Source organism: Oncorhynchus clarkii, chromosome 24 (assembly GCF_045791955.1).
Source record: "Oncorhynchus clarkii lewisi isolate Uvic-CL-2024 chromosome 24, UVic_Ocla_1.0, whole genome shotgun sequence".
Lineage (NCBI taxonomy): Eukaryota > Metazoa > Chordata > Actinopteri > Salmoniformes > Salmonidae > Oncorhynchus > Oncorhynchus clarkii.
Genome location: NC_092170.1, coordinates 4,232,976 through 4,377,154, shown reverse-complemented (window position 1 = coordinate 4,377,154; position 144,179 = coordinate 4,232,976). Strand labels below are relative to the sequence as shown.

At 44.2% G+C, this 144,179-nt stretch overlaps 4 protein-coding genes across 8 annotated transcripts; all 4 read right to left on the bottom strand.

Moving 5' to 3' along the window:
- Window positions 1–8,358: 8,358 nt before the first annotated feature.
- On the bottom strand, window positions 8,359–21,545 carry LOC139383025 (calpain-1 catalytic subunit-like). Its single transcript, XM_071127317.1, has 22 exons — window positions 21,208–21,545; window positions 19,127–19,196; window positions 18,077–18,195; window positions 14,403–14,536; window positions 13,928–14,099; window positions 13,614–13,697; window positions 13,426–13,511; window positions 13,245–13,322; window positions 12,458–12,651; window positions 12,080–12,282; window positions 11,958–11,969; window positions 11,676–11,755; window positions 11,458–11,580; window positions 11,312–11,348; window positions 11,027–11,101; window positions 10,886–10,931; window positions 10,518–10,579; window positions 10,183–10,251; window positions 9,610–9,688; window positions 9,364–9,480; window positions 9,210–9,262; window positions 8,359–8,830 (listed from the first exon to the last, which is right to left on the bottom strand). The coding sequence occupies exons 1-22, from the start codon at window positions 21,400–21,402 to the stop codon at window positions 8,804–8,806; spliced, it is 2,115 nt and encodes a 704-aa protein (XP_070983418.1). The 5' UTR covers window positions 21,403–21,545; the 3' UTR covers window positions 8,359–8,803.
- A 26,783-nt stretch (window positions 21,546–48,328) lies between these two features.
- Window positions 48,329–61,612, bottom strand: LOC139382948 (B-cell lymphoma/leukemia 11A-like). Its single transcript, XM_071127222.1, has 3 exons — window positions 61,340–61,612; window positions 58,978–59,316; window positions 48,329–51,927 (listed from the first exon to the last, which is right to left on the bottom strand). The coding sequence occupies exons 1-3, from the start codon at window positions 61,389–61,391 to the stop codon at window positions 50,183–50,185; spliced, it is 2,136 nt and encodes a 711-aa protein (XP_070983323.1). The 5' UTR covers window positions 61,392–61,612; the 3' UTR covers window positions 48,329–50,182.
- A 1,228-nt stretch (window positions 61,613–62,840) lies between these two features.
- LOC139382440 (CLK4-associating serine/arginine rich protein-like) lies at window positions 62,841–78,517 on the bottom strand. Of its 5 annotated transcripts, none has more exons than XR_011628639.1 (21): window positions 78,394–78,515; window positions 72,984–73,123; window positions 72,638–72,735; window positions 72,365–72,466; window positions 72,046–72,125; window positions 71,857–71,941; window positions 71,598–71,737; window positions 71,244–71,340; window positions 70,906–70,984; window positions 70,720–70,793; window positions 70,434–70,475; window positions 69,619–69,804; window positions 68,752–69,072; window positions 68,203–68,394; window positions 67,119–67,162; window positions 65,355–65,415; window positions 65,188–65,246; window positions 64,959–65,005; window positions 64,787–64,872; window positions 64,368–64,392; window positions 62,841–63,548 (listed from the first exon to the last, which is right to left on the bottom strand). XR_011628639.1 is itself a non-coding variant. In XM_071126491.1 (21 exons), the coding sequence occupies exons 2-21, from the start codon at window positions 73,080–73,082 to the stop codon at window positions 63,506–63,508; spliced, it is 1,953 nt and encodes a 650-aa protein (XP_070982592.1). In that variant the 5' UTR covers window positions 73,083–73,123; window positions 78,394–78,517; the 3' UTR covers window positions 62,841–63,505. The 5 variants fall into 5 exon arrangements, 2 of the variants coding, with proteins under 2 accessions (XP_070982592.1, XP_070982591.1); XM_071126491.1 differs by having other exon boundaries at window positions 67,123–67,162; window positions 68,752–69,069; window positions 78,394–78,517; XM_071126490.1 differs by having other exon boundaries at window positions 67,123–67,162.
- Window positions 78,518–83,533: 5,016 nt separating this feature from the next.
- Window positions 83,534–136,842, bottom strand: LOC139382955 (protein jagged-1b-like). The gene is made up of 13 exons (XM_071127230.1): window positions 136,503–136,842; window positions 130,092–130,424; window positions 98,532–98,589; window positions 95,281–95,535; window positions 94,325–94,385; window positions 94,101–94,231; window positions 93,402–93,521; window positions 93,051–93,164; window positions 87,620–87,733; window positions 85,978–86,091; window positions 85,661–85,884; window positions 85,425–85,575; window positions 83,534–85,302 (listed from the first exon to the last, which is right to left on the bottom strand). The coding sequence occupies exons 1-13, from the start codon at window positions 136,650–136,652 to the stop codon at window positions 84,857–84,859; spliced, it is 2,271 nt and encodes a 756-aa protein (XP_070983331.1). The 5' UTR covers window positions 136,653–136,842; the 3' UTR covers window positions 83,534–84,856.
- Window positions 136,843–144,179: the final 7,337 nt, after the last annotated feature.

Here is a 144,179-nt window from a genome sequence, read left to right as displayed (position 1 = left end):
CTCACTTAGTATGGGTGAGTCGTCACCAAGAGAGAGCTTTTCCTGCTGTGCTCTCTAATTAATTCTGTAAAAGTCCTGCTGAAACTGCATAAGGATGCCCTTCACCATTACCGTCCCAGATTTGTACATGTTGACAGAGGTTGTTTCAATTTCCTCAATGTCTATAACCTCTTTCTTGACATAGGGGTAGCGTGCTCTCATAGCACTGAGCCATGTCAGGGGATGGTCTGTGTGGAAAATTAAGTTGCGTTCATTTCCCTCTTCGTAGCAGTCAGTAAATAGTGTCTCTGGATTGTACTTAAAAACCTCTACAGGATCGGTGTCCCGTCCTCGGGACGGTTAAGCTAACGTAGACTGTGATTAGCATGAGGTTGCAAGAAATAAAAATCCCAGGACATAGACATGTCTGTTATGGGCAGAAAGCTTAAATTATTGTTAATCTAACTGCACTGTCCAATTTCCAGTAGCAATTACAGTGAAAGAATCCCATGATATTGTTTGAGGAGAGTGCAGAATTATGAACTTAAAAATGTATGAATAAATCAATTAGGCACATTTGGGCAGTCTTGATACAACATTTTGAATAGATATGCAATAGTTCACTGGATCACTCTAAAACTTTTGCACACACAGTGCTGCCATCTATTGGCCAAAGTCTAAATTGTGTCTCGTCTAGAATGATTCATTATGGCCTTTCTCTTGCATTTCAAAGATGATGGTACAAAAAAGAGACTAATGTGTTATATTCTCCTACATTAATTTAACATTTTAACACACTTCAAAGTGTTTATTTTCAAATGGGTTCCAAGAATATGCATATCCTTGCTTCAGGGACTGAGCTACAGGCAGTTAGATTTGGGTATGTCATTTCAGGTGAAAATTGAAAAAAAATGGTCAGATCCAGATTTATTAAGGGGCTTCTTTTTGTACTTATTGTGTGCAGTGTTATTTTTTTATATTCAAGGTGACCTCTGCACAGGGGGAAGCCATGGAGCAGGGAGCTTCAAAGGCCTCTGCATTTGGGTGGGGGAGGCTATGAAACGCTGCTGCCATTGTGGGCTCAAGAGTTCACACATCTCACTTCACACTTCAGTGCTAATTGAAGTTGCAGCCGGGTCTCTTCTGTCCTAGCAGCTTGGTAGCTTAGTAGACTTCTTTTTTTTTAAACTTAGCTTTACATAACAAAATGACTTAGTTATTGTAACTTTTGGGCTTCAGAAGTAGCTTTAGACTGAACATTACTCACTCAGTTTGGGGTTGGATGGTATTTTGGTTTGCTATACGTTTCTTCTTGATAGTCCTTATAGTAAGAATGAACATATGGAGAAACACAAGAGAAATGCTGCTCTATTTTCTAATGTAAGGACATCGTTTGACACAGGAACTACATTTGTACGAGAGAATAACACAGTTAAACAATCAGAGTTACAGACAGCTGCACATATTGCATGCCACTCCAGCACAGCAACTGTAGATCACCTGCGTGCTGTTGAAGACATTGCAAAGATAGGAATCAATGTCCACAGAACAATATGCACAGTGCTCATAAACGCAGTTACAGGGCCCTCATGCACTGCGCATGAGGAACTAATAAAGGACCTTGGGAATGAGGCTCACTCGTTGATTATTGATGCAAGTACTGATGTCGCAACCGAGAAGCAACTGTGTGTGGGGGGGATAAGATGACACAGCATGAAACTTTCTCAAATCACGAGCAACATTCCAGCTGGAGATTCACTGACCATTGCCAATGCCTTGTTCAAGTTTCTTAATGACAAATGAATGATACATTGCCCATTGACAACTGCATCGGTCGAGCCACAGGTGGATGCAACACAGTGTGTGGCAAAAACGATTTCGTCCTGACAAAACGTCAAGCACGTAATCCGAATATCGTCTACATAAAATGTGTCCTTCCCTGCAACTCTGTGCCTCCAAAGCAGTGAATGCTCTTCCATACATTTTTTTATTATATGGCGTCACAGACACATACATGGTTCTCCAATGATATGGCATAAGGGGGCGACTTCGATTAATTTCGATTAAGACATTAATGAGCGAGCTAGGATGGACATAGTTATATTGACTATTTGTTCAGTACTTTTGAAATGTACAGCAACAGAATTCAGAACATGGGCCGTTCTTACAGTATTCTCCTTGTACACCAAGTCAGAACTGTAGGATAAATAATGGGGGCCTATAAGCAGACAATGAAAGCTCTTACAATATTCGATGATAACAGTTCTCTAAAACAGATTACATCTGCACCACCAAGTCAGAACAGTAGATGAAATTAAGAGGGGAAAAGGGGCCAAATTATTAGGGTGAGGTGCTTGGGCTACTAACAGCTAACTACACAACATACACTTAGTATTACTTTCTTAGCTACAGTATACATATCTCTCTGGCATATTATATTTATGCAGCAGCATAGAAGACATTTTTGGACTCACCTTGTTGTGCTGTGCTCACTTGAACAGGAAGGTGGCGTGGCAGTCCTTCGTAGGAATATTTGTCATCAAACTTTGTCATCAAAGTCGAATCATGATGACGTCAGTGATCTTCAGGTGGTCGGCGCTCTAGAAAGAGGCCAGAGTTACAATTCCGAGTTGGATGACCATTCAAAACATATTTTCCCAGTCTGAGCTTGTTTTTTTCCTGAGTTCCCAGTTGTCTTGAACTCACTGAAGTCCGAGTTTCCAGTTGTTTTGAGAGCGGCAGAAGTAATGCTGGAATGACTGCATGGCCAATGTTGAATGTTTATCCTTTTACGCTTGGAAAAGAGACCCTTAAACCCAGACTTGGGACCACACACCCACTCCACTGAATAGCAGGCTCATGATGCTTGCAGTTAGCCACTGATTCCATCCAAACCACTCATTGTTGAATTTGCGATTTCCAACTTGTTGTGTAATGTGTATGTCCAATGGCCGATGAGCACCGATATGTTTTATCAATAATTTATCTTCATATGACAAGGATTGAAAAGGATTTGCCAGTAGATTGTCGACTTGATTAATGATGATGACAGCTAGCTACTGTAGATATAATGTGATTTGACATCATTTTATCTGTGGCCAATGACCTTGAGCCTTTTTGAATGGGCACCTCTAATGTAACTCTATGGCAGCACCCGAGGAGCTTGAATTTTCGAGCTCTACCCTTAGATATGGAGGTGACGTAGAGTCCCCATGAGTGACAGAACAGTGAGCCAATCACGGCGCAACTAGAGAACAATACGCTAGTTGCCCCACCACCACAGAAAGCACTGAGCTAGGCTGAAACACCTGCATTTTGGAGCTGCCTTACTCAAGAAAGCAAGAAAGAGACCAAGTTTTACATACGGCTTTATTAATAAGTTAATTGTATTTTTGCATAATATTTTTTACATAGTTTGCAATCTGCGATGTGGTACATATTAATGTCAAAATAACATGCAGAACAGGCAACCCCCACCCCCCAAAAAACTTTTCTGGCTAGACTCCAGGAAAACTATTATCTGATCAAATGACCTTCTACTGCTCTCTTGTGGAGCAAGTCATGGTGCCTCAACGATTCCACACCAGGAGCGAACTCATGGAATTCGACTTGACAGATGAGCATCGCCTGCCGCTCGAGGCTGTGGACTTCGGGGTTCAGTTCCCGCCTTGCTCTCTCTGAAGGCAGAGGAATAGACCCACAAATAGTACAGGACATGAGACTACATGGTAGTCCTGACAAGGGAGATCAAGAAGAGACTTCCGGAAAACATCAAACAACTGGAGGCACTCAAGTCTCTCTCTCTGAGTATTCTGCTCAGTAGCGTCAAGCCACATCTAGATGCTCCCCCCCCCAAAAAAAATCTAAAGCAAATGTTATTGGTCACATACATGTGTTTAGCAGATGTTATTGCGGGTGTAGCGAAATGCTTGTGTTTCTAGCTCCGACAGTGCAGTAATATCTAACAACTAATATCTAACAATTTCACAACATATACCCAATACACACAAATCTAGGTAAAGGAATGGAATTAAGAATATTTAGATAAACGGACGAGCAATGTCAGAGCGACAGACTAAGATACAGTAGAATAGAATACAGTATATACATAAGAGATGAGCAGTACAAAATATGTAAACATTATTAAAGTGGCCAGTTATTTAAAGTCTATGTATATTGGGCAGCAGCCTCTAATGTGCTAGTGATGGCTATTCAACAGTCCAATGGCCTTGAGATAGAAGCTGTTTTTCAGTCTCTCAGTCCCAGCTTTGATGCACCTGTACTGACCTCGCCTTCTGGATGATAGCAGGGTGATCAGGCAGTTCTTATCTGATAGAAAAGAGGTAACAGACTGTAAATAGTTTGGGTCTGCACACACACACTTCCTTCGGCCATCTTTCCGTAAAGTTTTGTTTACCCCTGTTTCTCTAACTCATCCCTCATCTCTCTGTCCGTTGCTCTACTCTCTGTAGAGCAACATGGGGAATGGCAGCAGCAGCAATTTGTATGCGGATTACCTCATCCTCTAGGTGGAGGGCTACTACCAAACCAGCACTACTGTCTTGGTGAGTACTTATCTCTAACTCCATTACAGACCATCAAATTATAGTAGTGATCGACTGATTAATAGTAGAATACGCTATCTTGATGTACTGGACTCCTGATGGATCTCCTCTCTCTCTCTTTTCATGCTACAGAGGGAGGGTGGATGACTGAGTCCAGTAATTTTTATGTTGCTGCTATTCTCTGTTTATTACCCATACCTGGTCACTTTACCTACATGTACATATTACCTCGAGCTGTGCCTCTGCACATTGACTCTGTACCAGTACCTCCTGTATGTAGCCTCGCTACTGTTATTTTATTGTTGCTCCTAAATTAATTAATTTAAAAAAAAATTTAACTTCAGCTTATTTTAGTGAATACTTTCTTAACACTTTCTTAACACTTATTTTCTTAAAACTGCATTGTTGATTAAGGGCTTGTAAGTAAATATTTCACTGTAAGGTCTACGACACCTGTTGTATTTGGCCCACAAATACAATTTGATTTGGCTGGGACATCAGGCTGCAACCACACATGAATTTACATTTATTATGGAATAAAATAAGCCAAAAAGAAAACTGATGGGGCTGTGAGATTTGTATAGTCCAGTTTGAAGGATTACAATTATTTTTAGAGCAATGTGACTTGTATTAACACTATTTCACAATGATTAACATTGTGAAAACACCATTTCAGAAGAATGCTTTCTGGGAAAAAAAACATACCTCTTAACCATTCACTTTCCATCACTTCTATAGTTAAGATTCCATCTTTTGGGGTGATTGACCAATAACAAAGGGAGAAATGAAGAGAATAAGATAAAGCTATTTGACCATAAGTATTTAGAATGTAACTATGGAGACACCTATTGGATAAATGTGAAAACTTTTCGGAAAACACATTTGGCCTACTTTTCAGGCCTTGTGGGTCGGTTTTGAGTCATCATTGTGCAAAAAAAAAATGGACCCTGACCTGGCAACACTCACAGTGAATCAGCTCAGGTGTCCAGGAGCAACACCCAACTTTACAAACTCTGCCTTGAACTACCTAGACTTACTCATATCCTCATCAAGCTCGATGCATAATGTCAATATCAAAATGATAACATAGGCTACAGATATCAGTAAAATAAGCATGACTATCACGAGTAAAAAGCTCACTATTGCAATAAAGAAGTATGTTTTTGAGCGGAACCACATGGCTCGCTATCATGATAGGACGGTAGCCTACCTTGGATCGCAGCCATTTGATCTCTTTGCTGGGGTCCGGGTCGGTGGGCATACCGATGGAGGTCTGGTACCGGGGAGAAGGTTGGGTCAGAACAGCGAACCGGACTTAGCGTAGCCATCTAGGACAGCCACATAGTTCTGGTCCCGAAATTACACCGGGTTGGCAATGGACCCAGGTGCGACCTGCTGAATCTCAGTTTTCAGTGGCAGTTGAGATGAATTTAGAAAAGAAGGCCTAGCAAATATAATCAGATTGAACCAACATTCCTATCTCGATTTGTTCGTCTAAACTCAGTTTTGGGGAATTGAGCAACAAACAAACCCAGTTCATAACACATGCCCACCCACCAGGGAGTTAGTCAGCTGAAGTGATGACATGGTGCCAGGAGTTTACTGTATTCTTTGTCGTCGATTTGCATAATGAAATGTGTGATGGCCTATAAACTGCTGTTTATTAAAACGTCCTGCTCTCTCTTTCAAACACACATACACGTTCCTCTTCTTCCTTTAAACACATTCTTTCACAATTCTTCTTCCACACATTGCCTATATTTAGCTCAAACGGTCCTCTCCATCAAACCAGTTAATGCGGGGGTCTATGATGTGAGCGCCTTTTCGCAGTGAGCGCCTTTTCGACTGCAATCGATAGTAGAATGCTATATTTAGTCACCAGATGGCGGTCTGTCTCTGCAAGATGGGCGATACGGAACTAGAGTACAATTTTGAAGCACTACAAACGCCAAGAGACAACAAAGCGGAAAAATGTGATATCATCCGCAAATGTTACTTGGAAAGGAGAGATACAGTATGCCTACGAATATGTCTAGGCCATTTTTAATTTCCTTCTATGACTATAGCCTGTTCGTCATCTATAGGCAGTGGTGAAAAAAAAGTACTAAACGGTCATACTTGAGTAGAAGTAAAGATACCTTAATAGAAAATACTCAAGTAGAAGTGAAAGTCACCCAGTAAAATACTAAAACGTTTCTGGGTTAAAATATACTTTAGTATCAAAAGTAAATGTAATTGCTAAAATATACTTAAGTATCAAATACAAATCATTTCACATTCCTTATAGATTCACAACGAGTGTAGCTTTAATTCAATACCCTGCATGTGTATTTTGATGAACGTTTGAGTTTTAACGAGTACATTTAGCATTTAGCGTAGCGCATTTGCATTTCCAGGTGCCTACTTGAGACATCTGCGTCTCAAGTAGGAGCAAGATGTTAAGCAAAACAGATGGCACGATTTAATTTTTTCATGTTTTATTTACGGATAGCCAGGGGCACACTCCAAGACACAAATAATTTACAAACAAAGCATTTGTGTTTAGTGAGTCTGACAGATAACAGGTAGTAGGGATGACCAGGGATGTTGTCTTGATGTGTGTGAATTAGACCGTTTCCCTGTCCTGCTAAGCATTCGAAATGTAACGAGTACTTTTGTGTGTCAGGGAAAATGTATGCACTAAAAAGTACAGTATATTATTTAGGAATGTAGTGGCGAAAAAGTCAAAGTTGTCAAATATAAATAGTAAAGTACAGATACCCCCCAAAAACGGCTTAAGTAGCACTTTCAAGTATTTTTTACTTAAGTACTTTACACCCCTGTCTATAGGCCTACATGCAGGAACTACTAATCTAGCCTTTAGCATCACAGTCAGTACCTCACCAGTGGGTTGGGGGGTGGATGCATAGAGCAGGTGATGGGGGGCTTAGTGGGCCATTTTGGGAATTGTAGAAAAATAGGGAAAGGGGGGGTGAAAGGAGAAGATGGATACATTTGGTAGGGGTAAAAGGCAATTCAAATTTGGTTCAAATTCAGCTGTTGAATTTCAGATGACTCAATACAGGGCAATACATGTAATGATATCTTGCTGGGTTGAGCTGATACAGCCCCTAGGGTGTGTGTGGTGTGTTTGTTTTTTAGCGGAAAGAGAGACACAGAGAGGAGGGCCCCATCCTGGTACATGTGTATTATGTCTCCTGGGCCCAGTGATGTCTGTTTTTCCACCCTCGGCTAGACCACAGCTGTCGCACTAACTCACCTCATACAGAACTCAGTCAGCTGAACCAGAATCCAGAGAGACAAAGGTGGAGAAATAGAGTCACGTTACACATCTGTCTACTACGCTCCCTTTCTGTCCCGAGGTGGATGGACTGTTGCCACGGGCAACCGGGCAACCTGTGTGTAGTCGCATAAAGACGAACAGGAAGCTGTGTGTGAGCAAAGCTTCCATTTATAGCTGCATCAGGAGAAATGACAAGAGCATAAATGTTTGTGTGTGACAGAGCACGGAGGGTAACCAGAGGTAGGAGGAGGCAGAGTGTGAGACAGAGTTACTAGAGAGAGCGCGAGGGAGGGAGGAATGGAGCAAAGGAGGGAGGGAGCGAGGGAACGTAGTGGAGGAGGCAGCGAGTGCGTGTTGATGCTGTACGTGGCGTCAGTATGATAAGAATAGAGACGGTGAGTGCAGCGCAGCTGAGACCTCACCTTCAATCCCTCACCGGGGCAGGCCGTACTCACCGTGTGTGTGTGTGTGTGTGTGTGAGGCTGGGTTGTATTTATAAACACAGAAATAATTTTACATTATCAAAGCAGATTCATGTTTGCGAATATTTATTTTTGGATACATTTCATTGCGTTTTTCATTTTAATTTCCAGAGCTTCAAATACATTTTCACTATTTCAGCTGTTGGGCAATACCACCTCATTATTTGAGTTTTAAGAAATACTTGGCTGTAAAACTGAAAATACCTGTGTACACATCAAATACATTAGTAGTGACACTAACTCCAGAGGTACTATCCATGTCAATTTATGTAAAGCACTATTAGCACAATATGGCAGTAGAGAATGACAGTGGTGTATAGTATGGTGACAAAGTTCAGGGATTGTGTGTGTGTGTGTGTGTGTGTGTGTGTGTGTGTGTGTGTGTGTGTGTGCGTGGACGAGGACGCCGACAGAAGCATGATGTTATCATATGGTTCTGGTCAGACAGAATGCCCCTGCAGTGCCCACGCGGAGACCCCGTTTGCAGAGCACACTCACACGGTCAGGAGGCGGAGCAGCCACTGTAAAAGAAAACAGCAAAGAGAGGAGCAACCAGTCAAGGTTAGAGAGGCATTAGTAAAGGTATAGCATATATAAAGGTTAGGGTCAGGGACAAGGTATAAGTTAGGCTTGAGGATATGGTCTGGCACAGGACGGGGTAGGGTCAGGTTATGATTCATGTTTAGGGTCATGGTTACTGTCAAGATAGGGTTATGGCTAGGGTAAGGGTTGAACAGGAATGTGGACATTATGCTAGGATTGTGGGTGAGGTTAGGGTTGAACCGGGATGTGGACATTGAGTTAGGGTTGAGGGTAAGGATATGGTTGAACCCGGATGTGGACGTGAAGTTCGGGTTAGGGCCAGGGTTTTGGTTGATTTCATAGTCAAGGACGACTCACGGCATTGATTCCCACATCTTTGACCTCTGGGTTGCTCTCTGATTTATACAGGGCTGGGGAGAAGGGACACAAACACACACAATAATTACGGCAGAACATCATAACCGGACAACAAAACATAACTGGCTGTGTGCGTGCGTGTGTGTTGACATACCGAATAGCTTGCGCAGCCTGGTGACACAGGCCACAAAGCCATGGAAAGGCAGATGCGGCTCCCCAGAGCCAAACCTCTCCCACAGCAGCTGTATGACCTGGCCATCACACTGCACCCCTAGCAGGAGCGAGAGGGGAGGAGAGAGAAATGGGTTATTATCCATTCAAGAGTGGAGTATATATATAGAGAGAGATAGATATAGAGAGATAGAGAGATATGGAAATATGACAGGTGTAGAGTACGAACCTGCAGCCTGGAGGGCCAGACTAAGCTCAAAGGGGCTCATGGTCCCTGAAGAGTCCTGATCAAACTTGAAGAAGATGGACTGAAAAAGAGAGAGCGTGAGAGGTCAATGACAGATGGTTGAGTAACTGTAGCTAAGTAATATTACTAATTATAAACCAGGTATTTTGTGTCCTCGATGCTGATTGGCCGAAACAGCATTTCAGCTGTGTGTATATCAGACAATATACCATGGGTATGAAGCAAAAATACTATTTATGTTGGTAACCAGTTTATAAAAGCAATAAGGCACCTCTGGGTTTGTGGTATAAGGCCAATATACCACGGCTAAGGGCTGTATCCAGGCACTCCGCTTCACATTGTGCATAAGATCAGCCCTTATAAACTGGTTGCCAACGTAATTAGAGCAGTAAAAATTTATGTTTTGTCATACCCATGGTATACGGTCTGATATACCAAAGCGTTCAGCCAATCAGCATTCAGGGTTGATTGGCAGTTTATAATGGCCAATATACCACAACCCCTCTGGCTTTATTGCTTAACACCTTGGGGCTTGTCCCTCTAGCACAGTCGTACCTGCAGACTGCGAAGAGAGGCCAGCACAGGCTCTGTCTGCTCTCGGGTCAGACTGCTACGCCCCCCAGTCTGACAGGTGGGTTAGGGATAGCTTTCAGACACAGACCGAGGCGCTCAAAAGTACCAGGGCCCGTATCCACAAAGCATATCAGAATATGAGTGCTGATCTAGGATCAGTTTAGCATTTTAGATCACAATGAATAAGATTAAATGGACAAATCCTAGATCAGCACTCCTGCTCTTAGATGCTTTGTGGATACGGGCCCTGGCAAGAAGAACAAAGGCATTGAGATGTAAGGGGAAAGGTTGTGACAACTGGCCAAATGAAAGGATACATCCTCTCCAAAGATGATCTGTCTGCATGTCTCCAGTGGCAGCTGGTAGTCTTTCTCCAGAACTGAGAGAGGGGGAGAGGGGAGGAGTGAAAGTGGCAGATGATTTTAATGCTATATTAGCTATGAGGTTATGCCTAGAGAAGTCATCTCTGTTTAGCCCAAAAAGTTTGTCTACCTGATAGAGGAAACCTTGCTACTCTGCTCCCACCTACTGGCTGTTACTGGTACTGCATTGTACGAATATTCCCCACAATAGGACCAACGTACAAATGGTGGTACCCTTCATGACAGCAGTTTAGGGAGTTCAGCGACACGGTTTGACTAAATTAACCTTAGAAATGAAAACCTGAGCTCATGAAGGACCGAACCTGAGTTAACCAGCTTCATGAACTCCTTAGCATTCAGCTTGTTGTCCTGCCAGGGAGAGAGAGAACAGGAGGTCAAGACTGTCTAAGGGAGATAATTCTCTTCTATGGTTGAGTTATATTTTGAGATGAGAGAATTCCTACAGGCCCCGCCATCTCATCAAAGGTCTTCTGTACTCTCTTGCGATCCTCTGGCAAGACTGGTGGCATTGACATTACCTGTGAAGGACACGGACACACACACACACACACACACACACACACACACACACACACACACACACACACACACACACACACACACACACACACACACACACACACACACACACACACACACACACACACACACACACACAGTGACAGTTGGCTTGTTGAACTGGAGAGCGGTAGTGCAGTAGAAGTATGCTTCAGTAAGGTCCAACGCACCATGATGAAGCCAGTGGAGCAGGTGAAATCTTTGGTCCTGGAATACAAGGAGGAGCTCCATCAGTCTCAACGCAATATGAGATTGTCATGAACTGTCATCATCGGCAGCATCATCGTCACCCGCCCCCACCCATCCCCTTCTGTACCCCAGATTGTTGCCGGTCTTGGAATAGACGCGGAGGAAGAATTCCGCAGGCTGGTTGGGACTGTAGGTGGAAGCCAGAATCACATAGTTTCCCGGGTCCAGCCTCACCTCCCTCCACACAGCCCTACGGCGACAAATGACAAGAAGAAGAGATGAGATACAACTTTGTAGACTGTTTTCATGAACATGTGACACAGTATTTGCAGGGAGGTACAATACCTCAGGGGCTGGTACTTCCCAGAACTCCCCACAGGCTGCTGGGAGGAGAAGAAGCTCTGGTCCAGACACAGGCCCCGAAGCTACAAGAGGGGGAGCGGGGAGGAGAGGGGAAGATAGGAGAGGAGAGAGAGGAAGAAGGCAGATATAGAAAAGAGGGAGAGATGTAGGTAGTGGTTGGAGAGAGAGGGGGGCAGCAGACATGGTTGTTAGATTAAAAGTGACATTATCTAACAAATGAAAATATTTAATTTTTTCCCAATTTCTTCCCAACATGATACTCACCTTTGGAGGAACCTGCGGAGACAGGAAAAACGTCAGACTAACTGAACATGTAGAACATTCAGATTCACAGCACACACGGGGACAGCGCATGTTCTCTCCCTCGCTCTCCCTTCCTCTCTCACCCTGTAGATGTGGAAGGCGATGTGGAGGAAGTTGACTTTGTCCTTCTTCCTCCGGTTTTTCTGCAGTAGTTCCACCAACACGGTGCACTGCTTCACTTTCTCCTTCTGGTTCTCGGCCACCTTCTTCTCCTCCGGAGTCATCGCATGATCGTCATCATGCTCGGCAAGGACAAGCTGGAACTGGGGATTCTTCCAGAAGGATCCTACAATAGAGGAGGGATTGATGGTAGTAAATGACAAGGAAGGTAGTAAATGACAAGTAGATGAAATTACTAACGTTCTGCTTTTGGAAACACACACACACACACACACACACACACACACACACACACACACACACACACACACACACACACACACACACACACACACACTCACGAGGGTAAGTACAGCTTCCCCCTGCAGTGGAGCCCGATACCCAGGAGCCTTTATGGGAGCTGAGGGTCCAGGAAGAGATGGGGGCGGCAGGGGAGTCGGGGTCGGTGGGTGTGTCCTCGTCCACTATGGGGTCAGGGTCCACACTGCACAGCTCCACTGTGCCAAACAGCTTGCTGAAGTCCTCCGCACTGATCCTGACACACAGGGAGGGACGCGCACTGTTGGAATGTGTTTGTGTGCTGTTGTTGTATTGTGTGAAACTAGATTACACGTTAGAGTTAGAGACATTTATTAAAGTGTCATTCCACAATGATACAATAGTTGACAATGCAAAATGCAGATTTTAAAAGACCACATTGTGGACCACTCAAACAGAGTTTTGAGACACGAAAAAGCAGTCATAGTCCAACATGGTACACAGTGTTTCATTTGGAGTCATCTATAATACATTACATCATCTATGCATTTTTGGTGTCAGTTATTGTACATTACATTGTATTTACACGTGTGTGCATCAACAGAAACAAAGTACAGCAGACATAAGGTGAGACTGTGTGTTTGTGTCCATGTGGGTTTGTGTCTGTGTCCATGTGGGTTTGTGTCTGTGTCCATGTGGGTTTGTGTCTGTGTCCATGTGGGTTTGTGTCTATGTGGGTTTGTGTCTACGCGTTTTTGTGTATACACGTTTTTGTGTCTATGTGTGTTTGTGTCCATGTGGGTTTGTGTCCATGTGGGTTTGTGTCTATGTGGGTTTGTGTCTACGTGTTTTTGTAATGCCAGAACCTACCAGAACTCTCCGTCCTCACTATTTTTCAGCTCAATTCTTTTCTTTTCAGCAGCATCCACATCATCCCAGTCTTTACTCCTGCAATTACACACACACACAGGAAAATGAGCACGGGATTACTGTGTAGCGACAAAATGAAACACACACACGCACACAAATGCACACACACACACTTCCTCACTTGTCACTCCAGGGTCCAGAGTACTCCACAAAGCCCCAGGGGTTCCTCAGCCTCAGCAACAAGGCCTCACCAGCCGACTTCTTCACCTGAACCACACACACACGCACACAAACAATTATGTTAGCAAAATGGGAAAGTGGATTATTTTCTCATGACTTTAGTTCAGGGAAGCACAGTATGATACATACCGTGTCAGTGTCTGTGATGGCGTAGGCATGGCCCTTCACCAGTCCCTCTGCAGTCACTGTGCCTATCTCAAGATAGTTACTAGCCTGTGGAGATACACAGCACATAGAGAGCAACTTGCTTCTTACACAGTGAAAGTCACACTTGCAATCACAGTAGCTATTGACGAAGGAGCGGTGTGGGTGTCAGAAAGGTGTGTAGCTTTGTTGGTACAGCAGTGTGTGTGTGTGTGTGTGTGTGTGTGTGTGTGTGTGTGTGTGTGTGTGTGTGTGTGTGTGTGTGTGTTCTTGCTTGCTTGTTTGTGTTTGTGCTGTACCTGTATGAAGCAGCTGAGCAGGCTGCCACGGGACAGGGCATCAGAGAGGGCTTTCCACATGATCCTGGGCGTGCGTGAGGATACAGGGAGGGAGTAGGCTATGCCCCCTGTGAAGTCCTCCATCGCCTCAGAGATATTACCCCCCTTCAGACTTCCATATGACCCGATCAGCCTGCTCCGAGATAGGGGTAGCGGGAGCAGGAGAAAGAGAGGTGTGTGGAGAGAAAGGGGGAGGGGATAGAGTGGTAGGGGAGAGGAAGGAGAGAGGAATGAGGGAGATAAAGGAAGGGGACATTTTCTAGATTTACATTTTCTGCCATTTAGCAGATGCTTTTATTCAAAGTGCCTTATGATAAACTTATTCAAATGAGTAGCTGAAACCTCATAAGAGCATTGTCAGGCACACACAAACACTACAACCATATAGCATATTACACACGCGCGCACACACACACACACACCCCGGTTGACTCACTTGGCATAGGCTTTCTCCACCAGGGCGCTCCAGTACTCGTTGCGGGTACAGGAGTAGCTGAAGAGCAGGCGGCCTCCGCGTACAGGCAGCCTGTCATCCACTACCACCTCCACCCACTCACCATACTGCCAGAACTACACAGGGAGGGGGAGGGAGAGGGAGGTACGGAGGAGGAGGGAGGTAGCGAGGGAGAGGGAGGCATAAAGAGGGTGGACAGTAAGGGAGGGAGAAGGGATGAGGGGGATGTAGGGAGAGAGGGAGGGAGAAGGTGAGAGAGAAATCTACATTTAATGTGTTGCGTAACAGTGGGCAAGTACAGGCCTGCATTTAAACATCCTGGAGGTCATGAGTTATGACTTGGTGATGTTCTCTAATTGCTTGCCCATAAGCGTGTGTGTGTGTGTGTGTGTGTATCCCAGGGTAGTAGCTACCTACAAGTCTGGACTACACTCCCAACATAACCCCTCCAGCTATCTAAGTCTACTCATATTATCCCCCTTCCTTCCGACAAACATGTTAAGTCATGCCACACATACTTCACTGAGAGGACATTAGAAAATATTAAAGCAATTACAGAGTCATAACTCATGACCTCTATGTTTTAATGTTTCCATTGCATGTCTTTTCACAGATGTTATTTCATGAGGCAATGTTTTAGTAATCAATCCCTTTAAATTGACACAATTGGTCCAGAGACCAAAGTTTGCAGAGACGAGATAGAGAATGGGTTAGAGGTGTGTGTATGAAAATGTGTGTGTGTGTGTGTGTGGGGGGGGGGGGGGGGTTAATTAGAGATCTCCCTCGTTAGTGATGGGAAGGGGGGATGAAAGGTGTGTGTGTGGGGGGGTCATAAATCTAGTGGGGTAATTATACAGCAGTACAAGCAAACTAGCACAGGCAAAGTTAATCTAGGGCAGGGATCATCAACCAGATTTTGCCACAGGCCCATTTTTTCTTGAGTGGATGGTCAGGGGGCCGGAACATAATAACAAATTATTTGTAGACTGCGAAATGACCGCAAGTAGCCCAAACAAGTAAAATATTTTACTAAAACAACCCTTTCAAACTTTGCTTACATTTCTATACGATCACATATATCTCCATATCACAGGGGGTTCATGGCACCTTCATTGGGGAGGACGGGCACGTGGTAATGGCTGGAGAGGAATATTAGTTACACCACCCAACTTGGTCTCAAAGCATTTTGTATTATTCTGTACGTAAACCCGAACCACTCCATTTAGTATGATATGTCACGTTTCGTGTGGTTACATAAGACAGATGGTTACTAAAAGCAAAAACAAAAGGCGGGTGGGTGCACAGCGAGAACATCTAGCAACTCAAAGGTTGCGAGTTCAAATCTCATCACGACCAACATTAGCATTTTAGCAACTTTTCAACTACTTACTACTTTTTTAGCTCCTTTGCATCTACTTAGCATGTTAGCTAACCCTTTCCCCTAAACTTAACCCTTTTAGCTAACCCTTCCCCTGGCCCTTAAAACTAACTCCTAAACTTAACCCTAACACCTAACACCAAACCTAGCTAATGTTAGCCAGATAGCTAACGCTAGGCACCTAGCTAGAATCCTTAACATATCATACATTTTTCAACTTCGTAACATGTTGAACGTTTTGCTTATTTGTAACATATACCAGTAATACAAATTGTAATTCGTAACATATCATACAAAATGGGTGATGGACAACCACAAATTAATACATACCACATGAAACGTAACATATCATACTAAATGGAGTGGTTGCCCCACCTGGTCCCATAACACACACTAACACATGCCTATATTCTCTCATTTCCTTTGTTCCCTTAATAACTCTTTATTTCCACCTTACCACTGAGAAATAGCAAAAAAAATAGCTACATGGACCGAGTTTACCTTGTATCTTTGTATATTTGCTCTGTCTCTGTGCACTCTGTGTCTGGTTAGACTGTAAACTCTCCTTCCAGACCCATATCAAACATCTCCAATCCAAAGTTAAATCTAGAATTGGCTTCCTATTTCGCAACAAAGCATCCTTCACTCATGCTGCCAAACATACCCTTGTAAAACTGACCATCCTACCAATCCTCGACTTTGGCGATGTCATTTACAAAATAGCCTCCAATACCATACTCAACAAATTGGATGCAGTCTATCACAGTGCAATCCGTTTTGTCACCAAAGCCCCATATACTACCCACCATTGCGACCTGTACGCTCTCGTTGGCTGGCCCTCGCTTCATACTCGTCGCCAAACCCACTGGCTCCATGTCATCTACAAGACCCTGCTAGGTAAAGTCCCCCCTTATCTCAGCTCACTGGTCACCATAGCATCTCCCACCTGTAGCACACGCTCCAGCAGGTATATCTCTCTAGTCACCCCCAAAACCAATTCTTTCTTTGGCCGCCTCTCCTTCCAGTTCTCTGCTGCCAATGACTGGAACAAACTACAAAAATCTCTGAAACTGGAAACACTTATCTCCCTCACTAGCTTTAAGCACCAACTGTCAGAGCAGCTCACAGATTACTGCACCTGTACATAGCCCACCTATAATTTAGCCCAAACAACTACCTCTTTCCCTACTGTATTTAATTTATTTATTTATTTTACTCCTTTGCACCCCATTATTTTTATTTCTACTTTGCACATTCTTCCATTGCAAATCTACCATTCCAGTGTTTTACTTGCTATATTGTATTTACTTTGCCACCATGGCCTTTTTTTGCCTTTACCTCCCTTCCCACCTCCTTTGCTCACATCGTATATAGACTTGTTTATACTGTATTATTGACTGTATGTTTGTTTTACTCCATGTGTAACTCTGTGTCGTTGTATCTGTCGAACTGCTTTGCTTTATCTTGGCCAGGTCGCAATTGTAAATGAGAACTTGTTCTCAACTTGCCTACCTGGTTAAATATTTTATTTTTTTAAACACTCACAGGGCTCCCTACGCACTCACACACACACAAACTCCATCATTTGCCCACTCACACATACATTTATACTGACTCCACTCACATACAAGCTGCTGCTACTCTGTTTATCTTATATCCTGTTGCCTAGTCCCCTTACCCCCTATACATATCTACCTCCATCACTCCAGTATCCCTGCACATGTAAATATGGTATTGGAATTTACTTTTAAAATAGTTCCTGTATACATGCATAGCATGCTTACCTACTTACTTACTTTATTGTGTATTTCATATTCCTATTTATTTTTCTATTAATACATTTGCTATTGATTACTGCATTGTTTTTATAAATGTACCTTTTATTTAGCTAGGCAAGTCAGTTAAGAACAAATTCTTAATTTCAATGATGGTGAGTTAACTGCCTTGTTCAGGGGCAGAACAACAGTTTTGTACCTTGTCAGCTCGGGGGTTTGAACTTGCAACCTTCCAGTTACTAGTCCAACACTCTAACCACTAGGCTACCCTGCCGCCCCATTGTTGGGTTTTGAGTTTGGAAGAAAGGCATTTCACTGTACTTGTGCATGTGACATTAAAACGTGACACTACTACTTTTCAGTCCTGCTTTTGCTACTCTCACTCTTTTACATGGCATGCTGTACTAATACGATTTTAATGGACATTCTCATTGTAACGACAAAAAATGTAGTATGCAGAACACATGTACACTGCAAGCACAGGAACCCTCCCCACGCATTACCGTGAAGTGGAAGATGCCAGCATAGGATTCTGTCAGGCTCTGATTAGGTGGTACCACTTTGACAAAGAGATTGGGGTGCATGGTAAGGCAGGACAGGGCAGCCAGAAGCCAACAGTCACCTATTAGAAAAACAAAGAGACAGGCCAAAGGTATGATAACTAGCCGTATGAATTAGATTTTATTTCAATTGATTCTACATGTTTTTTTTGTTTTTTTTTCCCATTTCAAATCATTTCCTGACGCTTGAGGAAGTTCTAACACTGCAGAGTTCCCACACTCACACACTCTCTCCCTCACAAACACACACACATGCACAAGCGCACACAAACATGCCTGTACACACACAGGCACATTCCTCTCTAACAGTAAACAGCTGCTCTTTGTGTCCGTGTAGAGGAAAGAAAGAAGTGTTGATGTTTGATGCACGTATGCACACACACACACACACACACACACACACACACACACACACACACACACACACACACACACACACACACACACAAGGGATGCCACATTGCCACCAGATCCTTTACACAAACCTTGAGGACAAATAATGAAGCAATAACAAGAGAGCAACATGAGAATTCTCCCTATTTCACAACAATGAAAAACAGACTGGACATCGCATGAAAAGCGGTGATAAACAAGGCACATTGTTTTTCATGGGAGAAAGGGGTGTAACCACAGGATCCATTTTAGACCCACAGATTCCCCCGAGGAGGTTGGGACTGGGAGGTGAGAGCACAGAATGTCTCCCCGAACCCCATGCTGTTGGGACATGTGTTTGGAGCGGAGCCCCTGGGGTGGTGTGGAGGGGTGACCTATTCAATGTGATTAGAGGATATCTAATCAGAGTCTGAACCACACAAATAGTAGAACCAGGATATCATCTCAACCCCATTCCCTGGAGAATAGGTTTGGAGAGGTGAGGTCAATCTAGTTCTACATGAAAACTGTGAGTTGGAGTGAGCATAAGTATCTACCTGTTACTGCAATGATATCCCATCCTACGGTGCTTAAAACACACGCACGCACACACACACTTACCCAGCTGGCCCTGGCAGATATCGGTGGTGCAGGTTGTGTCCTCCACAAACACAGCATTGGCACTGATCTCCTGCAGATAGAGAGAGAGAGACACAGGGCAGAGTTCAAGACTACAGTTTACACTGTCTGAGGAAATGTGTAACTCTTTGTTTCATTCACATAACAGTTGACTGGATGATGACAAAGCAATGTTCCTGATTTCAACTGCATCACAGACGTTCCATGGCTTCTTCGGTTGTTCTCCTCTTTCCATGTCTTTTCTGCTTTTAGTGATTTCCTGTCCAGCTGTTTGGCACAAACTCTGTAAGTTCTCTTTCTTTTCTCTCTCTCAACATTCTCCGTTCTGTCAATTCGCTCTCTTCTCTCTCTGAATACGCTCCAGCAGATCAATCTATCTCCCTCAGAACTAGACCACACCTGACAGTGAGTCAGCTCCGGTGTAGCCTACATCTGTCCAGGAGCATCACCCAATTGTACACAACTAGAGCTACTCATATCCTCATCAACCTCAATTCATAATGTCAATGTAAAATTGATAACATAGGCTACAGATATCCATAAAATAAGCATGACTAAGAAATTTGACTATTGCAATTTAGAAGTATGTTTTTGAGAGTGACCACATGGCTGGCTATCATGTAGACCAGGGTTCCCCAAACTCTGTCCTGGGGCCCCCCCTGGGTGCACTTTTTTTTCCCCCTAGCACTGCATAGCTGAGGGGGGGGAACCCTGATGTAGCCCAGTTGTCACCAATCGGTCGATCACGATCGACTGGTCCATCTTCAAGGCATCCCTAGATGATCACCAAACATTCCTGTAGAAAAGCGATAAAGGATTGAGTTCCTTTGTGTGTGTGTGTGTGTGTGTGTGTGTGTGTGTGTGTGTTGCGCTGCCAACTCTGCCTACCTGGCAGACCGGGAGATCTGTGGCTAAATCGAGTGTGCCGGCACTGGCCAATCCGGTAGCTCAAATCACTGTGCCTACAGCTTCCGTCATCCTGGCCACAAAATTTGATACTAGCCTATGTGAGATTTCATAACTTTTAAAACCATGACCAGAGAGAGACTGTCAAAGAATAACCTAAAGTGACGAGCTGCTATTCTGAGTGAGTTCACGTCTAAGTTTTTATTCAGTACTGTTCCAAACCTGGGCCAATTGTGCACCGCCCTATTGGACTCCCAATCACAGCCATATGTGAACCGGGACTGTAGTGACACCTCTTAGCACTGAGATGCCGTGCCTTAGACCACTGCGCCACTCAGGAGCCCTATTAAAGCACTATTACAAACAAAACGCGCTTCTTCCTACTTCCACTGGAGCTGCAATGAATGAGTATCCAAGTGTAGGCTACCAATAGCCCTGCGTTTTTATTATTATTATCATTTAGTCCTGTCTATTGTAATATCAAGGAATATGTAGCTTTCTCTGGTCATAGGGACAACATTAATTTGTGCATGAGGCAGACGCGGTTTGAAACATTCGAGTTTCGCCATCAGGTGGAAGATTGTGTCATCTCTCTCTGGTCAATCTCACCAGAGGAAAGGGAGGAGAGAGCAGGGACTCTGCTGCTCTCTCCCTCCCTCAGCTGAGACTAATCTCATACTTCAGTGTGTTCAAGACAACTGGGAACTCGGAATAAAACGAGATCCGATTTGGGGGGGGGGGGGGGGGGGGGGGGGGGGAATCGGAATTCCAAGTCGGAAATATTTCTAGAGCTCTGACTTTCCGACCTGAAAATCACTAATATCATGATTTGACTTGAGAGGCAGTTAGCATCAGTCCAGTAAAATAAAAAAGCTCATTATTTCAAATTATACTGTGCCTCGCAAGTGCTACAACTGAAATATTTTGCTATCAAAGCTCGAGTTTTTAAATATAATATGGCCTAATAATAGCAATATTGGCCGGCCAGGCGTATAGCCAATATGCTGTGATAATGTATTTGGCCTACTGCACAAACCTCAATTCTACAGAACAGTTTTATTATTTTAATATTTCATTTTTTAAGTCGTGTTTAAAAAAGAAATCACTGCGGTAGATCTCGACTTGCTTGTGTATACACTGATAGGACAGTAGCCTACCTTGGGTCGCAGCCACTTGATCTCCTTTTTGGGATCCGGGTCGGTAGGCATACCGATTGAGCTCTGGTCCGGGGCGAAGGTTGAGTCAGAGAACAGCGAACCGGATTTAACGCACGCATCTAGGAGGGCTACATAGTCCTGGTCCCGAAATTGAACAGGGTTGGCAATGGAACCGGTTGCGACCTGAGTCTCCATTTCCAATGTTCAAATTGAGATCAATTTGGAAAAATAGTAAACGTAGCCTAATTAGAGTTAAACTATGCCAGCTTTCCTATTTTGACTCACTCCTGTATGCTTATTTTTTGGGACTTGTGCAACAACCCCTGTTCTTAAATACACACACACACTCATTCACCCGTATGGAGACATAAGGGCGCCTCCCTTACTCGAACCATCCCAGAAAGGTATGCAGAGCCCCCGGGAGGTTTGGAATTTTCTCCTTTTGTTAACACAATCAACATGTCCCTGTACTGTGGCCAGAATTGTGATCGAATCAAAGTAATGTTAGCCACTCTCAATGCAACAAATATGAAACAAAACGAACTTCGACTTGTAGGAGAGTGTATGCAAGATATTTTGCAGAGAACTTCTGAGTAGAATTATATTCCAACGACTGGCACAAGCGACTAGATATATGTGCTTGTTTTGAGATAAAAGCGAGAGCCGTATGTACTGCCACGTGTGCACATTTGTTGATAGGCTTTGCTAGTTAGTGAGTTATTAGCCAAGTTATAGCTCATTTCTGGTCAGCAATGATGGAGTGATTGCTTCATACAAAAGCAGAAACTGTGTACATTTCTAGCCATCTGAGTCAAGCAGATGTTTTTATGTCTTAAAAGGGCAGTGTTGTATTTTGAGACATGCTTGAATAGCTAAGTAGCCAATAGGCAGAGGGTAGCATAGATTTTTGTCTGATTCTGTGTAATAATAACAATTATATGGGAATAAGAATTATTCTTATTTTGTAAAGTGGTTTCTTGCATAAATCTATGGTGCTCCTGAGTGGTGCAGCGGTCTAAGCCACTGAATCTCAGCGCAAGAGGCGTCACTGCAGTATCTGGTTCGAATCCAGGCGGCATCACATTCGGCCGTGATTGGGAGTCCCATAGGGCAGTGCAGAATTGTCCCAGCGTCGTCCGGGTTTAGCCGGGGTAGGCCGTCATAGTAAATACGAATTTGCTCTTAACGGACATGCCTATACAACGGCATTTTCAGTGATGTCCTTGTCTGAAGAACAAGTTGATAAACAGGTTAATGACAAACCCTGCATGTTTTTTCAAAGGTGTCTTGGAATGTAGGCCTAGCCACTGTTAAAACAGTGACTTAAAGCAGGTGCAGCCTCAGTGTTGACAGTAAACGCCGGAAATTGCACAATGTTCAGGTTTGCAGACTTGAAATTTCCTCAGTGCTGAAAGAAATGTAAGGGAACATTGGCTATGACACTTGCTTTGTCCACAGGAGGATTCGGACTCTCAAAGAGCCCTTCAGTCTGTTACTGGGCCGTTCTCCATCACGCCTGATTAAATCGACAATGAGGACAAGAAAACAATGACCAGAGCAAACAAACACAAAGAATAACGATTCAAACCCATAGAATGGTGCCCATTTAACTCCATTATCCGCCTGCCCATTCTCCCCATATGGTCTTTGAGGTCGGGATTATACACAGCCCTAATAACACAGCTCGCCGACCCGCCCTAACCATCCACGCCTTCCGAGACCCTTTTGATCCCACGACCCGCAACGTTCTGACGAAAACTGTGTATAAATGTTTATATATATATATATATATATATATAAATGTGTTACAAATTAATTAAAAAAAATTGGTCAGGGAAATGAACAATATGAACAACCACCTGAAATAAAATAAATAGAAGATGACAGATCACATTTCAACATACGGGTACATCAAATCCAATTATATAATGTTATGGTGCAAATACTATTTTGTTACTATGTAACTTGAGGGTATTTGGCATTTTATTAGGATCCCAATTAGCTGTTGCAAAAGCAGCAGCTACTCTTCCTGGGGTCCACACAAAACATGAAACATGACATAATACAGAACATTAATAAACAGAACTACATCAAAACCATTTTTAAAGGCTCACGTAGCCAACATATCAATACATACACAAACTATCTAGGTCAAATAGGGGAGAGGCGTGGTGCCGTGAGGTGTTGCTTTATCTGATTTTTAAACCAGGTTTCCTGTTCATTTGAGCAGGAAATGAGTTTCATGCAATAACGGCCCTAGTAAGGCTACAAATTCATAAATTAAGGTTTGAAATCTGGGCGTCTTCTTTGAAAATATACATTTATGAATATAGTTTTTAATCATAAGTAAATTCATTTTTTTCAGAATGTCTTTTAGTAAGCTGGAGTCTGGGTAATGACATGGTGCCAGGAGCTGACTGAATGGTAGCCTATTATTTTTCGCCTATTTACATCATTTTCTGTAGTCAGGCAATCCCATGTCGATTAAACGTGTATGTCGATTAAAAATGTATGAAGAACAGGCTGTGTGTTCTCTCTAACTCACACATAAACACACTTTCCTCGTCCTACTTTAAGCACATTCTTTCACACATTCTTCTTTCACACACAGACTAAATTTAGTTGAAACCAATTACATATACAGTGCATTCAGAAAGTATTCAGACCCCTGTAAGGAGTGCGTAACTGGAGGCAGGGAAATCAGACGCAGGAGAGCAGAACTAGGTAATAGCAGGAGCAGTTTAATTCCAAAACCAACGGCATTAAGGGAAATATCAACATGGGTACAAAACCCAACGCGCACCAGTCAACATGTGCACAAGCACTTACAACAAATAATACCACACAAAGACATTGAGGGAACAGAGGGTTAAATACACAACACGTAATGAGGGAATGAAAACCAGGTGTGTGGGCAAACAAGACAAAACAAATGGAAAATGAAAAATGGATTGGTGATGACTAGAAGACCGGTGACATCGACCGCCGAATACCACCCGAACAAGGGGAGGAACAGACTTCGGCAGAAGTCATGACAGTACCATGACAGTACACTGGATGAACCACTTTGGTAGAAACACTAGGAAAATTGAGATTTTTGGGGTTCTGAACCAAATGTTTTTTATTTATTTTTTACTCATGGATCCTACTTACATTCTTGACGCGCGGCTCCAGCAGCGCGCCGACACCGGCCTCGGGGACGACCCGGAGGGTGAGGCGCAAGGCGATCCGGACGGAGACGGATCCCGCAGCATTGAAGGGTCCAACACGTCCTCCACCGGAACCCAGCATCATACCGCCTCGAATCCAGTATGGGACGAATGGAGTATGCTGGGGCCCCCTTGATGTCCAGAGGGGGCGAAGGAACCTCCCGCACCTCAGACTCCTGGAACGGGCCAGCCACCACCAGCCTGAGGAGAAACACATGGAACGAGGGGTTAATACGGTAATCGGGAAGCTGTAACCTGTAACTCACCTCGTTCAGTCTCATCAGGACTTTAAATGGTCCCACAAACCACGGACCCAGCTTCCGGCAGGGCAGGCGGAGGGGCAGGTTTTGGGTCAAGAGCCAGACCCGGTCCCCCGGTGCAAACACCGGGGCCTCACTTCGGTGACGGTCTGCGCCGGCTTTCTGGCGCAGCACGGCGCGCTGAAGGTGAACATGGGCGGCGTCCCATGTTTCCTCCGCAAGCCGGAACCAGTCGTCCACTGCAGGAGCCTCGGTCTGACTCTGATGCCAAGGAGCCAGAACCGGCTGATACCCCAGTACGCACTGGAAGGGGGAGAGGTTAGTGGAGGAGTGGCGGAGCGAGGTCTGGGCCATCTCTGCCCAGGGCACGAAGGCCGGGCCGGTCCTGGCAATAAGACCTCAGAAACCTACCCACATCCTGGTTTACTCTCTCCACCTGCCCATTACTCTCGGGGTGAAAACCCAAGGTAAGGCTGATCAAGACCCCCAGACGTTCCATGAACGCCCTCCAGACCCTCGAAGTGAACTGGGGAGCCCGATCAGACACTATGTCCTCTGGCACCCCGTAGTGCCGGAACACGTGTGTAAATAAGGTTACTGTATTTAAAAATATATATATACATTTGCAAAAATTTCCAAAAACATGTTATCACTTTGTCATTGTGTGGTATTGTGTGTAAATTGATGAGGATTTTTTTTATTTAATCCATTTTAGAATAAGGCTGTAACATAACAAAATGTGAAAAAAAAGTGAATGTGTCTGAATACTTTCCGAGTGCAATGTAAATATTTTGTCTTGCCCATTCACCCTCTGAATGGCACACATACACAATCCATGTCTCAATTTAGAGGCTTTGAGGGCACCGGCCACCATTTTTGTACTCCACAGAAGGCACAGTCCTCCATCGGAATGAATGGAATTCAAAATAACATGTACTTCTTTGTTGTAGTGTGGACAGTAACATTATTACTATTTAAGAAAAAGACTTTAAGGAATATGTTTTAATAAACAAATATATATTTTTATGTTCAATTCACATCATAATTTAATAAAAAATTAGGCTATGCATTAAGGTGTCAAGGTGATTCGAAGCAAGAGGGTTTACTCCGCCCAAAATCTCTGCACGAAAATAAGACCACGAAGTGAGGAAATGTTGTATGTAGGTCAGTGAGAGAGTGTCAAACGCAACAAAAAATGTAATTGCTAATTTGCCACATGAGGCTTATTTGTCTAATATACGTTTTGTAATGGTTAGGTTGTTAGGAATGCACTGATATAATTGGACGCAGGTTGCATTTTGTCAACTTTGAAAAAATACGACTTTATATCGCAGTTGTGTACGTTGTTCACATGTGTATCTGCCCTCTCATTGGCTAGAATGGTCCCGCCTGATCGCTCCTCCTCCCGGCTGTCTGCCATCTTTGGAGACTTGCATTTCCATTGTTAGAGCGGTCACTCGACTATCTTGTCAATATAATAGATCATAATTGCTAAAACTGTCCTCTCCATCAGACCAGCCATTTTGGGTCTTTGATGTGAGCGCCTTTTTCGCACTACCAGACTGCAATCAATAGTAGGCTACTACATTTCGCCACTAGATGGCAGTCTGTCTCTGTTAGATGTGCGAGAGGGAATTGGCGTTGCTGCCCATACAATTTTGAATCACTTTTAAATGCCAAGAGACAATAAAGCAAGAAAAGTGATATCATTCAAATGTTACTAGCCTTAAATGGAAAAAGAGAGACATTATATATACAAAAAAAAGTATGTGGACTCTCCTTCAAATTAGTGGATTTGGCTGTTTCAGCCACATCCGTTGCTGACAGGTGTATAAAATTGAGCACACCTACATGCAATCTCCATAGACAAACATTGGCAGTAGAATGGCCTTACTGAAGAGCTCAGTGACATTCAACGAGGCACCGGCATAGAATGCTACCTGTCCAAAAAGTCAGTTTGTCACATTTCTACCCTGCTAAAGCTGTCCCGGTCAACTGTTATTGTGAAGTTGAAATGTCTAGGAGCGATAACAACTCCGCCGCAAAGTTTTAGGCCACACAAGCTCACATCTGTAGTGGGTTGCAACACTCACTACCGAGTTCCAAACTGCCTCTGGAAGCAACATCAGCACAAGAACTGTTCATTGGAAGCTTCATGAAATGGGTTTCCATGGCCATGCAGCCGCACACAAGTCTAAAATCACAATGCGCAATGCAAAGCGTTGGCTGGAGTTCACCGCCACTGGACTCTCGAGCAATGGAAATGCGTTCTCTGGAGTGATGAATAACGCTTCACCATCTGGCAGTCCGACGGATTAATCTGGGTTTGGTGGATTCCTGGAGAAAGTTACCTGCCCCAAAGCATAGTGCCAACTGTAAAGTTTGGTGGATGAGGAATAATGGTTTGGGGCTGTTTTTCATGGTTCGGGCTAGGCCCCTTAGTTCCAGTGAAGGGAAATCATAACGTTACAGCATACAATGACATTCTAGATGATTCTCTGCTTCCAACTTTGTGGCAATAGTTTGGGGCAGGCCCATTCCTGTTTCAGCATGAAAATTCCCCCATGCACAAAGCGAGGTCCATACATAAATGGTTTGTCGAGATCGGTGTGAAAGAACTTGACTGGCCTGCACAGAGCCCTGACCTCAACCCCATCGAACACCTTTGTGATTAATTGGAACGCTGACTGCGAGCCAGGCCTAATTGCCAAACATCAGTGCCCGACCTCACTAATGCTCTTCTGGCTGAATGGAAGAAAGTCCCTGCAGCATGTTCCAACATCGTGTGGAAAGCATTCCCAGAAGAGTGGAGACTATTTTAGCAGCAAAGGGGGACCAACTACATATTAATGCCCATTATTTTTTCATGAGATGTTCGACCAGCAGGTGTCCACATATTTTTGGCCACGTGTGTTGTATTTTCACATGACCCTCCCCTAAATTGAACATCTTACCCCCTCATAGAATTAACTCAAATAAATGCTTAGACCACAACAACAAATAACTGTATCAACCCTGTCTTTATAAACGTGTATATCTACTTTGCTTTTGTGGCACAGTCGTGTCGATGCCACGCAGGTTGAGGTTTCACCGATCACCACAGAGGAGCTCACTCTCCCTGCTTGTTTCACTTCTTCACGATCAGAGCCGGTTACAGACAATGATCAGATTTTTCAACATTTTGGTGCCATATTTATAATTATCTAAAATTTACGCAACACATTTTCCACCAACAAGTTTCTGTGACAATGCACTACACAACCAATAAACAAAAGGTACCGACATGGTTTGCATTTCAACACCACAATAAATAGACAATGTCAATCTCGACAAACAGAAAACACATCCCTCCCTACCTTGTAGTCTTGCCGGGGTATCGAAGACTTGGTGACAATCTCTGAATGCCATTGAACTTGTTGGTGTTTTGGAACAGATGTCTATTTCCATTCATCAAATTTCCTCTGCACAGTTTGGATTGATTGATTGATTTTATTTGCCAGTTAAAAAAATACATATATACACAAATCATTTTTAAAGTGACCGGGATTGCACAAAGTCAGGGACTGATTTCCATTGTGGTCCCTATTTGCTGCAGAATTTACTACAGTAATATAAGGTCTGATTGCAAGTCTAATTTACACATCTCCATCTGGCTTTCTGGTATCACCTTATTTTTGAACATAACTACATCTATGGGCTTTTATGTTTTTCTGTCGTGCGTAATGTGTGGTCGCCTAAATAATAGGCTATGTATTGGAAGACGGTACAATCACTTGGGCTTTTTTGGGCTTGGGCTCAAAAAAATGTCTTGAATGTAGGGCTCATAAAATGTATTTAATGTTTGGCTCATCTGGCTCAGGTAGCATCAGACTTGAATTTTCATGCCGATCAAAGCTCTAATCAAATCCAGACATGTTAATATGCTTTATACGCTTTACGCTTCCGGTTTGGGCGGGATATACTGTGTTACCGGGGAGAAAAAGGATTATACTCGGGATGGAACATTTGTAATACAGGGAAAATATTCTACACTAGTCTGTAGTTTATTTAGATATTTGGGGCTGCTGGTGAACCATGATGTGCTGGCATAATCAAAGTGACACTGAACAATGGCACTTGCGAGAGACTTCAGGGTGTCTATAGGTTTAAAGGTATGCACATTTCACGGTTTCAAAATTCAAATTGTATCGCCGGACAACGTGACCGCGAAGATTTTAATTTACCAGACATTTGAGAAATTTACCAGACATCCATATGCATTCAGATCCGACTTGGCGCAGCCAGCCCCACCAATAAACTAGGGATATTGGTCAAATGAGCCACATGTCCTTAACCGCCTATAACAAATTACAAAAACACTATTCCTTGTATTTCCATGTGTAGCATATGCAAAATATTTTAAAACAATTTTATCGCTTTTTAGCCTATTTTTCTAAAACAACAATTGTCAACCTCACGGTTCAGCTGTTGGAGATTTGAGCACTAAAATGCCTCAGAGTATGCATAGGCCTATAGGCTTAGGTGTTTATTGTATGATATTAATATTTAAATATATATATATATATATATAAAGGAAGAGAAGTTTAGACCTAGCCCGAGAGAGAGCGAGAGAGATAGAGATATGATGGCAGCATTCTACAAGGCCGACATACTTACTTATGTCATACTTACATACTTATTTATGTCAGATGGCTACAGCCTCTGCTATACAGATATAGATGTACAGAAGGAGGCTAATTCGTTCATATTTTGTATAACGATAAGCATTATATTGTTAGATTATAGGAGTAACTTTAGTAGGCATGAAACATTCTTCCTCACCTCGAAGTTCAACTGTCTGAGTCAGTTGTAGCGCTGGTGCGCACTGCCTTCATATTATAGGCTTGCAGCAACTAAAGCTTAATAATAGCCACACCAAACATCCACAAACATTTCTAAACTTTATTAGGGTAATATCAAAAGTAAGTCAAGCCATTGCTTATAGTGAAAATATGAGCAGACTATTATATTGTGGCGAACACAGCATTACAGTTGGAATTGAAGAACCTTTTACTGCAGTGGGTTAAATCAGGGTCACACGGCATTCCTTGGTAGTCTTAAACAAGTCTACTTTGAAACAAAAGTATACACCTCACACACGTGGTTATGGACTTAAAAAAATAAGACACCTGTGCAATGTCAGATATAGATTTGACATGTATTACATTTTGAGTTTGCGTACAAATATGACACTTTATACACATCACAGAAGACTGAAATATAACAAAACAGTTTGACATAGAATTGAGATTTTTTGCAGAATTTAGATTTTCTGCAGCTTTAAAAAAAAAGTTGATTCATTATGAAATCATGAAAAATATTAGTAACATTCCACCCATGAGGCCACTAAGTCATGACTGCAGGATACTTTGGCTGAAGGAAATGGCTCAACAGAATGAACAGAATGAAACAAAACACTTGCAAACGGGTTTAAACCTTAACAAAAGTTTTGAACAAGCTATATTGCAGCAATTACTAAAAAGGCAAGTGCCTACCATATCCAAAAATGACAGAAATAGGCTAATGTTATGTATTTTACAACAGACCTACTTATAACCTATCTTAAACAAAAGACGGAGCTCAAAATTAAAAAGACAGATATTTAATTAGCCAATGAAAATGTCTCAACAGAATTAAACAAAACAGGTTTTTGCATAAGAACTGAAATAGGCTTACAATAATAACAAGGATATACAATAATAATTATTATTATTATGATAAAACAAATTATTAAACTACGTTTTAGTTCCAAAATTGCATCCTACCTAAATAGGGAGTTGCACAGTAGCCTGCATTCTTTCTATATTTCTTTATCTTTCTTTTTATTTTGTATATCTTAGTCGACTACAATAGTAAAACTCGCATAAAATTCCTCTTGTAGGCTTTTCACTATAGACACCCTCTTTTTCATCTAACTTTTGTTTGACTTGAAAAAGGCCTCCATCTTTGCAAGAATCTGTAGCCTAGGCACTAGGCCAAGGCTCCTCTGTTCCTCTCTCTCCTCAGAAGCAGGCGCACGTGTGCGCAAGGCGAGAGAGATTGGTACTGAAGAGCCTATTCGGGGTGTCGGCTATGATAGACAGCCTCTCCTGGACAATTTGTCCTGCTACAATTGTATGTATCTGCTTTAATTTAAAAAATCTCAGCCAAATGCAGGCAAGTACCAGCTAAGGGAACCCATGGAGCATTTTCCCATCAGAGTTGTGTTCCATAAAATGTACTTCTTGCAGATAAAAGTATGTGTGTAAATATGAAGTGCACATGAAAATTCCCATGTATCGAATAAATGTACCGGGTTTCCATCACATTTTCAAAGTCCCACTTATCGTTTTGTCACAAAACATGTTGCGTAGCGAATGTGCCCACTCTGTTATTGGCGGTTGCGCTCTAGCCAACAGTTTACAGTGCAGGTATAGCCTACTACATGATGAGATTATTATGGACAGAAGTGCCAGATTATTTTCATTTTTTTTCTTCAAATGGGAGCCAAGCGTCGATCACTATGTCACCAAAATAAGACCCTCGCTATTTATTGAAAGCAGCATTAACTTCATCACTGAGCAGTTTCACCACCCTGTGAAGTTCATCATAATTTACTGCATCTGTAGCCTAATCAACTGCATGCTTTCCCATGATGTGGTGATATTGTTTTATCAGACATGTAGGCTACTTTACTTGCATAAAAAGGTTGAAAAGAAACCTGGTTAATGTCAAGCCATTTTGAGGATGCTGGATTTATATGTTGAATGAATGTGCGGATGCCTACGTGACACTTTTGAAGTAGCCTAATCTGATTAAAACATTGTGACTGGATGTGTTTATGCCATATATAAAAGGTAATACATCTGAACAGTTACATTATACATATTTTGGCTATGAAGCGTTAGGTTCTAGGTGTTTGATGAATAGCCGGAGAGGATTGGAGAGGAAGCAGAACGTGTGAAGCTTTCGTGGACAACTGGGCATACCGGGAGCATATGTGGCCACATTATTATAGGATGACTTGGGAGAATGATGATCTCAACAAACAGCGCATTCAGTATCAAAAGTAAAAATACAGCCAGAGTGGCCTGCTACTGTTCCTTTCTAGACCTTATAAACGGTCAAAAGTAGACCCACAACTGATCCAAATCTAATGGCACATTCATATCACAGTGCTTTTGCACTGTTTTTCAAATGACACTTTCACTGCGGCATAGAGTAGGCTAGAATGTTGACTCAAAGCCACAAGAGCATAGAACATATTTCAAACCTTGCTTGCTAGGGGGAGGTAGTTGCAGAAACGTTGGAATGGTTATTAAGTCAACTTCCTCAATAGTTGGTCCAGATGATCCACCGCCTCCAGAAACGGCGCCACCTGGTGTTGTAGGCTAGCACTAAACAAGATCAGTAGAGCTTTTTGAGTTGTGTGCCTCACGTCTTCACTGTTCTTTCATGCGCATTGATGCACCTGGCCTCTCCGCTGCCTTTCAGCTAATCCTATTTGTTCTTGTCCATTCATATAAAAAATGTATGCAGCTTTGAATGTTTTTATGTGTGGTATGATTTCTAGCTAGCCTATTGCAGATCTGGTCAAACGGTCCAAATACCATTATTGCCACTTTGAATTGTGTATGGAGGGCAGGATAGACTGTTAGACTGATAAACTATGCTGACCTGTGGTATACTAAAAGTTAGCATAAGGAAAAGCATAGTGCGTAATATCTTGATATAGGGGAAGCACATGCAAGCAGATGAGGAAATTTGGCTTGGATGAAATAAATTATATAGTCAAACCTGCAAAAGAGCGAATGAAAACCAGGGGGAAAAAACGCACTACCCTCCTGTGCTAAAACCCCCCCAAAACACAATACACCCAAAGCTAAATAAAAAGTTTGACAACCCTCCCCTATTTTGGACCACCCCTCTCCCCCAGTAAATTGCGATTTGTCCCTTCTTTCTCCTTGGCTGTCCCATCTATGCCCCCCTCCATTGAACCTCCACTGCCTTTCCAAACCAAACTGCCTCAACTTCATCCCAAAATGACAGCTTTCAATCTCCACTATTTCCATTTTTTTGTCAGTTTTTTCTCAACTTTTGACGTGTTTTGAGATTCTTCGAAAAGCGCTGTACAAGTAAAAGAAAATGTAAGTAAAATGTAAAAGTATAACAATGTTTACAATTACAGTGCCTTGCGAAAGTATTCGGCCCCCTTGAACTTTGCGACCTTTTGCCACATTTCAGGCTTCAAACATAAAGATATAAAACTGTATTTTTTTGTGAAGAATCAACAACAAGTGGGACACAATCATGAAGTGGAACGACATTTATTGGATATTTCAAACTTTTTTAACAAATCAAAAACTGAAAAATTGGGTGTGCAAAACACTGCCAAAGCTGACTCTTCTCTGTTCTCATCCTCCTAGATCTATCCGCTGCCTTCGACTCCGTGAAGCATCAGGTCCTCCTCTCAGGGCTGGGCATCTCAGGTCCTCCAGCAGGATCATTACACAGGTGAACCTTGTGCTGGGGACAATAAAAGGCCACTCGAAAATGTACAGTTTTGTCACACAACACAATGCCACAGATGTCTCAAGTATGGAGGGAGTGTGCAATTGGCATTCTGACTGAAGGAATCTCCACCAGAATTGTTGCCAGAAAATTGAATGTTGAATGTTCTCTACCATAAGACTCTAATGTCATTTTAGAGTGGCCTTTGTGGGGAAAAACTCAAAATAAGAGGGTAAATATGTACGTTTTCTTATATATCTCCTAGATATAGAACAGACACTTCAAAAAATTCCTTATGATCTATTTTTTGATTGTCTCTTTTGCCATTTATGAATGTGTTACTCAAAGTGTTTCTTTGGGCTATAGTAGTAAAGGCCAAATTCAATATTTTATCAAATAATAATACCTAAAGGAGTTCTAAAATTCTAAATCAAATAGCAAAACAATTCCAAATGTTAGCTTTGAGTGGGGAGGGGGAAACTGAAAATGTGTTTTTATTGGCAGAGAGGATTGGAACTCTTTCTTATTGGTCTATTACATAATTTACCACATGGTGACGTCACCATGGAAGGCCAAAACTCCCTCCCACCAAAACAGGCTGAACTTTCAGGCAGCCTTTTCAAACAGCTCTTACACTAAAAGTCCACTGTCTGTCATCATTTTCACATTTTTCGAGTATTATTCCAACCCTAATGGTTTTGACTGCATTGGGCCTTTAAGATCTTGTGAAGTAGTTATTCAGTCTAACTTTTTTATATATAAGGGGTAGCCTGCCATCTTGTGGTCAGTTTCTGCAGTTGCAGTTACTGTCTTGTTCATTTTGGGTATTCTACCTGGGAATATAGTGCACCTGATGGAATCTTTATCCCAGCCTTCACAAACAAATCCTTAATGATGATGATAGGTTGTGTGTGCGTTTGTGTGTGTGTACCTTCTACGGCAGCTCCATTAGGCTCGGCGTATCCCGGTCCCTTAGTGATGATGCGACAGATGATTCCTCCATCCTCCCTTGTAACTCAAACAGCTCCATCTAACACACACAAACAAAATATTAATTTAAGCACTCTCACAAAATCACACATGTCAATGTTGACTGAATGTATAGCTAAAAAAACAAACTCTCTCAATCCCTCACAGACAGACCTGGAAGACGTGGTTGGGGGGTATCTTCGGGGGGACTGCCGTAGTCGTACTCTGGTTGTCCTTTCATAGTAACCACTCCCAGGTATCACAGCTTGATTGCATGACGTACACACACACACACACACACACACACACACACACACACACACACACACACACACACACACACACACACACACACACACACACACACACACACACACACACACACAGTTATAGTGACTACACCCAGGTCCAATGCCTTGATTGCCTGGCCCACACTAACACACAGACACACTTGAGACACACACACACCCTTGCCCAGCTCAAAAGATAACTTATTTCCTTGTTCGAGGCCAGAGTAAAACAGGGTTTCATCCAGCAGCATGCCAACATAGAAAACAAACACCTTGTCCGCCACCAACAAACACCCTGTCCCTGTGCTTCACTAACTACAGAGGGAAGGGAGGGAGAGAGACACTGAAGGTTAGTTCTGCTGTAGCAGTGTATTGCATGGTCAGCAACACACAATATAATTCCCTTACATTTTTGCTTTTACAGTTTGTTTTTTGTTATATACATTTTACACACACAGTAAAAAAAAAAAAAAAAATGTTAGTTACATAACAAAGACATGATTTAAAAAAATATATATATATACAAACAACATTTTGGATAGTTAGTACTCTGACATCTACCTAGTGTTTTCAATAACTATTACCGATTATGAGCTTTTTAAACCCAGCCCTCTGCTACGCTCAGCACATCCCACCAGTCTCCGTAGACCACCACTTTTTGATTTCCACGCCCATTTATTTTTCAAATGTGCTGTGATGTCTCACATGAACTTTGAACTTTTCTATTCACATAGTATCCTCAGATTGTACGTTATAGATAAATATTTTTCCTACGAGTATTATTATATTATTTATTGACTGACTATGACTTTCCAAATCGTCCAACACTGCTATTTGTAGGGTTAATTTTTAATTAATATTGTGATTTTTCATCCATTTCTGAACCTGTGACCAGAAATAAGCTACATGGGGAAGATACCAGAATAAATGATCTAATGATTTTGTTCAGCAAAATCTGCAGAGCTGAGAGTGTGTGTGTCCCATTCAGGCTTCTGCCTCTAACCTTAGGAAACTTGGTGGCAAGAATATCGTATAATAATATAAACTGAAAAACTTGCTGTTGAATCAAGAGTTGTTTTGTGTATTAGTTTATATACCGTGTGCCATGGAATTGGTACATCAGAAAAACATCTTTGCAACTTGTATGGCACAGCTGTCAACATTTGTTGTCCTCAAATGAAACTGGTATATTTTTCTATTTATGCCAATCTCTTTCAGACAGTTTTGGTCTTATATATAGCAGACTAACAAATTCTCTACTTTGTCCCCCTTCCACCTGCCTCCTCCATTTTTGCAGTAATGCTGCAATCAGTTGGTTGTAAGTTTGGACTGAGCAAACATTCCCATATATTTTCGATAGCTGCATGTGTGACATAAATCCACCATTACTACTCATACAATCCTTAATAAATATATATATATATATATTTTTTTTTTAAATTTCCATCGTAGTTTTTTTTTTAGCAATGAGTATATTTGAGTTTAACCATAATATTTGTTGTAATATTTGTTCTGTCTTTTCTGGAGGATAAAATTGAAATTGTAACCAGCTTTGTACGGCTTGTTTCAGAAAGGGCAATACTTTGAACAAGGTTTCTTTTTCAATTAACCAGAAAGTAGAAGTTGTAATCCGTAAAAAGACAACAAGAAATTAACAAAGGTTGAGCCTTTTTTAGTAATCTACTGGAGAACAAATTCAGGTTTAAGTATAATTTATGTATGAGTGAAGCTTTTAGTGAAAGGTTTAATGCTTGAATATTTAATCATTTCAGCACCTACAACTCATATTCATTATATAAATAGGCACTTTAAATTTGTCTGGCTTAGGGTTCCAAATAAAGTGAAATATTTTATGTTCATATGATAAAATAAAAAATAAAATAAATAATCTGGAGTAGGCCATGCCATAAGTAAAGAAGTAAACTCTGATATGACTAAAGAATTGATCCGTGTGATTTACCTCTCCATTGTTGCAGAATCTTGTCTATTTTTGAGAATTTTCATAAAAATGTGTTGTAGTAGTAAGTTCATTTATATCTTTAGGAATATGAATACCAAGTATGTATACTTCGCCATCAGCCCATTTTATTGCTAAACTACATGGTAATGTAAGAGTTGTATCTTTTATAGATCCAATACGTAATATTATTATAATTATTATAATTTGACTTTAGTCCAGAGAGGCTAGAGAAGTGATTTTCAATGAGACCGGGCAGGGATCCAGATTGCATACATCGACACTTTTGTTTTAAAGACCTGGATTTCTAACCCCTTGAGATGTTCTTGGTGGATCTGATTTTAATAGCTAGCATTTAAATAACCATAAGAAATAGTTATGGAGACAACAGACAGCCTTGTTTTCCTGCTCTTGACAGTTCAATACTTTCTGAGAAGTAACTATTATTTACTATTGTACACCTGGGGTTGCTATACATAACTTTAATCCAGTGTAGAAGAGATTCACCTAAATTAAAATAGTCCAGGCAATTATGTATAAATTCTAGTGATACTTTATTAAAAGCCTTTTCAAAATCTGCTATAAAGATCAGGCCTGGTTTATTTTATGTTTTATTTTGTTCTATTGTTACAAGTAATTATTGTATATTATCTCTCCTGTTTCAGTAATAGTGAAATCAGACCTCCTTGTTGAGTAGTTGACTATTTTTATAGGAGTAGTTAGAAAATTCTAATAGTGTATCTTTAAAAGTACATAAAAAAAGGTTGATAAATCTCTACTGGTATGCCATCAAGTCCTGGGGTTTTTCCCAGACCAAAAGTATTTTATTGCCTCAAAAAGTTCCTCTGTAAGTTGGCCTTCACACAGGTCTTTCTGTACATTTGTTAATTTTACATTATTAGGGTTAAAAATCCTTACAGTTAACATAATTCAGTGGAGATGGAGGAGAATGGAAAGAAAACAGCCTGGGATTGAAGCTGGTTCTGTAGTGACGCCTCAAGCACTGCTAAGCAGTGCACCACTTGGGAGGCAGTCTAAACTCTTTTGACCGAAACTGCTTTGTTTTAAAGATGAGCATTGCATGGCCTCTGAAGACACATTTTGAAGGGTACCATACAGTAAGGGGCTCTGCTGTACCTGTATATTGTGGGTGAAAAATTCAGTTATAAATGATTTTGTCTTAGTTAAGAACAAATTGTCATCCAGTAGGCCTTGATTACATTTCCATTACCCCCGTCCACATGGAAATTCTGTAAGAGTTATGTGGAGGCTAATTAGATGGTGGTCCGATCGCATTCTGTCTCCTATCAATACTTTTTCAAACTTTTGGTGCCCGAGAGAATGACACAATAAATGATTGAAGATTGATAGCTTGATTAAGTCTCCTACATGTATATCTCACTGGGTCCGTTTTTTTTTTGCCTCCGTATATCCACTAGTACTAATGTGGGATGGTAGTTAGCCTAGTGGTTAGATCGTTCGGTTACTGGATTGAATCCCTGAGCTGACAAGGTAAAAATCTGTCATTCTGCCCTTGAACAAGGCAGTTAACCCACTGTTCCCCGTTAGGCCGTCATTGTAAATAAGAATTTGTTCTTAACTGACTTGCCTAGTTACATAAAATAAAAAAAATGTGTCCATGATATTTGTGATCTCCTTAAGGGCGTGTGGTAGTGGTACTGTATGCTGTCTAGTACTTTGGCCTGCAGTTGTGTTCAGGTCTTGGGCTTTGGGCTCTTAAACTGCAAGAAGTGAATTGATTTGTGTGATGTGGGAACTGTCGGATGAGACAATGAGAGTCGTCTGCATGAGGGACAGTAAAGGTAAATCATAAATACTACATGAAAATGACAGTGGGTTGTGATGAACAGCCTACTTGATATCTGAAGGCAATGAGAGTCTCAAGCATAAGGGACAAACTAAATCATAGATACTACATGAAAATGACAGTTCAAAAATCATTGTATAATAAAAACACATCCCTGTGACATTTCACATTCATAACAGAAACAGTAACATACAAAACATTATTTTAAAACCATTGTTTCGCACGTTAATAACACACACCCACCTACAACTGAAAAACGTTTAGGGAAGATGTACAGAGAAGAAACTTCACCAGAAGGTTATGGCGGTAGATGAAATGTAGGAGTATGACGCATCTTGATGAAGGTTGGCTGTCTGATGTTGGGTAGATCAGGGGGGAGGACTTTGGATGTTGGGAAAGGAGCCCTGGAGGTACCCTGCTGTCTGGCGCTGCAGAACCCCTCTGTAGATTCCGTAGAACTAGAACAGAGTAAACAGGAAGAGGGGAGTAGAACGGGGAGGTGGAGGGATGCAATACAGAAAACACACAGGTATCAGTAGATCAAGTGGGTATATAAAAAGGGGTAGTTTTAGTCATCTTTACTTAGCTAACTAGCTACCTTGCAGTACAAATGGGTCACAGGAATAGTTGAGATGGACTATGGTCCCTGGGTTGTTTCTAATCACTGCAATCCAAAGCAAATACTTGCATAATTCAAGGCAGCACACAATCAGATAGTAAGACAGAGATTACTATTAACTTACTTTAGCTACGTTAGTAGTTGTACAGTTCACTATCATTATGTACAATAACAGTGTTGTAAAAAACTGTCTAGCAGGATAACATTTCCATGATTTGTAAGTGTCATCAGTTGAAGAGATGCAAAGCTTACCTATCAGAACAAGCTCCTCTCAGGAAGGTAGCTAGTTAGATTGGGAGCTATAGTCAAAGCTAACAATCTGACAGACTATTGGCATCGATACGAAAAGTACACCCAAATTATCACATGCTCCGTAAACAGATGTAGACTAACAGTGAAATGCTTATGGGCCCTTCCCAATAAAGAAGAAACCAGAATTTGTTTAAATATACAATGCCAACAAAAATGTGAACCCTTTGAAATGACCTAGATTTCTGCATAAATTTATCAAATTTCATCTGATCTTGATCTAATTCACAATGGACAAATGGTCTGCTTAAACTAATAACACAAGTTATTGTATTTCTCTTGTCTATATTAAATCCATAATTTAAACATTCAGTGTAGGTTAGGAAAAGTATGTGAACCCCCAGGCTAATGACTTCTCCAAAAGCTAATTGGAGTCAGGAGTCAGCTAACCTGGAGTCGAATCAATGAGATTGGAGAGGTTGGTTAGATGCCCTGCCCTATAAAAACTCACAAAATTAGAGTTTGCTAATCACAAGAAGCATTTCCTGATGTGAACCATGCCTCGAACAAAAGATCTCAGAAGATTACAAAGAGTTGATTTATCGTTGTGCAGGTCTGAGCCGAAACAGAAAAAGTTTGGTTGAGGTTTTTGCTGCCAAAGGAGGGTCGACCAGTTACTAAATCCAAGGGTTCACACACTTTTCCCACCCTGCACTGAATTATTTTTTACGGTGTGTTCAATAAAGACATAAAAACGTATAATTGTTGGTGTGTTATTTGTTTAAGCAGACTGCTTGTCTATTGTTGTGCTTTAGATGAAGATCAGATTTTATGACCAATTTATGCAGAAATCCAGGTAATTCTGAAGGGTTTACATACTTTGCCACACATACATGTGTGTATGTATATAGTAACGGAATTCCTCTTCAGAGGAGTAGCAAGGATCAGACCAAAGTGCAGCGTGGTAAGTGTCCATAATGATATTTAATAAATAAACAGCACACTGAACAAAATAACAAAAGTACAACCACCCACAAACACAATAGAAAACAGGCTACCTAAATATGGCTCCCAATCAGAGACAACGACTGACACCTGCCTCTGATTGAGAACCATACTAGGCCAAACACAGAATATAACAGAACAAAACATAAAACATAGAATGCCCACCCCAACTCACGCCTGTTACGGTCTTCTGGTGAAAGAGAGGGCCAAAATGCAGCGTGGTTATTCATGAAAATATGAACAATTTTCAATAAACAATTAACGTAACGTGAAAACCGATAAGTCCTAACTGGTGCAAAACCCAGACACAGGAACAATCACCCACAAAATACTCAAAGAATATGGCTGCCTAAATATGGTTCCCAATCAGAGACAACGATAAACATCTGCTTCTGATTGAGAACCATGCAAGGCAACCATAGACTTACTTAGAATACTATACACAACCCCATAAATCTACAAAACCCCTAGACAAGACAAACAGTCACCCATGTCACACCCTGGCCCAACCACAATAATAAAGAAAACACAAAATACTAAGGCCAGGGCGTGACAGTACCCCCCCCCCCCCCCCAAAGGTGCAGACTCCTGGCCACACACCTAAACCCATAGGGGAGGGTCTGGGTGGGCGTCTGTCCACGGTGGCGGCTCAGTCTTTGTCCACCTCCTTAGCGTCCTTAGATTGGCGACCCTCGCCGTCGACCTTGGCCTACTAATCTTAACAAAGAGCCCCACTGGACTGAGGGGCAGCTCGGGACTGAGAGGAAGCTCAAGACTGAGAGGAAGCTCAAGACTGAGAGGAAGCTCAAGACTGAGAGGAAGCTCAAGACTGAGAGGAAGCTCAAGACTGAGAGGAAGCTCAAGACTGAGAGGAAGCTCAGGTAGGTTGGCGGCTCTGGCAGATCCTAGCTGACCTGGCGGCTCCGGACAGGCGGGAGACTCCGGCAGCGCCGGACAGGCGAGGCGCACTGTAGGCCTGATGCGTGGTGCTGGCACTGGTGGTACTGGGCCGAGGACACGCACAGGAAGCCTGGTGCGGGGTGCTGCCACCGGATGGCTGGTGCGTGGAGGTGGTACTGGATAGACCGGACCGTGCAGGCGCACTGGAGTTCTTGAGCACCGAGCCTGCCCAACCTTACCTGGTTGAATGCTCCCGGTCGCCCTGCCAGTGCGGCGAGGTGGAATAGCCCGCACTGGGCTATGCAGGCGAACCGGGGACACCGTGCGCAAGGCTGGTGCCATGTAAGCCGGCCCAAGGAGACGCACTGGAGACCAGATGCGTAGAGCCAGCTTCATGACACTTGGCTCGATGTCCACTCTAGCCCGGCCGATACGAGGAGCTGGTATGTACCGCACCGGGCTATGCACACGCACTGGAGACACCGTGCCCTCCACAGCATGCAGGCACCCCGGTAAGCACAGGCAGTTGGCGCAGGTCTCCTACCTGGCTTCGCCATACTCCCTGTGTGCCCCCCACCCCAAGACATTTTTGGTGTTGACGCTCGGGCTTCCTTGCCAACCGTGTTCCCTCGTATCGCCGGCTCCTCTCTCCGGCTGCCTCTGCTCTCCTAAGTGCCTCCACCTGTTCCCATGGGAGGCAATCTCTTCCAGCCAGGATCTCCTCCCAAGTGTAGCAACCCTTGCCGTCCAACACATCATCCCATGTCCATTCCTCCTTGCCCTGCTCCCGCTGCCGCTGCCTGTCACCACACCGCTTGGTCCTGTTGTGACACCTGCCTCTGATTGAGAACCATACTAGGCCAAACACATAGAATATAACAGAACAAAACATAGAAAAACAAAATGCCCACCCCAACTCACACCTGTTACAGTTTTCTGGTGAAAGAGGACCAAAATGCAGCGTGGTTATTCATAAACATCTTTAATGAAAGATGACTATACGAACAATTTACAAAAACATACTGTGACAACAGTCCTAACTGGTGCAAAACACAGAGACAGGAAAGAATATGGCTGCCTAAATATGGTTCCCAATCAGAGACAACAATAAACACCTGCCTCTGATTGAGAACCACTCTAGGCAACCATAGACTTACCTAGAATACTATACTAAACACAACCCCATAAATCTACAAAACCCCTAGACAAAACAAACACATAATCACCCATTTCACACCCTGGCCTTAACCACAATAATAAAGAAAACACAAAATACTAAGGCGTGACAACACCCTGACCAACTAAAATAAAGACATAAAAAAGGAACTAAGGTCAGAACGTGACATATATATATCTATATATATACAATGCCTTCAGAAAGTAGTCATACCCCTTGACTTATTCCACATTTATTCCACATTTTGTTGTGATACAGCCTGAATTCAAAATTGATTAAATATATATTTTTCTCACCCATCTACACAAAACATCCCATAATGACAAAGTGAAAACATGTTTTTATACATTTTTGTAGATTTATTGAAAATGAAATAGAGCAATATCTCATTTACATAAGTGTTCACACCCATGAGTCGATACTTTGTAGAAGCACCTTTGGCAGCGATTACATCTGTGAGTCTTTCTGGGTAAGTCTCTAAGAAATTTCCACACCTGGATTGTGAAACATTTGCCCATTAAAAAAAATATTCAAGCTCTAAAAATTGGTTGTTGATCATTGCTAGACACCCGTTTTCAGGTCTTGCCATAGATTTTCAAGTAGATTTAATTTAAAACTAACTCGGCCACTCAGGACAATTCACTGTCTTCTTGGTAAGCAACTCCAGTGTAGATTTGTCCTTGTGTTTTAGGTTATTGTCCTGCTGAAAGGTGAATTAATCTCCCAGTGTCTGGTGGAAAGCAGACTGAGCCAGGTTTGCCTCTATTATTTTGCCTGTGCTTAGCTCCATTCCGTTTAATTTTTATCCTGAAAAACTCCCCAGTTCCTAATTATTATAAACATACCCATAACATGATGCAGCCACCAGTATGCTTGAAAATATGGAGTGGTACTCAGTAATGTGTTGTATTGGATTTGCCCCAAACATAACACTTTGTATTCAGGAGAAAAAGTTAATTGCTTTGCCACATTTTTTGCACTATTACTTTAGTGCCTTGTTGCAAACAGGATGCATGTTTTGGATTTGTTTTTTAAATTACAGGGTTCCTTCTTTTCACTCTATAACTACAATGTTGTTGATCCATCCTCAGTTTTATTCAATCACAGCCATTCAACCCTGTAACTGTTTTAAAGTCACCAAATCCCTGAGTGTTTCCCTTCCTCTCCTGCAAATGAGTTAGGAAGGAGGATGACTGTATCTTTGTAGTGACTGGGTGTATTGATACACCATCCAAAGTGTAATGAACAACTTCACCATTCTCAAAGGGATATTCAATCTTTGTTTTTTTTCTACCAATAGGTGCCCTTCTTTGTGAGGCATTGGAAAACCTCTCTGGTCTTTGTGGTTGTATCTGTTTGAAATTCACTGCTTGACTGAGGCACCTTACAGATACTTTTATGTCTGGGGTACAGGGATGAGGTAGTCATTCAAAAATCATGTTAAACACTATTATTGCACACAGAGTCAGTCTGCAACTTATTAGGCGACTTGTTAAGCACATTTTTACTCCTGGACTTATTTAGGCTTGACATAACAAAAGGGTTGAATACTTACTGTTTCAAGACATTTCAGCTTCTCATTTATAATTCATTTGTAAAAATTTCAAAAACATAATTCCACTTTGACATTATTCAAAGTGTGCAGGCCAGTGAAAAAAACAAATCACAACTGAATCCATTTTATGTTCAGGATGTAACGCAGCAAAATGTGGAAAAAGTCAAGGGGTGTGAATACTTTTGGAAGGGGGGGGTACCAGTACATGAGGTACCACTACAGAGTCCTGTTTAGTAGTCTTAGAAGAAGCTGTAGAAGCTGTTCAGGGTCCTGTTGGTTCCAGACTTGGTGCATCGGTACCGCTTGCTGTGCGGTAGCAGAGAAAACAGTTTATGACTTGGGTGGCTGGAGTCTTTGACAATTTATACAACGCCTGGTATAGAGGTCCTGGATGGCAGGGAGTTTGGCCCCAGTGATATTCTGGCCATAATCACTACCCTCTGTAGCGCCTTGCAGTCAGATGCCAAGAAGCTGACATGCCAGGCGGTGATACAGCCAGTCAAGATGCTCTCAATGGTGCAGCTGTATAACTTTTTGAGGATCTGAGGAACATATTCCAGTTTGTGCTAGCGAAACAGTCCTTTATCTTAGTATCTGCTTCATTGGACCACTTCCGTATTGAGAGTGTCACTGGTACTTCCTGTTTTGAGTTTTTGCTTGTAAGCAGGAATCAGGAGGATAGACTTATGGTCAGATTTGCCAAAGGGAGGGTGAGGGACAGTCTTGTATGCATTTTCATGTGCTTATCCATACGCAAAGCACAGACGTTAGGAAATTATCAAGAATATGAACCTTCCGACACCGCCTACGCGGTACATGACGTCTTTGCATCTGAAAATCCATAGAATATTAATTCCAAAAACAGATGTGTTTTGACACGCTCAGATGAACGGTCGACAGCAGAGTTATCCACAACCATCGCTAACTCCTCCTTCTCCCGGCACGAATCAAGGCCTACTCTCCTTAGAGCTGACTTAGCTGGCCATCCAGGTAATGCCAGGTCATGGCAGTTAGGCTATGTGTGTGTGTGTGTGTGTGCACGTGCATGCGTTTATGTCTGTCACGGAACCCTGGAAGGATGGATCTGGGGTCAGAGGAGCTAGTTCTTCCAGTTCTCTCATGTGTTGCTGGGGAGTTAGAATGACCCTGTGACTGGCCCTCAGGTGTGGAGAGAGGGAGGGAGGGAGAGAGAGAGAGAGAGAGAGAGAGAGAGAGAGGTTTATAACCAGGTGCAGAGGGAACATGGTCATGTGTGTGTCAAGCGTTGGAAGTGTTAACAGACTGCTTGTTATTGAGTGGGTGGAGGTGGCAGTGGAGGTTTTATTAATGAGGTAGCTAGTGGAGGAATGAGACTGTGAAGGTGCGGGTTAGAATATCACGTTCTTTCTTTCTCTATGCTGGTCATAAGGGTGTATTGAGGTGGGTGGAAGAGGTCCAAATGAGAATTTCCACTGAAATGACAGTACTCCAAAGAGAATTTCAGCAAATATGTTCAGTGTCAATAGAGCAAAAAAAGACATGACACGTTTCAGGCGTGACGAATAGTGAAAATAAAGAAAACGTTTAAACGCTCCAAGTTTTAAGCAAGGTTTGGACCACTGTGGGTCCTGGCAAAGAGTACGAGCCGTAAACCATGAATTGGGAGATGGAGACAGTGGCGTCTATGACGTACGATCAGTGTATTAGGCTGCAATTCACTGAAGGGAATCAGGCAGACACAGATGTTCAGTTAGGCTATTCACTGAAACTGTACTCGAGGACATGACTAATCTTTAGGAAAGCACTACTAAACACACATCTTAATGCTGGTAATATTAGCCATTTTGGTGAACGTCAGGCTTCAGTGTAAAGGCAGTTGGGTCCATTGAAATCCTGTAGATCCTAGAGGTTTGCTGTGTGCACCACCTAAATGGCAGACATCAATAGACGTCCTGTCTTGTTTTTATCATAACCTTGTATCACAGCGTTCCCACCTTGTCATGATTATTCCCCATAGAAGCCCGGCAAGGCCACTCTCATACGGTCCTCCCCAGCCATTCAATATCATTATATAACCCTTGAAGAATGGACACCATCTGAATGCATTGTTTCCCCCCTGCTCATTATGTGGAGGTGTTGAACGGCACAGACTGGATTGACGGCTGGGACCGCGTCGCCTCTCACCCATCCTCTCACACTCTCACTGGGAGAGTTAGGTGATGGAGGGGAGGGCAGACGGTGGGGGAGTTTAATTCCAGGGTTTAGGTTTCACGTTGTGGTCTTTGTTGGAGGGAGGGAGGGAGGGAGGGAGGGAGTGAGGGAGGGAGGGAGGGAGGTGGAGGTTGTGGGAACGATGGCTTAGCCTATTCATTCCCAAACGCATCTCTCCCCTTTCTCCTCACCCCTTTGGTGTGAACCCTCACCCCTGCCTTGCCTTCTAAACTGTACCCCCCTTTTCCGTTCTGGGAGGCAGAGGGAGTCATGGGGGAGGAGGATTGGATGGCAGACGTTAAATGTAATTAAGAGAAGTTAATTGGCTTTTTACATGAGAAAGCCTAACCTTAGTTCTAATATAAGGTAGAGGCATGTTTGTGGCTCCAGGCCTGCCCCATACAATACCACAGTGTATCACAGACCTGCATGTCTGTCTGGGCTATTCGTGGCAACTTTCAGAATTGGATGTCTTATCAATACGACAGTGTGTCCCTGTTTACCCCTTGAGATTATACTAATAACAAGAGTCAAAGACAATATCAAGAATGAATCCCATGACTGCATGGCCATAAGGCAGGGAAGGTAACCGTGACGGTGCTGCTAGCTCTATAAACACTTCAGTTGGTTCAGCTGTTAGTATTTTGTACACACACACACACACACACACACACAGGAAGCTCGTTGCACAACCCTGATGGCTTTCTGGACATTTTACTGCAGGTAAGACATTAAATGTTCCAAACGTTTCCAACCAGAAGAGGCTGGTGGGAAGAGTTATAGGAGGACGGGCTCATTGTAATGATTGGAGTAAATGGAACGTCAATCCCATCAAACACGAGGTGTCCCATGGTTTGATGTGTTCGACTCCGTTCCATAAATTCCATTCCAGCCATTACAATGAGCCCGTCCTCCTATAACCCCTCTCCCTGTCCTGGCCCAACAAAAGCCTTCTCTGTCGAGCTGAGACACGGCTATTAGATCTCAAAGTCCATGCCACCGCCGCCCCAGGGCTGGGCTCTGGTCAGACACACACACACACACACACACACATGGTCAGCTGATGATTTCCCCCGCACCCTGCCCTGCTCTATTGGCCGACGGCCTGTGGCTGATAAAGTCCAGAGAGGTGATTGGCTGACCCAGTGTGAACGGAGCAGGGTCGGGGTTGGTCATCGTTGCTCCGGTACAGAGGTGTGGACTGGAGGTGGCTGGCAGGAATACAAAGACCAGTTGGGGGTGGGAAGGTAAGCATTTTCCGTGGTGGCTACTGCACTGCTGTGTATCACCTTACCTTACGTAATTTGGTGCATACGGACACCAAATGGTGCAGGAGTGCCCACGTAGCGTACCTACCCTGGGTCCAAGGGGAGAAGTGCAGGAGGTTACCTGTCCCACACCTGTGTGGTACCTGCCCTCTCACCCTCTTTGGGGAGAAGAGCAGACCAACTCCTCTGGGTCTGGTCCAGTGAACGGATTTGGTTCTCTTCATTCCCTCCTTATTCTCCCCTACACAATAGAAATCGGTAGTGGGGGGCGTGTGCGCATCTGGTGCCCAACCCTCCCACCGGCCATGCTGAAAGCTCATTAAAAATGGCTTGCTGTTAATGAGCTATAGGGATCATAGAGCTGCCTTCTCATTAGAGGGGGCAGGGCTATGGCCATAGGATGCTGGCGCAAGGATTTTTGTGCCCCCAAAATGCAGTCCGCAATTACGTGAGCGCAACCCCCTGGCACCCAGTACCCCCTACCCCTAGAAACCTTACAGCTTGCCCCTGTCCCATCCCAATTCCCCTGGATATGTAGCCTTCATACCCGTCCCAATTCCCTGGCTATGTAGCCTTCATACCCGTCCCAATTCCCTGGCTATGTAGCCTTCATACCCATCCCAATTCCCTGGCTATGTAGCCTTCATACCCATCCCAATTCCCTGGCTATGTAGCCTTCATACCCATCCCAATTCCCTGGCTATGTAGCCTTCATACCCGTCCCAATTCCCTGGCTATGTAGCCTTCATACCCGTCCCAATTCCCTGGCTATGTAGCCTTCATACCCGTCCCAATTCCCTGGCTATGTAGCCTTCATACCCGTCCCAATTCTCTGGCTATGTAGCCTTCTACGTAAAGTTCAACTGGCCTACAGATTGAGTCACGTCACCTCCTTTTAGAAACTCCCTCCGGTTGGCGTTTGATCTGTGCGGGTCGTTTCTCTGTGGACTGACTCCACTCGGGATGAGTTATGAATGTTTAATGTCAGAGCACTGGATCAAGGACCCTCTATGCTTGTTTACATCCGTCTGACGTTTGTTGCTTTTGACCTTCAGGAGCGGGTTCGCCATTCCTACACGGAGACCAAAACACACACACACACACACACACTCGAGATCGCTTTGCCTCAAATCTTTAATGAGACTTCTCATAACCAGGTCAATGACAAAATGGTATCAAGTTTACAAAAAGACAGTGGCATAGTTAGCCTCATTGCAGTCAGCACAGACAGAGAAAACCAGGAATGCTGGGAAAATGAGTTTGAGGCATACAGCATACAGTCAATTGATGATAACAAACGGCAACGACATCTACATGTAGGAGTGCCATTTTACGTACATAACATTGGTCCCTGAACAAGTATACTCCGCTCATGTCCATCAATCATTCACATTTTACCCTATCACTACATTTCATACACAAAGCATAGAATTGGTTTTTCAAAGTGTCCAAAAAGAAGGGTTCCCTGCCATCAGTGTATATAGACATCAATAATGATCATGTAAATCACAGTAGTCAGAAATTAGTTGGTGACACGTCACTCAAAGCATGTTCTCAGCCACAATGGCAAATGTAGCTAAATGTTAGCTGCATAACTGTTGTTGGCATAGGCTCACTTTCCATGCACATAAAACAGCTTGCTTATGACTTGTTACGTCATGTTTCGGATGTAGTTAGTTAGGCATTTGACCGAAGGTTCAAGTCAAGTGTTACCAAAAAATTACCCTGTAAACACACACACACACACACACACACACACACACACACACACACACACAGAGTAAACATAGACACATACACAAGTGCTCATTCGGTGTTACCCACAAAACTCTCCCACCTATCAACAAGCCATTCACTGTAGCTCTCCACCCTGTAGTTTAGCAGTAGATAGACTTTTCATTTGCCAACCACTAACATGCAGTGTTCATAAATAAGGACAAATTTTAAAAGCACACAGGCAAAAGAAAACAGAAAACATTTTAAATGGCAGCAAAACATGCATGCTTAAGCTTCAAGCAGTTCAGCGTAAAAAAAAAAAAAAAAGGAAACAAAGGAAAATTATCAAGCACAAAAAGAAAGAAATTCACAAGTTTCATATGAAGTTAAATTGCAGTTTGTTTTATGCATAGGAGTTCAGGAAATCAGCAGATGAGACGTATACACACATATATATAAAAATAACATCCATACACAGAACAACAACACAATGCTGCTGGGCCTCGTGAGCCTCAAACTTTACATTAAGTGGCAAGTGTTGTGACATAGAAGCACATTTAGAAGGACAGAGAAACGACAGGCAATCTATGTTTTGCTTCGTTTCCCCTTTGACCCCGTCTCCGTCCAAACAACTAGTCTTTCATTCATCCACAGAGTGAAACGACCACCATCCCAGTTGTCACCAAAGCAACGAAACAGGATATGAAAGCCTCACTATTGTCGCAATATCTTGCCACTACATATAAAAAATATAAAAACAATTAAACCCTTTTTACATTTGACAGTTCAGATTGGTAATCATCATTATGTTGAATGAGTGAACCAATCAATTGACCACGGGTGTCCAATTCCTATATTCTGCTGGAGCATAGAGATCAACTTCCTGTGTTCTGGTGGACTGTGGTGGTATGACTTCCTGTTCTCAAGTCCTGTTTGCCCTCCACCTTTCCATTGCATGTCTGGGTTTTGTGCTGTGGTCTAAGTAGGTGGATTTGCATATGCTAATTGTCAGCTCTGGCGAGACGTGATGTACCTCAGCATTGCACAGATAGGGAATTCAGAGGAGAGCAGGGTTGGTACCTAGATTCCAGTTGGAATTGATCCCCAGTTGAGTGCTAGGAAAGGTTCATTACATTTATATGGATATTTATGTTGGTCAAAGTGGTTGGAATGATTGAGAGTCCAAGCCAGTGCTTCTGAATGTCTTAGTCAGTGTACAAAAGTGTGAAATGACGGCTATGCTGGACCCGTAGTTTACACCAAGCCCACATCCACACTGCCTTCAGTAGGAAGCTCACCCACACTATCCTCCACTACGGCTGGGCTGACAGTACCATCCACCTCCCCTTTCTGGTTCTCCTCAGCCTCCACTACCACCTCGATGGCAGCCATGTTGCTTTCGGTCTGGTCCGTGCTGGCTTCATCCTCCATCTTGATGACCAACCCGTCCTCCATTTTGACAAGGGCCCAGTTGGCATCAGCTGCACTGGCCTGGGTGTAGGTCCCGACTCTGGCATGGCTCAGCCCATGCACCTTCTTCAGGTGTTTCTCCAGGGTGGCGTACACAGTGAAGGGCACCCCGCACAGCTGGCACAGGAACGGGGCGCGGGCCCCGTGGGCGCCGTGGGTTTTCATGTGGCGTGTGAGCTTGGAGCTCTGGGCGCATGCGTAGCTGCACAGGCCACACTGGTAGGGTCGTTCTCCTGTGTGGCTGCGCCGGTGCACCGTCAGGTTGCTGCTGTTCCGGAACTGTTTCCCACAGTACTCACAGGCCTCCTCCTTCTTCTTCTTCCCTGATCCCACATCGTTGTTACCACTGTTACTGCTGATGGCGCTGTTTCCTCCTCCTCCTCTCCTTTCACTCTCCCTCTGCCACTCCTGGACCACCTCGATGTTCCCACCTGCAAGCCACTCCTTCTCTCCATCCCTCTCGCTCACCCACTCCCCCCCTACCTGAGCCCTCTCCTCCCTCTCCGGACGTTTGGGGGTGCAATTTCCGCTGGCGATGCCACTCTCCCCGCTGCCCCCTGTCTCTCCGCTTTCAAGTGACCCCCCTGAAGGGCTGGCGTAGGGGGACGCATGCTGGGGCTCCTCTTGACCCTCCACCACCTCTCCCTGGGGTTGGAACAGCCTGAACAGGCTCATGTCTGGACCTCCAGGCTGGGAAGCGAGCAAGATCAGTCCAGAGCCTGGGGAGTGAGGCTTGGACTGGGATAGGTCCAACTCAGAGGTCTCCCTCTCCCCTGGTCCTCCACTCAACACCCTCTCTCCTGTCCCCTGCATTACAAATCTCCCTCTCATCCCCTGCCGACCCCCCTCATCCTCCCCTACCAGCCCCACCTCCACCCCCTCGTAGCCCCCTCCACCCACACCCGTCTCTCCGCGATGACTCCTCATGTGGCGAGCCAGCTGACCACTCTGGGCAAAGGCCTGGTCACACAAGCCACAGTGATAGGGCTGCTCACATGAGTGGGTCCTCCGGTGGGCTGACAGGCTGCGGAGGGACTGGAAGCCCTGGCCACACAGCTCACAGGGAAACCCCACCTGGGCGGGTCCGAACTGGGGGAAGGAAGAGGCGGCCGGGGGGGACGGCGATGGAGAGGTGACCAGATCTCCAGCAGTGGTGAGGATGGTGGTGTTGCTACTGCCCTCAACCAGCTCTCTCAGACAGAAGTTGAGGGCCTGTCGTTCTCTGGAGGAAGGTATGGAGCTTGCCCGAGAAGCTGGCCTGCGGTTCTCACGAGGACTGAAGATGCGGGGCAGACGCAGAATGGAAGGGTGGAAGGCAGTGGCCAGGGTGTGGCTCAGTTGACAGGGATCCAAGGTAGCTGCAGGTTTGGAGTGCTGGTGACGCCCTCTTCCCATCTTCTCCTCGTCATCCTTCTCCCCGTCCTCCTGGTAGATACTAAAAGAGTGTGTGTGCTGGGCGTGTTGGAGCAGGGCCCAGGCAGAGGGCAACACACACTCACACAGTTGGCAGGTAAAGCAGGACGGCTCTTCTGCCACAGGAAAAAAAAAAAACACAGTTAGTAAGCAAGCCAAGACGACATTAGCAGAAACATTTCCTTGATCTGAAAAATGTAAGGGATCTCAATAGTTTTTTTTATTATTAAAACAGCACATATCAGACAGTAGGAACTATTGTGGATAGCTAGGCGGTGACAGCAGAATACTGGGATATATAAAAGGAACACGGCACAGAAAAAAGGCACTCTGGTTAGGGCAGTACATAGGTGCAGAGAAACTAAGCCTGTTAAGTCGGTGAAGAGTGAGTGACCACAGCAAGAGGGACGGTGCTTAACATCCTCTGTTTCAGGTCTACAGGACAAGGTAGTCGGAGTTTCAAATAGAAAAAAAATGCATTGTTCCTGCCTCTCGTCCTTTTTGGAGACAGAAGCCAAGGAGAGAGGGACTCAGAGATAGCGAAGGCTGTTGATGGGACCAGAAGCAGGTGAGAGATGAACGACAGAGGCCAGCAGAAAGGGGAGATGGATAGTCAAGTACATCTGGAGAAATGTTTTAAATGTGGTTAGCATTGTCTCTTAACCGAGAGCCACTCTCCAATTAAGCTGCAAATTGCTAATTAGCGGAACCGAGAAAACGAAGGCTTTATGTAAATCAGGGACTGACTCAGCCTGCTTGACAAATGAGGCCTTTCTGCATAAATCTAAATTGGAAAGAAGATCCTCAAATTGAGGGGGAAAACAGTTCTATTTTTTGTAAAGGTTCAAAGCCGACTCTGGTATAAGCCTCTTTCATGTTTCCTGAAGTCAAAATCCTTCTGTATTTTACTGGAGGGGGAGGAGAGAAAAGATGAAAAAGAAAGCAACTCTTTCTCCCTCCCTCTCCCTCTCTCTTGCGCTCTGCCTGGAGAGGATAGGAGATGTGGTGGACACATCCTTTAACTTAGCCTGAAGAGATGAGTAGAGCAGGAGAGAAGTTGGTGTATTGATGAAAAGTGGGGTGAATGAGAGCGCAACAACAACAAAAAGGAGGATGTCGCAGCGCGGGGTCGAGAAACGCCACAAAAAAATGTGTCACCCCTTGGATTGTACTTCAGACCCATCCTCCTACCCCTCACCCCTCTGCCCCCCTAACCCTCCAAATCTCTCCCCGAGGGGGGGCTTTTGTCTTGGGCTCCTGGAGTGAAACACAATACCCAGCCGGTTTCTCATTCGCTCTTTCTTTCCTTCTCCATCTTTTTTTTTTGTAAGGATTCCCATTTGGCCCGGGGTAGCACTTGAATATTAAGCAGAAGCAATAACTGCTAATTAAAAATGCAGATTGGCTCGGAGCACTAACGAGCAGTAGGCAGAATCTCCTCTCCCGGGGGAGAAAGAGGGAGGAGAAAAGAGTGTGGGGGGAGATTGAAATAGGGCAAGCGAGAGTCTGTTGAAATGGGGGGGGGGGAATAATGTAAGAGATGAGAAAAAACAAACAAGTCGAATAAATAAAAATAAATGGAGACAGACGCACATGTTATTATATTCCATCACGTTCTTCCATTCTCCATCACATACACATTCTAGAGTGAAAGGGACACCTATCCGCTGTGGGGATAATTGCTCTTTCAGTTTGAGTCATCTTCCTCAAGCAGACATATTCACATGCCAAGAGAAGCCAGGCTTCCCCAAAACATCTACCCAGAAAAATATGCAATAATTTATCTTTGGTCTGTTTCATATTTTTCCTTCAAAATCGCAAGAGGCTGAATGTACAGTATCGCACTGGAGAAAACAGCCGAGCGAGCAAAACAGCACCCCTCTGTCTCTGTATGTGTAGCCCGTCTATCTGATGCTGTCTGGTCAAAAAGAGTATGACATTGTTTCCGCCAGTAGTATTGAATGCAAGAGAAGTCAGCGAGCATTTAGCCTCCCTTTATAAAAAAAAAAGTATAAAATAATAGCCAATCAGTGTTGTGCTAAACTGAGTAAGCTCAACTGTGAATGGTCCTGGTGCACCCAAAAAAAACACAAAAGAAGACAGGAAGTTTGGATTGGGCTTCACGCCAATCACATCGAAAGAAAAACACAGACAGAAAAAATATATATTGTTGTGTCGTTTTCCTCAGTTGGCTAGCTAACTAGCTAAAATTGTCCCTTTCCTAAATTAGCCATGAATGGAGATAGGGATTTGTACTTAATTCTCCGTACTGGCTAATGATTTATAACGGCGATTCTGATCCAACCATAAATTCATACATTGTTCCCCTAGTCTGAGAGGATGGAAGTTCAATATGTAGCTAGATGTAGAAGGCTAGTGTTAACTAGTTGGACTGACACATTGATGCCCATGAAAAGGACGTTAGGCTAGTGAGCGAGCATTTTAGCCAAGTAGCCTAGGTCAACAACAAAAAATAAAGTGTGTACTGTATGACAGAGTCATAGACCGTTTCGTCAACATGAAAGAGGATAGCATTGGCATTTCTCGACATGTAGGGTGAGTCAACATGTTCTCTCTACTTGAACGATCGCTTGCACACAGCAAGAGAGCGAGCCATGGACAGCCACATGATATTTAGCTTATGTTGATTGGACTAAATTGTTTTATGGTATATTTTATTTGTCATAGCATAGGGGATTTGATGATGTTGAAATGGTGCAGGCAGCTCCTGTTTTCTTTGCGACTTTCGCTAACTCTCCGCGGTTCTAAATCAATAGTTGTTTAGTAGTCTGAAAATGTTGTAAACATCAACTTGCTTGACTATGCTGTAGGTAATGTAACCGTCTGTCACATGCAATATGTTTTGTGGACTTCACCAGACAGAGGTTGCTCTCCGGTTTTCTGATGAAACAAAGGTGTGGTTGAATTTACTCTGCCACAGTCTTTCTTATGGTCTTGTTGCATATACCACAGTCGCAAAGGCATATGAACTAACAGGTTATAGAGCAAACAACGCAATTATCACAACACACAGGTTGTAATGTGAAAAAAAATTAACGGGCTTGGCATCACCAGGGATTTTAGATAGACGCACAACACGTGCTGTATCAAATCATACCACATACAAAACATTTAACTTGAGTTACTTAACCCTTGTGTTGTCTTAAGGGTAAAAAAAGAAAATGACCCGCCACTGTTCAACAGCAGAGACATTTTTTCAATTCGAAATGTTATGACTTTTCCTACAGTGACCCCAATATTAGAAAAAGCGAAACATCGCCTTTGTTCATATTTCCATGAAAGCTGTACACCACCAGGGTACAAAGATTGTCTTAGGGAAATTTTTGACCCGGCAGTTATAAAATAATTTACGCACCACACAAACCACAGAGACGCACACAAAATTGAGATTACATGTGCTACTGATTGAACTCAGCCAGCAGCTCCTGGAGAGGAAGATCCCCATGGTTGGCACAGGTAGAAAGAACAAGCTTGAGCTCCCCCTGCACTCCTCGCAACAAAGTTTGGCTTCACCCCCACCGCCCCACTAGACACAGTGGTTAGAGCGTTGGACTAGTAACCGAAAGGTTGCAAGATCGAATCCCCGATTCGATGCATGTAAAAAAATAAAAAAACACCACCACTCTAGTATCTTACCTCCCAAAGAGGAACACGAATGTGGTCCTCCTGAGCACACTGCGCAAAATGGCTGAGATCAGTGATCGTGAGGACAGGAAGCCAGCCATCATCCTGGACTACAACCACAACAAAGGAGGCGTTAACAACCTGGACAAGGTGATTGGAGCTTACAACTGCCGGAGGATGACTGCCCGCTGATCCCTGGTCATCTTCTATAACTTCATTGATGTGTCCTCGTACAATGCCTTCGTGATATGGAACAAGATCAACCCTACCTGGATGCTTGATAAGTGTTCCGGAGGAGCTGGGAAAGGCCCTTGTAACCCCACACGTTCAAAGAAGGGAGCGCCTCCCCCGCACAGCAGCGCTTGTGAAAGCTGTTCAGGGGGCTGAATCTTGTTCTGATCCACCTGAGGCTGCAGCTGGGGCAGGCAAGAGGAGGAGATGACAATTCTGCCCCCCAAAGACAGACTGTAAAACAAACTGTGTGCTGCACATGTGAGAAATACATCTGCAAAGTCCATGCACACACACTTGCATACTGTCCTACATGTGCTAATTAGAGTTGATTGATTTATGTTCTTCACGTTTTTGTTTTGTATCTATTATTTTATTAATATTTATTGTTGTTGTTTATACACCTTGTGGGTGGGGGCAATGGTTTAAAAAAATTGGGAAAATGCTAATATTTTGGAGTTGAATTCCTCATTGTACAGTATAAGAATATCACTGTTGCCAAAAAATGCTCAAGACATTGCTTCCCGTCAATAAAATGCATTCAAAACGACTTTCTGCACATTTTTGCTACTTTCTTAGGCTATACAATAGCCATCTCTTGCAACAACAACAAAAATAGTATGTTCACACCTATGCAGTACCATTAGCAATACTACTTTAGTAAAGAAAACAATTGAAAACAATTAAATAGTACCCGCAAAACACCAGTCTCAACGTCAACGGTGAAGAGGCGACTCCAGGATGCTGGCCTTCTAGGCACAGTTCCTCTGTCCAGTGTCTGTATTATTTTGCCCATCTTAATCTTTTATTTTTATTGGCCAGTCTGAGATATGGCTTTTTCTTTGCAACTCTGCCATTATCCCAGAGTTGCCTCTGCACTGTTGACATTGAGACTGGTGTTTTGCAGGCACTGTTTAATGAAGCTGCCAATTGAGGACTTGCGAGGCACCGGTTTCTCAAACTAGACACTTATCCTCTTGCTCAGTTGTGCACCGGGGCCTCCCACTTGTTATATTCTGGTTAGGGACAGTTTGCTCTGTTCTGTGAAGGGAGTAGTTCACAGCTTTGTACGATATATTCAGTTTCTTGGCAATTTCTCACATGGAATAGCCTTCATTTCTCAGAACAAGAATAGACTGATGAGTTTCAGAAGAAAGTTATTTGTTTCTGGACATTTTGAGCCTGTAATCGAACCCACAAATGCTGAAGCTCCAGATACTCAACTAGTCTAAAGAAGGCCCGTTTTATTGCTTCTTTAATCAGAACAGTTTTCAGCTGTGCTAACATAACTGCAAAATGATTTTCTAATGATCAATTAGCCTTTTAAAATTATAAACTTGGATTATCTAACACAGCGTGCCATTGGAACACAGTTGCTGATGGTTGCTGATAATGGGCCTCTGCACGCCTATGTAGATATTCCATTAAAAATCTGCCATTTCCATCTACAATAGTCATTTACAACATTAACAATGTCTACACTGTATTTCTGATCAATTTGATGTTATTTTAATGGACAAAAAAAGTGATTTTTCTTTCAAAAACAAGGACATTTCTCTGTGACCCCAAACTTTTGAACGGTAGTGTACATATCAATAGTCCAACCTAGGTCTTTTCCACAAATACCTCCTAACAATTTAAACAACACATCTACATTCAAAAGATGGGCGATCGACATTAGATACACGTTTTCATGCACCAGTGACTCATTTTGTTATTAAAAAGTTGAATTAAAAGTTATCTTGCTTTGCTTGGTTGGAGATACGGCTCTTGTGTAGTGCATGCACGTGGGTAGCTCTGTTGTGTAAGCCGTTGGGCACGGAGAAGAGAACCGACACACAGACAGAAACATTTTTAAAAAGCAGCTAGAAAGAGAGAGCGGTTGAGAGAGAAAGAAGAGAGCGAGAGAGAGAACATTTAAAACAGGCAGAGAGAGACCTAGAGATAGACAGGTTGAGAGAGACAGGAGAGAGAGAGAGAGAGAGAGAACATTTAAAACAGGCAGCGAGAGACCTAGAGATAGAGACAGGTTGAGAGAGAGAGAAAACATAACAGGCAGGACTGGAAGAGACCGAAAGAGAAAAACGTGGACAGACGGAAACAGAGCATGCAGCAGTCCCCTGAGCGTTACACAAAGGAAGGAAGTGCACGTGGCTGTGTGTGAGAGAAAGAGTGCGTATGTATGTCTAAGGGTCTCAGTTCCAAAAATATGCATATGAACAAAACATTTAAAAAAAATATATGTTTTATTGTCACACACTGGATAGGTGCATTGAAATGTGTTGTTTTACAGGATAAGCCATAGAAGGATGGCGCCTCTGGTGCGAATGAGCATCAAGTGCTTTGCGCATGGCCCCATCAACTGATTTTTCATCGGCTTGAGTATTCGAACAAGCTACATTTCAGTTACTGGCTCAACGCTCTCACAGCTAGGCTACCTGCCGCCCTAAAACTCATCTAATCAGAGTCATTCAGACCATGTACTGTAAATATAATCTAAAGATTCTATTTCTATGGTTCAGACACACAATGAGAACTTGCTTGTTCACTTCTAAATACATGACCTATACATACTGTGAGGTCCCCTCTTACTGCCTACATAGTCCTGCTTCAGATGCCTAGTAGAAAGCCTCTAAGGTAGGAGAGACAAGGAAGGAAACCATGGGTGCATCTCAATAGTCATGTCGCTGTTCTTCACTTGTCTCCATTCCTCCCATCTCTGTAAAGACGTTGGTGAGGAGACAAGGGGAGGAAGTATACCTCAACTATTTAATATCAAAATGCAGATCGGGATGCCCATCTGATGGACACCCCACACTTGCACCGAGAAGCCATGACAACGTCAGAACTATGGTGACATTATCCTTTTAAACATGTTGCAATGGTAGTACGACCACACCGCAGCCTGTTGTGACATCATCTCATTGTCCCCCTCAGCTTAGCACAGCCAGTCCTCCAGTGAGCGCAGGCCGTGTTATTGCGTGGCCAGAGAGCACGGTGCCTTGCCCTACGTGTTTACCTGGCCACTTCACCTGAGAGAGACAGAGTCAAGGAGATGGAGGGGAGCTCAGGTGCACCGGAGCCCTCAGGGGCCCCCTATGGCCTCAAAACACTGCTGCCTATCCTTTCCACACAATTACCCAGCGCGTCGCTAACTCACAGAGGCCTCCTCAGCACAGCAACGCCCAGCTAATGAGCTGGACTGGGGGGGACGGTTGTTAGAAGGGGGGGGGGGGGGGGGAAACAACAAAACAAAAAAAGTCACTAATTACCGACCTGCCCGCACTCACCTGTTCTGTTAGCCTCCATCTTCACACTACGCTCCTCCCCACTGGACATGTCTGTCAAACTCCTCAGCTCCACGAACCCAGCCTCTACCTGAGTGACATCACCGCGTCGCTGTGTCCGGTTGGCTGGAGAGGGAGGGGTGTGGGTGTTGGGGGCGTGATTCCGGGAGCGGCAGCCCCCTTGTTTGTGCTGGATGAAGGCCAGGATGTGGGCGAGAGGGAAGGCCTGGCTGCACTGCCCACAGGTCAGCAGGTCACGACCCTCCTCAATACCCCTGACCCGGGGAAGGGACCCCCTCTCCTCCAACGATGGAGTGGCAGCGTCCAAGGGCTCAGGGGCATCTGAGAGAAGATGAGAGGCAAGTGAGGGAGAGTCAGAGAAAGAAGAGGGGGAGAGTGAAAAATAAATTAGGGCAAGGGGAGTGATACGGGAAAGGAAGCGAAGACAGAGAGAGGAAGACGAAGAGAGTCAAGAAGAACATTTGAGAAAATAGAAACTACAAAGAACTTGAATATTCTGTCCATCATGTAAGATCCTACAGCAATAGGGAGACAGTGGGTGGTCAGACACCATGTAGATTGGGCAACTGCTGATATGGCCTTCAGAGAAAAACAACCCCTCCCTGTTTTTTTTTTTTTAAAGCATTACTTTCGATGCTGCGCCACGCCACTCCACCCCACCCCACCCGCTCCACCAGGGCTACAAAGGCAGTCAAGCTATTCCGGTCAGCTGATACTGACCACTTCCCCCTAACTAACTCTTTGACAGCTCCTTTCACTGAGATGGCAGGCTGCATAGTTGCATGTCTTCACTGACACCGTTGCTTCCTGTCTCTATTGGTGCTGTGAGTAGAAATATATCTATTTTTAATTATACCATTCCCAAGGCCTGGGAGAAAGAAAAAACACCTGTCAACACATTCTCAACCATCAACTACTCAAGTAAGAGAAACAACCAAGGCAAGGAACTGACCAGTTTATCGGCAAGAAAGTGAGTGGCCATGACTTGAAGGCGTTCAGTCACTCAGGGTTTGAAGGCCAAATGAATCATTTATCACTAAGAGAGTTGAGTCTAACACGAGATTACTCAAATGAAATGTGTGGTTTAGATTTAAGCACCTCTCAGGGATGTAGTCTGGTTTCCAATTTCAGTCTCTCATTATAGCGCCATAAATGTAGGCTACAAAATAAAAAAATGTCCATGACTCATATATGACCCAAGTAGACAGCTAAAGAAAGACAAGGACGGTTAAATACCGTTGGTCAGGTTTGAGCTGTTGGACTGGCCCTCACCACTCTTTTAACGACTTGTGAGAGTTGAGGCAGGGAGTGAGTCAACATGGTCGTGTACACACCTTGAAGCTTGGACCGGCTTCACTTGCCCGGACTAGGCCGAGTACAGGACAGGTACAGACAGTACAGTCGCGCTGAGTAGCTCACCGGTGGTTACTCAAAAATGTAACCTTTCCTGTTTCAGTGCTGCTCACGGTTTGTGCAGACAAGCTAGGCGCGGTTTGCACGCACACCATTGAAGAGTCAAGGCTTGTGGTCAAACTAGACACGCTCGACTGGTCTTCGTTGGGGTAACAGAGAAAGATGTTTTCTAACATTTTTCAGTGTTTTTGTCAAAGGCCTGCCCTCAGTGACCGGGGGAAGAAACACGATATCATCAACGAACCCGCGATTTAATAAGCAGAGCCTGTAATTTTGATATACAACTATATATTTATGATAACCTACATAGGCCTACGCACAAGTCAAGTGTATGGGGTATCTAGGCTAAATTATTTTTTTTGACGAAACGGCTATAAAAGTGGAAGAGGTCAGTGGAGTTGTTGTGAGGGCAGACTGTATCCTCTCCTCTCTCGCCTTGTCACACGGATACAGTGTCTAGAACACGCGGTCTGCCCCACAAGGAAGCGTTCATGTTGGCAAAAAAATATGAGATAATTCAAAACAGCCCCCCCACAGACAAGACAGAAAGAAAAACTAGAAGAAAATAAAAAGACAGGCCAGTAAAGAACCCTGATAAAAAAATAAATAAAAACATTACCTATGTTTAAAGCCACCTTTTAATGTGTAGTTTATGAACACATTTCATTGATTTTAAACTTCATTTGTTGCACAGCTGAGTGTAGCCTATATATAAATCAGCTCTTTACAAAAATATATTTGATAACTTTTATCAATGATTTAACTTCAATGTCAAGGTGCGCATAACCCCACAAAGCCCGAATGACCCCCCCCCCAAAAAGCGTTTAACATGAATACATCGTATATAAAATACATCGTATATAAAATACATAACATGCATATAGCCAACCTCTTATTAGTAAACTATGGCCATAGCCTCATCTCAGTTTACCTTGAATTGCACTCAGGTGTTGCGGTCGGCTGCCTTGTTTGCGTCTGGACATTCTGTTTGATTACACCAGGCAAGGTTTGTCTGGTGTATCCACACCCCTCGATCGGAATCTAACTTAATTGATCAAGTTGATAAGAATACTGTGTAGCTCAATGGCACGGACGGGTCGTGGCTCGCTGTGTACCAGCCAGTGTTCAAGTTCAGGCTACCAGCCCCGCAGCGGAGGAAAGAAGGGGCAACATGTTAGGCGCCGCCCGTCACTAACTACTCCGACCCCGACCCCGCCCTCTACACAATGTTACACACTCACACATACCTTGTTTTACTCTCACTTGTGGGGACAAAAACAATTGATTCCCATTCCAAATCATATTTCCCCTAACAGCCTTTTTTTCTCTTGTGGGGACCAGCAAAATGCCTTCACTTATCCTAATGTTCCTTGTTTTACTTCTGGTCCCCACAAGGATAGTAAAACCCAAAACATAACACCCACAAGGAGAGTAAAAACCACACCAAAATAATACATACACAGAATCCTCATGCGATAGTGTCATCAATCTAGACCGGTTTGGCTTCTATAAGCAATCAATATTAGTGGCCCATTTATTTCAGGAACTATCTCATGCAACGATATTAAAATGCACGTTGCAGAATACATGGGATGATGGGAGGCAGCAATAGGACTTACAGCTGCACAGCCACTTCCTCCTTGCACTCCTAGCTTACATGCAGCCTACTGGTTATAGCTGCCTGCTAAGGATGTGGGTGAGGAGGAAGTGGCTTTAACAAGGTCGCTGAAGACAGGTGTTTGTTTTGCTGTCCGGCTGATTTCGAAACTGATGTAAACGGTCTGTTCGTTTCTCCTTTTGTTACTCACCAGACAGCACATAAAATACAGTGGCGGGTGGGGTTAAAAACCATAGGCCTGACCGTAAACTTTTACAAAGCCAAACTAAGCAGCCTAGGCGCTAGCCTATCTTGGTTGGGAAATGATTCAGACGGATTAGGAGACAATATAGCTAGCTATAAAGTATGTTGTGAAACATTGTAAATGGTTAGATGTAACACATGTTGAATAATGTGCGTAAAAGGTAGGTTATTACACGAAATAAGGTGTTTGGCGCCACCCGGTGGCTGTACGTGGCCTGCTTAACGAGAACTGCGCCTTACAAGTAGGGTAGTACTATAAATGCTGACACCTTCCCTTCACACTCATCACTTAGTGAGTTGATCTTACCAGTACGCTAAAGCGCAATCATTTCGATAAAATGCATTATAATGTATAATTGTAAATGCATCTTAGCTACAATAACCAAACTACTTGTTAAATTGGTCCCTGACTTTTATATAACTCCAAACAACTTTAATCAAGTGTTGGACAAGACACTTTGCTTCTTGACTCAAAGCCTCACTAGTGAAGTATTGCAGTTATGACTTGGGGACATTTATAATGCATGTATGAGAGATGAGAACATTCAAGTAAAGACACAAAACCAATAGATTGACGACAGATACTTTTGTGCATTTTATTTGGATTTCTCAGTTTGATAACTGATCATATATTTGGATTAAAACAATCTGTTACTCAGAAGAGTACAACCAAGTCTCAATTCACTGGGTGAGTGGTTGGGGGCATGCCATACAAAAATATTAAAATCATTAGCGACCAATTATTTTTCATATTCACATTGAGCTATACACTGCCTCGGGATTTCATCAATGTTCACTCACTTGTAATTGAAGAAAACTATGTACATAGATGAAGGTAAACATTTTAATCAGATTTCTTTTACATCCTATTCAGTGATGCCAACATACTCTTCTCAGAGAGAGATTGAGGGGACGGGGGCACAGGGAAAGATAGAAAGAGCACCCAGAGATGGAGAAAAAGCAAGACCATCATAAAAGGAGATAAATATGTATGCAGAATTACTGACACTAAAATGTGGCCAGATGCAATAACTACCAAATCTCAATCTCCGGCCTCCAATTCAGCTCTTCCATTTTCCTCTCCCCCATCCATCTCTACCTCACCCTCATTCAGTCTCTCTACCATTCAGCACATTGTCCCTCACTTCTCTCCTTTTCTCAAATCTCTTCACTGGAACAGTAGGCAGAAGAGGGGATGAGGAGGGTTGTGGGGGTTAGTGGGTCCAAGCGGTATGTTTAGTATCGGTAATATGGACTCCTCGACCGGGAACGGGACCTCCTGGAAACCCGAGAAAAGAGTGTGTTTGAGTCTCAGGTAACACAGTGCTACATTTGGACCCCCACAGTATATTCACTACCCCCACATATAATGCTATATGTCAAACTGGACATGACTAGCCAATTATTACACAAGACATTACTTTCTTTAAAATATTGGGATACTTCCTGGTGTAAACAGTTACTCTCCAGTATTTGCTGGTACTTGCTAGCTTGTATCATATTTGACTAAGCTACCATTGGTCTGTCGCATACACATGGATGGTCTAAGTGCAGAACTGCTGTAGCGTATTGAGACTGACAGTGTTAAGCCTCATCTGTTTCTGATGTACCGAGACTCCAGGTTCAGTGTGTCCCCCCCACTACCCAATACCACAGCCGGCCCCACAACTCCCCAGGGAGGACCAGGGACGAGAGAGCCTAACATCAGTACTGACAGCCCTCTGTGAGAGTATGCAGGCTTTTGATTCAAACTCTTTGTCCCAATGTGGGTGCGTGTGAGCGGGAGAGAACACATTTGAATACGAGTGTGAGGGGGGGGGGGGGGGGGGGGGAGGAACAAAGAGTGTGAGAGTGTGTGTGTCTGTCGTGTGTCACAAATAGAACACTGGAAATCTTGAGCATTACAGAAATATGCTCAACATTGTGTTAATCACTCTAAACTGAATATGGACTTCAGTGATCATAACTTCCCCCATTACAGTGTCGAGAAAGAGTTGCGACAGATCGCAGAGGGAGAGTATGATGCGCTACTGAGATAACGTGCGCGAGAGTCAACATCCTTCCTCAACAGTGGAGATTCTTGTGGTGGCTCACATACCTTCTGGATGAGCTGTGGTCACGACCTGAGGGACAGACAAGAGGACAGACACACCTGATGAAAGAATGACCAACACAACAGCGTGCCAGAAAGTTAACTGACAACACTCAGAACTAGTACTGAGCCAATGTCACACACATTGACAAAAAAAAAGAAAAAAAGTGTATAATTTGCAAATTCTTACTTTTAACTCTGCATTGTTGGGAGAGGGCTCGTAAGTAAGCAATTCACGGTGAAGTCTACACCTTTTGTGTTCAAATACAATTTGATTTGACAACTAATACTGAGCCACAACTAGTACTGAGCTACTGTTAGAGGCTTATGAGCTGCATCCCAATTGCACGGCCATTTCAAAAAGTGTGCAATTGAACACATCCCGTCAAGGATTTAACAACGATGACAGTTAAGGGGTGACTCACCATATTTAGATGGGGAGGGCGAGTGGCTTTGTCGTCCGTACTGTCTCTCCCACTCGTCCCTCTCTTTCTCCCGACGCTCACGCTCCCTGGAACACACACACACACCACCGTTTAACCAGAGTCATACGGCACCACAATGCAGCATCACACACACACACAATCACAGTCTTACTTCATGCGGATCTTGCGTGCCATGGCTCTGAGCTCTCCCTCGCGCTCCTGTAAAGTATACACAGCCATGAGGGCCAATGGCAGATGACAACATGTATCAAAGGACTGTCTTAGGGGGACACTGTCTGTTTCTAGAGGAAACATCACACAATATGCTATAATGGGGGGGGGGGGGGGGGGGGGGGGGGGGGGGGCTGGCTAGCAGATCACAAACACGAATCCACACGCACCGCTCGCTTATTTTCCTGCTGAGTGACTTTCGCCTGGGCTGCTTTCTTATCCGCCTTGGCTGTGGGAGAAACAGAAGAGCAGAGGTAGGATGAATATTTATATACAAACACAGCATCAACTAGTTGTAACTGAGACTGACCAAACAGAGTCCAGTCTGTCTACTCACACTGCCTGTTGAGGGCCTTCTGCATGCGTATCTTCAGCTTCTCCTGCGGGGTCATCCTGGGCTGTAAGAGACACGCAGGCATCAGCACACACACTCGCAGGGCAGGAGCGCAGGGTGTGTGTGGAACTACGGGGATGGGCACGTTTTGGACCACCACTGCCTCATATAGCAGCTGGTAAGGCCACGGTTAGTCATATGGGGGTTATACGGCCGTAAATCATGTGAGCCGTTTGTCATGTCCTGTTCTCTGCTGGACTGGAAGAGCCGGCTACGTGAGGGGAGGAGAGGCAAACCCCGTGCCCGTTGCCCGCAGCTGTTGTACACTGTAGCAGGACAGGATCACATTACATGGAACTGGACTCTTTAAGTATATGTGTCTTATGCATTTGTACATATGTGTGAATGTTGTGAGGACAGCTAAGGGTAAGAGAGTCGAACAGGGAAAGAACAGTCTGGCACAAGTAGCGCCAGCAGCCCTCCCCTCCCCTGTACATTCCCTGCTGACACTCCCTGGCCAGGTAGGAATTCAGCTTGAGGATAAACAAGCGCACACATACACAACAGGCTAAAATGGCAACCTACTGAGTTTAATGACCCTTCCCTCTATCACTCTCCTTCTGCACAGCAACTACGAGACATCCCTTTACCCCGGTGAATCCCCTGTACTGGAGCGGTTACTAGCCATGTCTAGTGGCGTGTCTCTAAGGGGAAGGCAGCAGGTAACAGTGTGTGCTGTTAAGTCCTGGGTGGAGAGGCGCGGTGGTGTATTTCTCCTGCCTGCTCAGACAAGCCCAGCCCCCCCCTCTCACCGCTCTGCTGTCCACAACAGCTGCATACACCTGAGAGCTCCGACCTCACTACATAGCAGGGACGTGCTTAACAGCCTAAAATGGCCTCCTCTCCTGAGTGTCCTTCACTTTAGCTGATCTGAAACGTAACAGAGAAGAATATAGAGTATGCCTGCCAGTGCACCACCTTCACCGGTCTAGTTCTTTACCGTCAGCGCAGATGGCAGAATGGAGACGAGGAGAGGAAGCCTCTTAAGACTATTGGAACGCACCCAGACTACTCTCCCCCCTATTCTATGGCTTCCTTTACTACTCCTGCGCTTTTACTGGCCCAGTCGCTTAAGATCAATGGTGAGGGGAGAGGAGACAAGGAAAGGAGACAAGGAAGCCATTTAAGAGCTTCTGACAATGACATATCAGTGCTTTCCCCTCAGTCGGAGGGCACGAGCTTTAAAAATGTGTTGTCTATATGTAGAGTGAAACGTCTCAGCATTGAGATTGAGGGACACACTCCACTCTCTGGTCTGACCCGCACCACTCTGCATAGCTCAGCAGGTGCCGCAGAATATCCATAATACAGACAGATACATAAGTGACAGAAAGGGTGCTGGGAACACCAGTCCATTCAGGGTTACGGAGAAAGAAGGGTCCGGGAAAAGTCTGTCACAACACTCTGCAATGTAGGTTGTGCCCTTTGGAGGCAGGCTAACCCTGTAACCACACTCTACACTGAGTAGAGAACGGTTTAACTCTACACTACATTCAGGGGGGAGGTAAGGACACCATTTAAAATATGGGAGCTCCACAGAGAGGGGCAGTCAAAAGACATTTCATATGATTTCCATTCTCTGTGTGCACAATGGCCTTTGGGGGGGGGGGGGGGGGGGTCCCCGGCCTGATGGATAGCCAGCTCAGCCTGTCAGGGGTGAGGGAGGCGTAGACTTTTGCAACAAACCCAGCTAGATCAAATTCTTACTGACTTTGGCAGCTCCCGTCTCTTTACCACCCGGAGTATCAGGCCTGGAGGGAGAGAAAGAGAGAGGGGGAGAAAGAGGAAGAAAAGTAGGGCTGAAATGGTCACCATTTCCCATTAGAGAGCTCCTCCATGGGACAGACTAGGGCAAATATTAGCTACTTCTTGCTGCTGTTTGTTTTAAACGGCATGTGAGGGGGAGGCTGGGTGTATATATACATATGTGATTATTAATGTGTGTGTGCTTTAGAGGTCTTCGCAGATCTACCTATACCGGATTACCAGACCCAATCCAGGACCCAGAATTCTAAATATCACAGGGTCTGGGTCAGATCTGATTGTCACAGGTCTCGGGTACCTGTCATTTTAACTGAGTTTGCACATGATGCGTACAGATCCAAACAGCGACTGCTGCAGTAGAGAGAAATGTAATCATTTATGCTGCTGCTCTTGCTTTTCACGAGAATGGCACATGTAGCTTGTTGGCCAATTATAAGTCAAAGCGGCAATAGGCTACAGTCAGAGGCTCCATGTGTGGCAAAAGTTATAGATATCTAGTCAATGGATGGTAAAGTTAGGCATTTCACTGTTAGGCTACACCTGTTGGTTTACAAAGCATTTGACAAATAACATTTGATTTGTAATCATATTGAATGATGAATAACCTAGCTATGGCAGCTATCTACTATAACACGAGTCGGCTTGGTTGGTTGCATTCCCTCCCTCCATCCTTGCTTTGGCTTGGTTGGTTGCGGTCTCATCTTTCACGCCCTCCTCTGTGTCACTCGCTCACACACTCGGGAGTGCACGCACAGCACGGCCCCCCTCTCTCCCCCTTGCTTATCAGCGCCGGTTAATAAAGTAGCTTAAAATTGACTTTTTGTCTGATTCCCTAAGTCGGTCTGCATCGGAACGGGTCTAGTTGTTCTTGTGTACTTTTAGAACAGGTCATTATATTTAAAAATTGTATTTATGCATATTGGGTCTGGGCGGGAAAGCCCCAGGTCTATTTCGGAACGGGTCCAACTTTTTTGAACCCGTTTAAGATCTCTAGTGTGTTTATGCATGTAGGTGTCAGTGGACTCACTTTCTCAGCTTGTCACAGAGTGCAGTGGCAGAGGGCAGGCCTCCTCTGTGTGAGGGGGAAGGGGTGCAGCTGGGCTGGGGGGATTGGGAGGGGCTAGGACTGCTGCTGCTGACCCCCCTCTGATGGCCTCCCAAAGTCCGCCCCCCACCCCCCCGCCTTGCACGGTCCCCCTGTCGAGAGTTCGAGCGGGACCTGGAAGTCGAGCAGACAGATGTGATCGGCACAACGTCGAAGAGCTCACCGGTTCATGTAAGTGGTAGGATTTTTAAAAATACATTACGTTCAGGATTTACTTTGGTTAAAAAAGTCGTATGGAGGGGCCTCCCAAGAGGCGCAGCTGTCTAAAGCACTGCATCGAAGCGCTAGAGGCGTCACTACAAAACCCGGGTTCGATCCCAGGCTGTGTCGCAGCCGGCCGTGACCGGGAGACCCCCGTACAGAAGTTGCAGCGATGGGACAAAACTGTAACTACCAATTGAATATCACAAAATTGGGGAGAAAAAGGGGTCCAAAAAATATCAATAAATATGGTTGTCTAGGCTGCCTTACCGTGTGTGCCTGCGTGCCGGGAAGCGACGTCCCACATCCCTGTCTCGCTCCCTGTCCCTCTCCCGGTCTCCATCTCGGTCATTGGAGCGGGACTGTGTCCGGTCGCATCTCCTCCGTGACCCCACTCTTCCTCCTCCGTTGGCTCCTCTACCCCGGGACCGCGAGTCGGAGCGCCGCCTCGACCGGGAGCGGGAATGTCGTCTGTCCCTCGCTCCTACACGGCGTCTGTCGCGGCGTGAGTGAGAGGAGGAACGAGAGGAGGAGCGATGAGTGGAAGAGTGGGTGGAAGAGGAGGAAGGGCTGGAGGAAGAGCGGTGTCTGCTGAACAGAGAGACAACACTGAGGTATTAGCAACGACCCACAGGCTGCTCTAATCCTAAATGTCCGCTTGAACTCATTTTTATTTCAGGTTTTGATCTACATTGGACTGATAGTGCTGCAATTTTTTTGTAAAATCATGTAACCACACAGGTAGACCAGAGCTCAGGACTTAAGCATTTCCGCTACTTTGTGAACCGTACTGAATATTGACACATATACGTTTTCCCTTACCTCCTGGTGCCTTCAAAAGTGGTACTAAGTTGTCTAGGGCAGCTTTTAATATGAAGAAGTACACAATCTAATTGATTTACCATGAATAACAACATGCAGAATTTGCTGTTTGGGATGTACAAACTAACACGCATCTCTAAAAAGGTCACTACTAGGACTGTAAACTGTTCAGGTCAAACTTACTAACCTAAATCTGAGCTCAACTTCACCTTCCAAATCTCTAAAGCCCAAATCTTTACAGCTGTAGTCAATGGACAGCAACATGACTGACAGGAGTAAACAACCAATGGAAAGCAGAAGGGGAAAGCTACCGACCGGGAGCCCCTGCTATGACCTGCGGGCTGGTGCAGCGAGTTGGCGGGGGTGTGGACAGGGGGTGGAGCTTGAGTTGCAGCGGCAGCCTCCTCGTCACTGCCTCCGAAGCTGGTGATGAAGGTGATCTTCTCTGGGCCCGGGGAACGGGAGCGGGACCGCGACTCCGAACTGGACTCTGACTGGGGCCTGAGGGAGAAAGGAAGGAGGTTAAATTTTTTTTTTTTTAAAATAGGGCTGCTTATATTTGCCCTGTTTCACACATGTACAAGCGTGTAACCTGTATAAGTGTGTGGTGTGAACTTGAACCCACCCTCAGAGAGTGGGCTCAAGGCCAGGGATCAGCCATTATTGACAGCGACGCTGGACTAATTATGGGGTAAAGGAAAATTCCACTCAAAAACTGTTTTGGTATTTGTTTCACTAGTCAACTGTTGATACAGTCCCAAAACGGCTTGCATGCCAGCAATCACGTTTTCAAGATATAGAACTTTCCAAATACAGAAAATGTCACAGTATAATGCATTTCGGCATCATGTGCTAGGGCAGATGCTCCCTACCTAGACACCTCGGGGATTCGAACTAGCTCTAACCACTAAGCTACCTATCGCGCTGCCAGGGAAGGGAGAATCATCAGTGTTCTCTCTACTGATTAAAAGGGTGACCTCAAACCTCACTAGCAAGCAGTTCATCATGAGTTGGTAGCACTGACCAAAAGGATGACAGTGCCATTACTTTCCTAGTCAAAACATACTATTAGATGGACTTTTAAAGTGAAAAACTTCAACAGAAAGTTAAATGGTTGGCCTCCCGCTCACCGTTTGTAGGGATCGTAGGTTGGGCTGTCTCTCCTGGCATAGCTGGAGATCATAAACAGAGAAAGGGTTTAAAAGAGGTGTGACAGTGTGTCTCGTACCATGTGTGCGCTACACATTGGTCGTGGATGAGGTGAGTTACCCCATATCGTATAAAAATAAGGGTTGGGGTCAATTCCATACCAAGTAAATTCAGAAACTAAATTCAAACGACAAAAGCAATGAAAATAATTGGAATTTCTGTGTACTTCCTGAATTGACCCCAACCCTGGTATAAAATTCTGTTTACCTGGGTGGGCTGATCTGTCTGCCCTTCAGTCTCTTCTCTCTGAACTCCCTCCTCTGTCTGCGAGAGCGACGGCCCTGAGGGTCACACACACAGTCAGTCAGTGACATCATCAGGGAAAAGGCCTACCAACAATCATCGACATAACAGCAACACACCGGGAACACACACACACCAATTCTTTCTTACCGAGTACATGGCCTTCTCTGCCTCCAGAGCTTTGGCATGTTTAATGGCCTCCAGCTCATCCTTGTCTTTCCTCAGCATCCTGTCAAACAGTCAGCCAGTTAACACAGTGTATATAACAGCAGAGTTTCTACTCTTTAACCTTTGTTAAAATACGCTATGAAAGGAACTGGTCATTTACTAGAAGCATAAAATGCACAAAAAAAACAAATGCAACATGAAGCAACGTAAGCGACATAAAAATAAAAATAAAGAAATGACAGGCATTTGCGGCGATAATGTAACGTCAACAATTACAATTGTAGCGAAACGCATAGCCTATAATGGGAGCAGGTACTGACCTGACAAAATCTCCCTCTGCCATTCCATATGGAGTGGCCATCTTGTTCAGATCCAACTCCTGCTCCGTGTTGAGCTCGTCAACGTCCACCTCCACGTCTGAAACACACACAACAAAATGGTATAAGAGAATAATGCATACTCGCATTCCACATACATGACCATTTTCTGGGCTTGTTCAAAATTGCAGTCAACAACATGATGCATTCTGGGTAAATTGTGACCGACTGATCTACAAATAATAATAACGTCATTTCTAGATCAGTCAGTCGGCTGCAATGTCAAACAAGCCCAATGTCCACTCAACCCAACCACTCATACTTACAGTATGTGGGTGAGAAGATACGGGAACTCACCAATGTCTGGAATACCCTCGTCCTCCTCTGATTCGCTGTTGTCAGAGTCATCCTCCTCCCCTTTCTCTTCTTCCTCCCCAGACTTCGTAACAGCACTGTCCTCGTACGTGTAGCCAATTGTGGCCTTCTCCTTGGCAAGCCTAAATGAAAAAAGGTAGGGGCTTATTCATAATCAATACAAATAATCTAAATACAAGTATACTTCTATAAGCCATAAATAGAGAATGTGGAGATCGTGAAAAGATGGGATAGGACTAACTTTTTCTTCTCGTCCTCATTTGGCCTCTGCAGGCCACCATAGAGCTCATCCATTTGGATCTGGTACAAACACTGCTCCTCGGAGACTGCAGAGGGACAGCGGGAGGTTAGAGAACACTGAGAAACACAATATACCCACTGGGAGGGAGGCACAAGAGACATGGCATTACCAACACCGGCGGATACTCACTGCTGGCAAAGTCGTTCTGCACTAGGCCTCTGTAACGCTCATAGTTGCACTTCCTCTCCTCCGACTCCTGTTCTGGTGTGCTGCAACCCAAACGCAACACTTCAATATGTTTGGCGAAAAACGGTGGTGGTCCCACGTAACACATTTGACCTTTCATATCACATTTCATTAAACAACCGCAACAAATCAACCTGTGTGTGTGTGTGTGTGTGTGTGTGTGTGTGTATGTATGATTATAATCAATTTCAGTGAGGACATCTTACTAGAGTGGCGTAATAAGGTAGGAAGTCTGAAGGAGAGACCTCAGTCACACACTTACGCTGTGTTGAGGAGCGGAGGGGTGTAGGTGAGTATGAAGTCCAGGTGTGCCCTCACGTCAAACCTGTCAATCATGTTGTTGGCGTCTCCCTGCCAGGGCATCCTGCAACAACAAGAGAACATAACATTCTGATTAGTGTTCTCAGGTGGTGCGAGCGTGTGATGTGCAGAAAGAGTATTTGTGTGACAGTATTATATCAAGAGTAAGACATGGTGGCATGTATGCACATGCATGTCTTGTGTGTGTTGTACTCATGCGCGTTTCTCTCCTCACATGTTGACGGGGCTTTCTGCGGCGAGCGCCACGGCCGAGTCCAGATGGATCTTATAGGCCCGGCCGTGAACCTGAAGGAACTGAGCCGGGTCCTTTTTCTGTAGAGGAGAGAAGGGTGAAAGGAAGGACAGGGGGAGGAGACCAGAGCAGGTGAATCCTCATTCAGTAATTTTATTTTTATTTTTTAAATCACCAACTCTGGTCCTGGAGAGCTACACGGTGTGAAGGCTTTAGTTCCAGCCCAGCACGAAACACCAGATTGTATGAAGTTGTGGAGATCTGGATGATTCGTGTAATGAGCTATGCACAAGAAAAGCAACAAAAAAAGTGCGCCTGGGCGACTTACGATCTTCTCGTAGTACTCTCGCCGGCGCTCGCCGCGGCGTTTGTAGTCCACCATCATGCCGCGCAGCTTGCGCTCATGTTTGCGGGCCTCCTGCCACATGACGGCTCCGCTGGGGGTGGGGGCGCGGCGGGGCACGGTGACTGTGAGGAGACAGGCCCAATACCATATTACACAGAATAAAAATAGAAGACGCAGCAATAAAGACTTTAGAGTTAAAGTTTATATAAGGAAATCAGTCCATTTAAATAAATAAATTAGGCCCTAATCTATAAATGTCACATGACTGGGAATACAGATACATCTGTTGGTCACAGATACCTTAAAAAAAAAAGGTTGGGGTGTGGATCAGAAAACCGATCAGCATCTGGTGTGACCACCATTTGTCTCATGCAGGGTGACGCATCTCCTTCGCAACGAGTTGATCAGGCTGTTGATTGTGGCCTCTGAAGAGGAGTGGGACAACATTCCAATGGCTGTGCAAAGTTGCTGGATATTGGCGGGAAAAGGAACATGCAGTAGCGCTGTCGATCAAGAGCATTCCAAACATTCTCAATAATTGACATGTCTGGTGAGTATGCAGGCCATGGAACAGACATGCTCAACTTCCAGGAATTATGAACAGATTCCTGCGACATGAGGCCGTGCATGATCATACTGAAACATGAGGTGATGTCGGCAGATTAATAGCACGACAATGGGCCTCAGGATCTCATCACGATATCTCTGTGCATTGAAACTTACATAGATAGGAACAGAATTGCATTCTTGTCCCTAGCTTATGTCTGCCCATGACATAACCAGACCATGTGGGCACTGTTCACAACGCTCACCCACGCAGTCTGCCGGGTACAGTTGAAACCACAAATCAGCTGTGAAGAACACACTTCTTCAGCATGCAAGTGGCCATCGAAGGTTAGCATTTTCCCACTGAAGTCGGTTACGACGCCAAACTGCAGTCAGGTCAAGACCCTGATGAGGACAACGAGCACGCAGATGAGCTTCCCTGAGATGGTTTCTGACAGTTTGTGCAGAAATTCTTTGGTTGTGCAAAACCCACAGTTTCATGCGCCCGTGCTTAGGTTTATCCAACACTGGTCTGATCAATCGGATTCCACGCTTCAGGATTGCGTCGATGGCGTGAAATTGGATATGTTCCGGCAAGCCTCAGATAAGAAAATTGACGTATACGCTGACTCGGTGAGCGAGTTTATAAGTGTATAGGAGATGTACCCACTGACTATTAAAACCCTCCCTAACCAGAAACCGTGGATGGATGGCAAGCATTCACGCTAAACTGAAAGCATGTACCACCGCATTTAATCATGGCAAGTCGTTTGGAAATATGGCCGAATAAAAACAGTGTAGTAATTCCGTAAGGCAAACAAGCAAAGTCAGTATAGAGACAACGTGGAGTCGCAACAACTCAAACACAAGATGCACGTGGCAGGGTCTACAGACAATCACGGATTGCAAAAAGAAAACCAGCCCTGTCGCAGACATCGACATCTTACTTCAAGACAAATTAAACAACTTTGCGTACTTTGAGGACAATACAGTGCCATCGACATGGCTTGATACCAAAGACTGTGGGCTCTCCTTCTCCGTGGCCGATGTGAGTAAAACATTTAAACGTGTTAACCCTCGCAGGGCTGCCGGCCCAGACGGCATCCCTAGCCACGTCCTCGGAGCAAAGGCAGACCAGCTGGCTGGTGTGTTTATTGACATAATCAATCCCTATCCCCGCCTGCTGTTCCCACATGCTTCAAGATGGCCACCATTGTTCCTGTTCCCAAGAAAGCTAAGGTAACTGAACTAAATGACTATCGCCCCGTAGAACTCACTTCTGTCATCATGAAGTGCGGTGAGAGACTAGTCAAGGATCATATCACCTCCACCCTACCTGCCACCCTAGACCCACTTCAATTTGCTTAATAGGTCCACAGACGATGAAGTAACCATCACACTGCCCTATCCCATCTGGACAAGAGGACATGTAAGAATGCTGTTAATTGACTACAGCTCAGCATTTAACACCATAGTACCCTGCAAACTCGTCATTAAGCTTGAGACAATGGGTCTCGACCCCACCCCGTGCAACTGGTTCCTGGACTTTGACGGGCCGCACCCAGGTGGTGAAGGTAGGAAACATCTCCACTCCGCTGATCCTCAACACTGGGACCCCACAAGGGTGAGTTCTCAGCCCCCTTCTGTACTCCCTGTTCACCCATGACTGCGTGGCCAGGAACGCCTCCAACTCAATCAACAAGATTGCAGGAAAAAGCAAAAGGAGCACCCCCCTATCCACATTGATGGGACAGGAGTGGAGAAGGTGGAAAGTTAAGTTCCTCTGTGCACATATCACCGACAAACTGAAATGGTCCACGCACACAGACAGCAACAGCACCTCTTCAACCTCAGGAGGCTGAAAAAAAATTGCCTTGACACTAAAACCCACCACTAACTTTCACAGGTGCACAAGAGCATCCTGTCGGGCTGTCACCGCCTGGTACAGCAACTGCACCGCCCACAACCGCAAAGGCTCTCCAGAGGGTGGTTCGGTCTAGAGGTCGACCGATTAATTAGGGCCGATTTCAAGTTTTTATAACAATCGGAAATCGGTATTTTTGGGCGCCGATTTGCCAATTAAAAAAATAAAATAATAATCATACCTTTATTTAACTAGGCAAGTGAGTTAAGAACACATTCTTATTTTCAATGACGGCCTAGGAACGGTGGGTTAACTGACTTGTTCAGGGACAGAAAGACAGATTTTCACCTTGTCAGCTCGGGGGATCCAATCTAGCAACCTTACAGTTAACTAGTTCAACGCAATAACGGCCTGCCTCTCTCTCGTTGCACTCCACAAGGAGACTGCCTGTTACGCGAATGCAGTAAGCCAGGGTAAGTTGCTAGCTAGCATTAAAATTATCATAATCACTAGTTAACTACACATGGTTGATGATATTACTAGATATTATCTAGCGTGTCCTGCGTTGCATATAATCTTACTGAGCATACAAGCATACAAGTATCTAAGTATCTGACTGAGCGGTGGTAGGCAGAAGCAGGCGTAAGCATTCATTCAAACAGCACTTTCGCGTGTTTTGCCAGCAGCTCTTGGTTGTGCGTCAAGCATTGCACTGTTTATGACTTCAAGCCTATCAACTCCCGAGATGAGGCTGGTGTAACCGAAGTGAAATGGCTAGCTAGTTAGCGCGCGCTAATATCGTTTCAAACGTCACTCGCTCTGAGCCTTCTAGTAGTTGTTCCCCTTGCTCTGCATGGGTAACGCTGCTTTGAGGGTGGCTGTTGTTGTTGTGTTGCTGGTTCTAGCCCAGGGAGGAGCGAGGAGAGGGACGAAAGCTATACTGTTACACTGGCAATACTAAAGTGCCTATAAAAACATCCAATAGTCAAAGGTTAATAAAATACAAATGGTATAAGGGGAAATAGTCCTATAATTCCTATAATAACTACAACCTAAAACTTCTTACCTGGGAATATTGAAGACTCATGTTAAAAGGAACCACCAGCTTTCATATGTTCTCATGTTCTGAGCAAGGAACTGAAGCGTTAGCTTTCTTACATGGCACATATTGCACTTTTACTTTCTTCTCCAACACTTTGTTTTTGCATTATTTAAACCAAATTGAACATGTTTCATTATTTACTTGAGGCTAAATTGATTTTATTTATGTATTATATTAAGTTAAAATAAGTGTTTATCCAGTATTGTTGTAATTGCCATTATTACAAATACAAATAAAATAAAAATCGTCCGATTAATAGGTATCGGCTTTTTTGGTCCTCCAATAATCGGTATCTGCGTTGAAAAATCATAATCGGTCGACCTCTAGTTCAATCAGCTTAATTTCTCAGAGATCAAATTAGAACATAATGTGTCAGGAAAGCTCATTTTATCTGTTCCAAACTACAGAGACAATTTCAGAAAAATTTGAGATGGTGGTTGTCATGGTTTGCAGAAAAATTGGAATGACCAATGGTCCATACACACCAACACAGTCGTGAAGAAGGCATAACAACTCCTTTTCCCCCTCAGGCTGGATAGATTTGGCATGGGCCCACAGGTCCTCACAAAGTTCTACAGCTGCACCATTGAGAGCATCTTCACTGCCCGCATGACTGCTTGGTATCGAAAGTGATTGGCATCTGACTGCAAGGTGCTACAGAGTTCATCACTGGGGCCAAGCTTCCTGCCACCCAGGACCTCTATACCAGGCGGTGTCAGAGGAAGGCCCTAAAAATTGTCAAAGACTCCAGCTACCCTAGTCATAGACTGTTCCCTCTGCTACCACACAGCAAGCAGTACCGGAGCGCCAAGTCTAGGTCCAAGAGGCTTCTAAACTGCTTTTACACACAAGCCATAAGACTACTGAACATCTAATCAAATGGCTACCCAGACTACTTGGATTGCCCGTCACCCTCCTTTACACTGCTGTTACTGTCTAGTATTAACTATGTATAAGTCATACGTTTTTCCTAGCCACCGTGCTTCTACACCTGCATTGCTTGCTGTTTGGGGTTTTAGGCTGGGTTTCTGTACAGCACTTTGAGATATCAGCTGATGTACGAAGGGCTATATAAATAAATGTGATTTGATTACCTCAATTACATCGACTAACTGGTACCCCCTGTATATAGCCCCGCTATTGTTATTTTACTGCTGCTCTTTAATTAGTTAATTTAATTTCTTTTTTTTAAAGTATTTTTTTTAAAAACTGCATTGTTGGTTAAGGGCTTGTAAGTAAGCATTTCAGTAAGGTCTACTACACCTGTTGTATTCGGCGCATGTGACAAATACAATTTGATCACCTCGTACACTTCCACATCGACTCGGTACGTGTACCCGGTGTATAATAGCCAAGTTCTCGTTACTCATTGTGTATTTATCCCTCCTGTTATTATTTCTCTAAATTGTTAGTTAGGGCCCTAAGTAAGCATTTTACTGTTACGCTACAACTATTCTTTACGAAGTATGTGACATTTACAATTTTATTTGAGCCCTGACCCTGCAGCGCACCGTGGCGCAACCAAAACAACACGGTAAACACTTTTTTCGTCACTAAAGGTACAAATGTAGCAGACTAGTTAGTTAACGTTACCTAGTTATACTATTAAAGCAAAATTTGGTTTGGAGACTTAAAACACCATGTCTGCAGAAAATAGGTTTTAGCTTCCTGAATTTGCCACAAATTGCTAGCTACTAAACGCAATGACTTCTGGCCCACTAACGTGTTAGCTAGCTAGCCAGCCAGCCATTCAGCTAATGTTAGCTAGCAAGGGGGGGGGGGGCTCCATGTGTGGTTGGGATAATGCACACGAAAGATTGTGTATGAATACAATACATGCAGTCATTCATTTAGTTGATTTTAGGCACGTATTGGTATACCTGTTTTTGTAGTTCTCCAACACACACTTGAATTATTTCTCCAGATTGTTCGGCTGAGCGATAGCAGCCGAAGTCATCTCGTCACGGTTACACCTCCTTTCAGACCGGAAGCTGACTCTGAGTTCTTCTATGGTATATTGACGATCACACAATTTAATGTGCATCCCGCCAACTACTGTTCCGGATGGAAACAGAATTCCCCAAAAAACTGAACAATTAACTAAAAAACGACAACAAAAAAATGCATAAATAAAACCACAACGTTTAAAAATATATATTTTAAATAGATATGATCCCTACACAGGCTCAAGGGGAACCTGGGAGACCAGGTCTTCCGGAGCCAGTACAACTTGCAAGTCTTCAGATGTAAAATCCTTAAGTCCCAAGGATGGCCGCAGACATAATAATGTCCAGTTTCTTAGACTTGTTTGAGACTCGTGCCTTACAGTGTGTAACTGTAGCAATGAACGCAACAAAATCCACATTTTTAACAAACAGGGTATCTTTTGTCTGGAAGCAAACATTTACTACAGGCTGTGTAGTAAATATCTTCTACCACTACTAATATCTTCACCAGCATCATTTGTTTTCTTAATTGTTTTAATCACCTCCACATAGGAGATTAGATTGACCGCTCTATATTTTGCCACATCAATCTCCTTTACCCTTATAGGGCACTCCAGGAACTCAAGATATTGATCCCCACCAACAACACCATTGCCCTTCTGCACACCGTTCTTCAGTATACTCTGTCCGTCTGTTGAAACATGGACATATCCTTTACAATTCTTACACTGGAGTGGTTTGGGGACAAAAGCTCTTACAGCATATCTAACATAACCAACCACATGCATTGGTATTTGCTCTTTATGAACAAACAACAGGACGACAGGCTTTCTTCTTTTTCTCTATTCACCCCGGGCACCAACCACCCCAGGAATTCTCTTCAGGTATTCAACCGGAACATCTGTCGTCACTCCTGAGATGACTCCTTTGACAGGTGCTCTACTCCGAAGATCAAAACACAACACTTCTGTTCTTTTTGAAGCCCTCTGCAATCTTCCTCTGTTCTTCTGACAGACTCCACTTTTCCAAGCGCATACTTCACCATTTTTGACACCTCAAACGGGTCTCCCACATATGCATGCTTACTCAAAAACGCATCCCAACAAGGAGCGATTCATTATCATTCGTACATGTATCCTCCACTCCAATTTTAGACAATTTAGTTTTTGTTCCAGTTTTTGATACTATTGTTGTCCATTCAGAACATTCATCTTCACCACATTTACTCGACACGATGCTTGATTCGAACTCAGCCTCCACCTCTGCCATCTTCTCCGTTGTCGGAATCACCTTCTGCTAACCCCATCTCCTCACTCTAAGTTAGTGGGATGTTGTCAAAATGGTGTGTAGGTTATTTTTCTTATTCTTTGGTATGTCATGACTGTTCATGAGAATCCAAATAGGTCAGATCAGGTTTGCAATGAATAACTTCAATCAGACCCCCTCTCACCAGTAAACGGGGATGGAAATAACTAGTGGGGATTAACAACTCACGTCCTGTTGTAAATCAAGGAGAAGATCCAGGCTCTCCCTCTCCAAATTCACCAAAGTAATGTGCTTTGTCTCAGCAGACCTTTTTCCTGCTGACACTTGAACACATTCAAAAGCAACTACTGGAACAGTATTTCTAACATAGAACGTGGGGAATGGTCAGAGGCGAACTATAGAATACTAATGTCATTTTGTTTGTTATTTTGTGATGACATTAAATATGTTATAAAGGAAATACTGTAACTATGAAAGTATACCCACAACATATATGAAGTTTTCATACTATGAATTGTGCATGTAATATAACACAAGATGAAAGTGTTTTTATTAAGAGAGGGATGTGATTTGAGAAGCCATAAGAGATAAGTGTTTTACATAACTTTGCACCGGGAGTAGTCACTGCCCTGAAGTGAAGTCAGAGAGTGTGTCAGCCTGCCGGAGCCACCCCTTTCTGGCAAAAGGTGTAAATGAAAGATTAAGAAACAAACACATTGGACCAGAAAAGCATGAAGTGGCAGCCACACGTTTAAAACGGTTTGAACTTTGAATCTCAACACGAGGTGATGATAAACTCATCTCCCGGACAAACACTGGTACGGCTGATTAGTTGTCCTAAGTAAAGTTTCTTCAAAAGTGAATTTAAGTTGGAACATCCTGTTACTCTGCTCAAACCATCGTATTACGCTACTCTCACCCCGGTGAACCCAGGCATTTCACGTAAATACATTCATGATTTCTAACTCAAAGCGGGAGGTGGTTTGTGTGCAATGTATATGGCTACTGTAGGTGACAGTTGTTTCCGAATGTGGCAATGTTAAGGGTCTCTGTCCCTCTCTTTCCCTCTCCATCTCTTCTTTAACAAGCATCCATGTTGTTGTCTTTCTGCTAGGGACCTGTTTTCAGCGTATTAAGTCCAGTCAATGAGTGTGTTTGTTTATCCTGTGTTCCCATTTAATTAGCTAGTAAATAAATAATTAAACCAATTTGTGTAGTACTGAATCATAAGTAAGGCTTGGGCTTTTGCAGATGCAAGGAGGTTACGACTGTTCAGAATGGTAATTTGCTACGAGGTTATGATTATTAAGTTGACTGTTAATAGATGTGATAGGTAAAGACCTTTTAGAGTTTCATTCGGGAGATGGTAACTCTTTAAATAACTGCTCTCGTGGTGCCCCAGATCCTAATGAGTTCATTGTTACATTATTAATTTAATCGGGTAACAATTAAACATAGTTAATTACAGTATCCAGATGCACATTTCCAAGCACTCTGATTGGTTGGGAATAGCAGCGCTATGATGGGTGAGTGACAACTAAGTTAAATTGCTCAGCCAAACTAACGGGACTTAAGGGAAACTAAGAGAACTGTGAGGAGAAGTTAGATAGAGAGGAGGGGAGCAGGAAGGCCTTTTTTTTTTTACAGCCGCCACCAATATTTCTTATGGAAATATTGACATCCATGATGAATGGAATGGCATCGCTATAATGGATGGGTGACAACTAAGTTAGACTGCGCAGCCAAACTGTTTAGACTTGTATTGAAAATCTGCAGATAAACTCAAGTGAAGCTCACTATTGATTGATTGATTGGCACATTTTCTGTATTTAAACAAATATTTAATCAAGTTAAAATTATATGAACAATTAATTTACTGGCACTAAGCCACAGATGAATAGTTAGTGTTGCAAACTAGTATAAAAGCAAAAGTGTTTTCTGCTAACATAATGACTACCTTTATTGGCCACCAGATGGCGCTACATAACCTGTCATTTCTTTGTGGTTCATTTACCTAATCATTCTCTCGTTCCTCTGAATTCATTGCCAGATGATGAACCTGTAGCAAAACTCAATGAGTACCCTTTTGACATGATTCTACCTGCCCTGCTGCTTTGAATGGTAATATGAAGAAAGTGAGATCTGTAGTGTTCATATTCAGTTGGAAGTGCCACATATTGAAGAATATAAATGTCTCCCAAAAATTCCACCTTTGAGGGACAAATGGCTTATATTTATCATACCTATCATACCTACTTGTGAGTTATGTTGATATTGAAAAGGGGGTTGTTCCACCGATTCGGTACCTTTTGAGAAGTGTAGCTTAATTTGTTTAAAAAAAATGAAGTTTAATTTCACCTCATTTTAACCTTCTGCATGAGGGAAACATTTTCAACTTGATAAAAAACAAATTTTCCCATTTCAAGAGGTAAAAAAAAAATGACTATAGTAAGTTCCTATTCAGTGCCAAACAAAGTAACAGGGTTCTTAAATCAACCATAAATCCCCTTGTGACAGGAAGCTTGTTGTGTTCAACAGGGAGTGGCAATTGAACGCAAGCTTCACAAAAACATATATAATTGTTCAAACATTTCCAGCCTAACATCTATCAGTCACAGCATTGACTTATTATTCTCGAACCTCACCGTTTCCCACCACAAAACACCAGGAAATGGCCAAAAAGAGTAGAAGATGATTTGAAATAGAACCACGAGGAAACCTGTCGGGAACGTTATCCTTTTATCGCTACTTTCAACCACTCCAAAGTGAATTTCTGACAAGAATATTGAGAGGTCAGAATGGAAGCTACAGGTTTCCAACAGCTAGTGGTCTCTGGGCTCCTCAAAATAGACCTAGAGGAACTAGCAGAAACATTAAAACCACCCTCTGTCATTTTAACCTTGACCCCCAGTTCATGGATTCAAAGCTGCAGGGGCGGACATACAGGCACCAATGAGACGCCAAGTGGACAAACTCTCACTCGAGTACCAGTACACACAATAGGATACATCACCGTAAATGGAATGTGTGATATATACCCTGAAATAGTATGATAGCAAAATTAATGGATGATTGATGAACGAGGAACTTAAAACTTTGTACAATGAGGAACTTTGACCTTTGCTTGGTTGATGATGGGTGGGTTATGGAGTCATCCTGAGCTGCACAGCAGGTGTGAAGAGGTCTCTACAATGCAGTGGTTTTGTGTGTGTGTGTGCATGCGTGTTGGGTAGAAACTCTATTTCCTACATTTCCTTGTGGCCAGGGTGTGGACGGGAAGCCCATGGTCATTTCCACCCTTTAGCCTGTCTGAGAAGGGCAAGGGTCACATTCGTCATAGTCATAAGCCTGCTCACTAACTGCTCTGACCTCTCACTCACTTTCTCACAACATACACACATACTGTATATATCACATATTAATTCTCACTGTATTGTGAACCCACTTACAGTATCTCTTGCTCTCTAACATAAACATACAGGGACTTACTAACAAAGTCCCTCACAGGCAATGAAATCAAAGCCGGTCAGGTGTGTTGTGTGACCTCGTGACACGGTCATGGTGGCTTAGAGCCATGCTCTTCATGATGGAATATCCTCTCTGGACTCCCAGTACTGGTGGAATTGAACGGCGCTACTAGCCATAGAACTGCATGACCCATTCGAACACTTTGAAAATGTCTTTCCTTTCTACCTCCCGTGCTGAACTCACGGATCTGCCGCGACAGGATTGCCGAAAGCTACCCGTTCCCCCGATCCATTCGTGTTGGATCTGAGACATACAAATAACTCTGCGACACAAACGTGGATTTGGAAGGTAAATGCACTTTAATTACAAATCCACACCCGCTGGCAGCCCCAGACGAACGTAAGGAGAGAGAGGACAAATAAAGCAAAGTAAAACAGCGACATTCAGAGACAAACCACAGTACAAAAAAAAAACATATCAATATGTACAACATATATACACAACAGAGCTATTTTACACACAGGTATAAAAAACATCTTACATCTTTTGACAACCGCAGTGTGTTACAGAGACCGCACAGGCAACAGTGTCATGTTTTAACTCAGTTCTCTCCTGGTTCAAATGGATTGGGGTCAGGCTCTACTCTCTTGTCGAACCTTTCCCTCTTTTTTATCTAAAGGTTGCATTTATTGATTCTTTTTCTCCTCTTTTGCGCCTTCAGTCATTTTCTCTCTTTCTCCTGGCAACAGGCATGAAGCTCTGTAATGCTTATCACACACACACACACACACACACCTCAGACTGACACACGCTGTCCGCCTGTGTCAGAGACACACAGTGACCGACGCACAGAGACACACAGAGACCAACACACACCTCACACAGACACACGCAGACACGCAGACACGCAGACACGCACACACGCACACACGCACACACACACACACGCACACACACACACACACACACACACACACACACACACAATAATTATACCACAGTTTATCCTTCAATAATTAATGTGGAAATGGACTAATTGGAATTAAAACCACTTTGCCCTTCCCTCACATCCCCTGTCGGTTGCTGCCGCCCAGAAGGCAACAGCGCAGGGCTGGAGTTCCTGTAGAGGTCCAGTTACATATGTCGGTGACAGGCCATCCAGGCCTTCCAGGGCAACCAGGGCAGTGGGGTGCCTACAGAGGGACATTAAAACCTGGGGAATGGCTTACAGGGCTCCTCACAGTTGTTCCCGTCTACATGAGTCCCCATACAACACAGAGACACTCGGACACAGGCCAGACTCTTAACTCAAAGGCCAACCCTCATAAGATTAGCTTCGGGGTCAGCAGTTCAGAAGGGCATGATGTAAAAAGTTCCCCGCCATGCTGTTTCTGGGTGTTGGCAAGGTCGGTCCCCAAAATAGATCTGCTTAGCTACCTCGTAGGCCCAGCATTCTTCAACAATAATTTATGCCAATTAGCAGATGACAATATCAGCTCACAAAAGATGAGGAGTCAACTCACAGAGGGATGGGTCGGGGTGAGGTCATCGCCACAGGAACCTGTGCAACATGCCACGGCGCCGGGGCCCGGGGCCAGGGCCCGGTCAGAGAAAAGCGGGCGCAAAATAATAAAAGCCTCTAGACAGTTGAAAGGTCCAAAGGTCACACCTCCAGTTCCTGTTTGTCTGAGTAGTGGAAGCGGTTGAGCTTCTCCCTCTCACGGTTGGAGATGTCCTGTTTGGGGGCGTGGTTTGATGGTTTGAGTGCAGGGGAGGGGTGTGAGGGGGCCGGGGAGGGGGGCAGAGTGAGCTCGATTTCTTCGCAGAAGCGAGGTACAGGGACAGGGACAGGGGTGTGGGCGGTGGTGTTGGGGGTGAGAGGGGGCAGGAGGGGCGCAGGGCGGTCCAGGTTTCGGACGAGGGTGACGAACTCCCTCTGGTTGTTGATGCCCTCCTCCTGGGGCCCGCCCTGCGTCTTTTTCCGTCGCCGGTGGAGACGGGAGAGGAGGAGGGCGCAGGCTGCGCAACCGCACGCCGTTACTAACGCTGCCACTCCCACCAACACCATGTAGAGATGGACCCCTCCACGAGCCGGGTCTGACATGGCACCTAGTGAGAGACAGAGAGACAGAGAGAGAGGGAGGCATGTTAGTTAGTTAACAAACACACCTGTACACACACATAATGTGAAAAATAAAATAAAACATCTCCGTAGTCCCACTACGACTCACCTGGACAGTGTTGGCCATGACAAGGGTCCTTAAGGCTCGTGCACTCATTACCATAGTAACCCTCGGGGCAGGCACACGTGTACCCCCCGTCGGTGCGCTGACAGGGCACCCCCTGCTGGCATGGGTTGGGATTGCACAGATCCACCACCATCTGGAAAATATTAACAAGAACAAAATATGTGAGGAAGATTCAGAAAACCAGTAGGAAGATGACGAATCTGAGAATGGAGTCTGACCTCGCAGTACGTCCCTGAGTAGCCCATGGGACAGCTACACAGCTCCGCCCTGCCCTCCTTGTCCACACACTGGCCTCCGTGCTGACAGGGGGTGCTGTCACAGGGACTGGGGCCAGTCTGGCAGTGCTTCCCAGAGAAACTGGGTACACACAGGCAGTGTGAGCCTGACACAGAGTCCTCACAGTGACCTCCGTTTAGACATAACCCCTGGCAGCTGCTGTTCCCTACAGAGCAGAGATAAATACAGATGAGCGCACGCACGTGCGCACACACACACAATGGCACACATCTTGCTCCATCCTCAACCTCATACTCACTGACGTCACAGGTAGGCCCCGCCCAGCCTGGCAGGCAATCGCACAGGTATCCACCAATCAGATTACGGCAGGAGCGGGCATGGACACACACACCCGTGTCACACTCGTTGGTGTCTGTGGAGAGAGATGGGAAGTAGAGAGAGAGAGAGAGAGAGAGAGAGAGAGAGAGAGAGAGAGAAGACATCAATAAAAATGCCTGGTGGGGTCTCGGGACAATCTTGTAGCTTGGGCCAATTTACAGCAGCAGTCATTTTGTAAAAGCCTGGCACAACTCACACATACGGAGAGCAATAAACCTCTTAAAAAGAGAAAGAACAAACTTGCTAGACAACAATGACAAAGGCTGCGGTGACTGAAATGTGCGTGCATGTCTCTACATGTATGTCTCTGCGTGTGTGTGTATCTGTGTGTGTGTGTGTCTCTACATGTATGTCTGCGTGTGTGTGTATCTGTGTGTGTGTGTTTGTCTCTACATATGCGTGTCTCTACGTGCGTGTCTCTACATGTATGTCTCTGCGTGTGTGTGTGTATCTGTGTGTGTGTGTGTCTCTACATGTATGTCTCTGCGTGTGTGTGTATCTGTGTGTGTGTCTCTACATATGCGTGTCTCTACGTGCGTGTCTCTACATGTATGTCTCTGCGTGTGTGTGTGTATCTGTGTGTGTGTGTGTGTCTCTACATGTGTGTCTCTACGTGTGTCTGTGTGTGGGCGTCTCAACTCCTACACGAGACCCCAGGGAGCTGAACCACCTCCAGTATGGCTATAGAAGTACTCGTGTCTCTGTCCCCTCTGCCAGACTCCAGAGTGTTGGAGCTGAGAGAGGTCTCTGATAGCAAGGCGGAATGAGGGTGTGACACCATCAAATCAGGAGACAGGAAGCAGTCAGGTAATAGAAACCCTGCTGCTGTCAGCCCCATAAGGATTTTACCACCAGGGATGAGAAAGAGCAGAGAGACAGGGAGCGTGGATCTTTGTAGGAACAGCCTGAAGGCAGGGGATTGCCACTGATTCAGCCAGTGAAGACTGGGAAGGAACCCAGAGACAGAACTATGTCAAGTATATTCTCTGTGTGTGTACTGAGTCTGTTTTACCCAGATTGAGGGTCAGGATTTTGGGGAACCTGTCCTGTGGGTCGGAGCTAAAGCCTGGGCTGTGGTGTGTGTGTGTGTGTGTTGAGTGCAAACAAGTGAATGTGAGCAATGTACCACGCACACTGAAGTGGAACTGTAGGGGATTATCAGGTGTCAGTGTGACATATCACTTCAACACAGAGGGATATAAGGAGACTGTCATCCTGAAATATGTCTCCACGGACCTTATGAGCCCCAAGCCTGTCTGTGTGTGTGTGTGTGTGTGTGTGTGTGTGTGTGTGTGTGTGTGTGTGTGTGTGCGTGCCGACCCCCTACTGAAGTATCATCTGTCATTAGAACTAATATGCATCAGGGCTTTGGGGAATTTCTTCTCAATACGAGAGTACTGGGGTCTAATGGACACAGTGTAACATTGTACGCATACCGAGTTAGATCTGGTGGCCTGGATTCTCTAGCTTGAAGTGCTTTGTGTGGACATACTACGTATCGACGCCAAAGAGGGTCGCTCTTGCGGACGACTAGTGTTCCATAGCGTGTCCATCTCACTGACCTAGTTGGCAGGTTCTGCCAGTCCAGCCGGGGGGGCAGAGGCACCGGAACCCCTCTGGAGACTCCTGGCACGTCGCCCCGCGCCCACACGGGTTTGAGTCACACTGCCGCGCCGCTAAGAGGAGAGAGAGAGAGAACTCAATGAATGAACCGATCAATCAAGAACGTAAGTTGATTATACGGCAAACAATAAAATAACCAGTAACTCACACCTCAACATCCCTGAGGAGAGATGGAAAAATATGAATCCACCTAACAACCGAACAATTAATCGACCGACCAATTGGTGTGTTCAGCGTGATTCTTACCTACCCTTGTTTGTCCTATTATTGCTCGTTTTATGTGTGTGTGGGGGGGGGGGGGGGGGGGGTTCTCAGCTTTCTTATTCGCCAGCGTAATGAGTCGTTCTAGATTAGAGTGTTCGCGAAAAATGACCCGGATATAAATGTTAAAATGCAAATGTGTGCGCAGTTGTATGTGCGTCAGCGATGCATGCGTGTATTCCTAATCGTCGCGCTGGTATGTGGATGCTCGCGGCCGGGTTTTCATCCCCCTGTTCTCTTGCTCTGGTTCCTGCGCAATGTTCACACCTCACCGGGTCTCCTAAGCTCGCTTTCCCATCCGGGGATAGGGGAGCGAGAGATAGGGAGCAAGAGAGAGAGAGAGAGAGGGAAAGGGGGATAGGGGAGAGGAGGGAGCAGCCACGCCTCGTTCCACTTCTCTGGAGAGTAATTAAAAACTGAGAAAAAAAGGGAGGAATATATGGAGAGAGAACGACAGAAAGAGAGAGAGAGGGAACGGATAGAAACGACAGGCTGGGAAGGAGGTAGGTAGGGTGAACCCATAGGCTAACATGGCATATTTGTTTAGTAATGCGGTCACTGTTTTTTTCTCTCTCTCTCTCTCTCTCTCTCCATGCAGAGCCACTGTGGCGTACATTTCTCCTCAGTCAGCACCTCTCTCATAGCCCTTTCCCATTTACCTAACCCCATAGTCATACCAGTTTCCATGATCCTGACCCTTACCCCAAACCTGCACAATAACCCATTCAAAGCCACCGCAGCCCAGGGGGCGAGTCAATAACAAGCAGAGTACCCTCTAATTAATGTCCAGTATATAAATCACGTCGAAAAACTGAGCTGTGTTGTGGTTCCGACATCCATGCCCTAGTACCCGAACCGACAGTCTGTCCCCCAGGGTGTGTGTGTGTGTGTGTGTGTGTGTGTGTGACTTCGTGCTCCCACCCAGTGACAAACAGTAGATAGATAGTTCAGCTGTTTGCCATGTTGTCAACAAACGCTCAATGAATAATAGCATTCTAATTGGCATCATTACTACAATGTAATTGCCTTGAGAATTTCTGTTGAGAGGGAGAGAGAGAGGGAGAAATTGCTTGAGAGAGAGGGCGAGCGAGAGAGAGAGAGGAATAAATAACGAAAGAGAGGGAGACAGGGAGGTAGAGAGGGAGAATGTTCTTGTAAACACGGTGTCCATTGAAAGAGAGAGAGAGAGAGAGAGAGAGAGAGAGAGAGAGAGAGACAGAGAGACAGAGAAAGAGACAGACAGACTAAATTGCCTTCTTTCTTCGCACACAGCCAGACTCTCATACTTTCCCACACACGTTAAAAAAAAATAAGCAGTGATAGAGACAGGGAGGGAGTGAGGGAGGGAGGGAGGGAGGGAGGGAGGGAGGGAGGGAGGGAGGGAGAGTGAGTGAGTTTGTGACCTGGGGCTATGGTTCCCCTCTGTCCTCACTGAGTAAGGGAGAGCACCTGCGGCACAGTCATTATTTCCCGTGAGTGTATCTGCTGTACCTGTCTGACTGTCTGCTGACCTACACCATAAACAAACATGGGGGTTAAAAGAGACAAAGTGGAACCCTGCATGTTTCTACAGATAGCGCTTAGATATCCAGATGTAACATTTATGAATGCATGACTAAACCACTTAGGACAAAAGCATCTGCTAAATGACAACTATTTGATTATTATTATTATTATATATTATATATATTATCTTACGCTGTGTCTGCGTTGTGCACACGCGCACACACACATACGCAACACACAAACAAACAAACTAACTAACAAACACACAGACACACGCGCACGCACACACACACACACGTGAGATCACTAGATCTTTTGATTGTGGCCTCAGAATCAGAGGCCGGACCAGACTGACCCTGTAATCCACCCAAACACTTGTGACCTCAATGCCCCCCCCGTAATGGTGAAGTGGAACATTCTCCAAGCTGTGTGGGCCCCTGTTAACTTGTGGGAAGAAGGGGGAAGGTAGTCAGTGGTGATTGGTATTCTAACTAAAGACCAAGCACTCATCTTAACTTAAATGCTTAAGCCTGTTAGCTAATTGGCTAATCGGCAAAGATCAAAATACATCCTCCTCGGGCCCTCATATACCCCAAACACACCCCATGTTAACCTGCCCAGCTTAGCAAGCTCTACCTCACATATGTCAGAGTCAAGGCCCGCGGGCCACATCCGGCCCGCAAGAAGGTTTTTTACGGCCCCTGGGATGATCTTGATTTATTATTAGAACCGGCCCGCAGCAAGCCGGCAGCCCGCAGATCTTTTACACGCACCAATACTACATTTCCCACAATGCAAAGGTGACGCACCGAGCAGTAGGCTGCTTCATTTCAATATTTATTGGCACAGCAGTCGTCAGCATCACAGTAAAATTAACTTTCAGATACCCATCAAAAATGGCAAAACGGAAGGTGGATACTGAGAACCGGGGGTTTCAAACAAGGTGGGAGTCGGAGTATATGTTCACGAAGGTAGCTGGAAAACCTGTGTGTCTTCTGTGTGGAGAAAGTGTGGCGGTACTGAAAGAGTATAATCTGAGACGACATTATGAAACGAAACACGCGGACAAAAACAAGAATATGGACATGGAACAAAGGCTACAAAAGGCAGAGGAATTAAAACGAGGCCTCAAATCTCGACAGGCTCTGTTCAAAAAAGCCAAATCACAAGGCCAGGCTGCTGTCAAGGCCAGTTTTATTTTGGCAGAAGAGATCGCTAAATCAGCCCGGCCATTTACGGAGGGGGATTTCATCAAAAACTGCATGATTAAAGTTTGTGACGAAGTTTGCCCAGAAAAAAGGCAACTCTTTTTAAATGTGAGTCTGAGCAGAAACACCATTGCCGAGAGAGTAGACCAGTTGTCCATCAATCTAAAAGAGCAGCTTGTGAAAAAGGGAAAAGATTTTATTGCATATTCCTTGGCTGTGGATGAGAGCACCGACATTTCTGACATTGCCCAGTTGTCAATTTTCATCCGCGGAGTGGACTCCAGCCTAAGCGTGACAGAGGAGTTTTTGGCTTTACGTCCTATGCATGGCACAACTACGGGGCATGATTTGTATGAAGAGGTGTCAAGATGTGTAAATGAGATGGAGCTGCCTTGGGAAAAACTCGTGGGTTTGACAACCGACGGAGCACCTGCGATGTGTGGACACAGGAGCGGACTGGTGGCGAAGATACGGGAAAAGATGCAAGAGGAAAACGCGACAGGTGAGCTGACAGCTTATCATTGTATCATACACCAGGAAGCGTTGTGCGGTAAAGCCTTGAAAATGGAGCATGTAATGAGCATCATCACGCGCACAGTTAACTTTATCAGAGCCAAAGGTTTGAATCACCGCCAGTTCAAGGCATTTCTGACGGAGTTAGAAACGGAGCATGGTGATTTGCCTTATCACACAGAGGTGCGATGGCTAAGCCAGGGAAAGGTGCTTCAAAGATGTTTCGAGCTTCGTGAGGAGATTTGTCTATTCTTGGACAGCAAAGGGAAAGACACAACACAACTCCGAGACGAAATGTTTCTGTGTGAAATGGCTTTTCTGTGTGACATTACGAGTCATCTGAATGCAATAAACTTGCAGCTGCAGGGTCGGGATCGTGTCATCTCTGATATGTACAGTACAGTGAAGGCATTTAAAACCAAACTGACTCTGTGGGAGACGCAGATGCGGAAAGAAAATTTGAGCCACTTTCCCAGCTGCCAGACCATGAAAGAGAAGCTCTCTACCAGTGCGTTCCCGAGCACACAGTTGGCTGATAAAATAGGTATGCTTACCACTGACTTTCGACGCCGATTTGCTGACTTTGAAGCACAAAAAAGCAGGTTGGAACTGCTCGGTAACCCATTTGCTGTTGACGTGGAAAGCTCACCACCAAACCTCCAAATGGAGTTGATTGACCTCCAATGCAATGATGCACTGAGGGAAAAATATGCGGCAGTGGGTGCTGCGGAGTTTGCCCGTTTCCTCCCCGGCACAATGCCCCAGCTGCGCATCCAGGCTGCTCAAACGTTGTCTATGTTTGGCAGCACATACCTGTGTGAACAACTGTTTTCTTTGATGAACCTGAACAAAACATCACACAGAAGTCGACTTACTGCTGAACACCTCCACTCAATTCTGAGGATTTCTTCAGCTCAGAGCCTTACCCCGAACATTGATGAACTTGTGGAAAAGATGGGACACCACCAAGTATCACCCTCAACCTCAAACAAGTGAACATTACTGTGCAATCACATATTTAGAGTTTTTACTCAGTTCAAGTTTAAAAGTTAAAATTTAATATTTGTTTTCACTGCATGTTACTTCTCCTTAAACAAAGTGTTGTTTTTGATTAATAGATTTTTGCACTTTATTTTTTTGTATTTCAATCCAATTATATTTTAAAAATATTTCAGTTGAGTGGATGATAGAAAATTGCTATTATTGTTTTTTCTTTGAAGTAAATTTAGCCCACTTTTGCTAAAATAGAAAATATAGTCTACTGATGGTGCCTTGAATACCGGTTTCTTTCATTTAATGTTCATGTTATGGGGATATTTATATAAAGGAAATTTGTCTTTTGTGTCTGTTGAAAATTAAAGATTACTGACAGAGCCATAAGAAAATATTGCTTTATTTATCTGATCATATTGTAATATATTTGTTAGGTTTTCAGTAGGTTCAATTAGGTTCACTAGACTATATGCGTCATTTAAAAATTTTTCAATGAACATTCGAACAGTCCGGCCCTCGTCTTGTAGCTGATTTTTTTATTTGGCCCTCCGTCCATTTGACTTTGACACCCCTGCTCTACCTGTTTTGAAGCGACACGGCCAGGGACACACGGAATGGGTAACGGGTGCATGTGACTGTGCCGATTGCTTTTTTTGTGGGCTATTTATTTCTCTCTTTCTCTGACACACATAACAACTGGGGGGGGCATGGTTGACTCCACGTCGTTAATGTGTTTGTACCAGTGGTGTAATGGCTTCTATCTGTATCTGATTACTGTGTCGCTTATGTTCTGTGCAAATCAGTCTCATCCTGGACACTGATTAGAATCTTGGCACTGGCTCGGCTCCAATCGCGGGTAATCTCAGCCGTGCTGATTGGCGCTAATTACCATCGGCGCAGGTGTGTCCGGTCCAGCTGTCCGCACAGACACAGCTGAAACCCGACGGTTCCTCCGCACAGGTGGCCCCGTTCGCACAGGGGGACGAGAGACACGCATGCTCCACTGAGGAACGGGAGAGGGGGAAGGGAGAAGAAGAGAGAGAGAGAGAGAGAGAGAAAGAGACAGAGAGAGAGAGAGAAAGAGACAGAGAGAGAGAGAGAGAGAGAAAGAAGTCAAACTCAGAACCAGGCAAATTCGGTCATGAATCTGGTCACTAAGTGCCCACGTGCTCGAAGTTCCTTCACGCTGATATTATTCTCAAGATTCTCTGCAGAAGTACTGCAGCAGCAATGAACTCACCGATATCACAGTTGCGCCCGCGGAAGCCCTCTTGGCACTCACACTGGTACTCGTTAGGCTCTGTGTTGGAACAGGTGCCCCCATTCGTACAGGGCCGGTGGGTACCGCAGTAGTTCAGATCTAAAGGGAGATGGGGGGGGCAGCAAGAAAGAGTGAGGATAGGTAGAGTGAAGGGCAGTTGAAAAAGAGTTAGTGAGTGAATCCATGTCAGTGTGGTACAGGAGAGCGGCTGCCTGCCTGGGGCCCGGGTGTGGGCCCTGTGCGTGGAAGAAGGCAGAATTAAGCCCTACTTTCTAAAGATCTCTCTCTCTGCAGTGTTCGGCTCTCTTTGTGACTGAGCCTCTTCACAGACGACCTGAATGGAGGGACAGGGAGAGGCTCAGTACCCCAAATAGCTAAGCAGGACCCAACCCAGCCCAGCTCACATTCACTTTACCCAAGGCTATCGCCTTTCCCCACACAATGCTCAGCTGCTGGCCCCTCATGTGGCTCCCGGAGGTTCCCACACTGGGGCACGGGAGGGCAACATTGGGGAAATGTTTGTACAATGTTGCGGTAATGTCACCCATTCACTCACACGCGGTCGAAAACAGACTGATGCACAAGCACTCTCAAAGCATGACCTTCTTCTGATCGATGGCCTACTCTTCTTTATTCCAACGCCGGTACTGCACGGACACAAACACACACAAAAATCACCTTTGTCACACAGCAGGCCTCCCCAGTTGACGTCACACACACACTGCCAGGGTTCAACGCAGCTCCCGTAGACGCAGCCTGGGAACGTCATACACCGGTGACACAGAGCACCCTCATAGCCGTAGTGACACCTGCAAACACAGAGGCGCGGGGGGGGGGGGGGCTACATGGTAAGATACATGGAAGCCTTTGAGAACAAATGTTATTTTCGACGGCAGACTCACTTGCATTCTCCAGGCACAGAGCAGGAGCCATGGATCTGATGACACCCCTGTCTGCACACCGCTGTAACACAACACACACACACACAACATTACGTCACCGTCAGAGGCAGTCCACTGACACTGGGGACCTATATAGACGCTGCAGTCCTTACGTGCCGACCAAGAGTACAAAACAACACTGTCATCAAAGAAACACTGCACACAGAACCGCAACAGCACACAGCATCACTGACGTCAGGTGGGGTAGTTCCATTTATGGTAACGTTCAGTGCTCGCCACCCTCTACGTCTTTCTGGGGACAAACTCCACTGACGGCTCTCAACAAATGGATGTCTCCCTTCCTGTATCTCTCCGGTCGAAATCAGCGCCCTGCTGAGGAGGAAGTGAGATGAGCCAGAGGAGGGCGGTAGCGGGAGGGAGGGCCACAGGATGTCATTACTCCAGGCTCATATCCTCCAGGGTTTCCGCCATCATTTCCTTGATTTAGGCTCACCTCAGCAACCCTGTTGCTTCAGGTCAGAGGTCAGAGTGTGAGGTGGCCTTAATGATGACTCACAAGCCGGAATCATAAAGGGACTTTGAAAAAACTGTCAGGACATTTGAGGTTTTAAGGGGATTTTCCAGGCTTGATGGTTATAACCTTGGTTATTACCTTGGCATAACATACTAAGAATAGGAATTGACACACAAAGAGCCACGAGTCACAGGCAAGGAGGAGCCATCACTTGGATTCCATCCAATCATTTGTGCTGACCCTAATATGTCTGTAGTCTATAACACCAAGTCCCTAATGCAGGCAAAGCCTGAAACGCATTGGTTTCCTCAATAAAGAAGCGTTTTCTATCAACTTCCACTGTCCTCTAGGAGCTGCTGAAGGTCCTCTTCACTACCGGAAGTCCAACACAATATCAGACACAAAACAAACCTTTGCCCAGCACCAGGTAGCCCTCGCTCACCTTCTCGACACTCCGGTCCGGTCCAGCCCTCCTTGCAGACCTTGATGCCACTGACGTCACAGTCAAAGTGTCCGAAGAAGTCGTCCCGGGGCCGGCAGAACTTGTTGCAGAAGGGGCCGTAGTAGTTGAGGTCACAGCGGTACCGCAGGCGGTACTCCAGGCTGAGCGCGCGTCCGTGGTGACGGTACGTCTGCCACTGCTCGCCGGGATTCAACATGGAGGACAGGAGGACACGCTCAATCAGACCAGCCTGACCTGGAGGAGAGAGAGAGACAGAGAGAGAGAGAGAGAGTTAGATTTGTCCTGAGAGAAAGACAGTAGAGAAGAGACGGCGTGTAGGTAAAGAGAGCAGCTAAAGGGCACAGGGTCGGTGTAGCTGCCCTGAAAGAGAGAGAACGAGAAGGGACAGAGTCTCGCTCCACCCTGTATGGCGGCGACATGTTGTGAGAGCTACTGGTAAAGGAGGAGAGGACAGTGTGAGGGCAGAGGTGGCAGACAAGAGATAGGGTGAGGGAGCAGAGGGCACAGAGGGTAGAGGGGGCACAGATGGGTAGGAGGGGCACAGCGTTTGGGTGGTGACATGGTGAGAGAGCTGCTGACCCCGGGGGGATTTCCCAGAGAGGCTGTCATCTCCACCTCAGTTATAATCCCCCCCGACAGGGTATTAACCCACACAAAGCACTGTGTGTGTGTGTGTGTGTGTGTGTGTGTGTGTGTGTGTGTGTGTGTGTGTGTGTGTGTGTGTGTGTGTGTGTGTGTGTGTGTGTGTGTGTGTGTGTGTGTGTGTGTGTGTGTGTGTGGCGAAACAGTGTACTGTGTGAATGTGTATTTAAGAGACGGGGAGATGGAGCAAGAGATAGAAACAGAGAGAAAGAGGGGGCCTGTAAGTGAGTGGGAGAGAGAGAGAGAGCATTAGGGAGGGAGGGAGGGAGGGAGGGAGGGAGGGAGGGAGGGAGAGAGGGAGGGAGGGAGGGAGGGAGGGAGGGAGGGAGGGAGGGAGGGAGGGAGGGAGGGGAGAGAGAGACAGGGAGGGAGAGAGTGAGAGCGAGCGAGGGAGAGCTAATAACACACATAGCAAAAGTCCTGATGGAGGGATGAGATCATCTGTGTTTGAAACAAAAGAATGAAAACAGGGGCACATATTGGCTGGGGGGGTTGGAAGGGGAGAGGGAACACAACGGACACTAAGGGTGTTGTTATCCCAGCTATACCCCCCCCCCCCCCCCCCCCCCTCCCACCCCATTCTGCACATGTGCACACGTGTGTGTGTGCGTGTGTATTTTGAACTTGCAGCTACAACAGCATATGTTCGTTCCTTACTTTGACGCCTCCGATGAGTCCAACAGCTCATTTCAACGCCCACAGTAAAGTGCTCTACCAGAGAGACAGAGTCAGAGAGGCAGTGTTTTGAGCGAGTGTACAGTATGACTGTTCCGCTGTGGCGAGTTGGGCACAGTTAAGACAGGGACAGGCGGAGAGAGAGGTCTCAATGGGCGAGAACCCACACAGACAAGGAACATGTCTAGTCTCTAATCCCTTGTGATTGTGTCCCACTGCTCTGTATTGGATCCGAAGTGTTTGCCCTTGACGGTGTCTGTGTGTGTGTGTGTGTGTGTGTGTGTGTGTGTGGGGGGGGGGGGAGAAAGACAAAGGAAGAAAGAGAGACAGAGAGAGAAAGAGATAGAAAGTGAGAGAGAGACAGGTAAAGTGAGAGAAAGAGAGAGGGACAGAGAGAAAGTGGGGTGCGGTTGGTTGTTCAAAAAAAGGGGGGGGGGGGTAGTATTGTTTTTTATTGATTGTATTGCCTTTCGTGTGATCCAACGAAAATGTAAAAAAAAGAGGGAGAAAATCACCGGGGGAACACAACTAGCTCCATTCCGGAGAGTCGATGAAGGTCATTAATGTTTTACAGCGTTGTGTCACTATGTTCTCCGTCTCTGTCCAAGGACTCTGCAGCTCTGTGTTCGACAGATACATTACAGTGTTGTAATCCATCCTGATTAGAGCTGTGGGCCTGTAAGTTGGCCCTGACTGCTCTAGGATGTCTGTTTTTTATTTATTTAGCTAAGCTGGGAGACAGGAGAGAGGCTTTAAACCCAATGTGGTAAAAAGAGAGAATATTTCAGGAGCTCAGGAAGAACGAGGGATGGCGCAAACAAGACTTACGGCTAGAGCTGTGGAGGGCAGAGGGAAAGAGAGATGGAGGGAAGAGGAAAAAGAGAGGGAGAAGGAGGAAGAGGAGGAGGTCTTGGGTTTGGGTCCCAGTCTCTCATTATCTCTCCACTCATCTTTTGGCTGAGTCTGTCTGCAGCCTTTTACTGGGCAGGAGGGGGCAGAGGAACAAGGGAGAGAGGATGAACAGGAAAGGCTGGGGAACGAGAGGAATGAGGAAGAATAGTCGCATCTTTGTGTTTGTGTGTCTTAGTGTGTATGTAATGATTATTGAAGTGTTGATTTTGGTTTATGTGTGTGTGTGTGTGTGTGTGTGTGTGTGTGTGTGTGTGTGTGTGTGTGTGTGTGTGTGTGTGTGTGTGTGTGTGTGTGTGTGTGTGTGTGTGTGTGTGTGTGTGGTCTATATCTGTCTGTTTTTAGAGAATGCTGCTCACATTCCCTATCTCTGATTATGAGCAGAAACAATAAGCGGAGTGTGAAATTAAAGGGTCTGACTGGGAGACCCTTACACTGAAACACACACACACACGCACCAGCACACGTACAGGCACAATTAGAAGCACATGCAGACGCACACACACACAGACAGGCTTGGGGCTCATAAGGTCCGTGGAGACATACATACACCCACCCTGTACGCACAACCACATTTTCTACACGGCAAGTGCACACTGATACACATTCAAAACAGACAGACATACTGGTTGTGCCTCCTTTTCAAGACAGCAAGGGGACCCAGTGAGGACAGGGGGGAACCATAGCCCTGGGTCACAAACAGGAAGGGGGAGGGGCCACATGCACTCTATGTCCCCCTCCCTCCCTCCCTGTCTGTATCACTGCTTACTTAGCTTTTAACGTGTGTGGGAAAGTATGAGAGTCTGGCTGTGTGCGAAGAAATAAGTAAATTTAGTCTGCCTGTCTCTTTCACTGATTCGCTCTCACGCATACGCACACACACACACACACACACACACACACACACACACACACACACACACACACACACACACACACACACACACACACACACACACACACACACACACACACCACACACGAAATTCTCTCTCCAGCCTTACCTGATTCGGATGTTTTGTTGTCATGGTCCAGAGCCTCTAACACCAAGGAGAAAGATTTCTGTGGAGGACAAAGAGAGAGAACAAGGTTCAATCAATTCAGTTTAATCTACGTACGTAGTTCAGATCCAAATGGATTTGTCACAAAGTGCTGAGCCACAATCTGGCGTGAAACACCCAAAAGAGCTAGCCAAGAACACGTAGCAGCTCACAGTAGTCCTACTGATGAAATGAAACAAACACAACCTTGCAACCTCACAGTGTGAAGAACAATGTCATTTTTTGACTCACTCCAGAAACGTCCATAAAATCCATAAGGCAGTTGGGCTGTGATGGTCACGGAATTTTGGATGATGGTAATTGGCCAGCCAAATGACCGTGGTCACCGCAATAACAGTTCGAATAGCATTTTTTACATTTTTTAAAATGAAATAATAATCCAATTAAATAAATCCTGACAAACATGTTCTCCTATCCTCCACTCCAGATAAATAGAATGAATAGAACAGGCGTTTTCATTCTAGTCAATGATGGCATAATGGGTGGACTGGCTACCATTGCGAGTGTACCGATTGCAGAGATGGACAGACCATTTTTTCTGGTTATATTACAGTCAATGAACAAAGTAGGCCACACAAAGCTGCTATTGCACTGGAGAGCCAGAACCTTAAGGACACCGGAACTGACCATTCTTTTTTTTTTTTAATGGTTAAACAGAGCAAAGCAGGAAGTAAAAAGCAGGAAGTGTACCCATCAATGTGTGCTGTGATTTGTTGATTCAACTCAGCTGACATTCCAAAAAAAGACATGAGCCACATTAGTTAACATCATTTGAATGAACATTCTACATTTCAGCAAGGAGCAACAAAGATTCCTCACATTGTTAAGAGTCCATGTGAGCGCTGAAACGGACGCAACCTCGCGAAACGAAGTGCTCACATCCCAAAGTATAACACTTTTTTGGTTATTACATGATTCCACGTGGTATTTCATAGTTTTGAGGTCTTCACTATTATTCTACAATGTAGGAAATAGTCAAAATTAAGAAAAAACCCTGGAAAAAGTAGATGTGTCCAAATGTTTGACTGGTACTGTACTCCGTGTACTACTGTACTGAATACAGTGTACTCAATAATTATTGGGAAAGGGAAGCATTTTTTCACCTTTTGGCTCTATACTCAAAAAGTTTGTATTTTAAATCAAACAGTGACTATGAGGTTAAAGTGCAGACTACTTTAATTTGAGGGTATTTTCATCCATATCGGATGAACTGTTTTTAAATTACAGCGCTTTTTGTACATAGTCCCCCCCATTTTAGGGCACCAAAAGCTTTGGGACAAATTCTTATACTTATACAGTTCATTCGGAATGTATTCAGACCCCTTGACTTAAAAAATAATAATCTTGCGTTACAGCCTTATTCTAAAATGGATTAAATAAACATTTCCCCCATCAATCTACACACAATACCCCATAATGACAAAGCGAAAACAGGTTTCATTGAAATGTTTCTACAACTTGATTGGAATCCAACTGTGGTAAATTCAATTGATCGGAAATGATTTGGAAAGGCACACACCTGTCTATATAAGGTCCCACAGTTGACAGTGCATGTCTGAGCAAAAACCAAGCCATGAGGTCCAAGGAATTGTCCGTAGAGCTCTGAGACAGGATTGTGTCGAGGCACAGATCTTGGGAAGGGTACCAAAAAATGTCTGCAGCATTGAAGGTCCCCAAGAACACAGTGGCCTCCATCATTCTTAAATGTAAGAAGTTTGGAACAAACAAGACTCTCCCTTGAGCTTGCCACCAGGCCAAACTGAGCAATCGGGGGAGAAGGGCCTTGGTCAGGGAGGTGACTAAGAACCCGAGGGTCACTCTGACAGAGCTCCTCAGTGGAAATGGGAGAACCATCCAGAAGGACAACCATCTCTGCAGCACTCTATCAATCAGGCCTTTATGGTAGAGTGGCCAGACGGAAGCCACTCCTCAGTAAAATGTACACAACAGCCTGCTTGGTGTTTGCCAAAAGTCACCTGAAGGACACTCAGGCTATGAGAAACAAGATTCTCTGGCCTGAAAGCCAAGCGTCATGTCTGGAGGAAACCTGGAACCGGTGAAGCATGGTGGTGGCAGCATCATGCTGTGGGGATGTTTTTCAGCGGCAGGGACTTGGAGACTAGACAGGATCGAGGGAAAGATGAACGGAGCAAAGTACAGAGAGATCCTTGATGAAAACCTGCTCCAGAACACTCAGAACCTCAGACTGGGGCAAAGGTTCACCTTCCAACAGGACAAGGACCCTAAGTACACAGCCAAGACACCGCAAGAGTGGCTTCGGGACAAGCCTTTGAATATCCTTGAGTTGCCCAGCCAGAGCCCAGACTTGAACCCGATCGAACATCTCTGGAGACTGAAAATAATCGCTGCAAAAGGTGCTTCAACAAAGTACTGAGTAAAGGGTCTGAATATTTATGTAATTGTGATATTACAGCTTTAAATTCTAATAAATATGCAAAAATGTCTAAAAAACAGTTTTGCTTTGTCATTATGGGTATTGTGTGTAGATTGATGAGTCTGTTGCTATTAAATTATTGTTTTTTGCACCCACCGTGCGTCATGCCCGCAATGGTCATGTGAGGTGAAATGTGTATATTTTGGGATGTGAGCACTCGGTGTGTTTGACCGGACGAAGATCCGTTTGGGATGGAAACGCTGTCAATAAAGCGGATAATTGGGAGCTTCAACGGTGTGCGGGCCCTTCTTGTACGACAACAAACTCTTCTGTAACCTTCTCGCTCATCATTATTCACGATTCATTCAGGATTATCCGTAATCTTGGTAGCATCCATATTGTTAAATCAACTTCAAATCAGAGCAGAAGGGGAGGAGACAAGTTCAATACATATTTTTAGGCCTTGAGACGATTGAGACGTGGATTGTGTGTGGGTGCCATTCAGAGGGGGAATGAGCAAGACAAAATATTGAAGTGCCTTTGAACGGGGTATGGTAGTAGTTGCCAGGCGCACCGGTTTCAGTGGGTCAAGAACTGCAGCGCTGCTGGGTTTTCCACGCTCAACCGTTTCCCACGTGCTAAGAAAGTTCCACCAGCCAAAGGACATCCAGCCATCTTGGCACAACCGTGGGAAGCATTGGAGTCAACATGGGCCAGCATCCCTGTGGAAAGCTTCAGACACCTTGTTGTCCATGCCCCGATGAATTGAGGCTGTTCTGAGGGCAAAACTAGGTGCAACTCAATATTAGGAAAGTGTTGCAATTTTTTTGTACACTCAGTGTGTGTATGTATGTATATATACACTGCTCAAAAAAATTAAGGGAACACTAAAATAACACATCCTAGATCTGAATGAATGAAATATTCTTATTAAATACTTTTTTCTTTACATAGTTGAATGTGCTGACAACAAAATCACACAAAAATTATCAATGGAAATCAAATGTATCAACCCATGGAGGTCTGGATTTGGAGTCACACTCAAAATTAAAGTGGAAAACCACACTACAGGCTGATCCAACTTTGATGTAATGTCCTTAAAATAAGTCAAAATGAGGCTCAGTAGTGTGTGTGGCCTCCACGTGCCTATGACCTCCCTACAACGCCTGGGCATGCTCCTGATGAGGTGGCGGATGGTCTCCTGAGGGATCTCCTCCCAGACCTGGACTAAAGCATCCGCCAACTCCTGGACAGTCTGTGGTGCAACGTGGCGTTGGTGGATGGAGCGAGACATGATGTCCCAGATGTGCTCAATTGGATTCAGGTCTGGGGAACGGGCGGGCCAGTCCATAGCATCAATGCCTTCCTATAACAGGAGCTGCTGACACACTCCAGCCACATGAGGTCTAGCATTGTCTTGCATTAGGAGGAACCCAGGACCAACCGCACCAGCATATGGTCTCACAAGGGGTCTGAGGATCTCATCTCGGTACCTAATGGCAGTCAGGCTACCTCTGGCGAGCACATGGAGGGCTGTGCGGCCCCCCAAAGAAATGCCACCCCACACCATGACTGACCCACCGCCAAACCGGTTATGCTGGAGGATGTTGCAGGCAGCAGAACGTTCTCCATGGCGTCTCCAGACTCTGTTACGTCCGTCACATGTGCTCAGTGTGAACCTGCTTTCATCTGTGAAGAGCACAGGGCGCCAGTGGCGAATTTGACAATCTTGGTGTTCTCTGGCAAATGCCAAACGTCCTGCACGGTGTTGGGCTGTAAGCACAACCCCCACCTGTGGACGTCGGGCCCTCATACCACCCTCATGGAGTCTGTTTCTGACCGTTTGAGCAGACACATGTAATTTTGCAGGGCTCTGGCAGTGCTCCTCCTGCTCCTCCTTGCACAAAGGCGGAGGTAGCGGTCCTGCTGCTGGGTTGTTGCCCTCCTACGGCCTCCTCCACGTCTCCTGATGTACTGGCCTGTCTCCTGGTAGCGCCTCCATGCTCTGGACACTACGCTGACAGACACAGCAAACCTTCTTGCCACAGCTCGCATTGATGTGCCATCCTGGATGAGCTGCACTACCTGAGCCACTTGTGTGGGTTGTAGACTCCGTCTCATGCTACCACTAGAGTGAAATCACCGCCAGCATTCAAAAGTGACCAAAATATCAGCCAGGAAGCATAGGAACTGAGAAGTGGTCTGTGGTCACCACCTGCAGAACCACTCCTTTATTGGGGGTGTCTTGCTAATTGCCTATAATTTCCACCTGTTGTCTATTCCATTTGCACAACAGCATGTGAAATTTATTGTCAATCAGTGTTGCTTCCTAAGTGGACAGTTTGATTTCACAGAAGTGTGATTGACTTGGAGTCACATTGTGTTGTTTAAGTGTTCCCTTTATTTTTTGGAGCAGTGTCTATTTTTATATATTTATTATTTTTTAAATTTTTTTCAATACTGTTATGACGGTTATTTTATTTTCATGACAATCTTCATCCATAACCATCGTTTACACGGTTACACGGTAATTGTGCCAGCCCTATAAAGCAGCACTGATGTGATTTGCCAAGCTAGGCTACCTCTAGGAAGCCGTGCTACCCACATCTACGGAACACTCTTCCAACTCTGCCAGGCACCTTAAGGGCCGGGAGGAGGCTAGCGTGTTTTACTCTTTCCCAGATCATAGATTTAATAGGACTGGTCCCATATCCACAAAGTGTCTCAGAGTAGGAGTGCTGATCTAGGATCAGTTTTGCCTTTTAGATCATTATGATTAAGATTATATAAACAGATCCTAGATCAGCACTCCTACTCTGAGACGTTTGTGGATACGGGCCCAGGTACAGTATGCTTGCATGATACGACAGAGTGGGGTGAACCCTTAGGAATTCAGCACCTTACAAACAGCAGCAACACAGAGAGAAACACACAGACATAGAGACACAGAGACACAGAGAGAGAGAGAGAGAGAGAGAGAGAGAGAGAGAGAGAGAGAGAGAGAGAGAGAGAGAGAGAGAGAGAGAGAGAGAGAGAGAGAGAGAGAGAGAGAACTGTATAGACTACTACATCTGGCTAAAAAAGGGCCTGTACAGAAGACTGTACAAACAGCAGATATCTTACGATTTAGGATTTACAAAGATTCTTACATTTTTTTTTCACCCTTTCTGTAATTTGGTGCAGATCAGCAATGAATAATTCAGACCCATGTCCCCCCTCCAAAACACACCAGTGGCTGCCATGCAAATCACCCCGCCGTGCATTGTGGGCCGGGTGTCCTCCTAAAGGGCTGGATGGATGTGCAGTCACGCCTCTGCTCTAAGAGCCCACCGCCGAGGGGATGAGTGGAGCGAGGGAGGGAGGGATGGAGAGGCGGACGACGAAAGGTGAGTTTAGATGGAAGAAAAGAGGGCGGAATATAAGTTAAAAGGTAGTGCGCAAGCGGAGAGTACATGACATGTGGAAGAATGACGGCAGGATGGAGGGGAGAGGGAGCAGGTATAAAAATGTGTAGAGGGTAGTTAATTAGAGGTCGGGGGGGGGGGACATTCAGGAGTGTGGAGGGGAGAGGGAGCTGGTATAAAAATGTGTAGAGGGTAGTTAATTAGAGGTCGGGGGGGGGGGGACATTCAGGAGTGTGGAGCGAAGGACGAAGGGAGGGGAAGGTGCACTTAGAGTGTAGACGCGGAGAGTGCGCACGCGCGTGTGACCCGAGGTGAGGGTGGGGCATTGAATAAATAGGTCGGTGGGTCTTAGACCGGCCAGGCATTCAGGAGAACAGGATATAGGAGGGAGAGAACGGGAGGATGGAACTCTGGCAGGGTAGAGGAATAGAGGAAAGTGGAAAGTGAGGAGTTGAAGGTCGAGGGGAGATGTTAGATAAAGAAGGTGCGGAGAAGAAAAGTGCTAGAACAATGGATGACAGCATAGAGGAGCGGTAAAGAAGAGGTGGGGAGGCGAGGGGGGAGGTGTGGATGTGAAGAGCAGTGCCGAGAGGCGCGCACACACACGCCGGATTAGAGAAGAGTGAGACATCCCTCTCTCTATCGGAGTTTTCCTCAGTCCGCCTATTTTACCTGTGGTGTTTACAATCCACCCCCATTCACACACACACACACACACACACACACACACAGAAAAAACACAGACTGCCGACAAATTAGGATTGAAGAACATCGACCGTTCTACCTATTCTATTTCTATGTGAGAGGGGACTAGGGAGGGGTGATTATGGGCAAAAGTCATCATTGGTTTGGACATCCTGTCAGAGAACTTCTGGGTAGGAAATGATGCAGCGTCCAACACACACACACACACACACCATTACCTCAGTGTTGGCCTGTTCCCTGGCTACTAGCTAAGGACACCTTCCCCATCCAATTTCTCTCCTTATCTCTCTCTCTCCCTCTGTTCTCCAACCGCTGCTCCACCCCTCCACCACCCCTCCCCCATTCTTCCCCACCCTGTACCTGCTCCCATGCCAGCAGCAGGCTACGACCTAAGGGAGGCCCATGTGACCCACAAACACACACATGCATGCAAAGCCCAGGTCACACACACACACATACACAGCCAGGTGACACACACACTCAGGAAGGGTGTACCTGTGACCAAACCTGTTGCTAAGGCTGGGATCACACCCAGGGGACCAGAGTAACCATGGTTACTCATCATGACATCTGTACACTCATTTCTTTGTTGTGCAATATTTTAGCCCTGCTATGACATGAATTGTTATTTTATTGCTACTGGACATTTTCATGTAAAAGGATCAATGAGCACCAACATGTGAAGTTCATAGGAGCATTCGGTGTCAAATTAAAACTAAGAGTCTATATTTTGGAGAAATTAAGAAATCATTTTCCAATCCAAACAATTTGGAATAAGCAAAGGCTTTGATTTCTGGGCAAACAGATGGAAAAGGGTTCGAAGACAACATCTAACATAAAAAGTATTAAACGGAATTAGAAATACATAAAAACACAATAATGTTGAAGACCCATGCCAACTAATATCAACACTTATATTTTGTTTTGGAGACATTTCTCTGCTTTCTGTAAGTTTAAGAAACATTGCCTTACCAAAACACAAATATCTTTAAGATATTTTCTACTGAACTCTACTGTACTGAACTCTACTGAACTCTACTCTACTCTTCTATACTCTACTGTACTCTACCGTAGTGTACTCTACTCTACCACACCCTACTCTACTCTACCATACCGTACTCTACCGCACTGTACTCCACTGTACTCCACTGAACTCTGCTGTACTGAACTCTAATGTACTGTACTCTGCCGTACTGTACTCCACTGAACTCTACTGTACTGTACTCCACTGAACTCTACTGTACTCCACTTAACTCTACTCTACTGAACTCTACTGTGCTGTACTCTAATGTACTGTACTCTACTGAACTCTACTGTACTGAACTGTACTCTACTCTACCGTACTCTACTCTACAGTACTGTACTCTACTCTACAGTACTGTACTCTACTCTACAGTACTGTACTCTACAGTACTCTACTCTACAGTACTGTACTCTGCTGTACTGTACTCCACTGAACTCTACTGTACTGTACTCTACCATACAGTACTCTACTCTACCGTACTGAACTGTACTCTACTCTACTGAACTCCACTGTACTGTACTGAACTCTACCGTACTGAACTCTACTGTACTGAACTGCACTCTACTGAGCTCTACCGTACTGTACTCTACTGTACTGAACTCTACTCTACTCTACTCTACTGAGCTCTACTGTGCTCTACTTGTGAAAAATACACTACCGGTCAAAAGTTTTAAAACACCTACTTATTCAATAGTTTTTCTTTATTTTTAATATTTTCAACATTGTAGAATAATAGTGAAGACATCAAAACCATGAAATAACACATATAGAATTATATAGTAACCAAAAAAGTGTTAAACAAATCAAAATATATTTAATATTTGAGATTCTTCAAATTGCCACCCTTTGCATTGACGACAGCTTTGCACACTCTTGGCATTCTCTCAACCTGCTTCATGGAGAATGCCAAGAGTGTGCAAAGCTGTCATCAAGGCAAAGGGTGGCTATTTGAAGAATCTCAAATATAAAAATGTATTTTGAGTTGTTTAGCACTTTTTTGGTTACTACATGACTCCATATTTGATATTTCATAGTTTTGATGTCTTCACTATTATTCTACAATGTAGAAAATAGTAAAAATCAAGATAAACCATTGAATGAGTAGGTGTTCTAAAACATTTGACTAGTAGTGTAGATGTCTATGATTTGTTCAGAGTTGGTCCTGTCCGGACCAACCACATTTGGTCTTGTTTGGGGGCGGAGCTCATTAAAAATAATACCCAGTGTGTAGAATAATACCCAAATATGCAAAGGAGAATATTGCATATTTATATCTTTGTGTACCTATTTAGAATACATCGCCATGAAGAGAACGACATTCATATCCATAATAATGCATTTCTATGTAGTACAGATCAGGGACCCATGATGAAATTCTGATACCACAATTCCATTACCATGTGTAAATCCACTTCACTTCCTGTAGTTCAATAACCAAAGTGATTTTTTTCAAAGTCAATGTGTCATGTCTTAGCTGACACCCCACTCTTTCTGCAGACATTGTTGAATCTTAATTCAGAGCAGATATTTAACAGAAAATAGAAAAAAACGGAGGGAGATTTGACCAAAATCCTGCTGCCAAACTTTGCATCTGCACAGTTCTTCCAGTAAAAGTGTTTTTGTCAACAAAATCTGTGTAAATTGTTGAAAATAGTCATTGCGCATAGAGTTGTAGGGTTTGGTAAACATTGAAATGAAATGTTTTTAGTTTGGCATATATTTTAAGTGAAGAATCTGAGTGTCAGCGCAATTCCGTTACCATGGAATTGCCCAATTGTTTAATTTTGAAGGTCTTGGGACTACATTTTTGTATGAACTGTGCTATAAAGGTCATTATCAAAAACCGTATCGCATCATTTTCCAATAATGCCATACTACAAAACAGATACACAGTCCAACACACTTCAAAATGTCGTCTATCAGTAATGCAATAAACACAGATATGCAAATCAGACGCACAGAAGCATGTATGCCAAAGTATACACACAACAATAGGATAAATATAAGCACCAACCAAATCATTATTATTATTGTTTTAAACCACAATATTCTGATGTGAAATATATACTGCAAATTAGAGGTCGACCGATTATGATTTTTCAACGCCGATAACGATACCGATTATCGGAGGACCAGAAAAAGCCGATACCGATTAGTCGGCCGATTTTTAAATATATTTGAAATAATGACAATTACAATAATACTGAATGAACAATGAACCCTTTTATTTTAACTTAACTTAATACATAAATACAATCTATTTAGTCTCAAATAAATAATAAAACATGTTCAATTTGGTTTAAATAATGCAAAAACACAGTGTCGGAAAAGAAAGTAAAAGTGCAATATGTGCCATGTGAAAAAGCTAACGTTTAAGTTCCTTGCTCAGAACATGAGAACATATGAAAGCTGGTGGTTCAATATTCCCAGTTCTTCAATATTCCCAGTTAAGAAGTTTTAGGTTGTAGTTATTATAGGAATTATGACGCGTCGACTATTTCTCTATATACCATTTGTATTTCATATACCTTTGACTATTGGATGTTCTTATAGGCACTTTAGTATTGCCAGCCTAATCTCAAGAGTTGATAGGCTTGAAGTCATAAACAGAGCTGTGCTCAAGCATTGCTAAGAGTTTCTCGCAAACGCAGTAAAGTTCTGTTTGAATGAATGCTTACGAGCCTGCTGCTGCCTACCACCGCTCAGTCAGACTGCTCTATCAAATATCAAATCATAGACTTAATTATAATATAATAAACACACAGAAATACGAGCCTTTGGTCATTAATATGGTCAAATCCAGAAACTATCATTTTGAAAACCAAACGTTGAAAGTGAAAGACGGAACAATTTCGTATTTTGTCGAACGGGTGGCAACCCTAAGTCTAAATATTGCTGTTACATTGCACAACTTTCAATGTTATGTCATAATTATGTACAATTCTGGCAAATTAATTGCGGTTTTTGTTAGGAAGAAACACAGTTCGCAACGAGCCAGGCGGCCCAAACTGTTGCAAACCTTACTCTGCTTGCACTGAACGCAAGAGAAGTGACACAATTTCCCTAGTCAATATTGCCTGCTAACATGCATTTATTTGAAAATATGCAGGTTTCAAAATATATACTTCTGTGTATTGATTTTAAGAAAGGCATTAATGTTTATGGTTAGGTACATTTCTGCAACGATTGTGCTTTTTTGGCGAATGCACTTTTGTTAAATCATCACCCGTTTGGCGAAAAGTAGGCTGCGATTCGATTAAAAATTAACAGGCACCGCATTGATTACATGCAACACAGGACAAGCTAGTTAACCTAGTAATATCATCAACCATGTGTAGTTAACTAGTGATTATGTGAAGATTGATTCTTTTTTATTAAGATAAGTTTAATGCTAGCTAGCAACTTGCCATGGCTCCTTGCAGCCACAAGGTCCTTTTGATGCTGCACTCGGGTAACAAACAGGTGGTCAGCCTCCCACGCAGTCTCCTCGTGGATTGCTATGTAATAGGCCTTAATCGGTGTCCAAAAAGGCCGACTACCGTTTGTTACGAAAACTCTAAATCGTCCATAATTAATCAGCCGTGCCAAATACACACACTCCACATATATCCACTCGCTCTCTTACACACTGACAGAAACATACAAACAAACGTTCTTTGACACACCATGTTTCCCTCTCTCCTTGTCACTCGACCCTGCAGCTCCACCACAGCAGACTGGTTCCACTCGCTCTCTTACAAGTCAGGTTAGAAACACACAGATACGTCGCTAAGGTCGCTAAGGGGGAACGAAACAGGTATGACCGAGTACACAGTGTGTGCGTGTGCGTGCCTGCATGTGTAAACAACAGTAATGAGACACAGGGTCACTGATGACATCAGCGACAATGACAATAATGTAGGGATATTTCTACCTTTAGTCACCAAAACAACAACATTGTGATATTTGCGCTATTTGGGACAATAACAGCAGGAGGGATGACAGAGCCGGGGGAGTGACATGTGTGTTGTTTATGTCTGAGAGCGTGGTGTGTGTGTGTGTGTTTGTATGTTTGTCAGGGTGCAATGTCGTTGTGGGAGTGTGTGTGGGAGCGCAGTGTTGTCCGGTGTGTGTGCGCAGACTACCACAGTGTGTTTTGTGTGTGTCATTTCATTGTTCACTGTGTGTGTGAGCATGTGTGTGTGCGTGTGTCGTCTAAAGCTGAGGAGAGAGCTCAAAGAATGGCAGTGAGTTGAGAGGCTGGAAAAAAAGAACATTTAAAACACTTTCAAATGTAAGATGATTCGTTCAAGAGGACACTCAACTGGACTTTCATAACCTCACTATTTCCCCCAGAAAACATCCATGGAATGTCTATCATCTCTTGCAGAACTGTCATTTGTTTCATCTTCTCTTAAACCAGTGTTCTGGAAACATTTGACAAATGTTACCCCTCGTAACCTCTCCATCCGCAACAAGTCTGGGGGTTGATGTTGCTGTGGGCTGGAGGGATGGATGGGGCCTTTTTCCATTTGGACATACCACAGCTCCACAGTTCCAGGTCTCTCATGCTATGCCCTCGTTGACCACTCTTCTTAACAGGCTGTGTTAGCATGGAGAGAGAACGAGAGGGAGTTCCCAAAACAAGACGCAATAACATCCAAGGAAATGAAACAGCCAGAAATCGCTGGAAACTGTCTGATTGTTTCTCCTTCCCTTCCCTTTCAGTCTACCATACATAAAATAAGGCCTAAGTTAATTATGCCTAGACAGATCCCCATTAATGCCCACAATCCTACCCCTCCACATTCCTATTCCTCAAAGCTCATGGAGCCAGGTGTGCTCCTCTCTCTCCATTTATCCCTGATGTTTAGTCTCTCTGCCTTTCTCTCTCTCTCTCTATTGTGTATTTTATTCCTCTCACTCCATTTAGGATGGGCACCATGACCCTACCCCTCCAGTCACTCCCCACCTCTCTCTCAGACATGGGCAGGGAAGGATATCCCGGCTGAGCCAGGCTGTACAAACACAGCTCTACGACAGGAAGGACTCCCAGCCCCGAGAGAGGAATTTCCCTTACACACACGCGCACACACACACACACACACACACACACACACACACACACACACACACACACACACACACACACACACACACACACACACACACACCAAAAGTGCACATGAGAAATATGACAGTCAAAACTATCGACTATAACAGTATTTTTTTTTCTCTCTCTCTCTCTCTCTCTCTCTCTCTCTCTCTCTCTCTCTCTCTCTCTCTCTCTCTCTCTACCTCTCCACCTCCATCACCGCATTTTCTACATTCTACATGAGCAGCACACCAATCATTCTGCTACCAGGCCCATTACCATGAAAACCCCTCTCTCATACAGATGGCACCACTCTCCTGAAGTATCAATAGCCCAACTGTAATTATAGACACACATACACACACACACACACACACACGTCCCCTCAGTAACAGTGTTGTCATGACAGCGGTGCTTGAAGCTGGATACCACCACACCAGCAACACCCGAATGGAATCACAGCAACAGTGGGTCCATCCCAAATGGCACGCTATTCCTTATATAGTGCACTATACCCTATGGGCCCTGGTCAAAAGTAGTGCACTACGTATGGAAAATAGGGTGCCATTTGAGACACAGCCAGTTTTACCTTTCCAAGACAGACCGACCCGCTAGTGTGAATTTACAACAGGTACATGAATAGAAGGGGTTATGTTAAATAGTAGTAAGAATATGGATTTGCCAATGAGGCGGCAGCGTAGCCTAACAGTTAGAGTGTTGGACTAGTAACCGAAAGGTTGCAAGATCGAATCCCCGAGCTGACAAGGTACAAATCTGTCGTTCTGCCCCTGAACAAGGCAGATAACCCACTGTTCCCAGGCCGTAATTGAAAATAAGAATTTGTTCTGAACTGACTTGCCTAGTTAAATAAAGGTTAAAAAAAAATGAGAGTACATCCTGGTGAATTGATTTTGGCACAGCTTTGATAGGCATTTATAATTCTGGAATACTGGCTGCTTTCTAAATAACTTAGAGCATAGAATTAGAATGACTTCTAATCTGACTACTTCTAAAAGAGAGAGAACCAACACTGAATGTACAAAACATTAAGAACACCTGCTCTTTCCATGACATACTGACCAGGTGAACCCAGGTGAAAGCTATGATCCCGTATTGATGTCACCTCAAATCGGTGCATATGAAGGGGAGGGGACCGGTTCAAAAATGATTTTTAAGCCTCGAGACAATTGAGACACGGATAATGTATGTTCTAATCATATATATGTTTCACCTTTATTTAACCAGGTAGGTCAGTAGAGAACAAGTTCTCATTTACAACTAGAGGAAGAGGGCTCAGAGAAGAACCATATTAAATGCTATCAACATCATAATTCTAGATCAAGCCTTACAATAACAGAGGGAAAACAAATCTATGCAGTGTGTGTGGAAATGGACATCCCTCTCCCTCTATTACAAGTTCATCTATTGCTCTCATACTCTACCTGTTCCCTCTCCCTCTTTCTCTTCCCTTCCTCATTACGTACTGTGACACGCAACTCTTCAGGGAAGTTAGGAACCGATATACACAGGCAGTTAGGAAAGCAAAGGCCAGCTTTTTCAAACAGAAAGTTGCATCCTGTAGCACAAACTCAAAAAAGTTCTGAGACACTGTGAAGTCCATGGAGAATAAGAACATCTCCTCCCAGCTGCCCACTGCACTGAGGCTAGGAAACAATGTCACCACCGATAAATCCATTATGATTGAGAATTTCAATAAGCATTTTTCTACGGCTGGCCATGCTTTCCATCTGGCCACCCCTACCTCGGTCAACAGCCCTGCACCCCCCACAGCAACTCACCCAAGCCTCCCCCATTTCTCCTTCATCCAAATCCAGATAGCTGATGTTCTGAAAGAGCTGCAAAATCTGGACCCCTACAAATCACCCGGGCTAGACAATCCGGACCCTCTCTTTCTAAAATTATCTGCCAAAATTTTGGCAACCCCTATTACTAGCCTGTTCAACCTCTCTTTCGTATCGTCTGAGATTCCCAAAGATTGGAAAGCTGCCGTGGTCATCCCCCGATTCAAAGGGGGAGACACTCTAGACCCAAACTGCTACAGACCTATGTCTATCCTACCCTGCGTTTCTAAGGTCTTCGATAGCCAAGTTAACAAACAGATTACCGACCATTTTGAATCCCACCGTACCTTCTCCGCTATGCAATCTGGTTTCAGAGCTGGTCATGGGTGCACCTCAGCCACGCTCAAGGTCCTAGACGACATCATAACCGCCATCGATAAGAGACATTACTGTGCAGCCGTATTCATCGACCTGGCCAAGGCTTTCGACTCTGTCAATCACCACATCCTCATCGGCAGACTTATTAGCCTTGGTTTCTCAAATGACTGCCTCGCCTGGTTCACCAACTACTTCTCTGATAGAGTTCAGTGTGTCAAATCGGAGGGCCTGTTGTCTGGACCTCTGGCAGTCTCTATGAGGGTGCCACAGGGTTCAATTCTCGGGCTGACTCTCTTCTCTGTATACATCAATGATGTCGCTCTTGCTGCTGGTGATTCTCTGATCCACCTCTACACAGACGACACCATTCTGTATACTTCTGGCCCTTCTTTGGACACTGTGTTAACTAACCTCCAGACGAGCTTCAATGCCATACAACTCTCCTTCCGTGGCCTCCAACTGCTCATAAATGCAAGTAAAACGAAATGCAACCAGTTGGCTGTAAACTCATAGTTTATTTGTAGTTGTAGTTGTCCACATATTCTAAGTCAGAACCGTCCAGAGTAGTGATGCTGGATGGGCTGGCAGGTGCGGGCAGTGAACGGTTGAAAAGTATTTTCAACCGTTCACTGCCCGCACCTGCCAGCCCATCCAGCATCACTACTCTGGACGGTTCTGACTTAGAATATGTGGACAACTACAACTACAAATAAACTATGAGTTTACAGCCAACTGGTTAGACTTGTTTACCTTTTATATTGACGATGTTATTGTCCGGTTGAAATATTATAGATCATTTAGGCTGAAAACAACCTGATGATTGAATATAAACATCGTTTGACATGTTTCTATGAACTTTACGGATACAATTTGGATTTTTTTTGTCTGCCTGTTTTGACTGCGTTTGAGCCTGTAGATTACTGAAGAAAACGCGCGAACAAAACGGAGGTTTTTGGATATAAAGAGACTTTATCGAACAAAAGGAACATTTATTGAGTAAATGAATGTCTTCTGAGTGCCACCATATGAAGATCATCAAAGGTAAGGGATTCATTTTATCTATATTTCTGAGTTTTGTAACGCTTTTGCTTGGCTGGTTACTGTTTGTAATAATTTGTCAACTGGGCTATGTTCTGGGCTATGTATGTTCTGGGCTAGGTATGCTTTCGGCGAAAAGCATTTTATAAATCTGACACCGTGGTTGGATTAACAAGAAGTTAATCTTTAAACCTATGTAAAACATGTCTTGTTTTCAGAATTTTTATAATGAGCATTTCTGTATTTGAATTGGGCGCTCTGCAATCTCACTGGATGTTGGCCAGATGGGACGCTAGTGTCCCACATACCCTAGAGAGGTTAAGCATCTCCAATCCAAAATTAAATCTAGAATTGGCTTCCTATTTTGCAACAAAGCATCCTTCACTCATGCTGCCAAACATACCCTCGTAAAACTGACCATCCTACCGATCCTCGACTTTGGCAATGTCATTTACAAAATAGCCTCCAACACTCTACTCAACAAATTGGATGCAGTATATCACAGTGCCATCCATTTTTTCACCAAAGCGCCATATACTACCCACCACTGCAACCTGTACGCTCTCGTTGGCTGGCCCTCGCTTCATACTCGTCGCCAAACCACTGGCTCCAGATCATCTACAAGTCTTTGCTAGGTAAAGCCCCGCCTTATCTCAGCTTACTGGTCAACATAGTAGCTCTTACCCGTAGCAAGTGCTCCAGCAGGTATATTTCACTGGTCACCACCAAAGCAAATTCTTCCTTTGGCCGCCTTTCCTTCCAGTTTTCTGCTGCCTTGACTGAAACGAACTGCAAAAATCACTGAAGCCTTGAAGCCTCATATCTCCCTCACAAACTTTAAGCACCAGCTGCCAGTGCAGCTTACAGATCACTGCACCTGTACATTGCCCATCTGTAAATAGCCCATCCAACTACCTCATCCCCATACTGTATTTATTTATTTATCTTGCCCCTTTGCACCCCAGTATCTTTACTTGCACATTCATCTTCTGCACATCTATCACTCCAGTGTTTAATTGCTATATTGTATTTACTTCGCCACAATGGCCTATTTATTGCCAACCTCCCTTATCTTACCTCATTTGCACACACTGTATATAGATTATTTTTCGACTGTATTATTGATTGTATGTTTGTTTATTCCATGTGTAGCTCTGGGTTGTTGTATGTGTCTAAATGCTTTGCTTTATCTTGGCCAGGTCTCAGTTTTCAATGATAACTTGTTCTCAACTAGCCTACCTGGTTAAATAAAGGTGAAATAAAAATGGCTTCTCTCGCACCTCTTTCTTTACACATTGTTATCTGTCTCTCAAACAGAGGATGGATGGAATTGGAGGAGACATACAGGGAGAAAAATACAAAGAGAGCAGCAATGCATGTACACTGCGTTTCAAAGGTTTGGGGTCACTTAGAAATGTCCTTGTTTTCCATGACAACATACATGAAATGAGTTGCAAAATGAATAGGAAATATAGTCAAGATGTTGACAGGGTTATAAACAATGATTTTTAATTGAAATAATAATTGTGTCCTTCAAACTTTGCTTTCGTCAAAGAATCCTCCATTTTCAGCAATTACAGCCTTGCAGACCTTTGGCATTCTAGTCTGAAGAGATTTCACCCCAGGCTTCCTGAAGAACCTCCCACAAGTTGGATTGGCTTGATGGGCTCTTCTTACGGTCAAGCTGCTCCCATAATGGCTCAAAAGGGTTGAGATCGGGTGACTGTGCTGGTCACTCCATTATAGACTGAATACCAGCTGACTGCTTCCTAAATAGTTCTTGCATAGTTTGGAGCAGTGCTTTGGGTCATTGTCCTGTTGTAGGAGGAAATTGGCTCCAATTAAGCGCCGTCCACAGGGTATGGCTTGGAGTTGCAAAATGGATTGATAGCCTTCCTTCTTTAAGATCCCTGTAACCCTGTACAAATCTCCCACTTTACCACCACCAAAGCACCCCAGACCATCACATTGCCTCCACCATACTTGACAGATGGCATCAAGCACTCCTCCAGCATCTTTTCATTTTTTTCTGCATCTCACGAATGTTCTTCTTTGTGATCCGAACACCTCAAACTGAGATTAATCTGTCCATAACACTTTTTTCCAATCTTCCTCTGTCCAGTGTCTGTGTTCCTTTGCCCATCTTAATCTTTTCTTTTTATTGGCCAGTCTGAGATATGGCTTTTCCTTTGTAACTCAGCTTAGAAGGCTAGCATCCGGGGGTTGCCTCTTCGCTGTTGACGTTGAGAATGGTGTTTTGCAGGTACTATTTAATGAAGCTGCCAGTTGAGGACTTGTGAGGCGTTTGTTTCTCAAACTAGACACCCATATGTACTTATCCTCAGTTGTGCACCCGGGCCTCCCACTCCTCTTTCTATTCCGGTTAGAGCCAGTTTGCATCGTTCTGTGAAGGGAGTAGTACACAGCATTGTACGAGATCTTCAGTTTCTTGGCAATTTCTCGTATGGAATAGCCGTCATTTCTCAGAACAAGAATAGATTGACGAGTTTCAGAATAAAGCTCTTTGTTTCTGGCCATTTTGAGCCTGTAATCGAACCCACAAATGCTGATGCTCCAGGTACTCAACAAGTTTAAAGAAGGCCAGTTGTATTGCTTCTTTAATGAGCACAACAGTTTTCAGCTGTGCTAACATAATTGCAAACGGGTTTTCTAATGAGCAATTAGCCTTTTAAATTATAAACATGGATTAGGTAATACAATGTGCCATTGGAACACAGGAGTGATGGTTGCTGATAATGGGCCTTTGTACGCCTATGTAGATATTCCATAAAAAAATTCCATTAAAAAATCTGCCGTTTCCAGCTACAATAGTCAAGTACAACATTAACAATGTCTACACTGTATTTCTGATCAAATTGATGTTATTTTAAACTCTCTGCAAGTAAGGCTAGTTTCCTGAATTTCCTCCAGTCTGACGTGCCCAAAGTAAACTGCCTGTTACTCAGGCCCAGAAACTAGGATATGCATATGAAAACACTCTGAAGTTTCTAAAACTGTTAAAATAATGTCTGTGAGTATAACATAACTGATATAGCAGGTGAAAACCCGAGGAAAATTGATCCGTAAATAATTTTTGGCTTCCAGTAGATGTCAACAGTCTTTATACAAGGTTTTAGGTTTAAGTATTTGTAGTCGTTCCAAGTTGAGTGCCAGGGCAAAAGTAATGGGTGCGCTCTTCGTTCTTTTCCTTTGCTATTGAACATAGTAATCTCCGTCTGAAATATTAGCGTTTATTTAGATATTAGACAACCTGAGGATTAATAAAAAACATTGTTTGACTCGTTTGGATGAACTTTGCTGGTAACTTTTTGGAATCCTTTGTATGCAAGTTGAAGGACTGGATTATTGAATTCAATGGCGCCAACTACACAGCGTTTTTGGGATATAAAGATGGACTGTATCGAACAAAACAACCATTCATTGTGTAGCTGGGACCCTTGGGATTGCAAACAGAGGAAGATCTTAAAAAGTAAGAGATTTATTTTATCGCTATTTGTTATTTCGTGACGCCTGTGCTGGTTTGGAAAATATGCTAATGTGAGGCGATGTCCTCAGACAATCGAATGCTATGGTTTTGCCGTAAAGCCTTTTTGAAATCTGACAACGCAGTTTCATTACCAAGATTCTAAGCTAAAGAATCATGTATGACACTTGTATTTTCATGAATGTTTAATATTACGATTTTGTATTTGAATATGGGGCGCTCCGATTTCACCGGATGTTGTCGAATTTGATCCCGCTAGCGATGGTGTACACAGTTGAAGTCCGAAGTTTACATACACTTAGGTTGGAGTCATAAAAACTCATTTTTCAACGACTCCACAAATTTCTTGTTAACAAACTATACTTTCGGCAAGTCGGTTAGGACATAAACTTTGTGCATGACAAAAGTAATTCTTCCAACAATTGTTTACAGACAGATTATTTCACTTATAATTCACTGTATCACAATTCCAATGGGTCAGAAGTTTACATACACTAAGTTGACTGTGGCCTTTAAACAGCTTGGAAGATTCCAGAAAATGATGTCATGGCTTTAGAAGCTTCTGATTGGCTAATTGACATCATTTGAGTCATTTGGAGGTGTACCTGTGGTTGTATTTCAAGGCCTAACTTCAAACTCAGTGCCCCTTTCCTTGACATCATTGGAAAATCTAAAGAAATCAGGGGGGGAGCATCGTGACCCTGTCCATATAATTACACCTCTGTTCCTTTATGCTTTCCATCTTTTGGTTTTTCTTTCATTCAGGACATGATTAGTATCAGACTCTTCACCCCCTCCCATTCTACCCCTCCTCTCTCTCTCTCTGTCTTTGAGTAACATTCTTAGCAGGTTAATTGGCTTGACAAAGGTATGTGATTCCAGGCTACTTCAAACGCTCTGAAACAACAGAGCCCTTGCGGCATGGCATGTTCCCTCCCTGACTCCCCCTCATCTCCCCCATCGTGTCCCCCTCGCCTCACCTCACGGGCCCACAGCGAGACGCCCCCTCTGGCTTCCGCAGGAAATTACCTTGTCTGGTCACTTGGCTGCTAAAAATCCACACTTGTGTGTTTAGTGTGAGGCACGGCGAGTGAGAAAGTAGGTATGGGGATGGGTGTGTGTGTGTGTGTGTGTGTGTGTGTGTGTGTGTGTGTGTGTGTGTGTGTGTGTGTGTGTGTGTGTGTGTGTGTGTGTGTGTGTGTGTGTGTGTGTGTGTGTGTGTGTGTGTGTGTGTGTGTGTGTGTGTGTGTGTGTGTGTGTGTGTGTGTGTGTGGTCACTGGATGGCCTCTCAAAAGTTCTCCAGTTTCTACTTTCTCAGTAAACCGGATTCAAGGTTGTGGAGAGAAAAAATCTGTCCATCCCAAAAATATAGACAACTACCCTCAAGTACACACCCCACACACTCTCTTTTCCCAGAGATGAGATGTCAGGTTAGTGAGTCAATCACCCACAGACCGACAGCAGAACAGAATGAGAGCAGTGTTCGTGTGTTAATCATGAGTAGCACGTGTGAAATGCTTGATAGGGTATGTGATGTAAACAGAGAGGTCTACTTTCTTGGGGACCTGAATATTGACTGGTTTTCATCAAGCTGTACACTGAAGAGGAAGCTTCTTATTGTAACCAGCGCCTGTAATCTAGTTTAGGTTATTAATCAACCTACCATAGTGTTAACAAACACGACAGGAACAAGATCATCCACATGTATTAATCACATTTTTACTAATGCTGTAGAACTTTGTTTGAAAGCTATATCCGTACCCATTGGATGCAGTGATCACAATATAGTTGATGATAAATATGCGCCTGTAAAGAAACTGACTGTTAGAACTGTTAAGGCTCCATGGATTGAAGAGGAATTTTAAAAATGGTATGGTTGAAAGAGATTGGGCAAAAGGAGTGGCCAATAAGGCTGCACATCTGACTGGCTTACGTACTGCAAATTGAGAAATGATGAGACTAAACTCAACAAGAAGAAGAAGAAACGTTATGAAGCCAAGATCAATGATTTTTTAAGTACTTTAAATTAAACTAGGGACAGAAAGACAAATTAAACTCCATCTACCATCAAATCAGATGGCTTATTCATTATTTTAATGATTATTTCATTGACAAAGTGGGCAAATCTAGGCAGGAATTGCCCATGACAAACAGTGAGCAATTATATTAATGTATAAAAAAAACGAATAATGATAGAAAAGCATGGCAAGTTTGAATTTTGTAAAGTTAGTGTGGGAGAGGTGTAAAAATTATTGTTACCGATCAATAATGACAAACCTCCTGGCATTGACCACTTAGATGGAAAGCTACTGAGGATGATTGCTGACTCTATAGCCACTCCTATCTGTCATATTTTTAATCTGAGCCTAGAGCAAAGTCTTTGTCCTCAGGCCTGGAGGGAAGGCAAAGTAATTCCGCTACCCAAGAGTGGTAAAGCGGCCTTTACTGGTTCTAACAGCTGACCTATCAGCTTGCTGCCAGCTCTTAGAAAACTGTTGGGATAAATTGTGTTTGACCAAATACAATGCTATTTCTCTGTAAACAAATGAACAACAGACTTTCAGCATGCTTATAGAGAAGGGCACTCAACATGTACTGCACTGACACAAATGACTGATGATTGGTTAAGAGAAATTGATAATAAGAAGATTGCGGGAGCTGTACTGTTAGATCTCAGTGCAGCATTTGATATTATTGACCATAACCTGCTGTTAAAAAACGTAAGTGCTATGGCTTTTCAACCTCTGCCATATTGTGGATTCAGAGCTATCTATCTAATAGAACTCAAAGGGGTTTATTTAATGGAAGCGTCACTAATGTCAAACATGTAAAGTGTGGTGTACCGCAGGGCAGCTCTCTAGGCACTCTACTCTTTTCTATTTTTACCAATGACCTGCCACTGGCATTGAACAAAGCATGTGTGTCCATGTATGCTGATGATTCAACCATATACACAACAGCAACCACAGCTAATGAAGTCACTGAAACCCTTAACAAAGAGTTGCAGTCTGTTTTGGATTGGGTGGCCAGTAATAAACTGGTCCTGAACATCTCTAAAACTAAGAGCATTGTATTTGGTACAAATCATTCCTTAAGTGCTAGACCTCAGCTGAATCTGGTAATGAATGGTGAGGCTGTTGAACAAGTTGAGGAGGCTAAATTACTTGGCGTTACCTTAGATTGTAAACTGTCATGGTCAAAACGTATAGATTCAATGGTTGCAAAGATGGGGAGAGGTCCAGCCGCAATAAAGAGATGCTCTGCTTTTTTGACACCACACTCCAAAAAGCAAGTTCTGAAAGCTCTAGTTTTGTCTAATCTTGATTATTGTCCAGTCGTGTGTCCAGTGCTGCAAGGAAAGACCTAGTTAAGCTTTTTGGGATAGGGGGCAGCATTTTCACTTTTGGATGAATAGTGTGCCCAGAGTGAACTGCCTCCTACTCTGTCCCTGATGCCAATATATGCATATTATTAGTGGTATTGGATAGAAGACACTCTGAAGTTTCTAAAACTGTTTGAATGATGTCTGTGAGTATAACAGAACTCACATGGCATTCAAAAACCTGAGAAAAATCCAACCAGGAAGTGGGACATCTGAGGTTTGTAGTTTTTTAAAGCTTTGCCTACCGAGTACACATTGAGATATGGATGAGGTTGCACTTACTAGGGCTTCCATTAGATGTCAACTGTCTTTTGAAAGTTGAATGAGGATTCTACTATAAAGCAGGGGCTCATGATACCTGTTTGAGTCAGTGGTCTGGCAGAGAGCCTCGGTCTCATGGCGCGCGCTCCCGACAGAGTTACCTTGCGTTCCAGTGCTTTTTCTGAAGTTGGAACATTATTGATGTTTATGTTAAAAACATCCTAACGATTGATTCCATACATCGTTTGACATGTTTCTAAAGGACTGTAAACTGAACTTTTCGAGTTTTTGTCTGGGTAAAATGCTCGCGCCTCATGAAGATGGATTACTGGGCTGAACATGCTAACAACAAGTGGCTATTTGGACATAAATTGTGGATCTTTATGGAACAAATCAGTCATTTATTCATTTAACTGGGATTCCTGGGAGTGCCTTCTGATGAAGATCATCAAAGGTAAGTTAATATTTATGGTGTTGTTTCTAACTTTGTTGATTCCAAAATGGCGGCTATTCCTCTGGCTGTTTTGGGTTATGAGCGCCGTTCTCAGATTATGCTTTTTCCATCAAGTTTTTTTTTAAATCTGACACAGCGGTTGCATTAAGGAGAAGTCTATCTTTAATTCTGTGAATAACAACAGTATCTTTTATCAATGTTTATTATGAGTATTTCTGCTAAAATCACCGGATGTTTTGGAATCAAAACATTACTGCACATAAGGCGCCAATGTAAACTGAGATTGTTGGATATAAATATGCACATTATCAAACAAAACATACATGTATTGTGTAACATGATGTTCTATGAGTGTCATCTGATGAAGATCATCAAAGGTTAGTGATTCATTTTATCTATATTTCTGCTTTTTGTGACTCCTATCTTTGTCTGGAAAAATGGCTGAGTGTTTTTGTGACTTGGCTCTGACCTAACATAATCGTTTGTTGTGCTTTAGCTGTAAAGCATTTTTTAAATCAAACACGATGGGTAGATTAACAAGATGTTTATCTTTCATTTGCTGTATTGGACTTGTTAATGTGTGAACGTTACATATTTAGAAAAAAATATTTTTGAATTTCTCGTACTGCCTTTTTAGCGGCATGTTGTCGAGGGCTAGAAAGGTTAAAGTGCAGCTGGCCCAGAACAGAGCGGCACATTTTGCTCTTCATTGTAATCAGAGGGCTAATATTAATTATACGCACGCCAGTCTCTCTTGGCTAAGAGGAGAGGAGAGACTGACTGCATCACTTCTTATTTTGATAAGAAAATCCCAAATTATTTGCATAGTCAACTGACACACAGCTCTGACACAAACACTTATCCTACCAGACATACCATCAGGGGTCTTTTCATAGTCCCCAAATCCAGAACAAATTCAAGAAAACATACAATATTATATAGAGCCCTTATTGCATGGAACTTCCTTCAAAATCATATCGCTCAAATAAACAGCAAACCTGGTTTCAAAAAACAGATAACGCCTCCCGGCACAACGCCTCTACCCTATTTGACCTAGATAGGTTTGTTGTATGCCATTGATATGTAGGCTACGTGCGCCTTTTTAAAAAGGTATGTAGTTCTGTCCTTGAGCTGTTCTTGTCTAGTGATGTTCTGTATTATGTCATTCTGTATTACGTGTCGTGTTTTGTGTGGACCCCAGGAAGAGTAGCTGCTGCTTTTTGTAACAGCTAATGGGGATCCTAATAAAATACCAAATACCAAAGTTAGAGACTGTGGCTTCCAAGGCGCCATAGAGAGATTAAAAAGAAGGATAGGACTTGGAAGATGACATATAAAGGACAGGGAACTGCACTTGGGACCCAGGGGTTTATCCAATTCACTACGTTGCATTCACTGTGTCCCTGAACAGGGATGCCCCCAGGGAAACCGTTAATAGTATGACCATTGTTCCCTGCTACATCTAATTCCCACCGCAAAAGAAGCTACAGTGAGCTCCAAAAGTATTGGGAAAGGGAATTTTGTTTTGCTGTTATGGTTCTGTACTCCAGCACTTTGGATTTTGGATTTTAAATGATACAATAGCTTTGAGGTTAAGTTAAAGTGCAGATTGCCAGCTTTAATATGAAGGTATTTTCATCCATTTTGGGTAAACTTACAACACCTTTTTTTTACATAGTCCCCCCATTTTAGGGGACCAAAAGTAATGGGACAAATTCACTTATATGTGCATTAAAGTAGTCAAATGTTTCGTATTTGGTCCCATATTCCTAGCACGCAATGATTTCAGTTTTTGACTACAAAATTGTTGGATGCATTTGCTGTTAGTTTTGGTTGTGTTTTAGATCATTTTGTGCCCAATAGAAATGAATAGTAAATAATGTATTGTGTCCTTTTGGAGTCCCTTTGTTTGTAAATAAGAATAGAATATGTTTCTAAACACTTCTTGTGGATGCTACCACGATTATGGATAGTCATGAATGAATCGTTGATTAATGATGAGTGAGAATGTAACAGAAACACAAATGTCATACCCCCCCAAAAAATGCTAACCTCCCCCGTTGTTGCAATGGTGAGATGTTAGTATGTCTCGTGGGTACGACATTTGTGCGTCTGTAACTCTCTCACTCATCAGTACTCACGATTCATTCAGGACTATCGTAGTCGTTGTATCACTTCAAATTCATATGCTGGAGTACAGAGCCAAAACAACAAAACATTTGTCACTGTGCCACTACTTTTGGAGCTCACTGTATGTGGTTTAACATCAACAGAGGGACAGAAATGAGAGCAAGAGCAGTAACAAGCAAAGGAATGGGTTTCCATGGGGATAAAGAACAGAGAGAGAGAGAGAGAGAGAGAGAGAGAGTAGGAGAGAGACAGTAGGAGAGAGAGAGAGTAGGAGAGATAGGGAGATAGACAGAGAGAGTAGGAGAGAGAGAGGAGAGAGAGAGAGAGGAGAGATAGGGAGATAGACAGAGAGAGTAGGAGAGAGAGAGAGAGAGAGAGAGAGAGAGAGAGAGAGAGAGAGAGAGAGAGAGAAAGACAGAGAGAGAGTAGGAGAGAGAGAGACAGAGAGAGAGAGAGGGAGAGGGAGAGGGAGAGGGAGAGAAGGAGAAAGTGTGTGGGAGTGTTGACAGATGAGTGACTTCGGAGGGGGGGGGCACAGGGGATGGAGGATAGAGTAGTAAAGGTAGAGAAACAGAAAAATGGGGGGGTGCTAGAGGGTGCTGGGTGAGAAGTCAATACACTTCTGTAATTACACCTGCTCAACTACTTACAAAGCTGTGTGCCCATGCACTTCTTCAAACACAGCATACTCAGATGAGCGCACGCACACGGACACACACGGTCCCTCCAGGATCTCCAAGGTGATCTGCTTCCCTCCCCCTCCTAAATCTGCTTCCCCCTCCTGATATAGAAACTCCCATTTCAATCCAATTTGCACACAAATTAAATCATTAAAAGGCTGCCTCCCTAGAGAGACTTGTGTCCTCCAGGTTATTAACTTATCTCTAAAAAACACAAGGCTCAATCCCTGACGGAATCCACTTTCTTTGTGTGTCATGATACACTGTGCGAGCATGGGGTGCTAATTGACAGCATGCATGCCAGTCGATTTGTGCCTGCGCTCCTGTGCTGTGTGGCTACAGAAGCATATACAGTAGGGGAGTGTGAGAGGGCGAGAGAGGATTGTGTGTGTGTGTGTGTGTGTGTGTGTGTGTGTGTGTGTGTGTGTGTGTGTGTGTGTGTGTGTGTGCGTGTGTGTGTGTGTGTGTGCGTGCGTGCGTGTGTGTGTCCAATGTCGGCCCCACAGGTGAGCGTGTATGGGAGAGTCAGTGGCGGACAAAGGAGAGGAAAGCACAAAGGAGGAGTAGAGAAAGCGAGTGAAAGAGAGGGAGCAACCCAAATGAAAGAACGCTCCAAGTGAGCTCTCTGTCCTCCTCTCTCCTCTCATAACCCCTTGGTGACTGGGCCAGCCTGACTACCCACACAACGCCAATGCACAGGTAAACCCGCGGTGTGTGTGTGCGTCCGAGCGTATTAGAACCAACCTAGAACACAGTAGAGTACTGGCTGAATGACATGTGCGTAATTCCTCTACTTTGCGTGTTTGACAGCAGGGCCATTTTTAGTTTGATATATTTAGACTTTATAACCACTAACTCTCACGAACCTTTAGTTAACAAATAGTAGTCCTTCCTCAACAGTTCTGTGGATATATGCCTCTTTTGTCCGTTCTAGCGTGGCCATCTATTGACAACCCTGAGAACCCTAGTTTGGGAACTATGAGACATATTTCAACTATGACCTTTGACTGCTGACGGTTCCTGGTACTACAGCCCTCACAAGACTGGCCCATATGCACGAGGTTAGTCGTGTAAACAGTATGTGTGGCACGGAAGGTCTTTCACTCTACAACCTGAACATACAACACAACACTGTACAAGCATGTCTTTTTAAGTCAACTTTATGAACAAATAAGGCAAGTGGTGGGAGCGAATGAAGAAAGAAAAGAAAGAAAGAGAGTGAAAAAAAACGGTATTATTACAGATGATATGGTTACCGAAACACACACACCACACACACATACACGCACGCACTCTGAACGCGAGTCCCGACAGCTGAGAGCTCTCTCCCTCTGGCAGTGAACCTGACCTGGAATCAGATTTAGGGGCTTTAACACTTGAGGTCAGGATTATGAATGATTGACCTAAGATTGACCTAAGATGAAGAGATGGGGACCACAGCCCGTTCCGTTCTTTTTAATGGCGTTTGTTTAGTGCCTATCACAAAGTCATTTGTCACAGGACTCTTAACAAAAGACTAAGCCCAAGCCCTTCCTCTAAAGCCAGCCCAAGGCAACAACAGCACGATGGGAGAAGTTGTTGGGAGTAGACAGCAAAGCAGGCCACTTAAACAGTTCAGTGTACATCATACTGTAACATTGATGTCAACGGGAGCCAGAAAGTTCAAGTCAGGCAGAGCAGATCTAGAGATATGATTCTTAACTGACTTGCCTAGTTAAATAAAGGTTTAAATACAAATAAAAAATACATTTGAGAGGAACAAGACTTTAGAGAGATTATAATGCACCTTTGTCTGAAAGCTGCCCGGCAACTCCTTCTGGTGCACCGCCTATTCACTCCATCCATTCATTCAGAAACAGTGTAAGTTTCCTCTGCCACATAGACAACGACAAAAAGACAAACCCCACAGACCCCCCCCACCAATCAGATATGAGGTTGGAAACAACAGCAGAAACCGTGCGACTTGAGAGAGATGACCTCACGGTTCTAAAATGCTTTGATATTTTATATCTGAACGGAAACGCCTTGGCTAAAACGTCCCAGACCGGGCCGCTAGCTGTCCCTGGACTTGGGAGTCAAACTGCAGCCAAATACTTCAGCCCATATGATTAGACAGTGAGGGGCTGGGAGACACATGTGCGCACACAAAACACACACACACACACACACACACACACACACACACACACACACACACACACACACACACACACACACACTTCTCTGAATAGATGAGTGGAGAGAAAGAGCAAGGGCAGGAGATAAAGAGAGCTCACCTTTCCTCATAATGACTGTGCTCACCTGTTCATCCCCCTCACCTGGGGCAGAGGGATCAGAATACTGCCTGAGCACCCCCCCCCCCCCCCCCCCCCCCCCCCTTCCCCCTGTCTCCCCCCCACGGCCTCTCCCCTACCTCCCAGAGATGGCCAGGTCTTTCGGAGCATGCAGTTGCATGGTTTGCTAACTATCTGTCTGATAGTGCACTCAATTTGATGGGCTTATGTCTGTTAAATTGTTTGTCTTTAATGGTGTGCCCCAAAACTCTGTACTTGGTCCTCTCTTATTCACTATCTATATAAATTATTTAGACAAAAATGTCCAAAATGCACAACTTCATTTTTATGCTGATGATACTGTTATTTACTGTTGTGCCTCGTCTCTTACAAAAGCTTTCCAGAACATGCAAACTGCTTTTTATACTGTTCAACATACCTTGTGTCAATTGAAGCTTATCCTCAATACTGAGGAAACTAAACGAATGGTGTTTTCTAATGCAAGAAATAGACCTCTGAACTTTTCACCTATTACTTACTACCTGTCAGGGCAAGGAGATTGAGGTTGTGACCTCATATAAATATCTTGGAATTTTAATTGATGACGGCCTCTCTTTTAAATTGCATATTCAACAACTTACAAAAAAATTGAAGCTGAAATTGGGATTTTATTTTTAGGAATAAGGCCTGTTTTTCTTTTGAAGTCAGAAGGAGGCTAGTATCAGCTACATTTATGCCTTTACTAGACTATGGGGATATGTTATATATGAATGCTTCCGCTCAGTGTTTGAGATCAATTAACACTCTTTACCATGGCACTTTGAGATTTATTTTAAACTGCAAAACCCTTACGCACCACTGCGCTTTGTATACCAGGGTTGGCTGGCCTTCTCTAGTCACTCGTAGGCTCAGTCACTGGTATACTTTTATTTACAAAGCCATTTGGGGTTTACTACCTTTTTATTTGGGCATTTTTATGTGGTGGGTACTCTCTTCGTTCGCTGGACTTTATCCTGCTAACTGTTCCAAAAAGGGCTTTTATGTACTCTGCGCCATCGTCTTGGAACGCCTTACAAAATACTTTTAAACTGGAAGAACTTGTCCCGATTGAAATCACCGATGAAGGTTTTTGAGGCTGATTCCCTGACCTGTCAATGTTTTTAATTTACTGTTTTATACTCTTGTGAATTCAATGGTTTTTACTAGATTACTAGTAGTTTTTCATGTTGTCTGTCTGTAATTTTTTGTAATGACTTGGTGCTGCCTATCTTGGCCAGGGCGCTCTTGAATAAGAGATTTTAATCTCAATGAGCCCTTCCTGGTTAAATAAAGGTTAAATAAAAAATAAAGCCATCCCCATAGCTGGCCTGCCTCGGAGTGTGTGTCCCCACCCCCCCTTCCCCTGCAGCCCAGCCCGCCCCACGGCCAGGTCCTGAAACTGATCCAGACAAGACTTTCTGCTGGAGAATTTTCTCACACTCATACCTGCCACTCACACACCTCCCCAACATGGAGGAAAGTCACTGACACGGACCGTGTATGAAGACACACTTCCACAGGCGAATGGACTGATACCGATTAACGTGAGGCGGATAAACGCGGAGGCGCTGCGTGCGTGCGTGCATGTGTTCCAGATGCCTGAAGCCAGGACACACAGACCTGTGCGCTCCAACACCAGACCAGCTGGTGAGCATGACCAGCCTTATTCCCGGTCCGCCTCTAAATCTCCACCAGGGCTTTGCACAATATTAAAAACATTATTACTAGGCAATATGAATATAATTACAACCATACCGTCAACTCTCGTTCCCCATTACTATAATACTTTCATTATGAATAACCATTCAACCTCACGGAGGAGGTCAGAAACGAAGCATTCCAGACCTTAATCAAATATAGACCGCTCGCATTGAGACAGCAAACGTTGAAATAAACAAGCGCTCCCATCTCAGGAAGGAAGACAATGTGGATCAGTCGTCCTGCGTGTGCCAAGTCATCTAAAAGGGATACTCGCTGTGGCTCTGGCCCTGAAACGACTCGGGCAAACAGACATTAATTATAGTAAAAAAAAACAAACAGTGAACTACTTCTAATGGGCGTGGATGAAGGGATGGAAGGACGGAATGAAAGGATGGAAATGGGGTCGGGGGGGGGGGAGACTGCTCGTTGAGGACTTTAGTGCTTTCTACCACCAGCTAAAAGCTTTCACCCCCCTCCAGATGTCTTTCCAGTCCCTTTCCAAACCTCCCACCCCCCCCCCCCCTCTCACCCCCCTAGCGAACATCTCAGGGCTTAGTAACAGTCAAATAGAACAACATATTTGTGAGCAGCAGCAATACACAAACCTATGTGAGCCAGAACCAACAGACTTGGACAGTCTTTGGTCAGTGGGCTTTTCTATCCCCCCTCAAGCCCTCCACTCAACCTCAAGGCTTCAAAATTACTCTTTAATTGTATTTGTTGTTTCTATTTTCCCCTCTTCCTGTATTGTTTGGGTTCTCCTTATGGGGGACGGAAGACGAGAAAGATAGAATTGGATTATCGATGGGTCTAATGTGCGATTAATAGGCCTGCTCTTTAATGAATACACGAGTCGTAGCCCCCACCCTGGACTCCGTATCTGATACAGACACAGGCAAGTCGATACACAAAGTCAGACAGAGAAGAGTGATATCAGGGACTTTAACGGAGAAAAAAAAACGCAACAGGGAAGAGTTTAGGAGGAGAGAGAGAAAGGGATGGATAAAGAGAGACAGAGGGAGAATGAGGGAGAGAGAGAGAGAGGAGGGAGAAAGAGCATCATCTCAGCATCGCACCCAGTGCCTGTGTTTAGACGAGCAGAAAACTGTCACTCGCTTGTGCAAATAGGAGCAAAGCCTCTTGACTGAATGCTAAGAGCTAGTGTCAACACTGTCACAGGTCTCTGTGAGTGTTGACCTACTTGAACCGCAACACGTTACCATGGTAACCACATTGTAGCTCCACTTCTATACTCACCGGCCAGGCGTATTTGAAGGGAATGACAATGTGTCCTGTAGTGACATCCCCTCCTCCTCCCCCTCCTCCGTCGTGACCTCGATGACGGAGGGACTGGGTGTTGCCCCCCAGGACGGTGGTGCTGCCCGCCCCGAAGGTGCAGGCTCCGGTGGGGACGACGCGGGCCTGGTACTCCTTGAGGCAAGCCTTGAAGAAGGTGTCACACTGGTCCCTGAGAGAGCAGCGCTGCCCCTCGGTGGCCTGGAGGTCACAGCACTCTCCACTCTGCAGCACACCTTGGGGGTTCTGGAAGTGACGGATCTGCAGCTCAAACATCCCCACTGCACACACAGCCTGGAGAGAGAGGGAGACAGGAGAGTTAGGATGAGGTATAACTCACACACACACACACACACACAGCCTGGAGAGAGAGGGAGACAGGAGAGTTAGGATGAGGTATAACTCTCACACACACACACAGCCTGGAGAGAGAGGGAGACAGGAGAGTTAGGATGAGGTATAACTCACACACACACACAGCCTGGAGAGAGAGGGAGACAGGAGAGTTAGGATGAGGTATAACTCACACACACACACAGCCTGGAGAGAGAGGGAGACAGGAGAGTTAGGATGAGGTATAACTCACACACACACACAGCCTGGAGATAGAGGGAGACAGGAGAGTTAGGATGAGGTATAACTCACACACACACACACACACACACACAGCCTGGATAGAGAGGGAGACAGGAGAGTTAGGATGAGGTATAACTCACACACACACACACAGCCTGGAGAGAGAGGGAGACAGGAGAGTTAGGATGAGGTATAACTCACACACACACACAGCCTGGAGAGAGAGGGAGACAGGAGAGTTAGAATGAGGTATAACTCACACACACACACAGCCTGGAGAGAGAGGGAGACAGGAGAGTTAGGATGAGGTATAACTCACACACACACACAGCCTGGAGCGAGAGGGAGACAGGAGAGTTAGGATGAGGTATAACTCACACACACACACACACAGCCTGGAGAGAGAGGGAGACAGGAGAGTTAGGATGAGGTATAACTCACACACACACACAGCCTGGAGAGAGGGAGACAGGAGAGTTAGGATGAGGTATAACTCACACACACACACACACAGAATCATATACACCACACAAAGAGAGGGTGAATCTACGGAAACAAAAACAACTGGTTTGTTGAATAAACGTTAATGAATGTGATGAATACACCTGATCAATGGGTGGAGTATCGCATTTCATCCCAGTGCTCTCCAGCAATGGGATTCTATGGATAGCATTTTCTCTCTCTCTCTCTCTCTCTCTCTCTCTCTCTCTCTCTCTCTCTACTGTCATCCTTTTCTAAGTGGTATAAAAAGAGAGGGTGATTGAGAAAGGAAAAACAACATTGATTCATACACCCCATCAATCAAATCCCTTCATCCCAATGGAGAGACACGCCCCCACTCCAGCAATCCCTCTCTCTCTCCGTATCTGTCCATTTATCTCCCTCTATCTGTCTCCATCTTTCCCTCCTAGCTTATTTACCCTCCTCCCTCCCTCGCTCTCTTTATCTTCCTCTTTCACCTCTCCCCTCCCCTGTGTCATGCCCTTCCTACACCTCTCCATCTAGCGCGTTCCTTTCTTTCTTCTCCTGTATCAGTACCCCTCCCTTCTTTTCTCTCCCTCTCTCCCCAGTGGGACTCAGACACTGGGAACCTGGCCACGGTTTCTCGGTCCTTCTCCTCCACTTCCTCCTCTATCTGGGAACAGGCTGCAACTCTTGCCCTCGCTCTTTCTCTCTGCACCAGCTCTTCTTCTCTGCCATTCTTCTTTTCATCTCTCTTTCTCCCTCTTTCTCCCTCTCTCTGTCTCTCTCGTTCTCCGTCTCTCCCTCTCCCTTATCCCAGAGCCTACAAAGCATATTCTTCTCAGCTGGGGGCAGAAGGGGTCAGACAAGCTGGTAGAGCTAACAAGCCCCCCAGAGGGAGAGGTGTGTGTTTGTGTATGTTTGTGTGTTGTATGGCAAGGAAATAATGGTTAGGATTTCCAACCACTATTAAAGCACAAACCACACACACACACGTCACATACACACACATCACAAACACACACACATACCATGAAATTATGCAATAACGAATAACGGTGTAATAGTCTTGACAAAAGCCAGATAGAAGAATAGCTGGTAAGTCAGCCCATTGTGCTGTTGTATTCTGTCCCTCACCTGCCCCTGTCCCTGGGCTAGGGGGCTAAACTCTCCTACATCAAACAGCCTGTGGAGATACAGGCCCACTCATCACTCTGCATCCTCCTTTCTTCCTCTCTTCCCCCCCCCCCCTCCCCCCTTCAATGCCATTCCGGGCATACCTGGGTTTCAGCGCTCCATCTGACCGCTCCAAGTGCTCAGCCTCGAGCATCACCATGGAGAGCTATGGTAATTAAGTCCCCAATGAACCCCAAAACAGGGTGAGACCAGGACCACAACCTGACCCTGGATGAACCCAGTTGGATTGTACACTTACTAACGCTATTGTTAAAACCTCTTAGATGTAATGGCAAAATGTAGATTTTCGCCGAAATAGACATACCCAAAAGTAACTGCTATTCATGTGTAATTACATGACATGCCAAAACGTATTTTAAAGAAGACATCTGGGAGACGAGGAAATGATCAGAAGGTAGGAGTTACATAGTTCAGAATACACAAGATCAAGCACACACAAAATAACCGTTTTTTTTTCCTTCTAATTTTAAAGTCATCTTTCATTGACAAGCTGTAAGTGAATTATTGATGCCCATAGCTGGAAACACATCAGACGGCTTTCCACAACATGTGAGCAATATCAGAGAAAAAAAATGGGATTGATCGACCTAACAACTAGAAATGGACAGATGTTTTAGTAAGTGATGTCAGGTGTGGACACAGGGCGTTTCCAAGTGTCCCTAAGCCTCTCCAAAGTGGCATATGTCTGTAAATGAGATCATTCCAGTGCTATCACATATTTGCATCCCTAAATGCTATTTGTTCAGTATAAAAACACAATTTCCATATCAATTACCATATCAACCTCACTCAAACATTGTGGTGTTATGAGGTATCCAGGGGACATTCAAGTGTCCTTTCAACCTCTCCAAAGTCTCCAAATGTGGTAATTACACTGTTTTTGCACGCACTGGATATGCCTGAAAAGGTATTGTTCACTATAAAATCAAAGAAAATACATTTCTACAACACCAACCTCTCTCAAACATTGTGGTGGTGTCGGTGGACATACAGGGGATATCCAAATGTTTTCATCATATTTTTCATGCGCAAAGATATAGTCACTCGGTTGATATTCGATATTCGTTGCCATTAAGTCATACATCATCAGATAACATTGGAAATAGGCTAGATTTGTTCCTACCAACCTAAGGATTGTCATACCGCCTTTGTCGCTATAGCTCAAGCACAGACCAAAAGGAAGCTTAATGTGTAAAATGATGGCTGTTTGGTGAAAACGTTGAGTAAAAAAAAAAAAAGTACTCTCGGGGCTGGTGATCAAAAACGGTAAGACATCCTCATGATCTGTGGAGTCCCGGCTTTCGGTGTGAATCAACGTATTAGGTCTTTATTTCGTTTGTGCTTCACAAAGCTAACCCGAATGTAGGTAACAGCCATCTTGAAATTAGGTCTTTGGCTCGGCCTGCCCTTATGCATTTGTATGCCCATATATGGTAGTAAGTCACACCAAAGATTTTAAGGCACAGATCAATAGCCAATATATTCAGCTTTCCGCAGATACCCTGCTTTTGCAGATAGGGGTAACCGTTCTCATACCAGACTGAATTGAATTTTTAAAAATCAAATAGGGGGTTTAAGAGGTTAACACTTAACTTTTAACACTGTTAAATATGGCACTATCTTGACTGTTCTGTAATAACAGAGTAATATCAGGACAACATTATACACTGTATCAAACAACATTAATATATCATCCTGAATGCTCTTATCTGCATTGCACTGAATTTGACACATCCCCAGACCTCTACTGTTACATGTTATAGTATCTTCAATGCTGAAATGGATGCAGTATATCAACTCTCCTGTGCTGATCCTACATTATAAATGTCCCACAGCACAGTAGAAAGGTCTGCATCGTACTGCAGTAGGGGAAGGGATGTTATATTAGTGAAGAGCTTCAGAGCTGGGTGCAGAGATCCATGTGGATCATTCACATGCCCCAGTGCTACACGGCTGTGGCCGCTGGCCCAACACACACACCCCAGTCCATGAGTCCACACACACACACGCGCGCGCGCACACACACACACACACACACATGGGCTTCTCATTTCACATAAATGCACACACACACACACACACACACACACACAGAACGTTCTAATCTTGCCCCTGCACTGAGGGTTGTGTCACTCCGCCAGTTGGGGGCCCTTTTAGGCCGACAACCATAGCCTGGGGGTGGGTCTGGGAGGGGAAGAGTAGAGAACACATTCAGCCAGCGCTCTACCTCCAGGCTTTCCCTCTTGGTCTGTGTGAACTTGAACTTGAATGTGACAGGCCTATGTCCAATTTGACTGAATGTGAATTGGTTTTCTATGTGGTCATAGTGGTTTGAGTGTTGTGTTTTTGAATCAAAGTCATTATTACATAGTTATTACAACTATAAGGTAGCTTATAAGGTAGTTCCTCGGCGTACACATTAGTGACAAACTCAAATGGTTCACCCATTCAGGAGGCTGAAGAAATTTGGCTTGGCACCTAAAACCCTTACAAACTTTTACAGATGCACAATTGAGAGCATCCTGTTAGGCGGTATCACCAGCTGGTACGGCAACTGCACCTCCCGCAACCACAGGGCTCTCCAGCGGGTGGTGTAGTCTGCCCAACGCATCACCGGGGGCAAACTACCTATCCTCCAGGACATCTTCAGCACCCGATGTCACAGGAAGGCCAAAAAGATCATCAAGGACAACAACCACTCGAGCCACTGCATGCACTCCGCTATCATCCAGAAGGCGAGGTCAATACAGGTGCATCAAAGCTGTGACCGAGAGACAGAAAAACAGCTTCTATCTCAAGGCCATCAGACTGTTAAATAGCCGTCACTAGCACATTACAGGCTGATGCCTATATACATAGACTTGAAATCACTGGCTACTTTAATAAATGAAACACTAATCACTTGAATAATGTTTACATATTTTTGCATTACTCATCTCGTATGTATATACTGTATTCTATTCTACTGTATCTTAGTCTATGCCGCTCTGACATTGCTCGTCCATATATTTATGTATTCTTAGTTCCACTTTTACTTAGATGTGTGTGTATTGTGTGTATTGTTGTGAAGTTGTTCGATGTGACTTTTTAGATATGACTGCACTGTTGGAGCTAGAAACACAAGAATTTCGCTACACCCGCAATCACATCTGCTAAACACGTGTATGTGGAGACGAAAGAAATGCACACCTGTTTAGGCGAGGTGCTGGCTGGCGACGTAGAACACTTGAGAAATGAAAGGAGAGCCGCACACTCGAGGAAGCTCAGATGCAATCATTTAATAAGACGCTGGTAAGACCTGACAAGACAAGACGAACGGGTCAACACGTTTACGTGACCAATAAAATTTGATTTGATTTTGATTTATACTATGCTGAACTATTCCTGGTCGTCTGCAGAGCTTTTACATACTGTAGAGAGAGAGGATGGACTACATTTGTGTGAAGAAAGGAAGGGAGGCACTGACTGTCAGACACGTGAATAAACACACACACACACATTACAAGTACACCTACGCAACACACACACACACAGACTGACCAACAATTCCCGTGAATCCCCTTTCATCGTGTGATCGTGTTCATAATGTTCACAAGGTTGACTTGTGCGTGTACTGTAGTAGTAAACACATAGAAGACAGCCTTACTCCATCCACAGACACCATAACGTTTAGCTTGTTTGTTTCCCATAAAGGATGTATTTTTACACCATTAGAGCCCACAGGAGACTGTGTTCAGAACATTTCCCTCTGCAGGTTCTGGTTTAAACAATGCACCTCGTGGATGGGTCTTCTAGCATTCTTCAACAGGAAAACAAATCAATTGCAGTGTAATAGTCTTAGAATGCCAATAGCAAACATTGGTGTAATGAAAGGTCATGCTTGGTGAAGGTTTGATCATGTAGCCTATAGAAGAAAGGACACGCCCATGGAGCAACAAGTGGATGACCAGACAATTAAGACGCACAACAACAGGTGGGCACCGCGCTATTAGAAGCAACGGTAGACATATTGACCAGAGAAACAGGGAAGTGGAATGTGGGCAAAATGATTGACTATGTGGGAAGAAAACACCGACTGTAAAAGTCAGGGCAGGTTTAAACAACGGCCAAAAATAGCGCTTAATCGGTGCGGCTTACCTGCGGCTGCAGAGCGAGGGCGATGAGAAAAATCACGGTCCACTGCTGTCTCCAGCGCCGATCTCTCCTCATCTCCGTCCTGGCGCAGCTCCTCGCACCTCCGCTGCAGCAATCAACCGGATTTCGTCCGTGCGCACTTTCTCTCTCCATCTCAACGTCACAGGATCGAGGACAAACAACGAGGCAGTATCCCCTCTTCGCTATAATATCCCTTTCTCGGCTATCTTTAAGCGCCAGTTCATCGTTTCGTACTAGGCTTGAGAGAAAGCATTATTGCCTAACTTGTATTGTTCCCCTTGTGGAGTTCCTCCTGCCTGCCCGCCCCGCCTCGACCCCTCTCCCCGGCTTCTCCCTCTTGGTGCGGTGTCCAGGGTGGGTCTCTCCTCGGAAGAAAAAAACACTCTCACTCCACCAGGTCGATCTTCCCTCCACCTGCGGTTAAGAGGCTTTGAATGTCAGACCTGCTGGCTCCCTGACTTTAGCTCTCATCCCAATTACACTCTTCCTATGCGCAACGCACTCGCCCTTCAAACTAAACCCATACGCATACACCCTTTCCTTCTTTGCGCCACGGACTCAAATTGATACCCAAATGAAATAGGATCTCCCTCTCTTCCAGTCCAGACTCTACTCTCTCTTGTTTATCCACTGCATGCTGCGTCCCTCACTCTTTCCTTAGGCTTTCTAACCCGGTGTGGTTACTTCGCTCAGGGCTACGGATCCGAATCACCCAGGTCCCGGGCAAGGCTCTGTGCGTATCGGCTGTGGGGAAGAACTCGGCGAAAAAGGATGCCAGCCAGTGACGAGAGGCTGTGTGTGTGGGGGGCGAGGAGGGTGTGTCCTCAGGCAGGGGATATCCGTCTTCTCTTTTTATGTGCACGCGTTCTGTGCGCTGGCACCCCTGGACGATTCCTATGGGTTCCCATCGTTGCTGGAATGCCTGTCCTCTCCTTTCTGTCTCTCACCATCTCACAGAGCCATTAAACAAAGGAGTAGGTAGGTATTGATTAAAATTATACTGTTTTAATTACCCTTGTAGAAAAGTGTAACTGCATGAGCAGGCTTTTGATAGCCTATAAAAAAATGGGCATATTGAACCTCTTTTCAAATCATTTCTCTCGCCTATTTGACCATGAAATTAGATATTGTGTAATTCAACTAGACTCTGTAATAGAATAATGGGCCTAACCCCCATTTCGGGCCTCGGTTAATCCGGTATAGATCAAAGCGCCGCTGTGCCAATTAAGTAGGCTATCGGCCACGGTCTGCACTGTCTGTAACTGGTCGGGAAAACTGAAATAGTTTCTATGGGACTACCTCAGCGCAATTAGGAGACCACTTATTATGGTAGTGGAGAATGTATTTACTAACAGAATCCAATCAGGCCTGTGTGCAAAACAAATCGGAGAGAGAAGAAAATACACTCAAGTTTGAGAGTGGCCAAACGGGTGGCTGAGCAAAGTATGTGGTGTTTATGCTGTGCTATTCTTACATAGCCGGACCGCAGCTGACGATTGGACGTTTAAAATCGTTTGATTATGCGTGTACACGAAAGGACATGACATAATTTCTTCCAGCTCTGGCCGTCTCGTGTCTGTGTGTGTCACTGCGTATGCGCATTTACAATTAAACCTGCCTGGACGACTACACAGATTCCATCGGTCAACTGTAGTTGCCATATAGCCATAACAAAAGTGAACAAATCATTTCCTCTAAAATGCAAGTTTAAAAAGAAAAAAAACTCTGTCAAAGCAACTCAAAATGTTATATGGTCACCTTCAATTTTGAGTTTATATCTAATTTAATTAAGCGTTTCATGCATTAGTGCCTTGACGTTGCCCTCTGTTGTTACATTATAATTTAGGTTAATGTAAAGGTTTATTGATTCCCAAATAGACAATAATGTTGTTGGGTTTTTTTTCAAATGAAAAACACAATGTTCTTGATGATAACCAAGTGTCTTGCTATTACATTTTGGGTAAGATTCACAGTGATTACACTAAACCTTGATTAAAAAGCAATGATCAAATATCTATGTATTACTATAATGTTATCTGCTTCATGCTTAACAATTATTTTAAACATTTTGTCCAAGACAACAAGTTTTTTTCCTTTCATTTGGGCTATTGGCTTCACCCCGTAAGACATTACATCCCACCGTTGGACAATACACAAAAGACAGTCAAAGTGTACTGTTTAAACATAACTAATGACACTTTCAGAAGTTTCTGACCACTGTAAAAATTCTTCAAAACATCCGTTCTAAACATCCGTAATGGATCCTCATTAAAGGATTTGAAGTGAAGCCTACTCGTTCCAATTGCAGGGACACAAAAGAGTCCTGTTTTGTTATTTTTTCGCCGCTACCTCCCTGAAGCAGGAGTGGATCATTTGTGTGCCTGCTACCTCCCTTGGATGTGGTAGCCACTGCGAAATCTAACCCTGATTCCCGTTACGCATGGTCAGCACAGAAACTCCCATTTAAAGTTGATAAGGCACACATTCCAATGATAAGCCTGTGCCAAAAGCGAGAGCACCCACGTCTGCATAGCCGCAGGAAGTAGGGGTGCTGAGAAATGCTGCAGTACCACCTAAAATAAATTATTTTAAATATTTAAAAAAATTCTCTCTCACAAAAGTAGTGCACTGTGCCTTTGCTAGTCCTGTATTAGCGGACCAATATACTCCCCAACCAAGCAAAAAGGCAGTAACTGCTCATAGCATGTAACTGAGAAAAATGGCTTTTATTTACCTTGGTTTCACAGTAACCTTACGCAGTTACTGCAAACATGACCCCAATTTTGTCCAAAACACAACACCAATAGAGGCAGGATACTTGTCCACATGATTAAGTTTGCATGTAATGTAGAAAAAATGACATTAACTCATTTTTGACCAAATGAGAAGTTACTGCCTTCTTGCTTGGCAGGGCAGTATAGCTGTCTGCAGTGGACAAAAAAATAAAAACAGTGATGGAGGACACCCAAGCTCACGTGTGGGCAACGAGTGGTAGGCCCCAAACAACCCACAGCTGAAGCCACTCAGGAGGTGTTCTATTGCCCCGCAGGCAATGTTGCGTAGGCGTGCCATGCCCCGCACCTGAACGCAATCAGAGGACCATGAGACAGACGGGTTGACTGGGTCTTGCTCGGAATGAGGCCAGCCGGGTATATTGGAGAGCAAGGGGGAAGCTGACGGGGGCCCTCCCGAGGTGGATCACGTAAGCCAATAGGTCAGGAGGAGTGACACTGGTAGGATCGACAGAGAGGGACCAAGGGGATGGATGGTCTAATGCAGGCAGTGAGGACCAGGAATAGGAGCACCACAGCCAGCCCCTAATATCTGCCTGCACCATCACTGGGGCCAGGTAAAATAACTAGACTCTACCCAGAGGGCAGAGACAGATCCAGAGGTCGCCGGAGCAATGTTCACCTGCCAAGAGTGAGAAACCAGGCGTGGGCGAATGAATACATAAATAATGCACTCAGAACCACTTAAAATGATAAAAAATTGCAACAGAATACAGATTTATTTTATTAATTGGTTATGTCCCCTGGATTGACAGCTATTTCCTCTGGTGGGACACAAACTTCCTTTCACACCAAGCAAACAAAGCTGTCACACTGTTGGAAATCTCAGGCTGTACGGTCCATTTTTGGGTCTTGTTGTTTTTTGGGTCTTACAGTACAGCCACTCATTTGACAATGCAGCCATCCACAACATGTTTCCATTGTTTTTTATACTTCAATTGTCAAAAAAATAAATAATGTTATATATACAGTACCAGTCAAACGTTTGGTCACACCTTCTCATTCAAGGGTTATTCTTTATTTTTATTATTTTCTACATTGTAGAATAATAGTGAAGACATCAAAACTATGAAATAACACATATGGAATCATGTAGCAACCAAAAAAGCGTTTAACAAATAGATTTTATATTTGAGATTCTTCAAAGTAGCCACCCTTTGCCTTGATGACAGCTTTGCACACTCTTGGCATTCTCCACAAATTTCTTGTTAACAAACTATAGTTTTGGCAAGTCGGTTAGGACATCTACTTTGTGCATGATATTGCTGCACTGTCGGAACTGTTGGAACTAGAAGCACAAGCATTTCGCTACACCCGCACCAACATCTGCTAATCACGTGTATGTGACCAATAAATTGGATTTGGTGTGCCATGCCCCAAAATCTCAAATTTGGACTCATCAGACCAAAGGACAGATTTCCACCGGTCTAATGTACATTGCGGGGCGGCAGGGTAGCCTAGTGGTTAGAGCGTTGGACTAGTAACCGGAAGGTTGCGAGTTCAAACCCCCGAGCTGACAAGGTACAAATCTGTCGTTCTGCCCCTGAACAGGCAGTTAACCCACTGTTCCCAGGCCGTCATTGAAAATAAGAATTTGTTCTTAACTGACTTGCCTGGTTAAATAAAGGTAAAATAAAAAAAATAAAAATTGCTTGTGTTTCTTGGCCCAAGCAAGTCTCTTCTCATTATTGGTGTCCTTTAATAGTGGTTTGTTTGCAGCAATTAGACCATGAAGGCCTGATTCACGCAGTCTCCTCTGAACAGTCGATGTTGAGATGTGTCTGTTACTTTAACTCTGTGAAGCATTTATTTGGGCTGTAATTTCTGAGGCTTGTAATTCAAATGAAATTATCCTCAGCAGAGGTATTTCTGGGTCTTCCTTTCCTGTGGAGGTCCTCATAAGAGCCAGTTTCAACGTAGTGTTTGATGGTTTTTGTGACTGCACTTCAAGAAACTTTCAAGGTTCTTGACATTTTCAGGATTGACGGACCTTCATATCTTAAAGTAATGATGGACTGTCATTTCTCTTTGATTATTTCAGCTGTTCTTGCCATAATATAGACTTGGTATTTTACCAAATAGGGCTATCTTCTGTATACCATCCCTAATTTCACACATCACAACTGATTGGCTGAAACGCATTAAGAAGGAATGAAATTCTCCAAATTAACTTTTAACAAGGCACACCTGTTAATTGAAACGCATTCCAGGTGACTACCTCATGAAGTTGGTTGAGAGAATGCCAAGAGTGTACAAAGCTGCAAACAAGGCAAAGGGTGGCTACTTTGAAGAATCTCAAATATAAAATATATTTTGATTTGTTTAACACTTTTTTGGTTACTACATAATTCCATATGTGTTATTTCTTAGTTTTGATGTCTTCACTATTATTCTACAATGTATAAAATAGTAAAAATAAAGAAAACCCCTGGAATGTGTAGGTGTGTCCAAACTTTTGACTGGTACTGTACATTCAAAAACTGTCACACTAAGAAATTTACCCTTTTATGACAATGGCAGATAAGTGCAATATTTTGCTAAATATTTCTTATAAAGCTTACAACCTGTTCATGCCATGTGCTCCAGCCATCTGTTCTGTACTTCCTTCTTGCAAGAGAACCCTCCCCGGTGCAATGGTGCCCAAATGCTGACTTGTTGTTAAATCACAGAATTGTGTCACACACCAAGTGGACATTACTTTTAGGGTCAAAATGTTATTAAGTTCAATGTTCCAAAACCTTACCTGGGACAGTCACACCATTGGATAATTGTCAAGTTTGGTTAAATAATAGTTAGAAAACAAATCATGCATGAATTTACAAATGATCAAAGTAAAAAAAAGAAAAGCTTTTAGTATTATATTGTGATTTTAGCCAATTTAATTTGTTATATTTGTGTTTGACATCATGGTAAAAAAAAGGGGTGTCACGTCAACTACCCAAAGCATCCAGTTTCCTGTATGTGCATAAAGGTAGCGTTGTATGTAGCCATCTTGACGTTGAATACATTTTATAGAAATGGATGAGAAGCATAAAATGAAAGAGAAGTGTGGGTTGCGTCTTTTTGCATTTTGGCACTAGTTCCAGTAAATATTTTCCACTGTCCATCTAGTTCCTGTCCGCGTGTCCGTTGGAACCAAGACTACAGGACAATGTGTCCGCTTCATGCCTGAAATATAATGAGCCAATTTTAGTGACCCCAGTCCTCCCCCTCTCTTTCTCTCCCTTCTCTGTGAGAGCAGGGATGGACTTGTTGCTTACGCTGACGCCCCTGGCAACCAGTAGGCCTAGTATCTCCGTTGCCACGTGCTGCGCCGCGACCCGTGGACAGAACAGAGGGCTCTTGAAGCGCTCTGTGCTCATTAGCATAGAGCAGCAGTGACCCCGAGACATGCGCTGAATTTGAATCATCCTCCCTCTCTCCCTCCAGAATGAAGCGATCTGCAGGTCGTTTCTACATTATGTTGGCACCTGGTGAAGAGTGAAGGGCCTGGTGTTATCATCTACACTGCCAGCTGAATGTACAAAGTGACTCGGTCAATAATTGCTTTGAATACCCAACATTAGTGGTTGGGTGGTTGGTGCCATCTGATGGTGACCGTCTTAATGACACATACATAAGTAATGAGAGATCATCAAGGGGCCCTTGACTATCTACGACTTGAACCACATAGTCGTTCTAACTGATGATGTTTTAGGATATTTGATGGGCACAACTGAAGGATGTGTATATATAGGGTCCATGCATCGTTGGAGGCTGTTTTCAACAGGATCTAGGCTATCCTTATAATAGGTCTAGTTGTCGCTATATGACCATTCAATTATCTTCATAGTCTACTTCACTTCAAAGCAATAACAAATGTGCACAATCACATTAGCCAGTTTACTGTTGAGTGTCAAAGCATGAGAACGGCCAGAGTGCTTTGAAGAGGGCTACAGCCACAGATAGATTTACTCTGGATAGTGAGTGATGGCCAACCAGTACTCCCCAATGACACAGCAAGCCCTACAGAGATGAGCAGTAGGCTTTGTGTGAAAGACCCTTCAACAGGACAGGAGTAGCCTACAGTAAACACTCCTTAAACATAAAAAGGTGATTTACTTAATTCAGGGTTAGCCTAAACTGTTATTGTCTTTGGAATGCTATTGATGTTCTGATCTTAATATACGTAGATGTGCTTGGAGATGTCCCACGCAGATGGCGGATAAGTTGCCTCGGCTGAAAGATCCCAGTGTAGTGAATAGGGAGTGGCATGTCGCCAAGAGCATGGGACACTGACACACACACACACACACACACACACACACACACACACACACACACACACACACACACACACACACACACACACACACACACACACACACAGTGCCCGAGCGGCTAAGGTCAGCGCTTTCTCAAGGCAAAATAAGGGAGTGTGGAAAAGCTTGGGAAACTGCAGAAGAATAAGCATTTTGTGTACACTGAAGAGCTGACCTAAAGACAATTATTCAGGGAACAGTGGAAGTCGACAACAGGAGGCCCTTGTTTGCACTGGATACAGTTGATGGTACAGGCCTAAATGAACCCTTTCAAGCTTAATTCACAAGTCGCTCTGCTCTCCCTTCTTAAATCCATTTGGAGAGGGGAAGGTGCTCCTTCTTGACTAGCAATTACACTCCACTATCTTTTTAAGGGCCTGCTCTGGCTAAACCAGGGAAAAAATCATGGGTCCACCAATTCTAACTCATGAATAAACAAACTTGGTTCAAGTGATATGGTTCATAACCATAAATGTGTCATAAGCACAGGTTAAACAGTGTGGTAGATGTTGCCTTGGAATGATCTAAAATTTAACCACAAGCACTTAAGACGCTTTATGAACTAC

Excerpts from the sequence above, each read along its gene's own strand:
- LOC139383025 (XM_071127317.1), bottom strand. The coding sequence starts at position 21,402 with ATGGAGACTCAGGTCGCAACCGGTTCCATTGCCAACCCTGTTCAATTT. Across the intron at positions 14,537-18,076 it reads CTGGCATCTTCCACTTCACG|TTCTGGCAGTATGGTGAGTG; the intron begins GTAATGCGTGGG and ends CTCCCTGTGTAG. Across the intron at positions 10,932-11,026 it reads TTGATGAGATGGCGGGGCCT|GACAACAAGCTGAATGCTAA; the intron begins GTAGGAATTCTC and ends TCTCCCTGGCAG.
- LOC139382948 (XM_071127222.1), bottom strand. The coding sequence starts at position 61,391 with ATGTCCAGACGCAAACAAGGCAGCCGACCGCAACACCTGAGTGCAATT. Across the intron at positions 59,317-61,339 it reads ACACCTGAGTGCAATTCAAG|ATGCCCCTGAGCCCTTGGAC; the intron begins GTAAACTGAGAT and ends ATCTTCTCTCAG. Across the intron at positions 51,928-58,977 it reads GATGGAGGCTAACAGAACAG|AAGAGCCGTCCTGCTTTACC; the intron begins GTGAGTGCGGGC and ends TTCCTGTGGCAG.
- LOC139382440 (XM_071126490.1), bottom strand. The coding sequence starts at position 73,082 with ATGTGGCAGGAGGCCCGCAAACATGAGCGCAAGCTGCGCGGCATGATG. Across the intron at positions 68,395-68,751 it reads CCGGCACGCAGGCACACACG|GTCCCGCTCGAACTCTCGAC; the intron begins GTAAGGCAGCCT and ends CTCGACTTCCAG. Across the intron at positions 63,549-64,367 it reads GACCACAGCTCATCCAGAAG|GAGGTCCCGTTCCCGGTCGA; the intron begins GTATGTGAGCCA and ends TCGGGTTTCCAG.
- LOC139382955 (XM_071127230.1), bottom strand. The coding sequence starts at position 136,652 with ATGGAGAGAGAAAGTGCGCACGGACGAAATCCGGTTGATTGCTGCAGC. Across the intron at positions 98,590-130,091 it reads CCTTCAAATACGCCTGGCCG|AAATCTTTCTCCTTGGTGTT; the intron begins GTGAGTATAGAA and ends TGTCCTCCACAG. Across the intron at positions 95,536-98,531 it reads CAACAAAACATCCGAATCAG|GTCAGGCTGGTCTGATTGAG; the intron begins GTAAGGCTGGAG and ends TCTCTCCTCCAG.